General features: G+C 32.6%; 1 pseudogene; it reads right to left on the reverse strand.

Moving 5' to 3' along the window:
- Positions 1 to 46498: 46498 nt before the first annotated feature.
- On the reverse strand, positions 46499 to 105288 carry LOC100921553 (annotated as a pseudogene).
- Positions 105289 to 144179: the final 38891 nt, after the last annotated feature.

A 144179-nucleotide genomic window follows, 5' to 3' on the forward strand; every position in this document is an offset into this window, starting at 1 on the left:
AATTATGGTATGTGAATGTTATGGAATATTGTTGTTCTATAAGAAATGATCAGCAGAATGATCTTAGAGAGGCCTAGAGAGAGTTACATGTACTGATGTGAATCGAAATGAGTAGAACCAGGAGATCATTGTGCATGGCAATGTCAATATTATACAACAATCAATTCTGATGAACGTGACTCTTTCCAGCAATAAGATGATTGATGCCAGTTCCAATGATCTTGTGATGAAGAGAGCCATCTACACCCAGAGAGAGGATTGTGGGAACCAAGTGTAGATCACAACATAACATTCTTGCTGTATTCGATGTGGTTCACTTGCATTTTGTTTTTTTATTCATTTTCTTTGCTTTTTGATCTGATTTTTCTTGTTGCTCAGGAGAATCATTTAAATGTGTCTACACATATTGAATTTAACATATATTTAACATTTATAACATATATTGAATTGCTTGCTATCTAGGGGTAAGGGTGAGGGGAAGGAAGGGAAAATATGAAATACAAGGCTATGCACGGGTCAATATTTCTGTGCATATGTTTTGGAAACAAAAAAGTTTTAAGAAAGGAAGGAAGGAAGGAAGGAACAAAGGAAGGAAGGAAGGAAGGAAGGAAGGAAGGAAGGAAGGAAGGAAGGAAGGAAGGAAGGAAGGAAGGAAGGAAGGAACAAAGGATCAATCAGCAGGATCATTTTTAGAGAGGCCTGTATTGACTAACATGAACTGATGCTAAGTGAAATGAACAGAACCATGAGATCATTATACACAGCAACAAGATTATATGATGACCAATTTTGATAAAGATGACTTTTTCTAACAATGAGATGATCGAGGCCAGTTCCAGTGATCTTGTGATGGAGAGAGCCAACTACACCCAGAGAGAGGACTGTGGAAACTGAATGTGGATTACAACATAGCACTTTCAATATTTTTGTTGTTCTTTGCTTGCATTTTGTTTTGTTTTTTTTTTTTTCATTTTTTTTTCATTTTTACTTTGACTTTTCATGTATACATATATTAGATTTGACATACATTTTAACATGTTTAACATATATTTGATTATTTGCTATCTAGGGGAGGGAGTGTGGGGAAGTATGGGAAATTTAGAACACTAAGTTTTGTAAAGGTTAATGTTGAAAAATTATCCATGCATATGGTTTGAAAATAAAAAAGCTTTAATAATAAACAAATAAACAAACCCTAAGATGGGGGGGGGGAAAGAGAAAGTAATAACCACTAGAGATAATATGAGTTTTGGTCATGAGGGATTAGGGATCCTGAGGAACAGTATCATTTCTGGTCCCAAAGTTGCTGGACATTTGAGAAGTATTGATTGTAATCTCACGGGTAAGGACTAGAATACAGTCTAGGAGAATTGTATTCACACTTCTCCTCAAGAAATAAAAAAATAATAATATTCCAAACCTCAAGACCTAATTCTGAAAATGATAGTTCAGTTAGCTTGAAACTTGACAGTACCTCCCCCATCTGTGGAATACAGTTCAAGTATAACATAAAGTTGAAAATCAAAAAATAGAATGGAAAATGAGCAAACAAAAATATGACCTTATAAAAGTTAATATGGAGACATGGAAAATTAAGACACAAACTCAAAGAATAACCATTGAGTCAAAATAGCTAAAAGGAAAGGCTAAAAGGGTAGAAGTTGAGAGGAAGGGGTGGCATTAAATGAATTGACAAAAGTGAAACAAGAATTCCTAGAAAACAAAAAGATGATTTCAAAAAAACAAATAAGAGTAGTAAAGGAAAACAAGGAAAGAAATTATAGAAAAGGAAGAAAATTATGAAATGATAATTAACAAACCTGTAAGAGAGACACAAAAAAATATTTAAGGGAAAATATCTTAAAACAAAAATTGGTACAAATTCTTACTGAAGAAAATAATTCCTTAAAAATCAGAACTGCGAAAGTGAATACTAATTTCTCTTTTTGATTTTTTGATTGCTATATCTCTGATATAGCAAAACGACATCAGGTAGTCAAAAAAACTAAAAAGAAGAAGAAGAAGAAGAAGAAGAAGAAAAATCTGAAATAACTCATCAAAAATAACTGACTTAGAAAATATATTGTGAAGATGCAATGTAAGAATTATTGAACAACATAAAAGCCATAATTAAGGAAAGACTGTAGATATGATAGTTCAAGGTATTATCAAAGAAAACTTCCATGATATCCTAGAACTAGAGAGTAAAATAGAAATTAAAAGAATACATTGATCACTACCTGAAAGATACTGCAAAATGAAAGCTTCAAGAAGTATTCTAAGCAAATTCCTGAGCTCCAAGAGGTCAGAAAGAAACCATTCAAATATCATGGAGCCAAAGTCAGCATTATACACAATTTAGTAGCCTTGTTAAGGAAATTAAAGGCTTGGAATAGGGTATACTAGAAACAATAGATTTAGAAATACAACCAAAAATAATCAACCCAACATAACTGAATATAATTATTCAGAAAAAAAATAGATACTTCATGAAATAGAGGACATTAAAGAATTTTTTATGCTTAATGGAAAATTTGACTTTGAAATATGTCTGAAAATAAGTATATGTAAAACATCAAACAAAAAAAAAAAGGAAACCATAAAGTAAGGTTAAACTGCTTCCATTCTTAAATAAGAAAATGATAAATTTAGCTTCTAAGAACTTTATCATTGTTAGGACAGTTCAAATTCTACATAAAAAAGAGGGAATGAAAGTGAGTCCAATATGCTGTTTGAGGTAACAAAAAAAAAAAATGAATACATCAAAAAGATGGGTGTTCTGGGGGAAGATCATGAATAATTGTGAAAATTTTCTCACGTAAAGAAATAAAGAAGATCTTTTAAGACAGAGGGGGATATTGTGGAGGCAATACAAGAGTACATTACAAGTGGATCTAATATGTGTGTTTGTGTGTGTGTGTGTGTGTGTGTGTATATATATTCAGTAATCAAGGATATAGATAGATAGATAGATATCTATATAAAATGTTCTAAATCACTATTGACAAAAGAAACACAAATTAAAACAACTCTGAAGTATTATACTGTACCTATCAGGTTAGCTAATATGACAGAAAAGGAACATGACAGCATGGGAGGAGATGTGGAAAAATTGAGACACTAGTGCACTATCATTAGATTTATGAATCAGTTGAATCAGTATTCAACCATTCTGGAGAGCAATTTGGAATTATGCCCAAAGAACTATAAAACCATATATATTTTTTGACTCAGCCTTTATTACTAGGTTTATATACCAAAGAAATAAAAAAAAAGGGTGTGGAGTGGGAAGGACACAAACATAGAATAATATTTATACTAGCATTTTTAGTAGTGGCAAAGAACTTCAAATAGAAGGAATGCTCATACATTTGGAAATGGTTGAATAAAATTTGATCTATTATTATGATGGAATACTATCTTGATGACTTGATCTTGATGAGCAGGATTATTTCTTTTTTTTTTTTTTTAATTTAATAGCCTTCTACAGCATTAACAATTGCCAAACCTCTTGTTCCAATTTTTCACCTCTTACCCCCCCCCACCCCCTCCCCTAGATGGCAGGATGACCAGTAGATGTTAAATATATTAAAATATAAATTAGATACACAATAAGTATACCTGACCAAAATGTTATTTTGCTGTAGAAAAAGAATCAGACTCTGAAATATTGTACAATTAGCTTGTGAAGGAAATCAAAAATGCAGGTGTGCATAAATATAGGGATTGGGAATTCAATGTAATGGTTTTTAGTCATCTCCCAGAGTTCTTTTTCTGGGCATAGCTAGTTCAGTTCATTACTGCTCCATTAGAAATGATTTGGTTGATCTGGTTACTGAGGATGGCCTGGTCCATCAGAACTGGTCATCATATAGTATTGTTGTTGAAGTATATAATGATCTCCTGGTCCGAGCAGGATTATTTCAGAAAAACTTGCAAGACTTATATGAACTCACACAAAGTGATATGAGCAGAACCAAGACCATACTGTACATAGTAATGGTAATATTGAAAAGATGACTAATTATGATAAAATTATTTGCTCCAATAAAGAAAATGAACCTGACAAAATTCTAATGAACCCATGATGAAACAATGCTATCTGCCTCAAGAGTTGGTTGCTATTCTTTGCGTGTGAAGAGGACCAAAATGATAATCACTGTTTTGGGGATCAATGTACAATGTACAATGACTGTACAACTCATTGACCAATACAAATTTGAAGGCTCTACCACCAATTAAGCACAGTCAATATGAACATTTGGAGTGGAAATGTCTTTAAATCTGTGCGTGTCACATTTCTTTAGAGCTATTTTGAACTACTATAATTCTGCTTCACAGGGCATAATATTTTCTTTCAGGTAGGCACACCATGCTGAGGGATCTTGTGTCAATATGTCCTATGTATCATGATGGATTCCATAGTTCTTTAGAGAGAGTCTGTGTATCATTTCTGACCTACATGTAAATTGCTTTCCTTGTGTGATTCCTCCATAAAAAAGACTTTTAGACAAATGTATATATGGCATTTGAATATGGACAGTCCATGGTAGTTGCACTTTCTTCGTTAGAGTTTGAATGCTTGACAGTTCAGTATAGGCAATCGGTGTTCAGTACTTTATCTTGTGAGGTGATCTTCAGAATCTTTACAAGACAATTGAAACAGAAAGTATTCAGTTTCCTGGCATTATGCTGGTAGACTATCCAAGTTTCACAGGCATAAACAATGACATCAAGAAACCTGAAGTTTGGTAGGCAGTCTAATATCTCTTCTCTCCCATAGTTTATTTTGGAACCTTCCAAATGCTAAGCTAATTGTGGCAATGGTGCATCAACTTCATCATCTATATTACATCTATGGAAATTATACTACTAACATAAGTGAACTTATTTTCAGAAATCAAATTTTTTCCATTTGCTGTACCCAAGAGTTCCACATATGGATGATGTGGTGTTGACTGGGGAGAACTTGTGTTTTTGTTAGTATTGTTAGGCCAACATTAACACAAATGGCAGAGAATCAATCCATATTTTGTTGAATGTTGGCCTTAGAGGTTTCACTGTGAACAAAAAGTGTTTCACCAATTCTTTTTCTACTTTAATCTTGGCTTGAAACTTTTTCAGATTAAATAATTTACCATCACATTAGCTGTATCACAAAAAAAAGTGAGAAACTTTTATATCAATTTTCACTCTGATTCATGAGTTCTCTCTCTGAAAGTGGATAGCATATTTTTATCATGAGTCATTTGGAATTGTATTGCATTATTCTAAGTAAACATTGCCTGCAACTCATCAAATAGTAAGGAAATTGAGTGATGTAACCTGATTAAAATTTTTCCTTATTCATTGAGGACAAATTCTAACCAACTGTAAGGAATTTAATTTGTTCTGAGACTTGGCATGGCTCCTGTATTACATCTTAATTCAAGCAACAATCTATATTTTGTTCATAATAAGAAACCACAAATTGGTTTATGTTAGACTACATTGTTAGCCGTGTGATTTTAATTCTTCAGTGTATCAAAGGGAGTTATAAGAGATGGTAGGAAAGAAAAAAAAAATCCACTTCCAAATATGATTTTTTTTTGGTTCAGTGATTAAATAACAATGCATTTAACTATATTTTAACAAGATTAATATTTTGCTTCTTTTAAATTTCTGAAAAGTGTTGGTTTTCCTATAATTGATTAAAATGTAACCCTGAAAGGGAAACATAAACCCCTGCCCCAAAAAATGGATTGACTTTTAATCACATTCACCAATTTCTCTGTTTTAAATAAAATAAATTTCTATATCAGGGATCATGATTTGGAGGTACCCTGGACCAAAATAAATTTAACATAAATGAGAGAATAGTTAAGAATTACTATAAGAAAATCTTAATCTTCTTTAAGACAGATGAAGGATACATATATGTACAATCAACAACAGAGGACCAATAAAAATAGAAAATGAGGCTAATTCAAAATTAGAGATAGCATGAATATACTCACATATATCTTATGGTTTCACATTGAATGAATGCTTCATTTTGTTTCAGTGCCTGTTAATAGTTTATTAAGTGGTATATATTATAATGGTATAATTCACATCTATATAATACTTTATTAATGTCAGGATAAGAAATAATATTAATAAAATCATTTAAACTCAGAATGGTTAAGGAAGTACTATGCAAGTTTTTAAAAATCATATAAGTATGAGATAATGTCGATCTTAACAATATTATTATTTATTCATAATTTTTGAAGCAGGAAATATAAATATTTTTACTTCTATTTTTCAGATAAAGATATTAAGGATTAGAAGGGTTAAAAGACTTCTTCAAAATAAAATAGAGAGAGAGCTTAAGAGATGATATTGAAACCAAGATCTCTGACAATTAATTCAAAACTGTTGTCCCCACAATGCACTAGTTTGCTTCATGTTATCAGTAGAGTTAATTTGTAGAGAAATTGCCAATCTGCATTGACAGAGGCTTTTTTTTTTTTTTTTTTTTTTTTTTTTTTTTTTTTTTTTTTACTCGGAGTTCCCTATACTAAAGAAATCACAGGTCTGGTCCCCCTTCTTCCCCTCTTCACCTTCCACCAAAAAGAAAAATAACAAGAATATATCAACTGATTTTGATGAGTTTATGCTGAAAAAGGCAAAGAAATATTCATCTAGTTTTTCTTGTTCCATGTTCTTTTATCTCATGCTAAATTGTGTGCTCTTTTAAGAATCAAGAAATAAGGACTATCTTATGTTAATGATAATCTTCTCTTAAAATCCATATACCAGATAAATCTCCACTTGAGAAATCCCAATGAGAACAACATTAAGTATCCACATAACAGAACAAGCTATGGGCCTGTAAAATCAGGATACAGTGAAAATAACATTGGCTTTTATGTAGGAGACACGTGGCTGAAAATCTGATTCTGATAAATTAATATCTGTACGAACTTTTGTGAATCACTCTACCTTTCTTTGATATCAATTTATCTTCTAGATGAGGGATGTATGTTTAATACCCTTATAAGGTCCCATCAAACTCTAAATCAATGACTTTGAGAAGATGCAACATTTTTAATCATAGAAGGAGCAGAACTTATTATTGATAAAATTGGTCAGGAAGCCTTTAAATCTAAAATGTCACCTGCAATACATATAAAATGGCATCATGTTTCTCTTTTAATGAATTGTTTTTGCTTATTTTTAAAGAAACCCAAAACATCAAAATGATATGTGTATATATATGTATATATGACATATATATGTGTGTGTATTCGTATGTGTAAGTGTATATGTATGTATATCTATCTACATATGCATATGCATCTATATATCTATATATTATCTGTCTATATCTATATCTATATCTATCTATCTATCTATCTATCTATCTATCTATCTATGTATCACAGTATATAAAGTGCTGTCCCTGGACTCAGGAGGACTCTTCCTGAGATCAAATTTGGCCTCATACTAGCTATATGCCCCCAGGCAATTCACTTAACCCTGTTAGCCTCAGTTTTATCTATAAAAATAAGCCAGAGCAGGAAATAACAAACTACTCCAATATCTTGGACTAGAATACTCCAAAAGGGTCATTAAGACTTAAATAGAAATGAGAAATGATTATAACCATATACCTATATATGTAATATTAAATATTTACATAAAATAAATACAATATTTAATATTGTATGTGGTAAAATATAGGCAGACTTTGTTTGAAGTTACCTTTGTTATTTTAAGATATCTGAATTTCATTGAAATTAATAATTACCTATATAATATAAAACTCTTTTCCACTCCAATTTCATTTTATTCTCATCACACAACTCTGTTAGACATTTCATTCACTCATTGAGAAACATTCCAACTGTCGGTCCACTTGTTTGTCACAGCTGAATATCCAAGTTCCCACTAGTTCAAGTCAGAACCGTACCAATTTGGGAGGCTGTCCAGCTTTTCCTCAAAAGACTTGACCAAAGTAGTTGAAATACTGGAAGTACTGACTGTGGGAAACTATTAGGGGCATAAATATAACAGACTTGGCTCTTGACTATAGTATCCTTCTCTCCTTTTTTAGAAGCAGAAAAAAGAAAACCAAACAAAGAAAGCAAAGGCTCCTCACAAATTGGGAAAAAAATTTTTTTCTTTCTTCCAGAAATTTGAAAGCAAAATCTTGAGGTTTTAAAAATATTCACCAGAATCTCAATTGCTATCTAATTTACGAAAACAAAACAAAAAACAAACAGTACAATTCTCCAAAGATAAAAAAGTACCTCATAACTTCAAAATGAAAACTTGAGATTCTAATTATTAATTCATAGGTATAACTACATAATGTTTTAAAAGTAAAAGTGCAACTTAAATTATTTCATATAAGAGCTACCAACCTTTCAAATATATTGTGCTTTTTATCCCTCAATGGGCATTTTTGGTTAAAAACTCATAAAAAAATATGAAAGAAGCAACTAGATGGAATAATAGGTATTGCACTGGCCCTGGAATCAGAAGAATATGAGTTCAAATCTGGCCTCATAACACTTCTTAGCTCTGTGATCCCGGGCAAGTCACAACCCAAATTGCCTAATCAAAAAAATAAAAATAAAAATAAAAAATTCAATGAAGTGCACTGTTTCCTCAGGATAACAGTGGTCAATTGATATAATTAAGCAAAGACTGCCACTTGTTAGGGATGTTTTCCATAATGTACTCTTTAATCACTTCAGGGATAAATTTTCAGGCTGTTAACTGAAATTTTCTTATATGTGTTCTTGAGAACTGAACATAAGCATGTCTAATTTGAAGGGAAACAATAACAAACAAAAGCAAAGCCCTTCTCTTTGAATTTCCACTGATTGAATATGGATTCAACCTATACTCCTGTTCTGTAAAAGGCTCCCTATGCTTTTTCAAACCATATTGTTGTATTAGATTTTATTTGCTTATAACAATTCTTGGCATTTGGCGCTCTGCAACTTATCTCACAAACTTTAATTAGTTACAGTTTTCTTGGATTCAGTTTTCCCATCAATAAACTGAGGGATTGAATAGGATAATTTTTGAAGCCCATCCTCGCTTTTGGTATTATAAACTATTTTGTAAGAGAAGGAACAACTCTAGACCCAGCCTTATTTAAAGTAACCTCAAAATATTAATGAGTAATGGTTCAAGTGTATTGTAAGGTAGATATGTTTAACTGTAGAACTCTCAAGGGAACTGCCAGATAGGTGTGTTTGTGAACATGTTAAAGAATGTCTGAATCTGTTTTCAAAACAGTAGAAGCTCTCAGACAGGTGAAGGATGAAGGGTGACAGAAAAAGAAGAAATTAAAGTGAAGTTTAAATCTAAAAATTGTTCCAAATTGTATTCAATGAGAAGGATGAACTGAGTTTTGTAGCCCAAAGGAAATGCCAGGAACACAATATTACAATTTCTTCCTTATCCAATCTCATATGAATTTCCAAGTTAGCTTCTTACTTTGTTCTATTCTATCTAACCAATATGACTATTTAAACTTCAGGATCCAGAAACTCCATTTGGGGTTATAATGTCTTTCCCCAACAAAGTGACATATATTTTACCATCCCATGTTTAAGCAAAATAAGAGATATACTTAAGTATCTTTAAAGTATCTTCATCTTGCTTTTTACATTAAAATGATTTAACTACAAATAAATGGAAAGTATAAAAATAAAATAAGGAAGATCGATTTATTTTCTACTGAATATGAGTATTATAAGTGAAATATTTATTATTCATAAAGTCTAATTTTACATATTGATATTCTGTATTCTATATGTATTTGAGTAGATACCAGCTTTCATTAATATTTAGAACCAGAATATATGAACCGGAATTTTTAATTGCCAACATGTTATTTGGGCTATCACACTTAAGACTTGTTTTAGTCAGTAAGTGAGAGAATTTTTTAGACTTTAAAAAGTCTCAAAGACTCTCTCTCTCTCTCTCTCTTTCTTTCTCTTCCCCCCCCTCTATGTGTGTGAATGTATATTTAAAGAATGATTGAAATTTTCAATTTAATGCACACTATATTGGAGATATAATCAGAAATGCATTTTGAAATCTAATCAGATTTTGGATTCCACTTTAGTGATTCAATAAGTCAAGGGCAAGTCTAGACTGAAAAATACGGTTAAAAGTTCAAAGAATAGATAAATAAAAAGGAGCACAGGAATACTAAGAAGGAAAATAAGGAAATCAAAATATAATGGAAACCAAAAAAAAAAAAAAAAAAAGAATTACAAGAAGAAAGCAGTGGTCATCAATTGAACCATCTTTGGGAAAAAAGGCAGGAATATAAACATTAAGAACATGAAATTAGATTTGGTGCTCAGATAATGCTCTCTCATTAGTTATTAACAATACTGATGGGAACCAGATTAAGAAAAGAATTAGATCAATGAGAAGTAAGTGTACCAGTCTTAATCCACAAGTTTATAGGAATGATATCAAGAGAGATGTAGTAACTACACAAAGGAAAAAAGCAATATGAAGCTCAGGTTTATTTCTAAGATAGAGGAGACCTGAAAGTTATCTATTAAATTTCTGCTCTGAGTCTCCATCATGGTGTGGAAAAATTTATATCCTTAGTTTATAGCTCTACACATCTACCAAACTAAAAGACTCAAAGCTAGTCCTTCCTCCAAGGACCAGGCTAGTACATACCACTGTGTTGATACTACAATGGTAGAAGTGAATAAGTGTAAGAAGCTGCCCTGGTTAATGTAGATGATCTTTCTAAAGTTCCCTTCTAACTCTAAATTATAATTATCAAATTACAGGAACATATTCTACTTGTAGTCAAGTTTAATTCCCACCATAAGCATCATTACTGCCACTCACAGAATAACAAAAGAAAATGAATTGAAAATTTCTTATTCATTATAATACTTTACAGTTTCCCTCTTTTAAACTCCTGATTCCAGAACTTCAATCTTCATTTTCCCTACTACATTATGCATTTGGTTGTATAGGTGGTTTTGATCTGTTATATATACATACATACATATTACCAAAAATAGCTAACAATGAGATATTGTTATTGTCCCAGTTCCCATAGCCATAAATTTTATGAGGCTGATTAGTTCCAGCCTCTGACTATTTTATAAATATTTAACTTTTCCCATGGCAGCTAAATGGCACAATGTTTAGAAAGCCAGGTGTGGAAGCAGGAAGACTCGTCTTTGCATGTTCAAATCCAGTCTCAGAAGATTACTAGTTGTGTGACCCTGGTATATAAAATGAGCTGGATAAGGAAATGGCCACAAAAACTCCAAAAGGGGTCACAAAGGATAGCACATGACTGAACGGTAAAAATCCCCCCCCTCCTGAGATTATGGACTTTCAGTTGTTAAACAAAACAACCTACCTTGTCAAAAGATAGAATGTCCCATGCCTCTAACATCTGAAGCTTGGCTATTCTGAAAACAATGTCCTTATCCCTCTAACTTAGTTCTTTATAATAACCTTATGCCCAACTCCCCTCCTTAGTTTCACCAGTACTTGCTGTTACATTTTACCTCAGTTGCTACTCCTTTGCTCCCACTTAGGATCATAATTGTTGCTGTTAGAGTTTTATTTTCTTTATTTCAGGGTGACATCTTTATTTTAAGAGATTTGAAATATAATTTGTAATCCTATGTATTGTGTTTTATGAATTTAGACACAATAAGCTGAGAAGAGGTCCTTGACACACGCAAAAAAAATTAAGTACTTCTGGTTTAAGACATCAACCACCTGGGCCTGTCAGTTCTAAGTTCTATATCACTTCAAAATAGCCTATAATTGCACATTTTAATTCTGCCCACACCTTCTTTTCATGGCCTGACAAAGAAGGTTCTTACCTGAAACCTCTCCTATTACCCACAAGATAAGAAATTAATTCTGGTTAACCAGCATCCTCTTTTAAAATGCAAATATTCCCTGGAGAGTTCCTGGATCTGCACACCTTATGATGACTTATTTTAATGACATTACTTTTCAAAAATTAATTTTCCCCAAGGAATACATAGTTCTAATCACTACTTTTCCATATTTGGTGAAAAATTATTCTTTCAATAGCTTTTTAAAAGAAATTAAAAATTGTGATAGTTTTAGATTATGTGGTTATTCTGAGGGAGGATGTTACATATTTCCATCCAGGATAGAAATCCACATAGTTATAGCTTAAAATTATAGTAATGTTTTTAGAGAAGAGAAAACATTTTATAGCAGTATTACTGATTTTTGGTGAATTGGATAGCTACCAAAAAAAGTTTCATTGTGGCTGCTCAATAGAATAATTTATTTTGAGTTCCAAAAAGTATAGGAGTCTGTGGGAGGTTTCTTTCACTGAATTGTAATATAATTGCTCTCCTGGCATATTGCTATTATATGTCAACTTCTTGGAATAATACCTGCTACAAATCAGCCTGATCATTAATTCTGAGGAAATTTTTATACTTGCTGAACTCTAGGGTGACCATGCATGAATTATATTCTTTCAAGTTAAATAATATGAGTCAAATTTCAAGTCAAATACAATGAAAATTTTCACTTCACTTCAATTCAATTCCATATTAAATGCCTACTCTATACAAAGCAATGTTCTAATAAAATGAAACAAAAATAAGAATGAAACTTTGACTTAAATAATTAAATAATTGCCTTCAGATAAGATACATTTGGTTGGCACTACACAAAATAAATCTGAGAGGCAAAAGTAATCTATTAACCACAGATATCATTGTAATAATAGTAATAATAAAAGTAAGGTGAAACAACTTCAAAGTTTATATTGTGCATAAGAAATTGGCAAAAATTATGGATAATTCATAGAATGAGTCATGTAAGTCAACAATTATTATATGCTTACTATATAGGTAGCACAATGAGAAAAGGCCTGGGCTTCGAATTAGGAAGACAATCTCCTGAATTGAAATCTGACTTTAAACACTTATTAGGTGTTTGGTCCTGGACAAATCATATAACTCTATCTCAATTTTTTTATCTAAAAATGAGCAGGAGAAGGAAATGGCAAAACACTCTAGTCTCTTTGCCAAAAAAAGTCCAAATGGGGTCATAAAGAGTTGGACAAAACTGTAACTCTGGAGTAAAAAGAACTAGGCTATAAACCCCACCACTCTGAAGGGTACAGGTACTTTTCTTTTTGTTTAGTTTGCTTACTTATAAAATGAGGTAGTCAGACTGGATAACTTCTAAGATCACTTCTAGATCTATAATACTAAAATGAAGGAACATGACTCTGTGGGACCAGATCCTAGTTCAATAATAAATCTATATCAGGGCATTGGAGTGACTACCCCATTTTTGTTAGAACTTTGTCTTTTCAGACTTTTACTGATCCACAAACAACCATCTATTCTTGGCATAACTTTTATCAATAGAAGGCTAACCTACAATTTGGAGGACTTGGGAAAGACAATTTTCATTTAATTCTTCCAACATACCCCACTCTCCCAAACACCTGGCTCCTGGCCTATTTTCAGAACAGTACACTAAACTTTCAGTGCAAAAACTGCAAACAATAATCAAATTACACCATAGGTAATCAATTCATTCAAATGCTCTTTTCATTAGTATAGAATAACACATAACCAAACTTCTCTCTTACAAGGAGGACAGGAAACAAAAAAAATTGAACATGACAAAACCCATCTTGATGGCAATTATTAAAACAAGAAGAAAATAGCTAAATCAAATTCTTTTCTTCTTATTTTAATGTTTAAATTCAAAAGGTGACAGCATGAGTTAAAGGAACTGGAATTGGAATCCCACTTCTGCTTGTTATCACCTAGTTGAACTAAGCAAGCTGCTTAGTCTTCTGGGCCACCACTTACTTTATCTTTAAAGTGATGGGCTTGGATCAAATGATAACATAATGTCTGTTCCATCTGCAAAAAGAAAACAGGACGGAACAAAACCCAAAAATCTATATTGTCCTAAAATGCTTCTTTCATTTTAATACCCTGTTGTGGAGCTGCTGCTCCAAAGTAAAAGAAGTTTGTTTCCTGTTGTATAATCTCTTAATTATTGGATAAAAATATTCTAATAGTGTTGTATCAAATTACAATTTAAAAGTAGCACTTATGCAAGTAGTATTATAGAGAAAAGAAAGTATTAAAAAGTCAACAAACCAAATAAATCCAAATCCAGAATTTGTAAAATAACTGAATGGCTTAGAAGGAGAGAAATCTCCCATAGGTCCCAGTTATAAAGCTGAACATTGTCTAAGAATAGACTCATAGATAGATGGTAGATTTAGATAGGTGATAAAAAATTAATAGATATTGGATAAGAGAGATACAGGTTGACAGATAGACAGACACAGACTATTTTTCATAGAACATGACTTAAACTCTCCTGCCTGGGAATTAGAGGGCCTCCACAACATAATAGCTCACCAAGAATTCTTTCTTCATTTATACCCTCCACAAATGCTATGCTCCAGTGACATACATAGTACTTTCATTCTTTTGTAAAGGCTGTTATCTATCATAGGGATGTCATGCCATCTTTTCATACATTGAATTTTTATGCTCCTAAACTAAATCCCAAAGCTAGCACCACCCAAAATCCCTTTGCTTATTTATTCTGGATCACTGATACATCTTTTGCTATATGCACCTCCTCTATTTTGGGGGGATTTTTTTTATTACAGCTTTTTATTTTCAAAACATATGAATGGATAATTTTTCAATATTAATCCTTGCAAAAGCTTGTGTTCCAATTTCTCCCTTTCCCCTGCCCCCTCCTCTAGATGGCAAGTTTATATGTTAAACATCATAAAAATATATGTTAAATACAATATATGCATACATAGTAATGCAATTATCTTGCTGCACAACAAAAATCAAATCAAAAAGAAAAAAATGAGAAAATAAATAAAATGTAAGCAAACAACCACAAAAATAGTGAAAATGTTATATTGTGATCCAAACTCAATTCCCACACTCCTCTCTCTGGGTGTAGATGGCTCTCTTTAATACAAGATCATTGGAACTGAACTGAGTGATCTCATTATTGAAGAGAGTCATCAGAATTGATCATTATATAATCTTACTGTTGCTGTGTACTATGTTCTCCTGGTTCTGCTCATCCACTTAATATCAGTTCATGTAAGTCTCTCCAGGTCTCCCTATAATCATCCTGCTGATTGTTTCTTAAACAACAATAATATTACACAACATCCATATACCATAACTTATTCAGCCATCCTTCAACTGATGGACATCCACTCAGTTTCAGGTTTCTTGCCACTACAAAAAGAACTGCCACAAACATTTTTGACATGTGGATCCCTTTTGCTCCTTTAACATCTTTTTAGGATATAAGCCCAGAAGAAACACTGCTGGATCAAAGGGTATGAACATTTTGATAACTCTTTTTGGCAAAGTTCCAAATTGCTCCCCAGAACTGTTGAATCCATTCATAATTCCACCAATAAGGTATTAGTGTTTCAGTTTTCCCACATCCCCTCCAATGTATTCCACATTATCTTTCCCTGTTATTCTAGCCAATCTGTGAGGTGTGTAGTAGTATCTTAGAGTTGTCTTAATTTGCATTTTTCTAAACAAAAGTGATTTAGAGCACCTTTTCATATGAGTAGAAATCATTTTAATTTCTTCTTCCGAAAATTGTCTGTTCATATCCTTTGACCATTAATCCATTGAAGAATGCCTTGAATTCTTAAAATTTGAGTCGGTTCTGTATATATTTCAGAAATGAGGCCTTTATCAGAATCATTGAATGTAAAAATGTTTTCCCAGTTTGTTGCTTCCCTTCTAATTGTTTATATTAGTTTTGATTGTACAAAACATTTTGAACTTAATATAATCAAAATTATTTATTATGTATTCAGTAATAAACTCCAGTTCTTTTTTGGTCACAAATTCCTTCCTTCTCCATAGATCTGAGAGGTAAACTATCCTATGTTCTAATTTGATTATTATATCACTCTTTATGTCTAAAACATGAATCCATTTCGAGCTTATCTTGGTATATAGTGTTAGGTGTGGGTCAATGCCTAGATTTTGGCATATTGGTTTCCAGTTTTCCCAGGAATTTTTGTCAAATAGTGAGTTCTTATCTCAAAAGCTGGGGTCTTTGAATTTGTCAAACACTAAATTACTATATTCATTGACTATTTTGTCCTGCGAACCTAACGTTTTCGACTGGTTGACTACTCTATTTCTTAGTACCAAATGGTATTAATGACCACTGCTTTGTAATATAGTTTTAAGTCTGGCACAGCTAGGCCACCTTAATTTGCATTTTTTTCATTAATTCCCTTGAAATTCTTGACCTTTTTTCTTCCAGATGAATTTTGTTATTATTTTACCTAGATCTGTAAAAGAATTTCTTGGATGTTTGATTAGTATGGCATTACATAAGTAAATTAATATAAGTAGCGTCATTTTTATTATGTTTGCTTGATCTACCCATGAACACTTGATATTTTTCCAACTTATCAGATCTGACATTATTTGTATTTTGTAGTTGTTTTTATATAGTTCCTGACTTTGACTTGGCAGGTAGATTCCCAAATATTTTACATTATCAACAGTTATTTTAAATGGAATTTCTCTTTCTATCTCTTGCTGCTGGCCTTTGTTGGTAATATATAAAAATGCTGGTGATTTATATTACTTCATTTTGTATTCTGCAACTTTGCTAAAATTGTAAATTGTTTCTAAGTAGTTTTTTAGTTTATTCTCTAGAGTTTTCTAAGAATACCATCATATCATCTACAAAGAGTAATAATTTGGTTTCCTCATTACCTATTCTAATTTTTTTAATCACTATTTTTTCTCTTATTGCCAAAGTTAACATTTCTAATACAATATTGAATAGTAATAGTGATAGCGGTCAACCTTGTTTCACTCCTGCTCTTATTGGAAATGGTTGTAGTTTGTCTCCATTATATATGATGCTTGCTGATTTTTTAAAATAGATGCTACTGATCATTTTAAAGAAAAATCTATTTATTACTATACTCTCTAATGTTTTAATAGGAATGGATATGGGATTTTATCAAATACTTTTTCTTCATCTATTGATATAATGAAATGGTTTTTGTTAATGTGGTTATTGATATAGTCAATTATGCTAATAGTTTTCCTAATATTGAACCTACCTTGCATTCCTGGTATAAATTCTACTTGGTCATGATGCATTATTCTGGGAATGATTTTCTGTAACTTCTTTGCTACTATTTTATTTAAGATGTTTGCATCAATATTCATTAATGAAATTAATGAAATTGGGCTATAATTTTATTTCTCTGTTTTCATCCTATCTGATTCAGGTATCACTAACATGTCTGTGTCTATAAGGAATTGTGTAAAAGTCCCTATTTACCTATTTTTTTCAAATAGTTTCCATAGTATTAGAATTAATTTTTCTTTAAATGTTGCAGAGAATTCACACGTAAATCCATCTGGCAATGGAGATTTTTTCTTAGGGAGTTGATTAATAGCTTGTTCTATTTTGTTTTCTAAAATGAGACTATTTAAATAATTTGATTCCTCTTCTACTAATTGGATAATCTATATTTTTGTAGTTATTCCTCCATTTCACTTCAAATTTATTGATGTAAAATTGGCAAAATAACTCCTAATTATTGTTCTAATTTCCTCTTCATTGATGGAAAGTTCTCCCTTTTCATTTTTGAGACTGTTTGATTTTCCTCTTTCTTTTTTGTTAATCAAATTAACTAAAGATTTATCTATTTTTTTTTCGTAAAACCAACTCTAACTGATTCAATAATTTTTTACTCTAAATTTTATTAATTTCCCCTTTTCTTTTCAGAATTTCAAATTTGATATTTAATTGGGGGGTTTTAATTTGTTCTTTCACTAGCTTAAGTGAAGTCAAAGTTTATTAATCAAAAGTCAAATTTATTTATCTCTTTACTATTTTATGCAAGTAAGCATCTGGAGATACAAAATTTCCCCTAATAGTTGCTTTGGCTGCATCCCACAAATTTTGGCATGTTGTCTCATTATTGTCATACTCTTGGATGAAATTATTGATTGTGTTTGTGATTTTTTGTTTTACCTATTCATTCTTTAGAATGAGATTATTTGATTTCTCATTAATTTTTGGTCTATTCCCTTGGCCTTTTGTTGCATGTAATTTTTATTGTATCATGATCTGAAAAAAATGCATTTACTATTTCTGTCTTTCTACCTTTGATTTTGAAGTTTGTGTACCCTAATAAACAGCTGATTTTTGTATGGTTTCCATGATCCACTGAGACAAAAGTATACTCCTTTCTATTTCCATTTAATTTTATTCAGAGATATATCATACCTAACTCTTCTAACATGCTGTTTACCTCCTTCACTTCTTTCTTATTTATTTTGTGGTTCAATTTATCTTGTTCTGAGAGAATAAGGCTGAGATCCCCCACTAGAACAGTTTGCTGTCTATATCTTCTTTCAGCTCTCTTAATTTATCCTTTAAAAATTTAGGTGCTTTACCCCTTGGTGCACATATGTTTACTACTGATATTGCTTCATTATTTATGGTATCCTTTGGCAAGATAGAATTTCCTTCCTTATCTCTTTTAATTAGATGTATTTTTGTTTTGCTTGATCTCAGATCAGGATTGCTACTGCTGCTTTTTTTTTTTTTTTAAACTTCACCTGAAACATAATAGATTCTGCTCTAGACTTTTATTTTTACTCTAAATGTATCACTCTGCTTTAAAGGTGTTTCTTATAAACAACATATCGTAGGAGTCTAGCATTTAATCCAGTCTGCTATGCACTTCAGTTTTATGGGAGAGTTTACCCCATTCATATTTACAGTTAAAATGACTAACTGTATTTCCCACCATCTTATTTATCCTGAATTTTACTTTTCACTTCCCTTTCCCCTTTCCTTCCTCCCCGTATTTTGCTTTGGACCACCACCTCCCTCAAAACAGCCTTCCCCCTTTACAATTCTTCCCCCTTTTCTATATCTTTCCCCTATGACTTCTGTTTTCCCTTCTCTTGACCTCCCTTTTCCCTGTCACTTCCTTATAAGGTGAGACAAGTTTCTCTGCAAACAAAATATGCCTGATATTCTCTCTTTGAGCCAAATCTCATGAAAATAAGATTCACACAATGTTTATCCCCCTTCCTACTTTCTCTCAATTATACTATGTCTTTTTTGCCTCTTCATGAGATGTAATTTCCCTCATTTTATTGCCATTTTCCTCTTTTTCCTGTACAATCCCCTTTCCACCTCTTTTTTTCATATTATCACAATAAAATAAAATTACACCTGCACTCTCTAAGTACATCCATAACAGAAATATCATTCTCAAGAATTCTTTCCTTTTTACCATCTTTATGTTTCTCTTGAGTTCTGTATTTGGAGATCAAAGTTTTCGTTCAATTCTGGTCTTTTCATAAGAAATAAATGAAATTCAACTGTATCACTGAAAAGATAATGTTCATTTTAGCTGAATAGTTGATTCTTGGTTGCAATCCAAGTTCATTTGCTTTTAAGAATATAGGATTCCAGGCCCTTAGATCTTTTAAGGTGAAAGCTGGTAGGACCTTGGTATTCCTCATTGTAGCTTCTTGATCTTTGAACTGTTTCTTTCTGGCTGCATGCAACATTTTTTTTTTTTCTTGATCTGATAATTCTGAAATTTAGCTACAATATTCCATGGAGTTTTCATTTAGGGGGTCTCTTTCAGGAGATGATCAGTGAATTTTTTCAATTGTTGTTTTACCTTCTGGTTCTAGAACATCAGGACAGTTTTTTCTTGATGATTTCCTGAAAGATGATGTCTAGGCCCTTTTTTTCATCATGATTTTCCGGAAGTTCAATAATCCTTATGTTGTTCTCCTAGATCTACTATCCAGTTGTTTTTACCATGAGATATTTTACATTTTTTTCTATTTTTTAAATTTATTTTTGTTTTGGTTCACTGGGTTTTGATGTCTCATTGAATCATTCATTTCCATTTATTCAATTCTAATTTTTAGTGAATTATTTTCTTCAGTTACCTTTTTATGCCCTAATACATGGCCAATACATGCATGACTCCTTTTGTATTTGGCCAATTGAATTTTTAAATGAGTTGTTTTGTTTATTGCATTTTTTTCCATTTCACAAATTCTGTTTTTCAATAAATTGGTTTCTTTTTTATATCTATTTTGTAAGAAGTTATATGCTTTTTTATTTCATCATTTCTAGTTTTTAAGGAGTTTTCTTTAGATAATGTCTGTTTTACCTTTTCCATATCCTTTTTCCTTTCCCTAGTTTTCTTCTCTCTTTTAAAATCCTTTTGGAATTCTTCCAAGAAAATCTTATGAAATGGGGATCAATTCATATTACCCTTTGGGGCTTCATCTAGAGCTGATTTGCCTTTATGAACCTCAAGATTTGAGGTTGTTCTCTCTCTCAATAAAAGCTGTTTATGCTCAGTTATTTTTTGCTTTTTTGCTCATTTTTTAAGGACTGAAGGTTGCTCTTAAGAAAAGGGGTTACAGACCTAGAAAAAATAACAACAAAGTTCATATGGAAAAACAAAAGGTCAAGAATTTCAAGGGAATTAATGAAAAAAAAAATTAAATGATGGTGGCTTAGCTGTACCAGATCTAAAATTATATTATAGAGCAGCAGTTACCAAAACTATTTGGTATTGGCTAAGGAATAGATTAGTTGATCAGTGGAATAGATTAGGTTCAAGGGATAAAACAGTCAACAAATATAGCAACATAGTCTTGGACAAACCCAAAGATCCCAGCTTTTGGGATAAGAACTTACTGTTTGGTAAAAATTGCTGGGAAAATTGGAAACTAATATGGCAGAAACTAGGCATTGATCCATACTTAACGCCGTACACCAAGATAAGGTCAAAATGGGTTCATGACCTAGGCATAAAGAATGAAATTATTAATAAATTAGAGGAACATAGGATAGTTTACCTCTCAGACCTGTGGAAGGGGAAGGTCTTTATGACCAAAGCAGAACTAGAGATCATTACTGATCACAAAATAGAAAATTTCGATTATACCAAACTGAAAAGTTTTTGTACAAACAAAACTAATGCAGACAAGATTAGAAGGGAAGCAATAAACTGGGAAAATATGTTTACAGTCAAAGGTTCTGATAAAGGCCTCATTTCCAAAATATATAGAGAATTAACTCTAATTTATAAAAAATCAAGCCATTCTCCAATTGAAAAATGGTCAAAGGATATGAACAGACAATTCTCAGATGAAGAAATTGAAACTATTTCTAGTCATATGAAAAGATGCTCCAAGTCATTATTAATCAGAGAAATGCAAATTAAGACAACTCTAAGATACCACTACACACCTGTCAGATTGGCTAAGATGACAGGAAAAAATAATGATGATTGTTGGAGGGGATGCGGGAAAACTGGGACATTGATGCATTGTTGGTGGAGTTGTGAACGAATCCAACCATTTTGGAGAGTAGTTTGGAACTATGCTCAAAAAGTTATCAAACTGTGCATACCCTTTGATCCAGCAGTGTTACTACTGGGATTATATCCCAAAGAGATTATAAAGAAGGGAAAGGGACCTGTATGTGCACGAATGTTTGTGGCAGCCCTTTTTGTAGTGGCTAGAAACTGGAAACTGAATGGATGTCCATCAGTTGGAGAATGGCTGAATAAATTGTGGTATATGAAAATTATGGAATATTACTGTTCTGTAAGAAATGACCAACAGGATGATTTCAGAAAGGCCTGGAGAGACTTACACGAACTGATGCTGAGTGAAATGAGCAGGACCAGGAGATCATTATATACTTCAACAACAATACTAGATGATGACCAGTTCTGATGGATCAGGCCATCCTCAGCAACGAGATCAACCAAATCATTTCTAATGGAGCAGTAATGAACTGAACTAGCTATGCCCAGAAAAAAGAACTCTGGGAGATGACTAAAAACCATTACATTGAATTCCCAATCCCTATATTTATGCACACCTGCATTTTTGATTTCCTTCACAAGCTAATTGTACAATATTTCAGAGTCTGATTCTTTTTCTACAGCAAAATAACGTTTTGGTCGGGTATACTTATTGTGTATCTAATTTATCTTTTAATATATTTAACATCTACTGGTCATCCTGCCATCTAGGGGAGGGGGTGGGGGGGGTAAGAGGTGAAAAATTGGAACAAGAAGTTTGGCAATTGTTAATGCTGTAAAGTTACCCATGTTTATATCCTATAAATAAAAGGCTATTAAAAAAAAAAAAAAACAAAAAAAAAGAAAAGGGGTTACAACAGCTTTAGGTTATCCTAGGGCGGGTATTTCTAACTGATTTCCAGTGTTAGGTAGGCATGGCCTAGTCCTATGTTCTGAAGTTTAGAGGCTCACAATTTGCCTTTTGTATTTGCTTTGGGTGTCTTACAGCATATTTCTCATCCACTGTCTTTTAAACATGACAGAGTAGCTAATGAGCCTCACAATAGATTTTCCAGTACTGTTCGGATACCACAACTCCCTGGCTCCCCACCCCAGCTCCTTTCCCAGGGTTCCCTGGACTGTGGTCTGGGCTCAGCTGCCTCTCCCCCTGCCTGATTGAAATGGTCCTTTTCTGAAGTTCTTCCAAAACATATTCTTCTGGAAATTAGTTATACTTCAAATGTTTGTGGATTCTGTTACTCCAAAACCAGTTCAGAGGCTTAATCTGCTATTGATTTGAGGGAAGCTCAGAGAAGCTCAAATCAAGACTTGTCTACTCTCTGCCATTTTGGGATTGCCCAACTGTTTTTTTTTTTTTTTTAAATACATTTCTAACATACTTATGATGTAATTATATATAAGGCAACTATTTTTTTTTTAAATTTCAGAATGTTAGTTTTGGAATCAGGGGACCTAACTTAAAACTCTGGCTCTATCCTTTACTACATATGTGACTTGGGCAAATCATTTAAAATGCATATCCTTCTATAAAATGAGGAATGTTAAACTATCTGGCTTCCAAGGTCTCCTTCAGTTCTGAATCTAGAATCCTGTGACCCACATTCTTGATTCAGGAAATCATTTAAAATCCTTAAAGCATATTATTACCCTTGTTGTTTCACTATATGCCAAAAAATGCTATTAATAGAAATAAGAGAAGAAAAATTTGAGGAAATTATCACGTGATCAGAAGAAATGAAATTATTAATTTTCTATCCACATATATCATCATATAGTGAGTTTTCTAGCATCAGTTATAATTCATTGCATTTTAATTTAAAAAAAACAGTTTTTTGTACCAACAAATCCATTATAGCCAAGGAAAGAAACAAGATTATTTGGGGGGGGGGAGGGACTTCATATAGCATGTTTTAAATTGAGCTCATTTTAACGACATAGTCAAACTTATAAACATAAGAACCATTTCTCAATTAATAAATCATCTGGTAATATGGAGACAATTCTGAATTGCAGATGTACAATTATTTATTGAAATATGAAAAAAAGTTTCAAATCTGCAAAAAATTTAAAGAAACACATTTAACTTAAAGTAACTCATTTAACTTTATATCTCATCAGATTGAAAAAGTAGATTTTTTTTTTAAATAGAAAATATCAAATATTATAAGGTCTGTGAAAAAGAGGCATATTGATGCATTGGTGAAAAAGTTGTGAATTGGCCCAGGCATTTTCAAAAGTAATTTGGAATTTTGTCCAAAAAGTTAATAAACTGTGCATACTCAACAATAGCACAACTTTGTCTATTAAAGATCAAAGGAAGAAGAAAAGGTTCTTTCTCTGTGTGAACTATTTTTGCTAGAAAAGTGGAAATAACTGGAACTGGGAAGTAAGTGGGGTATCTACCCAATTAATGGATCTTTGAATAAATTATATATAAATGTGGGGTGTTCCAGCATAGTGAAGTTTTAAGGTGTTAAGACTTAACTTAATCATTAAGATTTATTAACTTCAGATTAACCTGAGACTTGTGGAATCCTTTCTATAATGGGATATTCTTCTTCTTTAAGAAATGATAAAAGAGATTCTTTCAGAGAAACTGGAAAGACTTTATGAAAAATGAAATTTATAACAATCAAAAGAACAACTGTGCAGTCACATGAATATGGTAAATTGAAACAGTTTTGAAAGTGTTAGAAAGTCTGAAGAACTCAATAACCAACCTTAAATCTAGGATGACCAGTGGAGAAGAATGTTATCACCCTCCTGACAAAAGAAACAAGAAACTGAATATGCAGAATGCTACTCATTTCTGGACATTGCAAGTAAGGGAATTTGTTCCATTTCACCACTGATATTAGGTTACAGTATTTTGATTTTATTTTTGTTTTTAAATAAGGGGGTTTCAAAGGGAAAAAATCCTTTATAAATAATAAAAATAAAATTTAATTAAAAAAAACTTTTTTATAACAAAGCTAGGAAAAGGCAAGAAAAATATATATTTAGAAATGAATGTAATGTAAAAACAAAAATCATAAGTAAAACCAAGAAACAAAAATAATTTTCTCAATTATTTTCCCTTTCCCAAAATAATATTTTATCATCTTTTTTCCCCTTTAGAATCTTGATCATTCTCATTTCCAACAGACTATTCTTAACCTTAATCATCAGGATCTTGTGAATATGAAAGAACTAAACAAGTTGAAGTATAAGATTATGAAGGCATACTACTATGTTATAAGAAATGATGAGTTCATGCTGAAGGGGCTATTAAACTGTGCATCCCTTTAATACAGCAGTGTCTCTACTGGTCCTGTATTCCAAAGAGATCAGAAAAAAGGAAAAAGGACCCATGTGTTTTAGTAGCCCTTTTGTTGCAGTGACCAGAAACTGGAAACATAGTTATGAAATATTATTATTCTATAAGAAATTATCAGCAGGATGATTTCAGAGAGTCCAGGAGATAGTTATATGAATTGATTATAAGTGAAGTGAGTAGAACCAAGAGAACATTGAACACAACAACAAAATTATGTGATGATCAATTCTGATGGCCATGGCTCTTTTCAATAATGAGGTGATTCAGGGCATTTCCAATGCCCTTGTGATGAAGAGAGCCATTTGCACCCAGACAGCAGACTGTGGGGACTGAGTGTGAATTGCAACATTGTATTTTAACTTTTTTATTGTTGTTTCCTTGTATTTTGTTTTCTTTCTTATTTTTTTTCCTTTTTGATCTGATTTTATTGTATGGCATGATAATTGTGAGAATTGCACATATTTAACACACATTGGATTACTTGCCATCTACATCATTACATCCCACTCTGGAGGGAGTGGGGGGGAAGGGAGGGAGAAACAAAAATTGAACCACAGGGTTATGAAAGAGTGAATGTTGAAAATTATCTATGCATATATTTTGAAAATAAAAAGTTTTATATAATAAAAAGATGAGTTTAATGAACTTATAAAAACATGAACAGACACATAAAATAATGAAGAACAAAATGATCATGTTGTATGTAGTAACAGCAATGTTGTTTTAAGAAGAATCTTGAGCATTTTGATGATTTTATATATCTTAATTAATGACAAAGACACTATGAAAGAAGACACCATCTATATAAAGAGAAGGAGCTGATTAAAAAAATATATATGTATAGAATGAGTTTACACACACACACAGACATGCACACACATTTATGTCTCATGATTGCCTCTAGAGTGGTGGAAGGAAAGAAAAAAAAGGGGGGGGGAAGAAATGTGTTAATTATATATTTAAAAGAAATAACTTCTCCCCACCCTTATTAGCCAATATTTTATCTTTCATTGGAAGCACAATATTCTCCTTTAGAAAGTATGCTTGAAAAAAATAGAAAAAGATTCTTGCTCTTTAATCTTTAGATAATATGAATATGCATCTATCTATTTTTCAACTTCAATTTTCCTCTGTCCTCCCATTAAGATGAGTGGAAGGAAAAAGTGATTGAAAGGCAAAAGGCAGCAGGGGATAAGGCCATTGGCCCTTCCACTAATTTAGCCTCATTTCTCACCTTTTTGTATAGATACAACCAGAAAAAAAAATCTAGTATATATGAAATATAGTAAAGATAGTCAAAAAAATGCTTTACCTGGCATTCAGACATGGCTTCAAATTCCAGCCTCAAAATAACTTTTTGACATAAGGAAAGATATTTAATTTTTTTATGTTTGTTTTCTTGCCTTTGTGTGTTCATCAATAAGATAGAAATAATATTAATAAAATCACAAACCTCAATGAAATATTTTAAGCCAAATTATATGAATCTGAATTATTTTCACACAAAATAGATGTATATTCATGTTATCTGAAGATTAAAAAGCAAGATTTTTTTTCAATTTTTTTTCAATCATACTTTCTAAAGGAGAATTTGGTGCTTTCAGTGAGAGATAAATATTGGCTAATAAGTGTGGGGGGAGAGAGGATCTATTTTTCCCCCAAAACTTTATATTTGGGGGAAAAAATATGAAACCAAAAAAGTAAGCTACTTTTTTATTTTTCTTTTTTAAAATTCTCATTTCTTAGTTACTTTTAAAATACAAAAACTTATTCTGTTCAAAAAATTGTGAGTGTGATGAGTCATAAAAATAAATGATTGAGGGGCAGTTAAATGGTGGAGTGGATAGAGCACTGGCTCTGAAGTCAGGAGAACCTGAGTTCAAATTCAGCCTCAGATACTTAATGCTTCCTAGCTGTGTGAGCCTAGACAAATCACTTAACCTCAGTTGTCTCAGGGGAAATAAATACACAACTGATTAAGTAAAGATTATATATATATGTGATATATATAATACATATGTATACACAATATATATTCACACACACATGAGAATATATACATATATTTATTTATTCATACATACATACATAATATATATGTATATATGGGTGTATGTATGTATATATCTACTGCTATTGAGACCTAATTGGTCTTCATAGGCTCAATTTAGATCCCAGCAGTATTAGAGACTCATGACAGTTTGAATGTTACGTTTGAATGAACTTACTGGGATCAAAGGAGCTAGGTGGCTCAGTGCCTAGAATACTGGACCTAGGGTAAGGAAAATTATCTTCCTTAGTTCAAATCTGGATTTAGATAACTATTACCTTTGTGATCCTGAGAAGGGCACCCTGTTTTCTTCCATTTTCTCCACTGTGAAATGAATTCAGGAAGGAAATAAGAGCTCTCCAATAAATTTATCCAAGAAAATGCTAAATGAAGTCATGAAAAATTGGACACTATTGAAACAACTCAGCAAAAACAACAGCAATAATCTGGAACCAGTGCTACGTAGAAACAGTAGTAAATTGGAGACTCTTTTCCCCAGAGACTGAAGTTGCACAAGTGACACTGTGCTTCCATGCTGTTCATTAACAATGAAAAAGGGATGCTAGTAATTGATAGTTAATTGTGAGGAAAAGCACAATTGGAATGATGATTCAAGATAACAACAACAGAGAAGAGACATCCTATGAAACCTGAGAAGAGATGTAGTCATCTTGATCAACAAAGGGAGACACTAGCTACATGCACTTTCTTTACCTTTCAAAACTGACAAGTATGTAGCCTTCAACATTCTCATCTAGAATGAAAACAAGCATAAAAATTGACAAATAACTAAGGCTTATAATCATGAAGCTATGTTGGTCACATGTAGGAAAAAGTCTCAAGACCATTTCCTTTATCATATGGTCTTTTCTGGATGTCATCAGCCCAGGAAGATGTCAGTCAAAATCAAGTCAAGGCAAGAGTGGTAGTCTTATCCCAAGAGAGGCAAAGACTAAACACATCTCTACAAAGTTTCACCACTTAAGCCAGAGGCTACTACTCACTATATTATTAGTATACTAAATATGGTGATAAAATCTTATTACAGAATCTCTCCAGGGAACTTTCATTACACCTCACATTTCTCTGTTTAGCAAGTTCTTCAGACTTTTCTATAGTAAACACCTTTATACACTTTGCACATGCTGATGTGCAGTTCTTAGCCAGACCTTTTTTTACCTTAATATATAAAGCTACTTTGCCCTGTCAACCTGTCTTGTTCTTTGTTATGAGTTATATTATTGTAATAATTCTGGGAAGTATTTTTCTGAGTCTCAGCAAGATCCATAACATCATTTTTTTTCCATATCTTAGAATCTTACCTATCCTTTGTATAGTTGTTCAAAATACATGATAGCACCATGATTCTCAGATATCATGGTTCTTGTATATAGTCTTTTTTAAAAGACTTTTTAAATAACAGGGATCTTTTTTTTTCTTCATAGATACATATTAAAGATTATTTTATAAGAATAAAAGTAACTCTTTAAAAATATTCCTCTGTTAAAATACACAATTCAATATGAATACTATAGTTCCTTTGAAGAAACAAATTCATAAGGAAAGATTTGTGAATCTGAGCACATTTCTTATATTTATACTTCACGTTCAGACTGTTAAGACACATGCATTAAATCTTGCCAAGCCTAAGGCTTTCACAGACATGCCTACCTCAATTTGATCTGACTGCCAGAATATAACATTAAATGAAATAGATTACAAGTTCTAGACACTTATTGTTAACTGTAGAGGAAAAGAAAGGACATACATAATGAAGGGAATTGAAAGTATATAGAGGATGAAAGTTAGAAATATAACCTACTAAATGTCAAAAACTAGTCTATTGGAACTATAACAACAGAAAAATGAAAGGGATTGGAGAGAGAGAGACAGAGAGACAATTTCAAATTGAGAATATTTGTTGAATATATTAAGCTAATATATCATTATATACTGATTGAAAAAATTAGAAAGCAAAATGAGTTTCAATATTAGATTTTTGGCAAAATAAGAAATCTTTCAGCTGAATTTTCAAGTATTCATCTTAAGCTAAATGACAGAAAGAGAAAGAGAAAGAGAGATAGACAGAGAGACAGATAGAGGTGAATCCATTTTGAAATATTTCATGATATAGGCAAACATATGAAGAAAATATAAGAATAGTTTTACAATATGAGAAAAGGAGGAATACACACACACATACACACATATATATATATATATACACTTTATATATAATATATAATTATATATACATACATATAAACATATACACACACACATATATATAATATATATGTATATATACACACATAAATACACACACATCTGAAACACTATCTGTATGTGTATATGTGTGTGTGTGTGTGTGTGTGTATACCTGAAACATAGAAAGGGGCATGCATTGAGGTGGCCCTTCCATATTTGTAAAACCTTTGAGTTTTTTTGTTTTTTTTTTTTTTGTTGTTGTTGTTGTTACTCTGATTCTTTGTTGAAGACAATCTTAAATTTTCTATGACTGTGACACAGATCCAATAAGATCTGGCATGTTCTTCCTATTTGGAAAAATAAAATAAAAAAAAAGCAAAAGTAGCATTTTGTACATTGTATGTTGGTTTAACAACATTTGTCATAAATACCCACTTCCCTAGGAAAGTTATGAGAGGCTAATAATTGGCAATGATAACAAATGGCAAAATGACTCAAAGTTGGAAAGCGGCAAATTATTATACATATAAGATACTATCCCAAAGTAAAATAAGCTGTTTTAGGATGAAAGTGCTCACTATTCTTGGAGAGCTTCAAATAAAGGGAAGATGAGCACTTGTTGAGAATATTAAAGTGGAAATTCTTTTTTGTATAACTCTTGAGCTAGATGGTCTCTTCTAGCCCTGAGATTTTAGGCTTCTATGATTATATATTGAGAAAGATATCATGTGATGAGATACGTTTGGCCATTGTTACATAAGCAAGCACTGTAGCATAGTAGGAATATGATGTGTATTAATAGAGGGCTTAGCAACACCAAAAAGTAACAGGTTTTTGGAAATATATGGAATAAAAGTTATGGATACTAGAGGTCATTTATTAGAAATAATACTTTATATATATATATATATATATATATATATATATATATCTTAATTGACTTATTGATGAACTAATTTTGCATTGAGGCAATTATGTGTCCAAAAGATTTGTATATGATCTGTTATTTTGAGATCATAAGCACAAATATTAAAGTAAAAAAAAATAAACACTTCCTGACTGTTCAGAATATATAGATACGGAATGAATTCCCTTCTAATCTCTATTTTTAACCAAAGAATAAATAACTTTTTTAGGTTTGTTTATCTTAAGGATGAAGTCATCCTCATCCATCATTACTTAAGGAGTACTGTTCATGCATGTATTCATTGCATTCAGTTCAATTAAAAAAAAAAAAAAAACATTTGTTGGTATAGACTGAAAGTCCCTTTCAACTCCAAGATTCTGTCATTCTGTGCCTATATTGGAAGTATGGAGAGAGATGGAGATATCCTGTGTGTGTATGTGGAGGGGGAGGGATTTCTATATAAGAGTGAAGATCTCTCCCTTAAAATTCTCATTTTAATAGAGGAATACATTTTCATAGAGGAGTAGATACATAACATTTGCAAAATATTCAAAGCACAGTTATAGCAACTGTAATAGGATGAGTAAAAATAATAAGGAAGGAAATAATCAATTATTAACCATAAAAGATGTGCTAAGCACCATGCTATATATATAGTCTAATTTAAATTTCATAACCACCTTCAGAGATAGGGGCTGTTATTATTTCCATTTTACAGTTGATATAACTGAGTCATACTGAAATTCAAGTCAGGCCTTCTTAACTACAGGTCCATTGCTTTATCCTCTGAATCACTAGTGGTCTCTCAGAATTGTGATAGGTTTCTTTAAGTAGGTGGCACTCAGGCTGAGCCATGGATTTGGGTTGAGTTCCAAGAAGCTAAAAGATAAAGGAAAAAAAGATTCCTGTTATACGAGTCAGTCTGTGTAAAGATGTGGAAATAATAGAATAGGAATCAGCATCCTGAGTCTTCATCTTCAGACAATCTCAATTAATAATCCTTACACTGTTTTAACCAAGCCCCATGTTTGTCTTTCTAAATCACTTTTATTTAATTGTGATTTTGTGACATACCACTATTAGTAATTGTGATCACTTAAGTATTTCTTTGGAGCAGCTAAGTTATACAGTGGATAGAGTGCCAGGAATAGAGTCAAGAAACTCATTTCCCAAAGTTCAAATCTGATTGCAGACTTTGCTCAAGTCATTTAACAATTCACATCTATAAAATAAGCTGGAGAAGGAAATGGCAAACCACTCCACTATGTTTTCCAAGAAAATCTATAATAAGATCATAAAGTCATACATGAATGAAATGACTGAAACTTTCTCATTCACTATTTTTCTAATCAGGAGGGTAGGACTTCTAATGCTCCTCCTAAGTTCTCAGAATTGCGCTAGATTCAATGAAGGATGTCAATAACATATAAAACATTTCCCTTGCTCTCAAGGAACTTACGTTCTAGTTAGGAGCCCCAAGACCAAATCATGTAAAGAAATGGTAAAAACAAACAAATAAAAATGCTACTCAGTATTTCATTGCTAATTAATGTGAATGATTTATTTAACAAATTATCTTTAACTGCTAAAGTTCATGGAACATAGAGCTTAGTGAGTAATGCATCTGTGTTGGAATCTTTACAAATTGTTAAGTTATTAGAGTTGATAGAGACAATAATTATCTAATTTAGCATGGTTCAGTATGATTGATTTGATCTTACAAGGAGATGTTATGAGCCAGAACTTGAAACAAGGTACTAAGTACAACTGATAGAAAGAATGCTGGTTCACACCTTTAGAGAGCTCATATAAGCAAAAAGTATTTAAGTACTCATTGGAGTTCACAAGTATGGGAGATTCACAAAAGTTAACTTTGTAACTTTGTGAATTCACACCTCCTTTGAAGCTCTTAGGGCCAGAGAGCACTCTGGGAGATATTCCACAATCCCACTTTCAGAGAAGGAGCATAAATAGAGCTTCAGGGAGCCAGTCAAAGGAGTTACTTGGGAACATTCCCAGGGGTTGGAGAGGAGCACTCTGGAAGGAAGCCCAAAAGCTTCTCTCGGAGGCAAGAGAGATTCATTCCATTTTTCCCCCTGACTGGCTGGAGGCTGAAGGACAAACCTTTGGATCTGGAGACATTCGGAGGGAGCTCTTGGAACCAAGCAGAGAGATAAGCCACTAAGAAAACTAACCGGGATATATTGGAGACAATAAAAGATATGAACTTTTAACACCTGGCTGTATTTGGGTGATTATTACTTTTAACTGAAACTAAGGCTGCCTCCAGAAAACCTCCCCAAAAAACCTTCTCCCAGAGAGAACCATTATTATTTTAAAGAAGAAAAACACCACACATCTGGATGCTCTAAATATGACCAAAGGATTTAAAAGATATATCCAACACATTTTAAAAAACCATGACATCTATTTTACCACTGTTCATCCATCCCACTATTAAGAAATGATCTTGAAAAAACAATGAAAATTTTCATAATAGAAACATTTTAAAATCTCTTATAGAAATAATGACATTGATTATCATTGACCAGAAGACATTTCAACAAGTCATACTTTGATTACTAATGAATAAAAGGGCAGAATGCTGTTTTGTAACATTCTAAATTTTTAGAATGGACATAATTACATATGAAAAGCATAAATGTATATATTGAGCTCTATGTAGTCTTTAGACTTTATTACAGTTAAAATAAGTAAGGGTTTTTTATTGTCTTCTTTTCCTACTTTGCCTCCTGTTTTATCTTTTTTCTTTTCCTTTTCATTCTCTTTCTTTCTTTCTTCCTTCTCTTTTTCATATATGTTCTTCCCATCTCTTAAAGGAGGCAGTGTTTATACATAAGATCTCAAATATCCTGATAGCTCAAAAAGAAACTTTAAATCTAATATACAAATTCAATAAGACATTGTGTGACATGCAGGAAAAAATATTAAATTTGGCAAAGGAGAAGACTTGGATTCCAATTGTGACACTCCTAACTATGTGACAATCATCTCTTGCGTCTCTTTTGACTTTGCTTTTTCTATGTGTAAAATGCAGATTAGGCAATGTCACACTAAAGTACCTTCCAGTTCTAAATCTGATTGATTTTATTTGTATTTCTTATATTATATAAGCTACATTTTAAAGTTTAGAAATAGAAGGAACAAAGATCCCAACTTTTGAAATAAGAATTCACTATTTGACAAAAATTTCTGGGAAAACTGGACATTAGTATGGTAGAAACTAGGCAATGATTCACACCTAACATCATACACCAAGATCAGATCAAAATGGCTTCATGACCTAGGCATAAAGAATGAGATTATAAATAAATTAGAAGAACATAAGGTAGTTTACCTCTTAGACCTGTGGAGGAGGAAGGAATTTGTGACCAAAGAAGAACTAGAGACATTATTGATTACAAAATAGAAAATTTTGATTATATCAAGTTAAAAAGTTTTTGTACAAACAAAACTAATGCAGACAAGATTAGAAGGGAAACAATAAACTGGGAAAACATCTTTGCAGTTAAAATTTCTGATAAAGACCTCATTTCCAAAATATATAGAGAATTGACTCTAATTTATAAGAAATCAAGCCATTCTCCAATTGATAAATGGTCAAAGGCTATGAACATATATGTACAGACAATTTTCAGATGATGAAATTGAAAAAATTTCTACTCATATGAAAAGGTGTCCCAATTCATTCTTGATCAAAAAAATGCAAATTAAGACAACTCTGAGATACCACTACACACCTCTCAGATTGGCTAAGCTGACAGGAAAAGATAATGATGAATGGTGGCGGGGATGTGGGGAAACTGGGACACTGATGCATTGTTGGTGGAGTTTTGAAAAGATTCAACCATTCTGGAGAGCAATTTGGAAGTATACTCAAAAAGTTATCAAACTGTGCATACCCTTAGAAAATGGAAATTGAGTGGATGCCCATCAATTGGAGAATGGCTGAGTAACTTGTGGTATATTAATGTTATGGAATATTATTGTTCTGTAAAAAATGACCAGCAGGATGAATACAGAGAGGCTTGCAAAGATATATATATAAACTGATGCTAAGTGAAATGAGCAGAACCAGAAAATCATTATGCACTTCAACAGCAATACTATATGAGGATCAATTCTGATGGAAGTGGCTATCTTCAACAATGAGAGGATCCAAATCAGTTCCAATTGATCAGTAATGAACAGAAACAACTACATCCAGTGAAAGAACACTGGGAAATGAGAGTGGACCACAACGTAACATTTACACTCTTTCTGTTATTGTTTGCTTGCATTTTTGTTTTTCTTCCCAGATTATTTTTACCTTCTGTCTAACTGATTTTTCTTCTGCAACAAGATAACTGCATAAATATTGGATTGTATTTAACATATACTTTAACATATTTAACATGTATGGGACTACCTGCCATCTAAGGGAGGGGGTGAAGGAAAGGAGGAGGAAAGTTAGAACAGAAGTTTTTGCAAAGGTCAATATTGAAAAATTACCCATGCATATATTTTGTTAATAAAAAGCTCTAGTAAAAAAAAGAAATAACAAAAAATATACAAAAGGGAAAAAAAGAAATAAAAGGAACTTTGGAGATCATCTCTTATCATATCTTTTTTTTACAAAAAGAGAAAATGAAAGCATGTGGAAGTAAAGAAATATATCCAATAACCAATAAACTGAAGAACTAGAACTAGAACTCTAAACTCCTGACTGCGATAGCAATATTTATATCTGTGAAAATCACCAACAAAAACACATTTATGCTAAATTTTAAAAACAAATTTAGTCATACAAGAAAGAATGAGGGATGCTAGGATATTTTATGACATCTACTAGAGAGACTGCCACCTAAGACATATAGAAAGAATTAGGAAGCGTTCCACTTGATAGTTTTTACAGATTTTTTTTTAACAGATTGTTTTTGCTTGATGAGTATAAAGCTCAGTTGTTTCTATATTCATGTAACATTTCAAGTGCTACCAGCACCCTTTAAGTTTCTGTACCCTGCAGAAAAGTCTTTGTGACATTACCCTAGTTAGAGTTCTGAATATTGCATTTCTAGCCATAAGGCAAGTTTGAAATGTTAAGTACATTTTAGCATAGCAATGATTCCTCAAAATGAAAGTAACAAATACAATGTATAGCCAGGGATAAGCAATAATGGTCAAATATATTAGTGTATGTAATATAGCTTTGACTTTTATTTAGCCACTGCCCCTTTAGGTGTTTTTATTTGTTTTCTTGTTTCCTGATGTCTATTTGCCACACAATCATTTCACTTGCTGGGTTAGCTCCTTTATTCACTTCTGTTCACACAAAATGCCTCAGTAGTTTCTTTTTATTCCAACCAAGGCACATATTCAGATAAAGAATCTCTTCTTATTCCATTTAAGATGAGAGCACCTCTAAGGTATAAAATTCATTTCTAGACAAATGGAATGTCTCCTTCTTTCACTAAGAATGATGATTGTGCTTGAGTGATGGGAAATTTTGCAAAGGTATTTAGGGGATAGATTTTCAAGTAGAAGGCACTTTATACTTCAAGTAATGAAATGCAATAGAACTAAAACCAAAAGCACAACTAAACAAGCAAACAAAAAAACCTATTACATAACTCAGTTAACTCCTATAAAAAAATTTAAACAAAATAAATAAATTTATATAGCAGCTGAAGTCTCCAGAAGTTGTTGGAAATAATCAAAGACTAGATTCTTTTCCAAAAATATTTTAGTTTAAATTTCTGAGGCATTCTGTTTTCAATACTGATGCTTACGATAGACAGCTAGGATGACAAAGATAGCATTTGGGACAAAAATGTTTACCTTGAGCCTGTTTGTCTGGCTTTGGCAGACAGGGAAGGCACTTATTAGATCAAAGCAATGATTTAATGTGGTTATGTGGACTACTAATGTACTTCAATGGAACTCTTATATGATTATGGCGAATTATAGATGCCAGGACTAGAGCACTATTGAAGGACTTTTAAGCTGACATTAATGATGCCAACTCAGCACTTCTAAAGGTCTTTGGAGAGGCTTTTCACAAACCTACAAACATCCTTCCTACTTCATTTGCATTTTCCCTCATGTCTATAGAAAATTATTTTTCAAATACCTTACAAACAGAATTTGAGTAGGTCGGGAAATGGGAACCCTCAAACATGAAAATAATATTGTAAAACCACAGCTCCCTCAGAAAGGAAAGGAAGTGCAAATTGAAGTTCTTAGATTTAAGAACCAGCTCTTTGATTTAATAGGTATACTAAGATACCAATGAGGGAATTTCTTCATCAATACAGATTGGTGTAATAACTCCTGCTTATGGAGATGAAATGAATGAAAAATCCAAGTAGACAGTTATTCAGTAATCAAATGATTAATTAAGTTAGATAATAACCAATAAATGAATGGTCAGTGATTTATCTAGTAATCAAAGACATCCAATTAAGATTCTGAAAGCTTAAATAATCCTTCTGAAAGGGAATTCCTGCAACAAATAAAAACCAACTTTGATTAGTGTATGTTACCTATTTTATATCATTCACTCTGATAACTACTCCTAGAGACACAAGCACATGCAAAAATATAGTCCTTATGCTCAACTGGTTGACATTCTAATCCAGAAAGACAATACACAAAAGAGAGCTGAAAAGGAGGAAGGGGATGAAAGTTCCTAGCATGAGAGAATGGTTTTGAAGTCCAGGAACTAAAATAGGATTTATGGGGAAATGAAAGCTTAACTATGTTCTTCTACAATAGAAAGGTTCTGGATTACAAAGGAAAATTACATGTGAAATAGGCCACAGGGATGATTGAATTAATTCAGAGGCCCCAATATTTTAGGGAATTTAGTATGAAGTCCAGAACCCAGAAGCATGATCAAGTCGGGAAAGAAATTCTGACATTTCCTCTTTCACTGGTCCAGTCTTCATAAAGGGGTTATTACATATTGAGAAGTAAGACTGACTTTAGAGTCAAAGAATGTGGTACACACACACACACACACACACACACACACTTATACACACACATAGTATATTCTATAAACATACATAAATGTATCTGATGAATATCTCTTTTTGCAAAATCACAAGTATGAGATTATTCTCCATCTTAAAAAGTTGCTGTCTTTAGAGTGTGCTTTAACCTTACCTTCTCTTTTACCTATTGAAGTCAATAATTAGAAAATAGCTAGGTGTGAACATCACAAAGAAATTTGCCCTGAAAAGCAATTTGATTTAATCTATTATATATAAGATTTCCAGCAAAATCATAACTAGGACTTGCTTAATTTTCTGACTCAATTCTCCTTGACTATCACGACTACCTAACATTATGAGAAAACCTGCACAAAAGACTATGGTCCTTTTTCCAAGATATATTAGATAAAAAATAATTTTCCTTGACTAGAACATGGATCAATGAATGAAAATGGTGCATTATAAAGTGTCTAATGAGAAAAACACATAAGGGATAAACACTAATGTTTATCCTGTTGACAAAGAATTAACATAGGAAAGATGTAACTTAATCTTTTCTTCTACTATGTGTTCACAGTTATATGAACTAAGCCTATCTGACTTTTTCTGCTTATTTCAAAGATGGGTTGAACATCATTTTAATAGATAATATTAGAAAAAAGCCCTATTATGTAAATGAGGATATTAGTTTTGTTTTGTTTTTTTTTCTTGAAAGTACCACATATGACCTATATAATCATGGGGTCTTTCTCTGAACTTCTAATAATCTCATTTTAATGGATGTGATCAAAAAATAATTGAAAATAGAATGTCAACAGTACAAGTCAAAAGTATAATATTTTTATGACTAAAGACAAGTCCTTTTCCTAATCTTTGTATTTCAATTTGAATAATTATTTCTTTCCAACAGAAATACTTCTTAAATACCTACTATGTTCTATGCAGTGCACCAAGCACTCCCTTTTAGGAACTTGTTTTCTTACAATCATCATCATTATCATCATTGTCATTATCATCTCATCATCTTCATATCTGGCATTTGTATGATTCTTTAAGATATTTTCAGAGACTTGAAGTGTTTTCTAATTTTATCTTCTTAAACATTCAATGAGGTAGAGTCTATAAATAACTTCACTTTAAAGACAAAGAAATTGAGGCAGGTAGGTGATAAATACTTGCTAGGGTTACATAGCTATTACGTAACTGAGACATGGTTTGAATTCAAATCTTCCTGACTTCAAGTTTGGAGCTTTGTGAATTATAACACCTCCATATCCTGAATTAAGTCAGAATTGATTTAATTGAGATAGACATAAAGATGTCACATCAATCCTTCGGATTTGTAGAAAGTGATAAGCCATTAGGATATTATCTTAGATAGCCCTGGTTTTTAACATCTGCAATAGAGCAAAAAGGTCTTGAAAATGCTTGTAGAGGATTTTTATGACATCATCTAAATTTCATTTCAAAACATCAAAGAATTGTGATGACAGTGAATCTTTTTACAAGATCAGAACTGAATTCCAAAAAGGAGATGATCATGCATTAGATTGTGAAGGTGATTCAGATATCACTTATTCCAATATCATCATTTTGCAAATGAGAAACATTAGACCCAGAGAAGTTAACTAATTTGTTCCAGGTTACAAACTTAGGGGAAAACACATGAATGCTGACTGACAGCAGTTGTTCTTTCCACTCCAAGCACTTGGGGGAAAAAAATGTCACTTACTGTTTAGTTAGTGAACCACTGAATCAGTATTTAAGTTTCAATATAAATCTTACAAAACAATCAACAGAGCATAAATTGTGAAAACTGGATAAATAGTTAAAAATTTTCTCTTTCAAAGCTTCTGAATATATGTTTATTAGACATGTTTATGTTATGACAGGAAAATCCTGATGAAGAATTTCATATATCAGTGTAGTTAAACTTCTCTTCATATAGGTTTTTGAGGGTTACTCCATCACTCAAAAGCTAATCCTTCAGTCACACAATCTGTATATTGAAGAAATTGAATTTGAATCTAGTCCCTTATATAAATATATAAAATCATATATATATATATATATATATATATATATATATATCAGGTTTCTTTTTGTATGATATGCAGCAATATATTTTCCATAGTTTTCCTTCAGTTTTCTCTGATGTCATCACATCAGAGTCCATTCACAACTATAACCTCAATCCACTGTGATGTCCCTCTGTGTCTGTTTGAGTGACAGATGTAGTTCTCAAAATTTATAGATACCATTTTCCCCATTTCCCTTTTTATTCTTTTCTTGAGTTCTAAGTTTGTAGAATAACATTTCTGTTTATTTTTATTTTTTTCAATATAAATGATTGAAATTCTCTTATATCATTGAAGATTCATCACCCACCTTGAAAGATGATGCTCAGTCTTGATAGGTAGTTAATTTTTGGTTGTAATCCTAGGTCTTTTGCCTTCCACAATATGATATTCCAGATCCTCTGATCCTTTAATGTAGAAGTTGTCACATTCTGCAATCCTGACTTGCTCTTTGATATTTGAGTTGTTTTTATCTGGCAGCTTGCAGTAACTTTTCCTTGAGATTATAGTTCTGGAGTTTCACAACAATGTTCCTTGGCTTTTTCTTTGTGGGATCTTTTTCCAAAGGGGTATATGGATTTTCAATGAGTATTCCTTCCTCTGTTCCTAGAATATTGGGGCAATTTTACTTAATGATATCTTTAAAATGCTATCCAGACTCTTTTTTTTTTTTTTTTTTTTTTTTTTTTTTTTTTTTTGGTTATGGCCTTCAGATAGCCCAATAATTTTCAAATTGTCTCTTCTGGAACTATTTTCCAGGTCAGCTGTTTTTGCAAAAAGGTATTTCACATTTTCTTCCATTTTATAATTCTTTTTAGTTTGGTTGACTTGCTGTCTCACAAAGTCATTAGCTTCCGTTTGCACTGTTCTAGTTTTTAATGTGTGAAGTTCTTCAGTTATCTTTTGTATCTCTTTTTCCATTTGGTTAATTATACTGTTTAAGGAGTTGTTTTCCTTGGACAATTTTTTCCTTCCTTTTCAAACTTTTAACTCTCTCATGCATACTTTTCATTTACTTTCTCATTCTTTCTTCTGTCTTTTTTTTGAAAGTATTTTATGAGCACTTCTAAGAAGCCTCTTTGGGCTTAAGGCAAATTTATCTCCTTCTTTGAGATTTCTTTTGTGGACATTCTATTCTCTTCTGAGTTTGTATTTTGGTCTGCCCTGTTATTATAGTAGCTTTCTATCATCAAGATTCTTTTTTTGTTTGTTTGTTTCTGGATTATTTTCTTTCCTTTTCTTTTGATATTTGCTTTTGTTTGTCTTTTTTTAACTTTTAAGGCAGAGCTCTGCTCTTAGGGTAAAAGGGGGAGCTGTCCCAAGCTTCCTGTGCCGCTCTGAGCCTTGGCTTTGAGCACAGGGGCCTCTTTTGTTTGTAGAAGATAGCTTTGCCTGTTCTTTTCAAGAAACAGCCTGGCTTCTCAGTTTGCCTTCTTAGCTGGAACTGGAAGCTACCCCACGATATGCTCCTCTATTAAGCCAGGAGTGAGGGTCTTAGTTGCTGATTTCCTGTGATTAAAACCCTCTCACCAACTTACCCAGAGTCTATCTGACCTGAGATGAACTCCCTTTTCATTCCAGTGAGACTCGCCTTTCTTGAAGAGTGCTTTCCTTATCAGATTCTGTTCAGAGATTTGGTTTCATATGATTTTTTAGAGAAACTGGGAAAGCTGGAACAGATTCCTGACTTTATTCTATCATCTTGGCTCTACCTCTGGAATCACAGAGAGTGACCTTTGTTGATATTTCTCCATTCTATCGTGAGCTAGAGAGTCGATTAATTCCATCAAATTCTGTTTGGAGGCTTGGTTTCATGAGGTTTTTGAGAGAAACTGGGAGGGCTAGAGCAGCTTCTTGACTTTACCAAACATATTTTTGTTTCTCCTTAAGGAAATGAAAGTTTTCACTTTTCTTTCACACTCAACTTTAGCAGTTTTTTCTTGTCCTCAAAATTTATTTCTCTTTAATAGAAGTTGCCTTCCATCAATGATTTTTTTTAAATTTTGAGATTACATAAGCTTCTGGGGTTTTTCTTGTGTTTCTTTTGGCAGGTGTGAATAAAAAAAAGACATCTGAAAACATTTCCCCTCTCAGCTTCATAGGATCACCTTTGCTTATTTTTGATTACTTTCTCTCAGTACTATAGAGAGTAGCAGCCCAGTACCTATTTAACTCTAAGTTGTTGTAGATGTTTCTATGGAGCTCAGTGTACTGTTTAATGGCTGTAAGAGATTGAGTCAGATGAAACCTGCTGCATTTTGTTCTTTCTGCCCAATTTATTATCTCTGAGAGTAGTATAGGATGATAAAAGCCTGCCTATTGGGGTTCCAACTGGAACTGGCCAGTTAGAGAACAGTGTTTGCTCTCTCCCTCCCTTTCTCTCCCTCCCTCCCCCCCTCCACCTTCCTCTCTCTCTCTCTCTCTCTCTCTCTCTCTCTCTCTCTCTCGCTTTCTCTATCTCTTTCGGTTTCTCTCTTCTTCTTCTTCCTCCTCCTCTTCTTCTTCTTCCTTTCCTCTCTCCATTCCCTTCCTCCCTTTCTCCCTCTCTTCCTTCCTTCCTTCCTTCCTTCCTTCCTTCCTTCCTTCCTTCCTTCCTTCCTTCTTGTCTTCCTTTTCTTTTCTTTCTTCTATCCCTTCCTTTCCCTCAGTACACATAGGTTATCTTACCTTTACCCATATCCAAAGGAATTTAATTTTTTATCTCTGAAACTTCTCAAGATATCTTGAGATCTGTCAGCTAGATTTCTTTCTTAAGTACAATGCCTTAAACCCAAATTACTCTGAGTCTCATTTATTGGCCTACAATAAGTCTCAGACGAAGCCCTTCTATTATTTGGGCCCAGATTGGCTCAGAGTAAATGTAAACAGCAACTATTCTAGTTTTGATCAGAAACCCAAAGGGTCTTCCCTTCCTTCCAGATTTTATTTTCTTTAGACTAGGTAAACCTCTTTGCTTACCTAGCTTAATCTCTGATTGGGCATTGCCTCAGTTAAAATGAGGCTTGTTAAAGGGTTTAGGTTTTAAAGGTCAAAGTCTCCTGCAATCTACAGAGCCATCTGCAATCATTCTAACCTATATCTTGAGACTGGATCTCGATGACTCTGGAGGAGAAAGTGAGCCAGGTGATTTTACATAGCCCAACCACAGTCAATTCCAATTCACTTGCAAGTGATTTCATAGTCCTCTTCAAGAAAAAAAAAGAAAAAAAAACATCTGTCTACAAAATTTATTACTACATAGCTAAATCATTAATATATTATAAATAGTGAACTTTTATGTAATTGTTTAATAATATAACCTGACAAATTTTTTAGAGATGAGTGTCATCTAAATAGTTTATTTCTTGCCAAGTTTATTTCCCTCTTTGATCTTGTCATTCATTTTTGCTTACTATTTTTTTTTTGTTTAATTTAATAGCCTTTTATTTACAGGATATATACATGGGTAATTTTACAGCATTAACAATTGCCAAACCTCTTGTTCCAATTTTTCACCTCTTACCCCCCACCCCTCCCTAGATGGCAGGATGACCAGTAGATGTTAAATATATTAAAATATAAATTAGATACACAATAAGTATACCTGACCAAAACGTTATTTTGCTGTAGAAAAAGAATCAGACTCTGAAATATTGTACAATTAGCTTGTGAAGGAAATCAAAAATGCAGGTGTGCATAAATATAGGGATTGGGAATTCAATGTAATGGTTTTTAGTCATCTCCCAGAGTTCTTTTTCTGGGCATAGCTAGTTCAGTTCATTACTGCTCCATTAGAAATGATTTGGTTGATCTCGTTGCTGAGGATGGCCTGATCCATCAGAACTGGTCATCATCTAGTATTGTTGTTGAAGTATATAATGATCTCCTGGTCCTGCTCATTTCACTCAGCATCAGTTCATGTAAGTCTCTCCAGGCCTTTCTGAAATTATCCTGTTGGTCATTTCTTACAGAACAGTAATATTCCATAATTTTCATATACCACAATTTATTCAACCATTCTCCAACTGATGGACATCATTCAGTTTCAGTTTCTAGCCACTACAAAAGGGCTGCCACAAACATTCGTGCACATACAGGTCCCTTTCCCTTCTTTATAATCTCTTTGGGATATAATCCCAGTAGTAACACTGCTGGATCAAAGGGTATGCACAGTTTGATAACTTTTTGAGCATAGTTCCAAACTACTCTCCAAAATGGTTGGATTCGTTCACAACTCCACCAACAATGCATCAATGTCCCAGTTTTCCCGCATCCCCTCCAACAATCATCATTATTTTTTCCTGTCATCTTAGCCAATCTGACAGGTGTGTAGTGGTATCTTAGAGTTGTCTTAATTTGCATTTCTCTGATTAATAATGACTTGGAGCATCTTTTCATATGACCAGAAATAGTTTCAATTTCATCTGAGAATTGTCTGTTCATATCCTTTGACCATTTTTCAATTGGAGAATGGCTTGATTTATTATAAATTAGAGTTAATTCTCTATATATTTTGGAGATTAGGCCTTTATCAGAACCTTTGACTGTAAAAATATTTTCGCAGTTTATTGCTTCCCTTCTAATCTTGTCTGCATTAGTTTTGTTTGTACAAAAACTTTTCAGTTTGGTATAATCAAATTTTCTATTTTGTGATCAGTAATGATCTCTAGTTCTGCTTTGGTTATAAAGACCTTCCCCTTCCACAGGTCTGAGAGGTAAACTATCCTATGTTCCTCTAATTTATTAATAATTTCATTCTTTATGCCTAGGTCATGAACCCATTTTGACCTTATCTTGGTATACGGCGTTAAGTATGGATCAATGCCTAGTTTCTGCCATATTAGTTTCTATTTTTCCCAGCAATTTTTATCAAACAGTAAGTTCTTATCCCAAAAGCTGGGGTCTTTGGGTTTGTCAAAGACTAGGTTGCTATATTTGTTGACTGTTTTATCCCTTGAACCTAATCTATTCCACTGATCAACTAATCTATTCCTTAGCCAATACCAAATAGTTTTGGTAACTGCTGCTCTATAATATAATTTTAGTTCTGGTACAGCTAAGCCACCATCATTTGATTTTTTTTCATTAATTCCTTGAAATTCTTGACCTTTTGTTTTCCATATGAACTTTGTTGTTATTTTTCTAGGTCATTAAAATAGTTTTTGGGAGTCTGATTGGTATAGCGCTAAATAAATAGATTAGTTTAGGTAATATTGTCATCTTTATTATATTTGCTCGCCCTATCCAAGAGCATTTAATATTTTTCCAATTGGTTAGATCAGACTTAATTTGTGTGAAAAGTGGTCTGTAATTTTGCTCATAAAGTTTCTGATTTTCCCTTGGCAGATAGATTCCTAAATATTTTATATTATCAGTAGTTACTTTAAATGGAATTTCTCTTTGTAACTCTGACTGTTGGATTTTGTTAGTGATATATAAGAATGCTGATGACTTATGTGGGTTTATTTTATAACCAGCAACTTTGCTAAAGTTGTGGATTATTTCTAATAACTTTTTAGCAGAATCTCTGGGGTTCTCTAAATATACCATCATGTCATCGGCAAAGAGTGATAATTTGGCTTCCTCATTGCCTATTCTTATTCCTTTAATCTCTTTCTCAGCTCTTATTGCTATAGCTAGCGTTTCTAATACAATATTAAATAGTAATGGTGATAGTGGGCAACCTTGTTTCACTCCAGATCTTATTGGGAATGGTTGCACTTTGTCTCCATTACATATGATGCTTACTGATGGTTTTAAATAGATGCTGCTGATTATTTTAAGGAAAAGTCCATTTATTCCTATACTCTCAAGTGTTTTTAATAGGAATGGATGTTGGATTTTATCAAATGCTTTTCTGCATCTATTGAGATGATCATATGGTTTTTGTTAATTTGGTTATTAACATGGCCAATTATATTGATAGTTTTCCTAATATTGAACCAGCCCTGCATTCCTGGTATAAATCCTACTTGATCATAGTGTATTATCTTGGAGATGATTTTCTGTAGTCTTTTTGCTAATATCTTATTTAAGATTTTAGCATCAATATTCATTAGGGAGATTGGTCTATGATTTTCCTTTCTCTGTTTTCAGCCTACCTGGTTTAGGTATCAGTACCATGTCTGTGTCATAGAAGGAGTTTGGTAGGACTCCTTCATTCCCTATTTTATCAAATAATTTATATTTTTGCTTACTATTTTAATAATTTATTTATTCTTACCATCTTGAAAACTATGCTTTAAAATCATAATCCTCTGCTATTTGCATTTTAACTTATCTCTTTAAATTCAATTCAAGTATCTTTTTTGCCCATATTATAACAAGTCAAAACTCTATATTTTAGATAAAAATATTTTAACTGAAATGTTTTTTTCAGAATGGTGTTAAAAAGGAAAAAAAATAAACTTTAATAACTTTAGCAGAATTATGGAGAACTTTTCATTTAAATAGCACTTGAGTTAATTTCCTCAAGGGTTTATTGAATTTACTAAGTACCTAGCTAGCACTATAATTTGTACATTCCCCCAAAAAAATGTATGGTCCTAAACTCAAGGAGTATAATTAGGGATATAAAAGTAAATTTCAAGAAATGGTTCAAGAATATTTAAATTTAATAATGGGTAATACTTCATGAGGTAGTATAATGATTCCTGGTTTGAAATAAATGTGACAAATTCACAATAGCTATTCTTTTTTGCCAAAAGAGTTTATTTAGGAGAAGAGTCTACAGAAAAAAAAAATGAAAAGGTATAATAAACACTTAAGAATAATGGCAATTTAATAATTAATAAATATAATGTTTTCCTCTATCATTCTGATATTTCCATTTCTCTTGTAAAGCCACAATGAAACATATATTCAATGATACTTCAATACTTGGATAAATAAAAATATTAATTTCCCTTTAAACTCATCTTTCTTATGCTATAAACATTAAGTTTTCTAAAAAAAGATTTTAGTCTCATTTTTTCCTTAATAAGCATAGCTATCCTTTAGCACAAGGTTTAAGTACTACTTTTGAAAACCACAAACACAATTTACATGAACATGAATTCCTCCCCCCCCACACACACACCTATTGCTGTCAGACACAATGCAATCTGTATACAAGAAATGTAATTCCTAGTTTTTAGACTAGGTAAGTACTCTTACCTAGTAAATACTCTGTAATTTCTCTTTAAGTAAAATGATAAGAATAGCCACTAACATAGAGTCTTCCTAAATTCGAATTAATTAATTGATCTGTAATCACTTTATCTGAGAGATAACTAGTTAGCTCAGTGGATAGAGTATTGAATCTGGATTCAGGAATACTTGAGTTTATATCCAGCCTTAGACACTAGTTATGGGACACTGGAGAAGTCACTTAACAGCTGTTTACCTTAACCTGGTGGAGAAAGAAATGGCAAACCATTCCAGCATTTATTTATTTATTTATTTTTGCTAAAAAATACTCCAGGAATAGTATGGTTTATGAAGTCATGAAACATCAGACAAGACTGAATAACTTATTATCTGAATTTTTCCCTCCTTCATTATCCATCTTCCTCATCTTTCTCTTCCACTTCATAATAATTATCTTTCTTTTCCTGTTGTCTTGTATCTCCATACTTTCCTGAGTCACGAGTTTTTCAATAGGCATTGTCTCCAGAAGCTCCATCTGCTTCTTCACATCCAGTTTACTGGCCTGATTTCAAGGAACATGCTTAGGTACTTTATCCCTTGAGTTTCGTGTTCACATTTAGGACTTTTCCTTTCTCTTGCTTAAACACTTTGTTCCTTGTGTCATCACCACTCAAGCAAATCTTACAGTATATATGAGTGCTCTCCAAATCAATTACAGGAAACACATTGAAACATTTCTGCCTCCAACACCTGGCAGCTGGCTTGTCATTCAAATTGATCATCTTCACATAAGAAGTTGTGACAAAAAGAGCAGCTGAATATTTTGTCTTTGTGATCCCATATACCACTTTTACATTCAACAAATTCTCTATCAATAAAAAGGCAGATGCAAGCATGTGTACTCAGGCATTTCCTACCATGGCAAACACAAACTTCACAGAGATGAAAGAATGAGCCCATCATTTCAAGGCCAGTACTATATATATAAGCATTCTTTGTGGCACAATCTGAAGACTTCATTATAAATTTTGCATCTTTGAATTGTATGCATCTTGGTGACTTATATGCAGAATTATACAAATAATACAATTTTCCATTCTTCTGTCACCTTTGACACTTATCACATCTCATTTTTACATGGAAATTTAGCTAAATTGATATTACTTCTCTCTTTTAGTTATTTTTAAAATATTCTTAATGGCTTTTAGTCTTTTTCCTTGAACTTTAATTTTTGCATTTTGTTTACTTTCCTCATTAAATGCTTTGCCTTTCTTTTTTCCTTCCTACCTTTTTAGGCATGTGGGTGTGGGTACCAATATAGCAGATTTCTGAAATAGCTGCTTGTGTTACAAGGAGATATAATTTGAAGGAGACAAAAAAGCTCTTTACTTCCCACTAAGAAGAGACTTGGTCAGAGACAAGGAAGACATTTTGGAACTAAGTAGCTATTGGTAGAAGTAGCAGAGGAAATATGGGTAAGAGAATTGTGGTTGCTGGCCTTTTTATCTAGGGAGAGTAAAAAAGACAGCTGTGCGTGTGAGGAGAATCCAACTCTGTGATTTAAAAAAAATGAAATTTTAAAAAATAGTGTAATCACATAATATAGGATGAATTAGAAATAGAAAAGAATGTGTACAGGGATTCTGTACTGGAGTACAATATAGTAGAGCTGTGCCTTTTAGAATGAAGAATAAAATGGATATGGAACGTTTAAGGATTTGACATTACATTTCAGAGAAAAGAAGGATTTTTAAAAAAAGATTTTAAAATTTAGATTCTGGAAAACTTGAAAAAAAAAGTGATTATCTCATTGGCACAAATGACATTATTTAGAAGGAGAGGAATTTTTAGGAAAATGACAGTGAGTCCAGAGATCTACTTATAGTCATGTAGGCACTGAGAATTTGGCAGAAAATGTAAGGAAAAATCTCTGGCTAGAAATGTGAATCTAGAATAAAGGCCAAAAAATTGACATATATCTTACAAAGTCTATCAATTTCAATTCTTTTTTCCAGAATGAACAATTCAATTTTTTTTTGCATCTATTTAAAAGAAACCTCCTTGTGAGAATATGTTCAGATTATAATCAACAGGATTTGGCTTACAGAATAAATAAGCATTAATTTATTAATTTTTCTTGTAATATTTAGTCACTTTTTGACTTAAATTTGAAATATTATCAGTATATCATGTAATGAGGATTATATTTGGCTTATTTTATAGATTGGATCCCACAAGACCAGAAATCTCTACCTACAAGAACAAAAGATCAATGGGATAATAATCACAATTGCCTTTAATATGAAATTTTATGGTTTATAATTTATTTTGTATAATCTCACTTGTATCTCATAAGAACTGTGATTAGTAGCTGGTACAAAAATTATTTATTTCAGAGATGATGAATGATTGGAACTAGGTCCGTAGCTTTAAATTTGGACTGGATTTTAGAGGACATCAATTTCACTCTCTTAGTTTATAATGGGATATCTAAAGTTCAGTCCTAAGAAACGGTATGAAATGATATATCCAAAGTCATAATGATAAAATGTGGCTGAGCTATGATGTAAATGACAGTCTTTTAACTCTAGATTTAAAGCAACTTCCACTTGGACAAAAAAAATAAAATGATCAATGCAAGACAATCAGGTTTGCTGTTCAGTGAATCTGATCTTGCATACAATAAATAATGACATTCAGTTTTAAATTAAAAAGTAAGCAGAAATATATGTAGTACATGATTCTGGCAGACTTAAAAGAAGGCAATGTGAATAATACTTGAATTGTGAATTCTATAAATAAAACTATTGAGGATTGAGAAAGGTGCATAAATCCATATATTACATACCTAGAGCAAAATATATCCTCTCTCCCTCATAAAGTGAAACACAGAATTAAAACACATAGACTACATAGTTCCTTCCTCCAATATTATCTGAATGTCACTTCTTTATTGTTTTATTGACTTAACTATATGAAACTTTTAGAAGACATAATATCAATTAATTTAGGAACTATTTATAATCATATCAAATGGAAATCATAACCCTGTTTGATACTATATAAAATTGAAAGTTAATGTCTTATAAAAATGCTGAAAATGTAATAGATCCTTTGGTTATGGAAATAGCAGATCAACTTACAATGGTAGAAAAAGTAATAAACAAACAAAAAAACCCCTATGAAATTAATGGATCTGTGGATTGATTGAGGGAAAAATAACATATTTTGTCTCTCAATAGGAAAAATTTTTGGAAATCAATTTCTACTAATTGCTTACTGAGAATTTTAACTAATTTTGGATGGTCCAAATAATATCTTTGTTATTTTGTCAATATGAGTAAAGTTAATAGTGTTACAGACAAAGAGAGCTAAAAGGGACCTCACAATTCAACTGCTCCTTAATTTTACAATTGAGGAAACTGAGTTTATTGATGTAAAATATCAGTTTATATGTGTGCAAAATACATGAAAGCCTAGGCTGAGAAGTTTGGGATAAATTGCTGTCAAAAAAGAAAAATAATAAATTTCAATAAAATAATTGTGAAAAATAAACATCAATAAATTTACTTTATATATCTACAATATTATCATTTTTATCCATATCACTATTCCTTAACTTTATAAAATAAATTGCTCAACATGATTTTTGAAACATTTTATCAGCAAATAATTTTAGATAAAATTACCACTTGTCATGGAGTCATAATTTTAGAGCTAAAACTGACCTCAGAGGTCAGTGAATGCAAGTCCTTAATTTTTTGATTGAGGAAATTTTATAGAAATTGTTGTTACTTGCCTACAATTGCAAAGCTATTAAATTTCTGGAAAAAAAAAGAGAACTCAGGTCTTCTTGATTTCAATAATTTATATACTATACCATGTAACTTTTTCTTTGGGCTTGAAATAATTCATAATTTTTTTCTTAGAAAAATAAGAAGGAGAGCTTTATTTTTTTCAAGCTACAAGAAATTCTAATTATAACTAAAAGTATGATTTGTAAAAAATTATTGTGAAAATATATTTTCCAATCTATAAGTTTCATATAATTCAATCCATTTATCATATACCCAAGTAATTCACTAAAGTTGCAATACAGATCCTAGATGATGATGTCTAGAGATAAGATATTTGAAAACAGAGACCATGTCATATTTTTTTGATAGTTCCCACCATGCTGTGAACTCTACTAAGCTCTTTGAAAATTCTTAGTGATTAGGAAAATTCTTTCTCAATATAGCTGCAGTATACAAACTGATGCTAAATATACTATAAAATTCACATGACATAATTAGGACTTAGGACTGAGCATAGTGCCTATGACATAATAGCAATATAATAAATGTTTATTGATTTGTTAATACTGACCGAGAAAAAAATATTCATCTTTTTCAGTATTGCCTAACTGTATGGCATGTCAGTACTATTCAGATTGATTTATATGTGTACTCAAATGTAAGGAAAAATTAAAAAAAAAAACTGAATTATACCTAAGGAGTATCCCAGAAAATATTTTCAGATTTGACCAAGGAAGGGGCAATAAAATATAAGTGTTTGATATTTTTAAATACTGCATTTTAACCATTTGGTTCATAATAATGCATGACTAATAATAGTCTTTAAAATCATTGATTTTTAAATTGCATTTTCCAGATTGACAAATCTTCATTCCAAATAGACATTTTTGTATCCAAGATATAATGCTGATATTTACATGTTTTTGCATGTACTGTAGAAGTTGATGATTTTCCTTAGGAAAAATAAGGAAAGATGAGAAATGCCTCATATAAATTTCTGACCTAAAGAATCCCTGCAAGAATGATAGCACAGAGGCAATTATGAGAACATGGAGGCTAGGAATCCAACCAAACAAACAATCAAAAAGCATCTTAATCAGTGGTACCCAGATCTAAATAAAGTTCTTCAGCTGCATTTTGACTATGGCCACTGTACTATTTTCTTTTGTAAGACAATATGTTTTCTTGAATGTAGCTTAGAATCTCAAGAGTTTTGTGGACTTTTTATTGTTGAAGACATTGTCATTGTTGTTGCTCTTTCCATAATCATTGTTTACTTATACCTCCCAAAAAAACACCAGTTCTTTTTCATATAATCTCTTATTTATCCAAGTCTTGAACCTTCCTCCATATGTCTTTTTTTTCCTTATTTATTTATTTTAAATAATTTAAAAACTTAAATGTAAAATAAGAAAAAATTTTAAAAAGTGTATGTGCCCAGAAGAATATCAGGGAGGATTCAAAAATGTAATAATAAATTTTCAAATCAAAAAAGCATATATAATAATAGATGACATTGTATTCACAACTATCCATTGACAGTCTCTTTGCTACCTTGAATGTTTTTCTTTTGTTCTCTGCTGTGCGACTTTTTTTCTTTATTCTTCTCTTCTTTCCCACCACTTCCCCAACCAGGCTACAATTAAACATGGATATATTTATGTGTATGTGTGTGCATATGTATATAAATATATATATTTATATATATAAATGTATATAAATATATATAAATAAATATATACATATACATATATGTGCACACACATACATACACATACACAAACACATAAATGCATATATATACATATACACCAACACATGCATGTACAATACATATATACACATATACACATACACCTAAAACAATATTAATATGGCTGACATTTCTCTCATGATTAAATCTTTTTTTTAAGTTTGACTTTGTTTGAGATCAATAATTATTTTCTCTACTTTTTTTTCTAATAAGTCCTATTCCTGATCATAGTTATTTTGTTTGTGTTTATCTCTTATTTACTATCTCTGCTAAATTTTTTTTTTACTTCACTTCTAATAGTTAACTTTTTTTGCTATTAGTTAACCTCCTTCAAGTATGGATTCTTCCCTTATCTTCTCTCTCCACTCTTCCCTTCCCTAACTCTACGCCCATTAATCTAAACATTTTTCCACACTCCAACTTATTCTACTCCTTCTCTCTTTATTTTTTTTTACAGATTTTGGAGAGTATTATACCCTTTTGGCATGTGCACACACGCATACACACACTCTCACACACACACTTACATATGTATTGTTCCTTCTTTAACCCATTCTCAGTGTGAATAGATTTTCAGAATACCAGCCCTCCTCCCAATATAATTCTTCTGTGTCAGTTCTCCCTCTCATACTTCATTCATATAGCTCATTTATGTTCTTTTAAACTTTTACCTACATGTTTTTTTTTTCATTTTAGAGTCATATCATACACAGCTCTACCCCAATCTTTCTTTCTAAATACCCAATTATTAATGGCAATTTTAGACATGCATTTTACATTTTTATATATAAAACACTGACAATTTATCCTTGTTGAATTTTTTGAAGATACTACAATCAGTGAAGTGTTATCTTCTTACTTTCAAGATGAACCAAAGGATGCTCTATGATATGTTGAATATATTCTGTGTGGAGGAGTCATAGTTTATTGTTAGTTTATTTTTTTCATTCAATGTCTGACTTTGTGATCCCATTTAGAGTTTTCTTGACAAAGAAACTGGAGTAGTTTGCTGTTTCTTTCTCTACCTCATTTTATAGATGAGCAAACTGTCTTACAGGATATGCAAAAGAGAAACAGGATGAGGAATAAAAGGACTGTACTCTGAACCAGTGAAGGAAATTCTCACTCTGGTGATGTCCCAGATTAATTTACATATATTAGCATATGGGATTCATAATAGAGATATCTAGATTCTAATTCCAGCTTTGACATTAACTGAACATGTGGTTTTCTCTTAATGTCTCTAAAACTTACTTTCCTATTTAATCAATCAATTAGTCACCATATCTTAATTGACATTTTTAATAACAGGTAGATAGTTGGCAGAGTAGATAGAATTCTGGGCTTGAAGTTAGGAAGAGTCATCTTCATTAAGTTCAAATCAGGTCTCAGATATTAACTGTATGACTGAATAAGTCACTTAACACTGCCTCAGTTTCCTCATTTGTAAAATGATCTGGAGAAGGAAAAGGAAAACTACTCATACCTTGCCAAGAAAACTCCAAACTGGGTTATGAAGTATTAGACATGACTGAACCCTGAAATGATTCAACATATTTATAACAAATATATGCATCAGAAACAAGCGGTAGGAATAGAAAAAGAAGCAAAAGCTAGTTCTTGCCCTCAAAGAGCTAAAGAGGGAGAAAATATGCAAATAGACATAAAGAAATTAAGGTATATCTTGGATAAATAGGATATAATTAACATAGAGAAAGCACTGGAATTAAGAAGATTCAGGGTAGACTCATTTAATAGAGAGATTTTATATGACTTAAAGAAAGATAAAAAAAGTAATAGTAGGTTTGGAAGAGTTAGAGTGCTTCAAGAATAGGGGCAGTCAGAAAAAAATCTCAGAGACAAGAGTATTCCTTTTCATGAAATAGTCAGATCAGTGTCACTGAATGGAAGAGGAATGTCAACTAGTAAGAAGTAAAAAAATTGGAAAAAGTAGAAGTATAGGTTATGAAGTGCTTTGAATGTCAAGTAGAGCATTTTGTATTTCACCCTAGAAGGAATGAGAAATCACTGGAGTGTATGCATGTGATAATTACTCTGGTGACTTTACAATCTCAGGGACATAGATGTTCCTTTGAAAGGTAAAAGATAAAGATTTCCTTTTCTGCATACATTCTTATCTTTGTCTTCCCACAAATCCTGTATAGAGTATCTATCCAATGTGACCTATGGAGAGACATTTCTTTAGGTGTTTTAACAGCTCATGGGATGAAAATTGATGAGACATAGATAAGGTATTTTTTCATAGATATGGTTAAGGGATGAATTCTTAAGTAAAAGAGGGTTAGAGGAAATTATATAAGTAAATATATATATATATATATATATATATATATACATATATACATATGCATGTGTGTGTATATATACATATATATATATGCACACATATATATTGCCTTGGTATTTTAATTATTTGAACTTTTAAGTCTCTTTTTTCTCTTATTAAGAAAAAAAATCTTAATTTTACAGAATACTTGGGGAAGGATGGGTACAATGGGAAATATAAGTAATGTACAAGGAAAAATTTCCATTACAACTTTTTTTTTCAAAAACTGATGGGCAACATGAAATATATCCATCTGATATTTATTAGTCTTTATTAGTCTTAGATGATCAGCCTAATTTCTTTTCTCAATTTCCTTTACACTTTAACCTTCTTTACACTTTAAACTAATTTTAATTACATTAATTATTGGTTATATTCCACTGCTTATTGGCATCTATGCTTTGTTTTTCCATTAACCTTTATGTCACCTTTAGTTTTGTTTCTTACTTTGATATAATGGTTTCCCATTATTTTCAATCAATATAACATTACCAGGAAATATAGGCATTAACAAGATTTCTTTAAGGTCACATTAGAGCTTGAGATCATGGAAAGAAATGAACAAATTTCTCAGCATGCTTTTTCTCCTTTTACCCAATAGTAAGTCTGACTAACTGACCACTTTGAGTACTGGTACTAGATATATGCTTATGAATTAAGTCAATGGAATGTCACATACAACTGACTTTTATCTATATACTCATATTTATATTTGCTTTTTAATATATTTCCCAGTAATTTTACTGCTGATGTAGGGGGCTCCTGGTGAAGTAACTCCCTATAGTAATATGGATGAGGAACTTTTCCTCAATTCATAATATTTTAAAATATTTAATATTTATATTAATCATTCTTTTTTTTTTTTAATTTTGAGTTCCATATTCTCTTCCTCCTTCATAATCCTTCCACACACTCTGAGAAGGCAAACAATATGATATAAGTTAGAAATGTGAAATCAGGTGATTCAATACAATACAATACAATATTAGTCATATTGTAAAACAAAAAACAAATAACAGAGACAGTAATACTTCATTTTGCATTCAGAATTCATTAGTTCTCTGAAAGTTGATAGCATTTTTCTATAATGAATTCTTTGGACATTTTTTAGAAAATGAGCTATTGTTGAAATATATATATATATATATATATATATATATATATCCATATGCCAATATATATTCTTATCTGTTTGAGCATTAAATTTTAAGTCATCTAATGTTTTAGAAAATGAATAGTACACTCAAATCATGTTTCACTTAATTTAGTTTTGAATATATCCATATTATTTCCTAAAGATTTATGAATATGTTTATCTAAGAGAAATTTCCCTGATGTTAGTTTCATTTGTATCTCAGTATTTTTATTTCTCCACATTCTCTTTAATTCTTTAGCATTTCTTCTATGCCTTCAGAATTCTTTTCACTTAAAAACTCATCTTTCTTATAGTTAACAGTTTTTTTTTTATTGAATTACTCATGAAGAATTGATGTGAAATTCATTTCAATCATTTAAAATGTACTCTACACAAGGTATTATAATCATATGAAGATACATGTAGCACTTAAATTAGCATAGGACAAAATTATTAAATTCAGCAAATTGCTTAAAATAATACAAATTTTGAAATTGCATTTAAGAGTCAAAGAAAATGTAATTTTCTTTCCTGATATGTCATTTCATGTTGATACTTGAAAAGTAGAGAAACTATGATTTTCCATTAAAAGAAATAGAAATAGGATCCAATGAAAGTTATTGTTTTTGAGATAATTTAACTTTTAGATTTTTTAAAAATAACTTACCACATAGTTTATAATTTTTATTACTTGTCTTTTGTTATTTATAAAAGAAAATATATGGGGCACAGCCAACATGGAAGAGAGTAGACATGTCTTTGAGCTGTTCTTGGCTTTCCTCTGAATGGGTTTTGTAGTGACAGAACTCACAAATGTTTGGAATGTAATGAATTTCCAGAAGCAGGTTATTTTGGAAGAATATCAGAAAAGATCTGTCTCAATTGGGCAGTAGTGGAGAGCTTTGCAGGCCAGTGCAGGTGCAATACAGGGAGACCTATGGCAGAGAGGCTTTGGAGTGCTGGGGGAATCTAATGGGAGACTCCTAGCCAAAATACAGCAGTGATTGCTATTTTGTCCTCTTTCAGAAGTCAATAGATAAGCAGACCAAATGTGAAAACTTCAACATAACAGAATACAAATAGTGAGCTGCTGAACTCTGGAATAAAGCTGGAATTGGCCATACCTCCTAAGCACTAAAAGGAAGTTAGGAGCACCAATTCCATGATACTATGAAGCCACAGTGACCTATAGTGAAAGCTTGGGACAATCTCCCTTTGCCTGAAGAGCAGACTTCAACTGTTAAAAATGAGCAAAAAATCCAAAAGAGCTCTGAAAAAGAGACCTCAAAATCTGAGGACACCAAGGGCAAAATGTTTCCAGATGAAGCCTGAAAGAGTGATATCAGTTGGTCCCCAACTAAAAAAAAAACTTTCTTGGAAGAATTCAAAAATAATTGTAAAAGACAGTTGGAAGAAAAAGGGTAAAAGGAAATGACAGTTATGGATAAGAAAACACATAAATTGTCTGAAGAAAACCACTCCTTAAAAAAAAAAAAAAAACAAAGTTTTGGGAAGGCAGAGCCAAGAAGGCAGAGAGGAAGCACATCTTTATATGAGATCTCCCTGATATTCCTCAAATCAAGCTTCTAAACTGGTTTGGGAGTAACAGAACCCATAGATATTTGGAGTGTTACAAATTTCCAGCAGAAGACAATTTGGAAGGATTTCAGAAAAGGTTTGTTTCAAGTGGGCATGGAGGGAGGGGCTGAGTGCAGGTCAGTGCAAGAACCCAGGGCAGAGTGGCATCCCAGGAGCCATGGATATAATTGGAGGAATCCATAGACTGTTGGCTACTTTGTCCTGATTGCAAGCCAATAGATCAACAAATTAGCTGAAAGACATCCAACACAAATACAAAAGGCAAACAGGGAGCCCTTAAACCCTAGAATAATGCTGAATCTGGCCGTGCCAACCCAGCACTAGATGTTAATCAGCACTGACCCAGCACAGCCACTGTCATTTATAGAAAAAGCTTGGACAATCTTCCCTTTGCCCCCCAAAGCAGACCTAAACTTTTTTTTTAAATGAGCAAAACAGTAAGATAACTGTATAAAAAGGTATACATATATTGGATTTAACATATTTAACATGTATTGCACTACCTGCCATATAGGGAAAGGGGTAGGGGAAAGGAGGGGAAAATTTGGAACAAAAGGCTTTGCAAGCATCAATGTTGAAAAAATTACCCATGCATATATTTTGTAAATAAAAAGCTATAATAAAATAAAATAAAAATGAGCAAAACAAACAAACAAAAAACCTCTGACTATAGGTAGTTTTTATGGAGAAAGAGAAGAACAGATTTCATACCCTGAGGAAACTAAAAGCAGATCATGTCCAGATGATGCTCCAAAAAGTCATCTGAATAAGTCCCACAAGGCTCTAGTGGAAGAACTCAAAAAAAGGACCTTTAAACAGAGTTAGAAGAAAAATGAGGAAAGGAAAGGAGAACATTGCAGGAGGGTTTAGAAAAGAAAACACAAAAATTATGTGAAGAAAATTCCTTACAAAATAGACAGTAAAATGCAATATATATATATATATATATATATATATATATAAAACTCCTTACAAAATAGATTTGACAAAATGGAAAAAAAAGAAAATAACTCCTTGAAAAACAGAATTTATTTCTTAGGAATCTATCTGCCAAGGGAAAATCAGAAACTTTATGAGCAAAACTATAAAACACTTCTCACACAAATTAAGTCTGATCTAACCAATTGGAAAAGTATTAAATGCTCTTAGACAGGGCAAGCAAATATAATAAAGATAACAATACTACCTAAACTAATCTATTTGTTTAGCACTATGCCAATCAGATTCCCAAAACAATATTTTAATGACCTAGAAAAACTTACAACAAGATTCATATGGAAAAACAAAAGGTCAAGAATTTCAAGGGAATTAATGAAAAAATAAATCAAATGAAGGTGGCTTAGCTGTACCAGATCTAAAATTATATTATAGAGCAGCAGTTACCAAAACCATTTGGTATTTGCTAAGGAATAGATTAGTTGATCAGTGGAATAGGTTAGGTTCAAAGGACAAAACAGTCAATAATGATAGCAACCTAGTGTTTGACAAACCCAAAGACCCCAGCTTTGGGGATAAGAATTTATTGTTTGATAAAAATTGATGGGAAAATTGGAAACTAATATGGAAGAAACTAGACATTGACCCACACTTAACACAGTACACCAAGATAAGGTCAAAATGGGTCCATGACCTAGGCATAAAGAATGAGATTATAAGTAAATTAGAGGAACACAGGATAGTTTACTTCTCAGACTTGTGGAAGAGGAAGGAATTTATGACCAAAGAAGAACTAGAGATCATTACTGATCACAAAATAGAAAATTTGATTATACAAACTGAAAAGTTTTTGTACAAACAAAGCTAATGCAGACAAAATTAGAAGGGAAGCAATAAACTGGGAAAACATCTTCACAGTTAAAGGTTCTGATAAAGGCCTCAAAATACATAGAAAATTGACTCTAATTTATAAGAAATCAAGTCATTCTCCAATTGATAAATGGTCAAAGGATATGAACAGACAATTCTCAGATGAAGAAAGTGAAACTATTTCTAGCCATATGAAAAGATGCTCCAAGTCTTTATTAATCAAAGAAATGCAAATTAAGACAACTCTGAGATACCACTACATACCTGTCAGACTGGCTAGAATGAGAGGGAAAGATAATGCAGAATGTTGGAGGGGGCGTGGGAAAACAGGGACACTAATACATTGTTGGCGGAATTGTGAATACATCCAACTATTCTGGAGAGTAATTTGGAACTATGCTCAAAAAGTTATCAAACTGTGCATACCCTTTGATCCAGCAGTGTTACTACTGGGCTTATATCCCAAAGAAATCTTAAAGAAGGGAAAGGGACCTGTATGTGTAAGAATGTTTGTGGCAGTCCTCTTTGTAGTGGCCAGATACTGGAAACTGAGTGGATGCCCATCAATTGGAGAATGGCTGAATAAATTGTGGTATATGAATATTATGGAATATTATTGTTCGGTATGATGATTTCAGGATGATTTCAGAAAGGCCTGGAGAGACTTACACGAACTGATGCTGAGTGAAACGAGCAGGGCAAGGAGATCATTATATACTTCAACAACCATACTATTTGATGACCAATTCTGATGGACCTGGCCATCCTCAGCAATGAGATAAACCAAATCAGTTCCAATGGAGCAGTAATGAACTGAACCAGCTACGCCCAGCGAAAGAACTCTGGAAGATAACTAAGAACCATTACGTTGAATTCCCAATCCCTATATTTTTGCTCACCTGCATTTTTGATTTCCTTCACAGGTTAATTGTACAATATTTCAGAGTCTGATTCTTTTTGTACAGCAAAATAATGGTTTGGTCATGTATACTTATTGTGTATCTAATTTATATTTTAATATATTTAACATCTACTGGTCATCCAGCCGTCTGGGGGAGGGAGTGGGGGGAAGGAGGGGAAAAATTGGAACAAGAGGTTTAGCAATTGTCAATGCTGTAAAGTTACCCATACATATAACCTGTAAATAAAAGGCTATTTAAAAAAATGAAAAAAAAAAAAGAAAAACAGAATTTGTGAAATGGAAAAAAAATCATTGAACAAATCAACACATTTAAAAATGCAATTCGCTATATATGAAAGTAACTAAAGGAGGTAGAGCTGAAGAAAACAATTCATTATCAATTAGAACTGAACAAAGGAAAATGACATATCAAGTAAGTCAAAACAAAACTAAAAACTAAAAATAATTGGAAAAATATAAAATACCTCATTGGAAAATCAACTGACCTGGAAAATAGACCAGGGACGGACAATCTAATGATTATTGGAATTTTTGAAAACCATTATGAAAACAGAGCCTATATATTATCTTTCAGAAAATCATCAAGAAAAACTGCTCTGATGTTGTAGATCCAGAAGGTAAAATATTCATTGAAAGAATTCGCTGATCACCTCCTGAAAGAGACCCCAAAATAAAAACTCCAAAGAATATCATAGCTAAATTTCAGAATTATGAGACCAAGGAAAAAATATTGCAAGCAGCCAAGGAAAAAAAGAGAACAATTCAACAGTCAGGATTACCCATGACCTAGCAGCTTCCACCTTAAAGGATCAAAAGGCCTGGAATCTAATATTCTGAAAAGGCAAAAATATTCTGGATTCTTGGATTCCAGCCAAGAATAAATTATCCAACTAAATTGAGCATTATCATTGAGGAAAGAAGATGGACATTCAATAATATAGATGAACTTTATTATTTCTGATGAAAAGACCATAGCTTTAAAAAAAAAATTGATTTCCAAAAGTAGAACTCAAGAGAAGCATAAAAAGATAAAAAAGGAAACAACTCTTGAGAACTATATCTCTGTTATAAGCATACTTAGAGAGTACAGGTGGTATAATTTGATTTTATTGTGATAAAAAATAAACTAGAGGTGAAAAAGGGATTGAACCAGAAAAAGAGAAAAATGAGAAAAAATGGGGGAAATTATATTTCATAAAGAAGTAAAGAAGACCTATTACAATTGAGGGAAAGAAGGGAGGGGGATTGACATTGTGGGAATGTTACTCTCATCAGATATCGCTCAAAGAGAAAATATGACACATTTAGCTCCACAAAGAAACTTGTCTCATCTCATAGGGAAATGGGAGGGGAGGGGAAAGAGGAAAAGAAAGGGTGAAGCTAAAAGAAGGGAAAACAAAAGTAATAGGGAAAAGTTATAATAAAGGGGGAGGGGCTGTAAAAAGGGAGGACTGTTTGGGGGAGGTGATGGTCAGAACTATATGAACACAATTACAAAATACTTTCCACACAAATAAAGTCAAAACTAATCAATTGGAATAATGTCATGAGCTGGTGGATAGGCTGAGCTAAGACTACAAAAATGACAAATCTTTCTAAATGAATCTACTTGTTTAGTGCCATATCAATTAAACTACCAAGAAATTATTTTAAAGAGCTAGAAAAAAATAATTACAAAGCTGATCTGAAAGAATAAACATTTAAGAATTTCAAGGAATTAATGACAAAAATCAAATGAAGGTAGTCTAACTTTACAAGATCTAAAACTTTACTATTAAGCAGCAGTCATCAAAATCATTTGATACCAGCTAAGAAATAATCGTCAATCAGTGGAATAGGTTAGGTTCACAAGATATAATAGTCAATGACTATAGTAATGTAGTGTTTGATAAACCCAGAGACCCCAGATTCTGAGATAAGAATTCATTATGTGAGAAAAATTGCTCAGAAAATTGGAAATTAGTATGGCAGAAATTAGGCATTGTCCCACGCCTAACTCCTTATACCAAGATAAGATCAAAATGAGTTCAAGATTTAGACATAAAGAATTGTACTATAAGCAAATTAAAAGATCAAAGAATAGTCTACCACTCAGGTCTGTGGAGAAGAAAGGAATTGGTGGCCAAAAACCAACTAGAGTACATTATGGAATGCAAAATGAACAATTTTGATTATATTAAATTTAAAAGTGTTTTTTTTTTTAATTAACAAACCCAATGTCGTCAAGTTTAGGAGAGAAGCAGTAAACTGGGGAAAGGATTTACATCCAATGGTTCTGGAAAAAAAAGATATATTTCTAAAATATATAGAGACTTGACTCAAATTATAAAAATACAGACCATTCTCCAATTGATAAATGCTCAAAGGATATGAACAGACAATTTTCAGATGATGAAATTGAAACTATTTCTACTCACATGAAAAGGTGTTCCAAATCATTATTGATCAGAAAAATTCAAATTAAGACAACTCTGAGATACCACTACACACCTCTGACATTGGCTAAGATGACAGGAAAAGATAATGACAAATGTTGGAGGGGATGTGGGGAAACTGGGACACTGATGTACTGATGTTGGTGGAGTTGTGCACGGATCCAACCAGTCTGTAGAGCAATTTGGAACTATGCTCAAAAAGTGCATACCTGTGAAGATCGCGTATTTTAAAATCAGTCGGAGTCAGGAATTCAGGTTAGGGGAAAATCGTCAGTCTTTATTCTCAGTGAAGAAGGATCGGAGGTGAAAGAGAATCGGCGATAGCAATGTGTGCAGCTGAGTCAAGAAGCTAGCTCGACCAGCAGCCACACAACCAGCAGCTTGGAGTCTCGAACCCAGGCCCAATCTCTCCCAGCTTCTCTTCCTGTCTCTCTCTCTGCCTCCACCCACCAAAATCGTCATTTCCTATACAATACATCAGGACTTGCATGGAGAGTGGACAGGGACCATTCTTTATCCAATCATGTATATTAATAGAGTATAGCCCAATTACTATTTAGCCTCATGTACTTGGGTCCTCAGTGCATCAACTCAAACCTCAGCCCATTACACATACCCTTCGATCCATCAGTGTTACTACTGTTCTTATATCCCAAAGGCATATTAAAGAAGGGAAAGGCACATGTTTGTGCAAAAATGTTTGTGGCAGCCCTTTCCATAGTGGATAGAAAAACTGGAAAATGAATGGATGTCCATCAATTGGAGAATGGCTGAGTAAATTATGGTATATGAATGTTATGGAATATTATTGTTCTATAAGAAATGACCATCAGGAAGAATACAGAGAGGCTTGGAGAGATTTGCATGAACTAATGCTAAATGAAATAAGCAGAACCAGGAGATTATTATCCACTTCAACAACAATACTATATGAGGATCAATTCTGATGGAAGTGGCTATCTTAGGCAATGAGAAGATTAAATTCAGTTTCAATTGATCAGTGATGAACAGAACCAGCTGCACCCAGCCAAAGAACACTGGGAAACAAGTGTGGACTGCTTGCATTTTTGTTTTTCTTCCCAGGTTATTTTTACCTTTCTAAATCTGATGTTTCTTGTGCAACAAGAAAACTGTATAAATATGTACACATATTGTATTTAAGATACACTTTAACATGTTTAACATGTATGGGACTGCCTGTCATCTAGCAGAAGGAGTGGAAGGAAGGAAGGAAAAAGTTGGAACAGAAATGATTGCAAGGGACAAAGTTGAAAAATTACCCAAGCATATGTTCTGTCAATAAAAAGCTATAAAAAATATTTTTAAAAAGAAACACATTTAAAGCAGAGTGATATATGCAGAGTAATGATACATACAGAGTAAAAGGCTGGAGCAGAATCTATTATGCTTCAGGTGAAGTAAAAAAGCAGGGGTAGTTATCCTCATCTCAGATCAAGCAAAAGAAAAAGTTGATCTAATTAAAAGAGATAAGGAAGGAAACTATATCTTGCTAAAGGGTACCGTAGATAATAAAGCAATATCAATATTAAGCATATCCACCAAGTGATGTAGCATCTAAATTCCTAAAGAAGTTAAGAGTTGCAAGAAGAAATAGACAGCAAAACTATAATAGTGGTAGATCTCAACCTTGTTCTCTCAGAACTAGATAAATTAAACCTCAAAATAAATAAGAAAGAAGTTAAAGAGTTAAATAGAATACTAGAAAAACTAGATATGATAGATCTTTGGAGAAAATTGAATGGAGACAAAAAAGAATACATTTTCTTTTTGGTAGTTTACGGAGCCTATCAAAAAAAAATGACCATATATGAGGACATAAAGACCTTAAATTCAAATGCAGAAAGGCAGAAATAGTAAATGCATCATTTTCAAATCATGATGCAATAAAAGTTACATTCAATAAAGGGCCAAGAGAAAATAGACCAAAAAGAAATTGGAAATTAAATAATATCATCCTAAAGAATGAATGGGTGAAACAGCAAACCATAGAAACAATCAATAATTTCATCCAAGAGAATAACAATAATGACACAACATACCAAAATTTGTGAATGCTGCCAAAGTGGTAATAAGGGGAAATGTTATGTCTCTAGAGGCTAACTTGCATAAAATAGAGAAAGAGAAGATCAAGAAATTGGGCTTTCAACTAAAAAAGCTAAAAAAAAAAAAAAAAAAAAAAAAAAAAAAAAAAAAAAAAAGAAGAACAAATTAAAATCCCCCAATCAAATACCAAACTTGACATTTTAACAGGAGGGATCAATAATAAAAGGAGAGACAATAAAATTTAAACAACAACAACAACAAAACTATTGAATTAATAAATAAAGCTAAGAGTTGGTTTATGAAAAAAAAAACAACAACAACAACAACAACACGATAAACCTTTAGTTAATTTGATTAGGGAAAAAAAAAGAGGAAAACCAAATTGTTAGTCTCAAAAATTAAAAGGTAGAACTATCCACCAATGAAGAGGAAACTTGAGAAATTATTAGTGTTACTTTGCCCAATTTTATTCCAACAAATTTGACAATCTAAGTGAAATGGTGAAATACCTACAAAATACAGATTGCCCAAATTAACAGAAGAGGAAATAAATTATTTAAATAGTTCCACTTTAGATAAAGAAATAGAACAAGTTATTAACCAGCTTCCAAGAAAAAATCCTCAGGACCAGATGGATTTACATGTGAATTCTACTAAATATTTAAAGAACAATTAACTCCAATACTATATAAACTATTTGAAAAAATAAGGATTGAAGGACTCCTAACAAATTCCTTTTATGACACATACATGATACTGATACCCAAACCAGGTAGGAGGAAAACAGAGAAAGAAAATTATAGACCAATCTCCCTAATTAAAACTAAAGTAAAAATCTTAAATAAAATATTAGCAAACAGATTACAAAAAATCATCCCCAGGATAATAAACAGCAAAAATTGGCTCAGATTTATAATAGTTCAAGCCATTCTCCAATTTATAAATGGTCAGAGAATGATCATAAACAGACAATTTTCAGATGAAGAAATTGAAACTATTTCTAGCCACATGAAAAGGTACTCCAAATCAATATTGATCAGAGAAATGCAAATTAAAACAACTCTGAGATACCAATACACACCTGTCAGATTGACTAAGATGGAGGGGATGTGGAAAAACTCTGATACTGATACATTGTTGGTGGAATCGTGAAAGGATCCAACAATTCTGGACAGCAATTTGGAACTATGCTCAAAAAGTTATCAAACTTTGAATATCCTTGGATCTGGCAATATTTCTACCAGGATTATATCCCAAAGAGATCTTAAAGGAGGGAAAGGGACCCACATGTGCAAAAAAATATTTCTACCTGGAAACTGAGTGGATACCCATCAACTAGAGAATGGCTGAATAAATTATGGTATATGAATGCTATGGAATACTATTGTTCTCTAAGAAATGAACAGCAGAATGATTTCAGAGAGACCTGGAGAGGACTACATGAACTGATGCTGAGTGAAATGAGCAGGACCAGGAGATCATTATATACTTCATATATATGTTATATATTAACATATATATGTGTTAGAAATTTTATGGTATTTTGCTCCACATGATATTTACTCATTTTACTAAATAATTGACCATTTGGGGGAAAAAATCAGAATTCTTTCTTTTGAACTAGAGAAGATATCTCCAGAAGAAAAGTACTCTAAAATAATGTATTCTTCACCATTATCTTTCATTTTGTGTTTAATTCCCTTAATCTTTCTTTCTAAAGCAAGATACCATATGCTGGGTTCCACCTACATGAAATGAACAGTAACTAAAAAAGAAAAAAAAAAACACTCCCCATTCTACATGATTACTGGCCATTCATTCTCTTCATCTTTTAAAGTGTTATAGAAACAACTGGGTAACTATCAAAGACTACCTAGTAAACAGAGATTTGTGATACATATATCAAACAGTATTGTAACAAATGACATATTACTCATTGGAATGTTTTTCAGCTTATGAAAGTTGTTTATCTGGGTTAACATAAATGCAGTGTCTCTTTAGGGAAGAAAAAAAAATTGCTGCTTTCACCTCCAGCCAGAAGCAACTATGAAATGCATGTCACCCAAATAAGAAAAATAAATAGAATAAAAATATAAGAGATAAATGAAAACAGGAAATCACAAGAAATCTAAGTATTTTTCAAGGGCCTAAAGGTTTCTTTGTATTTGTGACTGATGCAAAATGAGCTTAAGCTGGCAGAAATATGAAAGAGCACAGATGTCACTCTTTGAATAAAAACAAACTAATAGTTTTTGTTATAATGTCATAGCTGGGAGGCAAGAAACAAACAAATATTGCCACAATTTATATCTGCCAGGTAGGCAAGGTATATATATGGTAGTTGACTACTGAGCCAGATCTCCACCTAAGACTTCAGTGTCATAAGAAAAGTGAGCCAAGAATGGAATGCTACAAATGTTTTTTAAGTTCTTATGGTACAGGTTTGTTAGCATAACAGTATTTTTCCTTTCTTGTCTTCTTTTTATTTTTCCTATGCACTTTAGACCAAAAAAAGAAAAAAAAAATTATGTTGTGACACATGATAATAGATGACATTTATAAGTTTTAAGTTTTTGCCAAGTCCTTTATAATCAAGGAATTGTGTGGATCAAAGGTAATATTATCACTTAATATACATGTTGCGTGTTATTATTATTCCATTCATTACCTTATCCTTCTAATTGTATATTGTTCCTCTCTACTCCCATCTTATTTCCTTGAACCCATTTAATGTATTGCTTTTATTTTCTCTATTTTTTTTTCAGTTTCCTTGGGACTGGGAGCATTTTTTTTTATCTTGGTATTTGCAGCTCCTCTACATTGGTTAGAAAATAGTATATAATTTATCCTAGGGTTAGGTGGTGCAGGGGATAGGCCTGGGGTCAGGAGAACATTTTTATTAGATCAAATCTAGCCTCAAACACTCTCTGTGACCCTGGGCAATTCACTTACTTTTGTTTACCTTAGTTTCCTCATCTGTGAAATGAGACAGAGAAGCACATGCAATCATTCCAGAATGTTTGCCAAAAAAAACCCCAAATAGTATCATGAAGAAGTCAGACACAAATGAAATAACTAAACAATTATAATAGTTTATGCTTCTTATTTCTTTTTTTAAAACCCAAAATAAGAACCTTATCATTTATAAATATTTCAATATTTCAAAGATTTCTCTGCCCTGCAGCCCACTTCTCTGATTGATGAGTTCTTATTTAGGATCACCATTTAAGGAAATATTTCCATACAAGTTCAATTGTTCTGTCCATACTGTGCTTGCTCTAGACTCTCTAGACTTTCCTGTCTTGCCCCAGCTCAAGAGCCCCTTCCTTCTGATATTTTATGGGGTTTTTTGTCTTCTTTTAAATTGTAAGCTTCTTGAGACTAGAGGTTGTCTGATTTTTGGTTGTATTTCTATTGCCAGGGCTTAGTACAATGAATTATACATACCAATCATGTGATAAATGCAATTTCTGTTTCTCTGTGTCTGTTTTTTTTTGCATTGTATCTCTCTGTCTCTCAAAACAAGAAAGGAAATTGCATTAGAAACCTTTTAAAGCAATATATGGATATATAAAAATGTAACAAGTTCTAAAAAGAGAATGTTCCATTTCTTTCCCTATCTGTACTTTTTTTTGCTCTTTTATATGTATGTATGTGTGTATATATATATATATATATATATACATATGTATATGAATGCTTCACAACAACACTATCAGCTAAGTATGCCATTATATAAAGATAAACTGTCACTCAAGAGAAATTAAGCAACTTTCCCATAATCACACAAATAATATTTATTTATGTGAGGGATTTTAACTCAGGTCTTTTTTTATTCCAAGTCTCTCAGGTTTTCCATTGTAATACACCACACAGTCCATCCAATGACTACCACTGGTATTTGATAAGATGGAAAACTTCTCAAATCACAACGATTTCCTAAACTTTTTTTTAATGGACAGAAATCTTTATTATTGAATGATGAAGGTGAAAATTGTCATCTAATCCAATTTTACACTAATTTTACAAATAAAAAAACTGAGACCATAAGAGTTTAAGTGGCATGTCCAAGTTATTATGTAAAGGTACAGAGAAGACTAAATCCCTCATCTCAGTTCAATAAACTTAAAAAAAAACAAAAAACAATCATTTCATATGGCAATAGACACAAATAAACAAGTATCTTTCAAAAAGTTAGTTTTTAACAAAGACTTCATCAGAAACAAGTAAAAATCATTTCATATATATATATGAGAGAGAGAAAGAGAGAGAGAGAGAGAGAGAGAGAGAGAGAGAGAGAGAGAGAGAGAGTCATTTGGATTCCTCCATTCTGTATTCATATTATATTGGTTTCAAGTTAGAATACAGTTTTACTTCAATTTTATCTTTCTTACCTTTATGATCTCTTCTTTCATATTTATTAATTTAGAACTCACTAAATTCTCTTAAATTTAATATTTTAAGTTTCTCTAGATGAGGTTGGAGTGAGGAAGGAAGGGTAAACATATTAGAAATGATACTAATAAAAGAGGCTGCTATTTTGTTTATTTGTTTTGTTTATATAAATGATGTCAGGAAAATAAAAGAGGGGAAGAGCACTCTGGTTTTCTTGGAAACTTAAACTATAACTAAAATGATAAAAAGTAAAGTGTAGCACATGGTATTTTCACAACATACATTCAATTAGTACTAGTGGAATCTTGATCAGGAGTCAATCTCATTAGATTCTAGTCAACTCATAATCAAAAGCTCTATGGTCATCTATTTTTTGAGGAAATTTCAGAATCAAATGAAGAACTTCTACCTTATGAAGGTCTCTTACTTATAAGTCATATTCAGTAGTTCTTTTGGTTTTTCATCTTTTATATAGTTCTTTTATTATTCCCTGGTTATGAACTTAGATCATGTTTAACTTAAACTTTATTTCATATTTAATTCAATCAACAATAACTAAAAGCTCAAATTAACTTATATCTACCTCTCATTATCTAAATTTTTGAAAGCTGTATGGAAAAATGTGTATGTATATATATATATATATATATATATATATATATATATATATACATACATGCACAGTAATGCACAAACATAGATATGTACATGTATGTAAATATGTTTGTTCTACACCTATATATCTGTGCACATGTACAGATATTATATATTTATACAAATATACATGTTTTAAAATCTCCTTTATAAGGAGAGAATAATACTCTCCTTATCTCTGATTTTTATTTTCTTTTGTTTTAATGAAAATGTAGTGTGATATTAATTTTTGAGACAGGAAAATCTGGGTTCAATTTTTGCTTCCAGCATAGAATTATTATATGATCATATATAAAACATTTCACTCTTCATGTTCCAGAGAACTTTTTATAACTGGCAGTTGCTGATGAGTTAATGGTATTTATTAATTGTGGGTTTTTCCTATGAAATGAGATCTTCTGCCACTTTCTCCCCATGATGTCTACTTAAATTATACAATTTGGAAAATAAATCCCCAAATTTTCCCAATATTTAAAAAAAACATTAAATCAATGTATAAAATAATTCTAAAAATTGAATGCACATTTTCAATTTTGAGTCCCTTTCCCTAGTTGGACAAAATGCAGATGGACTCTTGCAATGAGATTTTCTTAGGTGATCTTGTGACATGTGTCCTAGACCACTAGCACTTCCTTTCTTCATGTACTTTATGAATTTTGTCAGTGCCAAATGTTTAGCATATATATGCCAAATATATCAGATGAATTTTTTTATTTTTATTTTTTTAATAATTATAACTTTTTATTGATAGAACCCACACCTGGGTAATTTTTTACATTATCCCTTGCATCACTTCTGTTTTGATTTTTCCCCTCCCTCCCTCTACCCTCTCCCCCAGATGGCAAGCAGTTATATACATGTTAAATATGTCACAGTATATCCTAGATACAATATTTGTGTGCATAATCGAACAGTTCTCTTGTTGCACAGGAAGAATTGGATTCAGAAAGTATAACCCGGGAAGAAAAACAAAAATGCAAGCAGTTTACATTCATTTCCCAGTGTTCTTTCTTTGTGTGTAGCTGCTTCTGTCCATCATTGATCAATTGAAACTGAGTTAGAGCCTTTCTTTGTCAAAGAAATCCACTTCCATCAGAATACATCCTCATACAGTATCATTGTTGAAATATATAATTATATACTTCATGAATCAATGATACCAATGAACTTAGTTCCTCATTCCTACTATTACCATAGAATCTGAAGCCTATTTCAAATTTCTGATAAGGACCATGTCATATATATATATATATATATATATATATATATATATATATATATTCCCAGTTTAGGGTATATATATATATATATATATATATATATATATATATATATATTCTACAAGATGCATAAAATATTTTTTTTTCTAAAGAAACCAGTGGGCAGAAGAAATTTTGTTCCCAGTTCAGGGCATAATCAAGAATAGTCTTGGGGAACTGGGAACAAAATTCCTTCTGCCCACTGGTTTCTTTAGAAAAAAAATTATTTTATGCATCTTGTAGAATAAAAGATAAAGGATATCAAGGGAATCAAAGGGTGTGTGTGTGTGTGTGAAAGAATGTGATCTGTTTCAATTGTACTCAGCCATAGAATGATTCAAAACAATTACAAAGAATTCAAGATAAACATACTATCTACCTAAAGGGGAAAAAAATGATGATGTCTAAATGCAGAATGAAATATACTATTTTAAACTTATTTTTAGTCATACTGTGCAAAAAAATATAGAAATGTTTTATATGATTCACGCACATATAGCCTATATTGGGTTGATGGTAATTAATTGAGGAGAGCAGGAAAAAAGGGAAGAAATAGAATTAAGTATTCAAAACCAAAAAAGGCAATTATTTTCATCTGTAATTGGGAAAAAACTTATTAAAATAAAAGATCTTATGGATCAGAAAATCATATAATAGAACAGTTTGTAGGAGACAGACTTATGGACTTGGGGTGATAAAGACTGAATTAAAAAAACCCTCTTAGAATCCTTATTAGCTGAGTTACTTTCAGAAATAATTTAGTCTCTCAACCTCAATTTCTATACTTCTAAATGAAGATCAAATAACATAGTCTGTTTAAAGTGTTTTATAAAACTTAAACTATATGTGTTACTCTTTATTTTATAATGATAGAAACAGATGGTATTTGTCTTATAAATATAGATGCCTCTAATTCCCAGTCTCTTCCCTGAGCTTCCAAGCCACATAATAGAATCTTCCAATTGGATGTCCTAGAGATATTTTAAGCTCAACATATTTAAAACTGAAATTATTTTTCTTCCTACATCTTCCCCTCCTACAAAATTCCCTTTCTCTACAAAGCACCACCTTCCTTTCCAGTATATCATGCTTATAATCTTGATAATATCCTTCACCCCTCTCTCCATTAAACCACATATTCAATCAATTGCCAAATCATATATCCCCCTTTACAACACCTCTTATATCTTCTCAGTCACATAGCTACCACCTAAAAAAATTTCATCACTTCTTAGCTAGATTATTTCTACCTAAGTGGTCCCCCTGCTTCCGGTTTGCTCCTTCTATTTCATCCTACATACAACTGTCAAATAATTTTCCTTAAATACAGACCAAAGCATGTAAATCCCTTGCTCAACCAATCAGCAGCTTCCTCCCACTTCTACAATATAAATTCATAATCTGCTGGTAAAAACTCTTCTCAGGACAGATAGATAGTTAGATAGATAGATAGATAGATGGATAGATAGATGTAAATATGAAATGCTAAATTTTAGTAAGACCTTGAAAGTAAAGCCTTTTTTCATTTAAGATAACAGACTCCCTGAAATCCTTAATCTAGAATAAAATAGAAGTTCGTGTGTGTGTATGTGTGTGTGTGTGTGTGTGTGTGTGTGTATACATACATATATATATCTTTCAAAACTCCACAGAAAATTGCCTTAATCTGTCTTTCCTCCCTTACTGGATCTTATTCTACAATCCAGCCAAACTTAATTTCTCTCTATTCCTCACCACATTCAATCAGTTGTCTCTATGCCTTTACACTAGTCATTATCCATTCATAGAATGAACTTTCTCCTTACCCTGGAATCAGATAATCCCTGTCTTCCCTTAAAATTTTCAAATATGTTCTACATGAAACCTTTTCTGATTTCTTCACCCCTCCAAAATCAACTGCTAATACCCCCCTTCTCAAGAGATATCATAATTAACTTTATTGTTCTGTCATTTCAGTCATGTCTGACTGTGCTTCCCATTTGGAATTTTCTTAGCAAAGATACTGGAGTGGCTTTTCATTTCTTTCTCCAATTAATTTAACAAATGAAGAAACAGATTAAAAAAAAGTTAAGTGATTCTCCCAGGGATACTCAATAAGCGTCTAAAGTTCGATATGAATTCAGATCTTTCTGTCTCGAGGCTCAGCACTCTATTCACTGAGCTATCTGGCTCAGATAGATATTTATTTTATCAGATAGATATTTATTTATCAGATAGATATTTATTTTGTTTTTAATATTTTATATGTGCTTATTGTCTGTCCTATTGGAATGCAAGGTCATTGCAAGCAGCTATTGTTTTAAACTTGTATGAAAAAGGCCTATCATAGTGTCTGACATTTGGTAAATATTGTTGATTGATTGATATACTGGAACAAGAAAATAAAATTACATCATAGAAATAATAGGTAATAGGTAATGATATAGTGCTTTAAGTGTTACAAAATTAGATTTACTCATTTGATCTTCATTTGAACTATACAAGAAATCTGGAAGGCAAGACTTCTAGAACTTTTTACCATTCCACAGATGAAGGAAAAGAAGTGAATGGGAACAAGTATTTATTAGGTTCATGTGCCAATCACTGTATTAAATGTTTTACACATTCTTTCTTATGTGATCCTAATAACAAAACCCTGGGAAGTAGTTGTTATTATGTTCCCCATTTTATGATAGAGAAAAGTTCGGAGAAGCTAAATGAATTGTATATATCCATAGAGCTAGGAAAGAGGAAAGAGACTGATTAAGAAAGGTGAAATCATAGTGGCTCATAGTGGCAATATCATTAGAACTGAGTCTCAGAAGGATTTTGAGTTATAAAGTTGAGAACAAAGTTCAATATTATGGTATTATGGGATCACATAGGCACAGAAGACTTTCCAGTTGGAAACCACCAGTTTGATTTCATTGGAAGTATTTGAATTACTAATAAAATATATTTGAAAATCTAAAGTAGAGTCAAATTGCATAGTTCTTAAATGTTTGACTGAGAAGATTAGGCTTTAGGAAACTAGGAACCAATATAAGTTTTGGAACAGTTTTATGAAGGATTAATTATTTAAATATAAAGTGAGAACTATTTATTTATCATAACTAGCAATATTATAATTAGATTGTAAGTTCCTCCAGGTCAGGAACTTTTAGTAGTTTTTTTTTTTTTTTTTTTTTTTTTTTTTTTGTATCCTGAGCAAAGTGTGCTTAATAAATGTTGATTGGCTGACTGATTGATTCAAAAAGTTAAACTATTTACTGAGATAAGAGGGATGAGGGACTTTACCATGGTAGTGACCACAGAGTAGAGAGAAGGGGATAGATGAAACATTATGGAAGAACAATTTAACAACTGTTAGAAATATGCTGGATGTGGGAGAGTCAGTTGAGTGCTCTAATCATATAATGACATAGTCTATTAATTTCTAATGTTTGCTTTGAAGGTGCATCCATAAAGTTGTACTGCATTTAGGCAAATAGAACACTATGTTGGTGTTAAGAGCATGAGGTATACAAATCTTTAGTAGTAAGTGACCATTGCTGTTATTGTTTCCAAGGATTTTCTGCCATGGGTCTGGTTGTCTGAGCTTATTCTATCATTAAGGTCACCCAAAATTATAAGCTAGTCCTGGATCTCTAAGTCTTTATAAAATTCTTCCATGATCTTATCAGGATTTGTAACAGTGAGAGCATGGGCAGTGATGATAGTGACATAGTGCTTTCCTGCAAGTGGTGATCACATTGTCATGAGCCTGTAATTCATTCCTTTTGGTAAACATATAAACTTGTTTAGTACACTATTTTTGATTACAAAATCATTATTTCACCTTGCTAAAAAGTCAACTCTGAATGACTTAGTATGGTAATGTTTAAGAATCATTAAAATGATGCAGAATTTCCAGACATGAAATTTCTGCAAATTTGTAGAAAATATCTAAGATAAAAGCATTCATTTTGACATTATTTTTTTTTCTTTTCATTTTCTAGGATTTATTTGATTTCTTCCTAAAATAATGATAAGAACCATTTTCCCATCTTAGATCACAATTGACTTGTTGTGTTGGTATATTTTTCCTTTCAACAGACAGCATCATTTAGTTTAAAGTTTTGTGTCTTGTTACAAAAATAATACAACTTATTTTGATTGACTCTAGGCTTTTGGTCTAGCATTTTCACTTTTATCTTTTCTAATAATTAAAATAAATTTCCATGTTTTGAAATTGAATAATGTACCTCAAAATATATAGAATGTTTCCTTAGAAAATGAATCAGGACTTTTATCATTGTAATATTCACAGAATTGATCTCCTACTAGTTTCCAATTATCTGCCTCTATTTCTTCTTCCTTGAAGAACCAAGGGGACATGCATTCTAATGTATCTATTAGTCCATCAATCTGCTCCTAAGTTACAATCAAGCCTTGCCCCTTTATTAGTCTGAGTATGCTTCCTGTAGATCCCCCTTGGGGTGGAGGTGAGTTAGAATCTTTTCCTAATATCTGCCCTATTTCAGGTAGAAAATGAGAGTTACTAGTTTAGCTCTTAACAAAGGAAATTCCCTGTTTGTCTATTAAAATACTCACCCTAGTCACTGGGACTTACTTGTTTAGTGAAATTATGGTCCTTGGTTCATACACTGGGCGCCAAAATGTTAAGTCCAGGCTAGCTCCCTGGAGACCTCAGGATCAGCCAGAGTCAGGAGAAGTAAAAGTCCTTGGTCTTTGGGGGGAGAAGTGAAAGAAGCAGGCAAACTGCCACAGGCTCACCAAAGATGTATTCTCAATTCTCCAGTCCAATGTCACCAACTTCTCTCCTCCTTGTCCTGCCACAAAGTGACTCTGGCATCTCTCACCCTACCCTTTAATTCTTGCCTACAATTATCTTAACACCAAACATTCAGCAAGCACCAATGATGAGAAGAGCCATTTATCTAAACATATGCTAATAGAGTCATTATCTCACATCAAATAGGTAATTAGTTTCATTCCTCTACAACTTTGTATGAAATTGTTTGTGCACTGGCTGGAAGGGCTCTGATTAGAGCATATTTTGAGTTGGATGCTAATCTGGATCATAGGATGAAATACACTGATAATCCAGATAGTGATAAGATGGAGAGTAACCCTACATTTAGGTCTAGGAGTGTGTTGGTTATGGATAGGGGGGTTCAAATTGTCAGAGCGATGGTGAGGGCTAGAATGGGGGCAATGATAAATATTGAAATGGAAGAGGTTAGGAGGCATAAGGATTCTTTGGTGAATAATATTACTGCATTGGCAAATAGTTGTAGGAGGCTATATGGGCCTACAATGTGTTAAGTCCTTTTTGGAATTATATGTAGCCAAGCACTTTTTGTTAGATAAATATTCAAAAAGCCACTGCTAAGAAGATGGAAATAATATAAAGTAATATGTTGAGAGTGAATATTTGTTAAGAAGAGAGTTTGAACCTCTGGGAATAAAAGCTTAAGCTTTATATAATTACTGACTCTATCATCATAACCACCCTGTTCTAGGGGTAGTGTATATTGAATTAAAATATTAAGATGTATTCATATGTTGATTCTAGGGCTCATTGGGAATATTGGCCCTATTTCTCTTGTCCTTTCATGCTGAGAGAAATAAATTTAAAGTTAGAAACCAACCTGGATTTCTCTGGTCTGAACTCAGATCATGTAGGATTTTAATCATTTGAACAAATGAACCATTTGTGTTTCATTTCATTTGGATGTCCTGATCCAACATGGAGTTTGTAAATCCAAATTTCCAATATGGGTTCTTAAATAGGATTGAGCTGTTATCCCTGGGGTAATATGTTCCATTAATCAAAAAATGGGTCAATTACTGGTATTAAAACACTTAGATTAGTGAATTTGGGTTATGTCATTCAGAGGTTATATTATGCTCTGAGGTCACCCCAATAAAAGATTGTAACTCACTAGATTATGTGATTTGTACCATTAGGGAAAGGAATGGGTATTGGTGGAGTTATGTGTCTTAAACTCCAAAGAGTCTTCTTCTCATCTTGTATTTGTATTCTTACCTCTGCAGGAGGAAGTTCAGTTTCACTAATTGAGAATAAGAAATAGTTAAACCCTTGTTATGCCATTCATGGTAGTCTCTATTTAAGGTTCAAGTGATTATGCTACCTTTGCACAGTCAGGATACGCATCCCTTGAAGTTATAACTAACTGGGCAGGCAGTGCCTTTAATACTAAAAAATGCTAGAGGTGATGATTTTAGTAAACAGGCAAGGTTTTTGTTTGCCAAGTTCCTTTTAATCTTCCCTTAACAGGTGTCTGTGTTCAGTTAACAAGGGATATAATATATTGCTAGTGTGGGGCTATGACTATTTGTTTATTAATTGTTAGTGGTATTTCTGAGCTGATGTAAGCTTATGCAAGGAGAGGTAAATTTATATTACTAATATTAGCATACTATTTTCTATATGTTTGTAGAATTGTCCAATATTGAATGTAGGGATTTTGATAGATTGTTAGAATTAAATGTTAAGTAAGTTTGAGCTTTAATGCTTTCTTAATTGGTTGTTGCTTTTAAGCCCACAAGTTTTGTGTCTTTCATTATCCTCTAAGAAAATTTGTTTACATACCAGAAGCATTGTCCCCCTTTTGAGTAGCATTTAAATTTAAGTTGTGATTGGTGGTACTTAAGTTAAAATTAAAGTTGAACTTAAATTCATATTTTGGACACTATATTTAAGTTCAATAGGCTTTTAACCCATATTGTGAAATCATCTCATTATTTTGCCACAAAGAGGAGTTCTGTTCTAATAAACTATTCTATAATAGCTCACTTAATTTCAGGAAGATAAGGTTGAATCTTTGCTTTTTGTTGCTTTGAATTAAAATCTTTCAGATTTCCCTTGTGGTACTGTCATTATTGTGATTATGGTTCTCTGTTTTATCCTCTATATGAATATAATAGAGTATTATTGCAAAATAAGAAAGGATGAACAAGCAGATTTTTAGAAAAATCTGGAAAGACTTATACCAACTGATGCAAAGTGACACAATCAGCAACCTTGTATGTTAATCAAGTATGAATAATTAAATTCTTCTCAGTGACATATGATTCAAGACAAATACAAAGGATTCATGAAGGAAAATGCTATCTCTGTGCAGAAAAAGAACTGATAGAATGCAAATTGAAGCATATTTCTTTCACCTTATTCTTTTTTGCATGTTTTTCTTTGAATCTGTTTTTTTCTTTCCCAACTGTGATTAATATGGCAATGTATTTTATGCAATAGCAAATTTTTAAATTATATCAAACTGTCTACTCTCTTCAAAAGAGAAGGGAAAGGAAAGAGGGAGAATTTGGAACTCAAAATATTGTGAATGTGAAAATTTTTCTTCACATAATTTGGGTAGAAGGGGATAAAACACCATTACAAACAAACCAAAAATGTAATGCTGGAGAAACTGAGGAAAGATGTAGATTAGAGATGTTTAATATTTTACTAACAGAGAGCTTGGACTAGTTGGCTGGATCAGACTTGTTATCTCAAAGTATTCAGCAAGGAGTAAGGGATTCCAGGGATTCTTATAGGATTTCTGGGATCAGGGAAATAAAGGCAGAAGCTGGGAGTGGAGGGGCAGAGCACTATTGAGTGGGAACTTCAGGAAAGGTTCATAAATTCAGTTTTGACAGATTAGGGGATGAGGAAGGATATAACATTTAATAAGTGAAGATGCTAGAGATATGATGTCTGAGACTATAAAAATAAGGGATCAAATAGGTATTTTGAGATAAGCTACCTGGAGTTTATGATTCTTTGCAGGAATCATGAGGCCCAATTCTATTGGTCCTAGCATCCAGGAAAGGGGGGGGCTCTTTGGGCCTATCATATTACCTCAAAGAAATAGATATTATAATTCAGAGGAACTAATGTAGGAAGACTGAGGCATAACAAAAACATTGTATACATTATCTGTCACATTGTGTATTGTTCAACTATGAACTGTAACATTCTTCTCTAAAATATAATGTTCTCTGGGAGCAGGTTTCTTTTCAGTTCAATAATCACCTCAAATTCAACCAGGAGTTAAAATCCAAATTCTTTATTTTCTCTTTCAAGTATTATCTCCTTCCTTGGGCCGGTTAGCTTTCTTAGAGGCCTATTTTTCTCTTTGGTTCCAAGAAATCTTGCCACTAGTCCTTTGCCTCTGCCAGCTTCAGCCTCTAGCTTTCTCCAGCCAGCACAAAGGTGGAAAATGGAATGAAGTTGTCTCCACCTCCGAGAGTGGGCTTGTCCTTTCTGACTTCTGAATGTCATAGACTGAATCCTGGTTGAGGCTCCTAGTTTATATATGCTCTCTTATAGGTGTGAATCTTGTAGAACTCTAATAAGTACTAAGTACATTAGTGAACTATAGAACTGTTAAGTACCATGCTAAATTAGATAACTGACTTAGCACCTTGTAAGAATCCTAACAATGAACCACTCAATTCTTAGCAAAACGATAACCAAAGAAAAGTACATAAAAGGAAATGCTATCCATCTCTAGAAAATGAACTGATGGACTTAGAATGCAGATCAAAACATACTCTTTACTTCATTCTTTTTCATGATTTTTTTCCCTTGATCTCTTTCTTCTTTTACAACTGTAACTAATATGAAAATGTGTTTTATATGATAACACACATATAACCTACATTCAATTAGGAATGCAAAATTTTGTAAAAATGAATGCTATAATCTTGACATGTTATCAGAGAAAATAGTACACTATTCACTCTCTTATTTATAAAAAAAAAAAAAAAAAAAAAAAAAAAAAGAACACAAGCTCTGGTTGCTCTATCCAACTGTGCACAACTCCAATATGACACTGATGAAGGGCTATGTCTGTTATCCAGCCAACCTTTGTTTTTTTTTTTTTTTTTTTTTTTCCCTGAGGGGTTTATTATAAGATAGCTGCCAAGTGATAGCTTTTATGGCCAAAAAATATTTTGAAGTATTTCTACAAATTTGTAGATGAGGTCAATTTTATGTCAATGGGGAAACACCCAGGAGATAAACTAGCTGAGAAAAGTTCAGTCAGGTAAGTGGTGCACAACCCAGGTGATGTAATGACAGAGAAACTGAGCAAGACAGATATTAGAGAGGAATTTAATAGCATATTAAATGGAGAGATATACTGGGACCAAATGGATCCATGGTTGGTCCCAGGGCTGAATGAGACTATTGTCTCAAAGAATTCAGCACTAAGTATCTGGACAGCAAGATTTTTATAGGATAACAAGAACAATGACATAATGGGGGAAGTACCTGGATGGGGATAACCTAATGTGGGGAGGCACCTAGGGTGACACAATGGAGGAAGGTACAGGAGAGGTTACTGATATTCTAATGATGTCCAGAATGGATAGACCTTTATCCTGTCAAACATTAAGAAGGAATGATTATAGCCTAAAGATATAAAACTTTATCTCATTAAGAGGGAAAGGTTATAACCTGAGGCAGAGTAACTAAATAGGACAATTGGAGTAACTAAGTCAGGGCATTAAAAGGCAACTGTGGCACAACAGTAAGGGCAAGAACTGGTGAGGGGAGAGAGACTCTAAGTGAGTAGATCAGTAAGAGAACTTTCCCTTTTCCAAGAACCGGTAAGCCACTTGGGTGGCTGGGATTGGGTTTGAGAAAATTTAGGCAGTCTGTAAAAGGCTCTTGTTCCCTTTGATTTTCCTTCTGTTTCATTCTGTTATCTTGGTGGGACTAGTTCAGTCCAGGACCACTCCCTACTTAGCTCAAACTTAAGTAATCTCAGTTAGCTGGAGATCTAGATTTCTATGGATCCCTATTGAGCTGGAATATTGGCTCAGGACCACTACCTATAAATGATTCCATTGTACTAGAAATATAGGCCTGAGGTCAGTGACCTCATTCAATTGACAATCTCATTTTTTTTTTTTTTAAGAGCAACTTTGGAGCTCATTTCTTTGCAAAAGACCAAAAGCAGGAATCATGCCATGCCAAGGAACCTCTCTCTCTCTCCTTGGCATAGCTGCCTGTCAGGACCTCCTGCCTGATGAGAAGATATTCTCTCTTCAGCATTAACCCCTCTTTATCTCTCTCACCTACTTCTCTGTCAGGACCTGGCAGAAGTCCAAAGCAGGAACATGCCAGGCCAAGGGACCTTTCCTTGGCATAGCTGCCTTCCAGGGTCCCCTGCCCACTGAGAAGACATTCTCTTCTCAGCATTAACCCCTCTTTACCTTTCTACCAAGATTTTTCTACACCCCTTGTTTATCTTTCTGCCAGGACTCTTCTGCTAGACCTTTACTTTTCTTTCTAGACCTTGCCACTAAGGAAGTCAGCCTCCTAGCAAAGGCTGACTTCTCAGTGCCAATAAACTTCTTTTTTCCAATCTAACTTTTTGAGTTTGTAAATTATTTTACAAAGGACTGAGGCACCCCCACCAGAAGGGGATCCCACAACTCTCTGCCCTGAGCTAAACCTCATCCTACTAATATTAAAGTATTGTTACTAGAAATTTAAATCTGTATTTGATGTGATTTTAAGCTAAAAAAATGGTTCTCTGGTAACTTAGCTAAAGAGGTCACATCTGTATCTTCTAATTAGATGAAATATATTTAAGCTACAATGTTGTTTTATAAATTGTATATTGGGTAATTTATAAAAATTGTATGAGCTGTGCTTTAACATTTTGTCAGCATAATTGGATAAGTAAGTGGTATAAGTTTTGTGAAATTTGGTCCAAAGTTATTTAGATATCACCTATATTCTGAATTTTAAGGTTTGTTTTGCTATTTTCCTTTAATAAAAAAAAAAAGTAAAAGCAAGAAAATCTGGCATATACAAATGTGTAATTGCAAAACAAATTGTAACTCAAAGGTGTATAGCATGTCTAAATATAAATAAGAAGGTATCAAGGAAGTGTCCCTCTGAAGGGAGGGAGCCTGGCTTCAAAATATTCAGGCTAGGAGACTGGGATATAGTGGGGATGTTTGGAAGCTTTCCCCTAGGCTCTGCTACTTTAATAGAGATTAGTGGAATAACATTGAAAGAAATTGTACCTGACTATGGATTGGTAGAGACTATTAATAGTGATAATGGAAGATATTTTACTTCTAAGGTTTTAGAAGAAATAATGAGGAGGGGGGGGGAGAGGTGGAATTGCAAATGGAGTGGCAATTCCATACAACTAAGCCTCTGCCCTCATCAGGGAAAGTTGAAAGAATGAATTATATTCTTTAGAAATGGATTACTAAAATAATGTTAGAAACTAAATTGCCTTGGACCAAATGTTTGCTTATTGTTTTATTAAAGAATTAGAACTGTACCCAAAAGTGACCTGGGGCTTTTCCCAAATATGATTGGTTGATTTTATTTGGGAGGAGAAAGGGAAAGACCCTGTTTTGAAACAAAGGATAAGTTCTTAAGGAATTATACACTGGCAGTGTCCTCATCCTTTTTTAACCCTTAGGAAACAAGAATTGTTGACCCAGACGACAACTACAGAGTTTGCAGTTTGCAGGAGAGTATGCACTTACTAAGTTCTGAAAGAAGCAGAGTGGAAGGACCTTATCAAATTCTACAGATGACTGAGACTACAGTTTGGAGTCTGAGAATACCAGGTTTAAAGGACCTGTTGAAAAATGTCAAGAATGGACTATTAAGCATAATTTATAATCTCTAAAATTGACATTGCAATTAGGAATGTTTTTGGTGGAAGGGGAGTTTTACTTGATTGTGCTAAGTAAAGGAATTTTAACAATATTGATTTTGTACCTGATATTTATAGGGAGTCCTTTATAAGAGAAAGTTGAATTAATAATTTTTTTTAGGAAGAAGAATTTATGAAGAATTATTTTTAAGATGAAGAAATCAGGAAGAATTATAACTGTTAATTCTGATAGGGTTCTTTAATGTGAAATTAGAATGTTCTATATTTTATGTGAGTTTTAATTGGTTGTACTGAGTCATTTTACATCTGTTCCCATTGTTGAGGAAGATTCTGAGAACAGTGGTCTATGTTTTTGTCCCTTTGAAAACAGTTAATACCTGAACATGTTTTGCTATAGATTGGTTACTGAGCATCTTAAAGTAAAATTATTTGTAAAATGTTAAATCTAAAACCCATCTACTTAAATATTAAGATAAACTATGAACTTTCTAGGATGAATCCATTACTGTTATTAATGAAAGTGAATATAGTCAATATTTATTTAGGATATGTAATACTAGGACAACTAAATTTACCTGAAGCTTTGATTAATGTGATTCAATAGCAATTGAAGATAAAATTTCTTGTGACTATAGCTGATACTCCGAGGAATATTGTGGCCAAACTTCAGAATTTTCAGACTAAAGAAAAAATTCTACAAGCAGCCAGGAAAAAAACAGTTCAAATACCAAGGTGCCACAATAAGGGTCACACAAAATCTGGCTGCCTCAACATTAAAGGATCGAAGGGCCTGGAATTTGATATTCTGAAAGGCAAAAGAACTTGGAATGCAGCCAAGAATAAACTACCCAGCTAAGCTGAACATTTTCTTCCAGGGAAGAAGAGGGACATTTAATGAAACAAAGGAATTCTATCTGTTTCTAAAGAAATAAACAGACTTAAACAAAAAAATTTGATCTCCAACAACACGACTCAAGACAAGTAGAAAAAGGTAAAAGGAACTCTTAAGAACTGTATTTCTGTTGTGGATATACATAAAAACCACATGTATAATTTGATTTTACTGATATAGCATAAAAAAGGGAAGTAGAATGGAAAGGGGATAGTGTCAGAAAAAAGGGAAAAGGGGAGATAAAAAGAGGAAAACTACACCCCACGATGAGGCAAAGGAAACCTATCATATCTGAGGGAACTTAGAGAGGGGGAGGAACATTATGTGAATCTTACTCTCAGAGTTGGCTCAAAGAGAAAATAATTGACACATTTGTTTTACAGAGAACCTTCTCTCCCCTCATTAAAAAGTGGGAGAGGAAAAGGGAAAAGGAAAAAGAGTAATAAGGGAAGGGTACAAGAAAGGGGAAGGGATTCAAAGGGAGGAGGCAAGGATACTAAAGAGGGAGAGGTGGGTGACGCAAGTGGGACCAATAAGTAATACTAAGGAAGTGGGGAAGGAGGGTAAGAAAAAGAAAAGCATAAACTGGGGATATTAGGATGGCAGGAAATACAGAATTAGTAATTTTAACTATAAATGTGAATGGGATGAACTATCCCATAAAGAGGAGGCGGATAGCAGACTGGATAAAAAGTCAGAACCCTACAATATGTTGTTACAGGAAACAAATTTAAAACAGGGAGATACATACAGAGTAAAGGTAAAAGGCTGGAGCAGAATCTATTATGCTTCAGGTGAAGTCAAAAAAGCAGGGGTTATCCTTATCTCAGATCAAGCAAAAGCAAAAATTGATCTAATTAAAAGAGATAAGGAAGGAAACTATATCTTGCTAAAAAGTACTATAGACAATGAAGCAATATCAGTATTAAACACATATGCACTAAGTGGTATAGCATCTAACTTCCTTAACTCTCGTTAAGAGAGTTGCGAGAAGAAATAGACAGCAAAACTATAATAGCGGGAGATCTCAATCTTGCACTCTCAAATTTAGATAAATCAAATCACTAAACAAATAAGAAAGAAATTAAAGAGGTAAAAAAAGAGGCTAGAAAAAATTAGGTATGATAGATCTCTGGAGAAAACTGAATGGTGACAGAAAGGAGTATACTTTCGTCTCAGCAGCTCATGGAACCTATACAAAAATTGACCATATATTAGGACATAAAGACCTCAAAATTAAATGCAGGAAGGCAGAAATAGTAAATGCTTTCTTTTCAGATCACAATGCAATAAAAACTACAAAAAGTTAGGTGTAAATAGTAAATAGATCAAAAAGTAATTGGAAACTAAATAATCTTGTCTTAAAGAATGATTGGGTGAAACAGCAAATTATAGACACAATTAATAATTTCACTCAAGATAATGACAACAGGTGAGACATCATACCAAAATTTGTGAGATACAGCCAAAGCGATAATAAGGGGAAATTTTATATCCTTAGAGACTTACTTGAACAAAATAGAGAAAGAGAAGGTCAATGAATTGGGCTTGCAACTTAAAAAGCTAGAAAAAGACCAAATTAAAAATCCCCAATCAATTACTAAACTTGAAATTCTAAAATTAAAAGGAGAAATTAATAATATTGAAAGCAAAAAAAAAAAAAAACTATTGAACTAATAAATAAAACTAAGAGTTGGTTCTATGAAAAAAAACAATAAAATTGATAAACCTTTGGTAAATCTGATTAGAAAGGGGTGACTATAGCTGATATTTGGAGTTTTGAATTTAAGTATGATTGTCTGATGGATCATCAAGCCAGTAATCCATCATCTGAAAGGAATATGTCACAAGCTATTCAAAGGAATGTGATCCTGAATTGTTAGGTGGAGGCTAGTATCTGGGCAAGAGTTGGGAGGCAACCTTGGTGGGATCCTTCTGATTGGATTTCCCAGTGGTGTTCTTTTGAATAAAAACCCATCTGATTATTCCTGCATCTCGCTATAAGGTAGAATTATTATTGCATAGAATTAGCTAAGGATATTTTATTGTGTCATATTTGTGCTCTCAGGCTGAAGTCTGAAGGACCAGCTTTTTACTATAAACATGTCCTTGCTTTCTCCTCTTAAATAACAAATTTCTATAATCAGGTCAAGTATCTATTAAAAGTTATTAGTAAAATTTAAGTATGTGAGATCTTGCATGTATATTCATTATAGTCTAAATAAGCAATTAAGTGAGTATTTGGCCTAGTTATCTATCTATTGCTAGATGCATATATCTGTCTGTTTCTTTAAGCATTTTTGTTATTGCTGGCTTTTGTGAAAGATACTTTTACTTGTGAAAGGTTACCTATTCTAATTACTGGGGACACAAATGGTAGGGGTGATAGATGGCCCCAGATAAGAGTTGTGGGAAACCCCAAATTGTAAGCTGAATAGGCTCATTATACTCCAGGTCATAATCAAAATAAATAGATTTGAGAAAGCATATAATTAGTAAGGAAAGGGATTTTAACAATTAACAATGGAAAAGAGAAATTCCTCAATGGAACTCACAATTTCCCAGGAGAAAAGGAGCACCTCATGTGGTGGGCATGCCCTTAGGTGGTGGGCTAAACCCTGAAAGGGGCTTAGCACCCTAAGAGATTAGTTAGTTATAAGAAGGAAAAGTGGGGTTGGGAATGCATAGTGGAGTTAGAAAAAATATCAAGTTGCATGAGGAAGGAAAAAGATACCACAATGCAGAATGCTGTTGTAGGCTATTGCAGGCGAGGGTAGTGGCCATGGGATGGCCCATAAGTAGGTTTTATAGGGAAAATTTAACCTTGAGGACATAACAGGAATTTCTACTCTGGAGGGGGAAGTCCAATTAGACTTGGACTTTTAAAGTATGGGACCAAGGAATCAAACTGAAAACAAGCTCTTTGGTTCCTGACAATATGGACTCCAATAAAGAAAAAGGACAAGCCAGATCCAGAGAGAACAGGAATTGAGAAAAAAATGGTTGAGTAAATATATCAAGAATCAAATAAAAGGTCTTTAATGGTTAATAAATGAAGAGTAGGGATTATATGGGATAAACTGAATAAAGACTCTCCCATAAGGATATCATTTCAACCTAATTGTGACTTGAGGCTTTTGAATAACAAGTTGAGTTATAGCTAAAAAGCTGCGAACACTTGTTCCATTATTTTGAATGAACATCCCTCTCCTGTTTCTCACCACCCCTTAATTAGTATTTAAGTACTTCTTTAAAAAGCAATTTATTTCCCCCCCCAGATAAATTTCCATGTTTAGAGTATAAATCTGGTATCCCCCAGACAATGGGAAAAAGATCAAAGTTGGGGAGGTGGCAGCGGCTTCTTTTCTATTTAATTTTGTTTTTTTCAGTTTGTGCTTTGCACTCCTTTAGCTGACATCTTTTGGGTTAGGAGTTGCTCCTTCTCGGGAGATTGCAATGAATGCCCATTTGCTTTTCTTACTCTGAGAGACTGTTTTTTTGGTTCCTATTGCCCTACACATATATTTTGTTTTCAAAGTTGAACCTTTGAAAGAAGCTTTGCTTCTTTTTAGGTTTTCTTTTATACTCTGCTATGTACTTAAAAAAAAAAAATTCCCTTCCTCCTCTCTTACCTTTTTACTCCCACCAAGGCAAAAATTAAGCATAGAAATACATACTCACATACACATATGTGAGACTGGATTGTACTTATTTCCATTTGTCATTTGAATTTGAAGAATCTCCCTTAAAAAGAGTCTTTCCATGTTTTTCTAAATCAATCAGCTCATCATTTCCTACACCAAAATAATATTCCAACCCAATCACACATTCTGAGAGGTTTTCTATGCAAGTTTCCCCCCTAATTTTCTGCATTTCTTCTCTTCTTAGCTTCATAGATTTATTTATACAAGAAAATTTTAAATTAAAGTAATTGCAATTATCCATTGCTCTGACTTTATAATTTAGTTTAAGGTCTCATATTGATGAATTTCCTTCCTTTATACCTCCTCTTCTACCCCCCCATTTTCTTCATAGTTCCAGAACTTTTGTTCTTCCATATGAACTTTATTATTTTTTTTTTCTAACTCTGCCCTTGGTAATGAAACCAAGGACTCTGCTCTCCTGCAAATGCCTATAGTCATCAGCTACTGCAGCTTTATGCACCAGTGTGCTACCTCTTCCCCTACATTCAAACCCCTGCCTCCTGTCACTCTCCCCAGCCCCTGTAGCCCAGAATGCATCTGATCAACACAGCTGTTCTTGGAATCACTCCAAAGTATAAAGTCCTTCAATCTTTTCCTATTACATTGGATCATTGCTCTATCCAATAGAAGGAAGTTTTTAAAGCTGCCTCCAAAATCCCACATGGTTGCCTCCAGGGATGATTGTAGATTCTGCAGAGATGGTCTGGAACTGTTCACTCAAGCCAATCATTAACCCCTGTAGGGCTGAGCTTTTCCTGGGTTCTTTTCAAAATTGTCTAGGGGGAACAACTGCTTTATTTTAACTTTTTTTTTTCTACTGTTCTATGTTTCCTATGAGGTGATGTCCTGTCTTCATGTGGAGGAATTCCGGAGAGCCAAAATGTTTCTGACCTACTCTACAATGTTCTCAGAGTCTTTTCCAATATACTTCAATATATTTTTTTGTGTTCACATTTTAAATATTACTCTGAGAAATGGTTTGTAGGGTTTTTTCCCACATTGCCTAAAAGTTTCTCTTTCTCTCCCTCTCTTCCTCCTCTCTCTTCTCTATCCACCTTCTTCCCTCCCCCCTTTCCTTTCCCCTCTTCCCTCTCCCTATCTGTCTGTCTCTGTCTGTCTGTCTGTCTGTCTCTATCTATATTTCTCTCTCTCTCATTTTCATTTTAAGCTTTATGTTGCTGATCAGCAGTAGAAAAAGTAAATTTCCATACTGGGCGATGTGTACACCAATGAAACTGTAGGTCTGGAAAATTATTCCCTATCATCATATAATATTAAAGTTGTGAGTATACACCAATACAGATTTATGATAATGTTATGACTTTCAGAAATGAAAGAACTATAATTATGTGAAGTTGTTATCCAAGACACCTCTATAACAACAGCTTCTGTTGATCAGCCACCCTTCTTGACAAGTGATAATTGTTCCAAAAAGAAATCAAAGAGATTTTTATTAATGATATGGTCATCTCTTCTCTTCAAAGACCCATTCTTTCTGTTCACATAGCCAATAGAAGTGGGAAACAAAAACATCATCGATAACTATAGAACACAGTTCAGGAAGATCTTATTAATTTATAAAGATCACTGCAAACCACACTTCTCATGAAGACTAGCAGTAACAAACAACACTCGCATGTCACGTCCAAATGCATTTGCTGTAATTGACTCTCCCAAGTACTGAGCTCTTTTCTACTAGCCCCCAGTTGAGGTTTTAGTTGATGTATGTCAAGGGAACCTGGTTAACCAAAGGTTTCACATTTATTTATTGCCTCAGGGCCATCCAATTACCAAATCTGGATTGTCAGAATCAAATTCCAGTAGCTTTCCTAGTCTTTTTAAAAATTTCCCTTACAATTTGTATTTAGTTCAGCAGCATATGAAATTCTCTAACCCCATATTGTATTTTTACTTATAAATTATCTCATTAACTATCATTTAGCTTTATTCTCACTTAGAAGTTCATCATTCATTGGTCCATTTTTTCTACCTATCTCAGTTTGTAATGAAACCTCTGTGCAGTAGTAAGCATAAATATATATGACTACTTGTAAACATAGGGGGACTGAAGTTCAAAGGATTCCCTACAAAGTCATATATCATGAGGAAAATGACACTGAGTTTACATTTAGGGTAGGAATTTAACATCTGAAACCCAGTTCAGTGCAATGGCGCATAATAGACTCTTAATAAATATTGGTTGCCAGTTTTATTAGAGTTCTCCAAGCTTCTCACTGTAGGAGGACTCTTTAGTCCATGTTGTGCTAAGCTATATAAAATCCTTATCTTTGCAATAAGCATGAATTAAGTAGGTAGCTAATTAGAATCAATTTGCCTTTTGAAGATATTTATGTTATAGTTTATTATACTGTAATAGGAAATTTAAATTACTTCCCTCTTTGATAGTTAAATGTTTAAGTTAACCTAGCTTAATTATATTAGCTAGAATAGTAGAATGATTGTCTTATGCCAAAAGTGTTGTTTTTTACATACTGTATTCCTTTAGAAAGCTACAATATATATTGTAGTTTTCTAAAGGAATACATGTTTGTTTGGTTTTTTTTGTTTATTTCTTTACTAATTCTCTAAATCAATTAATTGATAAAAGAATGTAGAATGAAAAATAGCAATGGAAGGATATATTTTAATTTTATAATAGTTTATGAGATATTTAGATAATTCTATCGACTTCACAAATTGATATTTTCAGTTTGTATTTCCTTAGTTTCAGCTTGCCCCAATTTTCTTCTTGAGTTTTGTTTTTTCCCCTTTCTTCCTTTCTCTTTTTTTTCTCCTTCTTTATTCCTTTGTAATACAGAGAAACTGAGCAAGATAGAGATTAGAGAACAATTTAATAATTTATTAAATGGGAGAGATTTACTGGGACCAGATGGATCCATGGTTTGGTCCTAGGGCTGAATGAGACTATTGTCTCAAAGAATCTAGCAGTGAATGTCAGATACAAGATTCTTTTATAGGCTAACAAGAACAATAATATAATGGGGGAGGTACCTGGATAGGGATGGCCTAATGGGGGGAGGCAACTAGGATGACATAATGGAGGGAGGCACCTACAATGATATTATGAGAGGCTCCTGATAGTCTATGTCTAAAATGGATAAAGACCTTTATCCCATCAAACATTAATAGGAAATAGTTATAACCTGAGGCAGATTAACTAAATGGGACAATTAGGGAAACTGGGTCAGGTCATTAAAAGAGAACTGTGGCACCACACCTTCTCTTCCCTTTTATGTTCCTAGTTCTCTCTTGTTTTCTTTCTGTCTCTGTGTGCCTCTTTGTCTCTGTCTGTTTCATTCTCTGTCCATCTTTGTTTCTTTCTGTTTCTCTCTGACTTGGTCTGTCTCTCTCTCTCTCATACACACACATATACACTTTGCAAATAAAATAATTGATTTCAAAATGTCTAGAGCTTTGATTTTATTTAATATCTCTGTTTGAATGGACACCTCTTCATTTGCAGTTGATTTATTTGTTGTTTGCTATCTTGTTACATTTATTAATTTAATCTTTTTATTTTATTTATTTATTTATTTATTTTTGCTGAGGCAATTGGGGTTAAGTGACTTGCCCAGGGTCACACAGCCAAGAAGTATTAAGTGTCTGAGGCCACATTTGAATTCAGGTCCCCCTGTACCACCTAGTTGCCCCAATCTCTGTATTTCTAATAATTTTCTATTCCATCCTTTACTAATAACTTTATTTGCTATTCAGCGGAATTGTTAGACATAATCCTGACAAGATCCCTGGTAATCATTTGGGCTTTAGCAGAGCAAGCCTGGAGCATTGATAGGATTATAATATTCTCTGAAACAATCTGAGAACAGCCTTAAGTAGACCTTTTGTTCAAGTGGATTTTTGATTACAGTTCTACCTCAGGTAGAAACCTCTAATAACTCCATCTTTACTGTATCCAATCAGAAAGCCAAGTTAAGACATCTCTCTCCCCATGTCCCAGGTTATAATTTTCTTATATAAATTCTGCTCATGCCTTAAATCCTTGCTAAACTCTTTTTTAGGGTTAGCCTGCCATGGTGTATTTCTGCCTCCTTTTGTTATAGCTAACTCCTTTTAGGAATTAGCTAACTGCTAAGTGTCATAAATGGCTAATTCTTTTTAGGGTTATTTATGACTCTTCCCCTTAATGTCATCTTTCTCCTAGTTACTGCTAATTAATTGCTTAAATCCTTTTTTTCCCCTAAACATGCTTATTTTAGCTCACTGTTAGTAGAATAATAAAATCTTTGTCCCTTGATTTGGGGGTCTAGGCCTACAAATTCTTTTAAATTGACTGATGACACTGGTCTATAAACCCAAAATCTTTGGGGGTCTTATCCCATACCCATCATTTTGGTCGCTAACTTCATTTTGGCAGCTACCCTCATTTTGGTGGGGAGAATCTGATTGCACTTGAAACTTCAAAAATCCCAACTGGCTCATATTCATTGTTGTCTTCTCAAGAAAAAAAAATTCCTTACAATTGTCACACTTATGTAAATATAAGTATGACCCTGCTTTTTTGTTTCAATAAAATATAGTTTTTAAAGTAAGATTTAAGTTTTCCCTATACTAAAAATATTTAAGCTTTAATAAGGTTTGTAATCATTCAAAATATTATTTTCATACTTTTCTAAGAGTATCATTTAAGCAAAAAACACTGGGTTATGAACAAAAAGATCTGGATTTTTGGTCTGGTTTTGGAAAGGCAATTTATCTCAATTTTACCATCTGTAAAATGGATATAATAATATTGACATTTCTACTTTCTAATCTGTAAACCTTAAGAAACTACATAAAAGTGAATTCTTGCCAATGTTACTTTTCATTCCTGTCTCAGATCAATGGAGAGTTTCTCACTAAATATAATGATAGTGCACATTTCTTTTGTGTCAGTCTTGAAAAGACAATCTCAGAGTGAGGCACAAGAAACTCATACACTATCGTATTAAAGATACAAAGTCCTGAAGATGAGAATGAGACATTTTGAATAGTTATCATCTCCATCTTAAATGATTGCTTTCCAATCTCATTATCTCCTCTGCCAAAATCTTATCCTCCTTATGAGTTCACATGTCTTTTTATAATTTATATAGAGGGGTAAGCAAAACTAATTCTTTTATTGAGGTAGATGAACTTTTTATCATTATTTTTTTCCCTTAAGTTTCAGATAAAAATCATCACCACTACTCTCTCAGCTAATGTCCTCATATCATACTTTATTGGAAAAAAGATCTTTTTTCTCATTTGCAACACTGTACTTCTTTATTTTATTTTTTTATGAATGGATACCTAGTCAAGTTCTTTGTATAGTCCACTTATTCCATTTCTTTTACTCTTCAAGCAGCTTAATATCATTAATTCCCCCCAGGCATCTTCCCTACCATTAAACAAACAGCATTTACTAGATTCTCCCACTTCTGTAAGCAGTTATGCTATTGTAATGCTGAAGAAGCTGAGGCAGGATAGAGATTGGAGAACAATTTAATATTTTATTTGAAAGGGAGAAATTTATTGGAACTAAATGGATCCATGGTTTGGTACCAGGGCTGAATGAGACTATCTGTCTCAAATAATCCAGCAGTGAATCTCAAATACAACATTCTTTTATAGGGTAACAAGAAAGGTGACACAATGGAGGCAGGCATCTAGGATGACATAATGGAGGGAGGTACAGGAGAGGCTCCTGATATTCCAATGATGTCTAAGATATAAGACCTTTATCCTATCAAGCGTAAAGAGGAAATGAATACCTGAGGCAGAGTAACTGAGTAGGACAATTAGGGAAACTGGGTCAGGATATTAAAAGGGAACTGTGGCACAACACTATGTGCAACTTTTCTCTCTCATTTAAAGTTTTTGAAGAAGCTATTTAACTTGAGTGCCTTCCCTTCCTCTTCCTTAACTCTTATCTAAATTCTGTTTAATCAGACCTCTTTATTTAATGAAAAATAAGCTTTCCAATTTAGAACTATGCCCAAAGGAACTAAGTGGATGCCCATTAGTTGGGAAATGGTTGAATAAATTATGATATATGAATGTTATGGGTTATTATTGTTCTATAAGTAATGATCAGCAGGATAACTCAGAAAGGCCTAAAGAGACTTACATGAGCTGATGGTGCTGAGTGAAATAAGTAGAACCAGGAGGACATTGTACACAAAAACAACTAGATTATGTGATGATCAACTCTGATAGGCATGGCTCTTTTTAAGAATGAGGTGATTCAAACCAGTTTCAATAGTATTATGATGTAGAGAGCCTTCTACATCCAGAGAGAGGACTATAGAAACTAAATGTGGATCACGGATCACTTCATAGTATTTTCACCCTTTTTATTGTTATTTGCTTGCCTTTTTTTTTCATTTTTTCCCTTGTTGATTTGATTTTGTGTATGTGTGTGTGCAGCATGATAAATGTAGAAGTATGCTCAGAAGAATTGCACATGTAGAACATATATTGGATCACTTGCTGTCTAGGGGAAGAAGTGAAAGGAAGGTTTGAAGAAACATTTGGAACACAAGTTTTTGCAAAGTGAATAGGAAAAACTATATTTGCATATAGTTTGAAAATAGTTATTTAATCAAATGAAGGTGGCCTAGCTGTACCTGATCTAAAACTATATTATAAAGCAGTGTTCACCATAACCATTTGATATTGGCTAAGAAATAGATTAGTTGATCAGTGGAATAGGTTAGGTCCACAAGACAGAATAGTCAATTATAGCAAGCTAGTGTTTGACAAACCCAAAGATCCGAACGTTTGGCATAAGAATTCATTATTTGACAAAAACTGCTGGGATAACTGGAAATTAGTATGGCAAAAATTAGCCATGGACCCACACTTAACACCGTATACCAAGATAAGATCAAAATGGATCCATGATTTAGGCATAAAGAATGAGATTATAAATAAATTAGAGGAACATAGGATAGTTTATCTCTCAGACTTGTGGAGGAGGAAGAAATTTGTGACCAAAACATCTAGAGACCATTATTGATCACAAAATAGAAAATTTTTATTACATCAAATTAAAAAAAACTTTTGTACAAACAAAACTAATGCAAACAAGATTAGAAGGGAAGCAACAAACTGGGAAAACATTTTCACAGTTAAAGGTTCTGATAAAGGCCTCATTTCCAAAATATATAGAGAACTGACTCTAATTTATAAGAAACCAAGCCATTCTCCACTTGACAAATGATCAAAGGATATGAACAGACAATTTTCAGATAATGATATTGAAACTATTACCACTCATATGAAAGTGTTCCATATCATTATTAATCAGAGAAATGTAAATTAAGACAACTCTGAGATACTACTACACACCTGTCAGATTGGCTAAGATGACAGGAAAAAGATAATGATGAATGTTGGAGGAGATGCGGGAAAACTGGAACACTGATACACTGTTGGTGGAGTTGTGAATGAATCCAACCATTCTGGAGAGCAATCTGGAATTATGCTCAAAAACTTTTTTTTTTATTTATTTAATAGCCTTTTATTTACAGGATATATACATGGGTAACTTTACAGCATTAACAATTAACAAACCTCTCGTTCCAATTTTTCACCTCTTACCCCCCCCACCCCCTCCCCTAGATGGCAGGATGACCAGTAGATGTTAAATATATTAAGATATAACTTAGATACACAATAAGTATACATGACCAAAACATTATTTTGCTGTACAAAAAGAATCAGACTCTTGAATTATTGTACAATTAGCTTGTGAAGGAAATCAAAAATGCATGTGTGCATAAATATAGGGATTGGGAATTTAATGTAATGGTTTTAGTCATCTCCCAGAGTTATTTTTCTGGGCATAGCTAGTTCAGTTCATTACTGCTCCATTAGAAATGATTTGGTTGATCTCGTTGCTGAGGATGGCCTGATCCATCAGAACTGGTCATCATCTAGTATTGTTTTGAGTATATAATGATCTCCTGGTCCTCTCATTTCACTCAGCATCAGTTCATGTAAGTCTCTCCAGGCCTTTCTGAAATCATCCTGTTGGTCATTTCTTACAGAACAGTAATATTCCATAATTTTCATATACCACAATTTATTCAGCCATTCTCAACTGATGGACATCCATTCAGTTCCAGTTTCTAGCCACTACAAAGAGCTGCCACAAACATTCGTGCACATACAGGTCCCTTTCCCTTCTTTATAATCTCTTTGGGATATAATCCCAGTAGTAACACTGCTGGATCAAAGGGTATGCACAGTTTGATAACTTTTTATGCTCAAAAACTTATCAAACTGTGCATACCCGTTGACCCAGCAGTGCTACTATTGAGCTTATACCCCAAGGAGATACTAAAGAAGGGAAAGGACCTTATTAAAATATTGGCAGCCCTATTTGTAGTGACTAGAAACTGGAAAATGAATGGATGCCTATCAATGAGAATGGTTGAATAAATCGTGGTATATGAATGTTATGGAATATTATTGCTCTGAGAATGACCCAGCAGGAGAATACGAAGGCTTGGAAGATTTACATGAACTGATGCTGATGAATAATGACAAAGATCATTATATATGTCAGCAATGATACTGTATGAAGATGTATTTTGATGGATGTGGATTTCTTTGACAAAGAGACCTAATTCAGTTTCAATTGATCAATGATGGACAGAAGCAGCTACATCAAAAGAAAGAACACTGGCAAATGAATGTAAACTGTTTGCATTTTTGTTTTTTCTTCCTGGATTATTTTTACCTTCTGAATCCAATTCTCCCTGTGCAACAAGAAAACTGTTTCTTTCTGCACACATATATTGTATTTAGGATATACTACAACATATTCAACATATATAGGACTGCTTGCCATCTAGAGGAGGGGGTGGAGGGAGGGAGGGGAAAAATAGGAACAGAAGTGAGCGCAAGGGATAATGTTGTAAAAAAATTACCCTGGCATGGGTTCTGTCAATAAAAAGTTATTATAATAAATAAATAAAAAGAAAATAGTTATTTAAAAATAAAAAAAATAAAAATAAACTTTCCAATTTTATTTTCTCTTAATTGCCAAAATCAATAACCTCTTCTCAATCTTAATAGTCATTGATTTTTTTTTCAAGATTCACAATCCTTACCACCTTCTGTTCTTGTATCTTTTTTTTGCACTTCAGATTTTCATAAGATTATTCATTCCTGATTCTCTTCAGTTTCCTTCCCTCAATTGACAAAATGACCTATGCGAAGGGAAATCATGAAACTCCCCTACCCAATAAAGTGTATGATGTTCATTCCTTCATTGGACAAATATACAATCTTCTGCTTCATCTTTAAAGCCCTTCACAAGCTAACATTTTTGACCTATTTGCAGTTCTTATAGTTTTATTCCCCTTCATGTTGTGATCTGATGACACAGGTCTTTTTTTTTTTTTCTCTGCCTCCTACATGATGCTCCATCTGCATCTTTGACCTCCATTCCTGAATACTCTTTCCTCTCACCTCCACCTCCTGGTTTCCTTGACTTCAAGAAGCAGCTGAAATTCAACATTCTGCAAAAAAAAAGAAAAGAAAAGAAAAGACTTGCCATCATTTATGTGACTAATATTTGTGCACATTTGCATATCTGTGCATAGATAGATGTTCATAGTGGTCATATAGCTATTTGTGATTGTGTCCCCCACTATAATGTTTATTCTTAGAGGCTTGGGTCTGTTTTTATCTTTATTTTTACATCAGTTTTTAACACAATGCCTCACCCATAGTTAACAATTAGCAAATATATCCTGACTAACTGACTGACTAGTTGGCTTTACTTCACTCATGTCATGTCATTATCTTCTAACCAAAGGCTTTTTCTTAGGTTCTCTTCTCTTTTCTCTCTAATCTCTCACTTGATTGCCACATTAGCTCCCATGGGTTTCAGTTATGATCCCTATGTCCTCTGACTTGTAGATATATATTTTCATATCACACTTTTTTGTTTTGAGCTACTATTCTGTATGATGAACTATAAACAGAAGTTTCCAATCTACATGTTCTGTACCAGTTCAAACTCAAAATGCCTAAATGAAACATATTATCATTAATCCAAAATTATATCCTTCTTCCTTTTTGCTGTCAAGCACCCTTCTAGTTAAGCAAGTTTACAACTTTGGTTACATGATTAAATCTTGATTTTTCACTCAACTCGGCTTTATGTTTAAAAGATATTTAGAAATTTTACATATATATACACACATATATAAACATTTATGTATATGTATATGTATGTGTGTATACCTATCTCTCATCATTGATGTGCTTTAGTTTAAGCCCTTATCCCCTCCTACCTGATGGTTCAATAGCAGCCTATTTGGTTTTCCTTCCTCAAGGTTCTCCCTACTCTAACCTAGTATCTATTCAGCTGATAAAGTGATTTTCCTAAAGCATAAGTATTATTTAATCTAATATTAAAATAGATAAATTGTATATCAAACAAGATAAACTATATGTGTATGATCTATTTATATATAACTATGATACATATGATTTTTATATATAATACAAATGATATGACATGTATATGTGTATGATCTTAGATTTAAAAAGTAATCACTGGAGTTATTTGCATAGAGGAGTTAAAATAATCAGATTCATGCTTTAGGAAAATCACTTTGTTAGCTGAATAGATTCTAGATTAGATTAAGGAAAATCTTGAAGTAGGAAGACCCAAAGGGGACTCTACTGAAATAGGCTAGGTAAGATATGATAAGTGCTTAAACTAAGGATGTAAGGATGTATGAATGAAGAGGACACATAGATGTGTCCCCCTTCTACCTTTACATTCTTTTCAAACAATACTCCCTCACCATATCCTCTGTGATTTAACTATAATTACCATTGTATTGTTTCAAATTCATCAAATTCTATTTTCTTTCTGTATGCTTTTCCCCTGGCTATATCCAATGCCTTGAATACTCTCCTGCCTACTTCTGCCTCATAGAATTGTCCAAATTGATCTCGAGTCATTTTCTGCATTGACATTCTGATCCCCAGGTATTTGGGAACATTCTCCCAAACTATTTTACATTCATTTTGTACATAGTACAAACTTCCTTCTCTTTGTCTCTTATTAGAATGTAGGTTGCTTATTTTTTGTCTTATTAGGATATAGGTTGTTTGTTGGTTGGGTTTTTTTTCCCTCCTAACACCTTTGCTTAAATGCAGTGATAAGTTTGACTTTAATACTTGTATCATCAGTATAGCAGTGCATAGACAGCCAATCCCTGCATAAAGAAGATGAGATTTCAAGTCCTGTCTTTGATACATATTGGCTATTCAATCATGAGGAAGTTAACTATTCAGTTCTCTAAGTTCCATTTCTCCAGATAATTATCTTTACTCTTTAAAACTAAAAGTTTCACCCTTTGATCCAGCAGTGTTACTATTGGGCTTATATCCCAAAGAGATTATAAAGAAGGGAAAGGGACCTGTATGTGCACGAATGTTTGTGGCAGCCCTTTTTGTAGTGGCTAGAAACTGGAAACTGAATGGATGTCCATCAGTTGGAGAATGGCTGAATAAATTGTGGTATATGAAAATTATGGAATATTACTGTTCTGTAAGAAATGACCAACAGGATGATTTCAGAAAGGCCTGGAGAGACTTACACGAACTGATGCTGAGTGAAATGAGCAGGACCCAGGAGATCATTATATACTTCAACAACAATATTATATGATGACCAGTTCTGATGGACCTGGCCATCCTTAGCAACGAGATCAACCAAATCATTTCCAATGGAACAGTAATGAACTGAACCAGCTACGCCCAGAGAAAGAACTCTGGGAGATGACTAAAAACCATTACATTGAATTCCCAATCCCTATATTTTTGCCCACCTGCATTTTTGATTTCCTTCACAAGCTAATTGTACAATATTTCAAAGTCGGATTCTTTTTGTACAGCAAAATAACATTTTGGTCATGTATACTTATTGTGTATCTAATTTATATTTTAATGTATTTAACATCTACTGGTCATCCCGCCATCTAGGGGAGAGGGTAGGGGGGTAAAAGGTGAAAAATTGAAACAAGAGGTTTGGCAATTGTTAATGCTGTAAAGTTACCCATGCATATATCCTGTAAATAAAAGGCTATTAAATAAAAAAAAAATGAAGAAAAAAAAATAAAATAAAATAAAACTAAAAGTTTCAGATAAGGTGTCAACCTGGATTGATAGAAGTTTCTTCACCTGAGAATTCCCTGTGCCAGTGAAATCATAGCTCTAATTTATGTCTAGTTTCTGTCCTATCTCTAGTGTTTAGCACTGTTTCTAGTACATAAAGTGGAACTTAATTGTTTTAGGTTGATTAATTTTAATCAATCCAGCTAATTCTGGAGAAATTTTCCAGATGGCAAATGTTGTAGAGACCACTGGAGTATGAATGTTTGTTCTGATATTTGCTAGTTATGTGATCATGGGTAGGTCATTTCCCTTCCTTACCCTAGTTTGCTATTTTGTTAAATATGTATAATAATAGTTGTACTGTTTATCCCACAACTATAGACATTTATTTAATATCAATGCATTTTCTCTTTATATTTATGGATAAATGATGGTAATGTTGGTGGTAATATTGATGGGAATGCTACATTTAGAGTACAAAAATAATTAGGTAAGTATGTTATTCAATGTTAAGTAGGCATAAAAATAATTTTATTGATATCTTTTGTTATTATCAACACCCACATTTGTAATGTTCCTTCATCTTCCAATTTTTTTTTAACTATAAGGTTTGATGTTATATAAAGGCAATCACTGAGTTGTCTGTCACAAGAATATTTCTAATATATCTTAACTATTTGATGAAGAAGCCATTGTGACTGATCAGCCCAGTAACATTTTTTTTCCCCTTTTATGTATATTTAGATTTTCTTAAGTCCTACATAGGACCCAATTGTGAATGCTATCACTTTACCTCTTGTCTATCACTAACCAATACAGCTACCAACCCAATTAACAAATTTATATTGGTACAATTATATTCAAAATATTTTCTCCTTGTATCCCTAGACAACCAAAAAGATACCGATTTCTTTATGATCATCCTTTGGAAGTCAAAATGAGTGGACCATATTCTCAAAATCCAAGCTAGCCTTAGTTCATAACAGTTCTCATCAGCAAGATAAGAGCACAGAAACTAGAGCTGGAAGGAATGTTAGAAAACCAATTCTTATTTTCTTATTTTAGAGATAAGATGATTGTTAATCACCATTACCAACTCAGATTAATTACTTAACATAATCAATAAGATAAAACCAAAGTTTTCCTACACTACCCCCCTCATACTGATTGATCAAGTTGTCTAAAAAATTTCCTACCTTTTGCTTCAAAAGAAAGAGTCATAGGAAGACTTCTCATTTACCTGTTCTTTTGGGGAAATGAATAAAGTACCTGTTCTACTGTGATAAAATAAAGTAATCATTATTTATAAGAAGCTGATATGTCAAGCTATCCAAAAGGAGAATGCCAGGACCTGAAAAGAGAAAATGTGAGGAATATATGTTTTTTATAATTTCCATTAAAGGCAATTATATTTCTCAAAATCACAATCTTTTCCTCCACCAACTTCTCATTCATTTTATTGGTTCACTTATCCTCTCTCCTTTGAGAAATGCCAGGAAGCTTCAGACATTAAGAAAGGTATAGTGGGGATAGTAAGAAGGGAAGTTTTCTACTTCCCAAGATCCATTATAAATGTCTCATTGAGGACTTCAAATGACTCATTCAGCAAGACAAGTCAGATATCAGGATTAGATTCACCTTATAATAGAAAATTAGTAATAAAAACCTATTCCTAACAGAAATCAGTTGATGAGACTCAGATTGGTATAATAGAAATGTCTTATAAGGAGTCAAAATGATTGGAGTACAAAACTGACTTGCTCACATTTACTAGCCTGTTACTGTAGATATCAGATTCTTTAACCTTATATTTGCTCACATGTAAAGTGGGGGTAATAAAACTCATGCTAAAGTCATGTAACTGCAAGAAAATTGTTTTTCTTTTTATGTGTATATATATATATTTATTAAAGCTCTTTTTTTAATTTTCAGAACATATGCATGGATAATTCTTCAAAATTAACCCTTGCCATATCTCGTGTTTCAGTTTACCCCCCCCCTTTCCCCAACCCTTCCCTTAGATGTCAAATAAGCTAATATGTGTTAAACATGGTAGAAATATATGTTAAATTCATTATATTTATACATATTTATACAATTGTCTTGCTGAACAAGAAAAATTAAATCAAACGGGGGGAAATGATAAAGAAAATAAAATGCAAGCAGACAACAAGAAAAAGAGTGAAATTGCTATGCTGCGAACCACGCTCAGTTCCTACAATCCTCTCTTGTATAAATGTGTAGAGTCCTCATATTGTGTAGATGGCTCTTTTCATCACAAGATCACAACTGACCTCAATCATCTCATTGTTGGAAAGAGCCATATTCATCAATAATGATCATCATATATTATTGTGGTTGTTGTGGATAATGATCTCCTGGTTCTATCAGTCCAGGACTTTTTGAAAGGCCTTCCTATATACTCACTTCATTTAGCATCAGTTCATGTAAGTCAATCAAGGCTTCTCTGAAATCATCCTGCCTATCATTTTTTTATAGAACAATAATATTTCATAACATTCATATACCACAACTTTTTCAGCTATCCACCAACTGATGAACATTTACTCAGTTTCCAGTTTTTTGCCACTTCAACTGCCACAAACATTTTTGCACATGTGAGTCTCTTTTCCTCCTTTAAAATATTTTTGGGATATAAGCCCAGTAGTAACACTGCTAGATCAAATGGTAGGTACAGCTTTACAACTCTTTGGGCATAGTTCCAAAAGTGCTCTCCAGAATGGTTGAATTCATTCACAATTCCACTAAATATGTATTAGTGTCTGAGTTTCCCCACATCCTCTCCAACATTCATAATAATCTTTTCCTGTCATTTTAGCCAATCTGAGAGATGTATAGTAATATCTCAAAGTGTCTTAATTTGCATTTCTCTGATTAATAAGTATTTAGAGCACTTTTTCATATGACTAGAAATTCTTTTCAATCTCTTCATCTGAAAATTGGCTGATCATATCTTGGAGCATTCATCAATTAGAGAAAGGCTTGAATTCTTATAAATTTGAGTGAGTTATCTATATATTTTAAGAAATGAGGCCTTTATTAAAATTCATGGATGTAAAAAATGTTTGTTCAGTTTGTTGCTTCCCTTCTAGTCTTGTCTGCATTAGTTTTGTTTGCACAAAACCTTTTTAAATTAATATAATTAAAATTATGTATTTTGTGATCAATAATGATCTCCACTTTTTCTTTGGTCACAAATTCCTTCCTTCACAGATCTGAGAGGCAAACTATGCTTTGTTTTTTTTCTAATTTGTTTATATTATTATTCTTTATATCTAGATTATGAACCCATTTCAACCTTATCTTGGTATGTGGTGTTAGATGTGGGTCAATGCCTAATTTCTGCTATACTGGTTTCCAATTTTCCCAGCAGTTTTTGTCAAATAGTGAGATCTTATACCAAAAATGGGACCTTTGGATTTGTCAAACACTAGATTACTACAGCCATTGGCTATTTTGTTCTATGAACCTAACCTATTCCACTGATCAACTACTTATTTCTTAGCCAGTATCAAATGGTTTTGATGATTGCTTTGCTTTATAATAATTTTAGATCTGGCACAGCCAAGCCACCTTCATTTTCACTGTTTTCATTAATTCCCTTGAAATTTTTGACCATGTTTTCTTCCAGATGAACTTTGTCAAATATATATTTTTCTAAATCTTTAAAATAATTTCTTGGAAGTTTGTTTGTTATAGCAATAAATAAGTAGATTACTTTAGATAGTATTTTCATTTTTATTATATTTGCTGGGCTTACCCATGAGCACTTGATATTTTTCCAGTTGTTTAGATCTGACTTTATTTGTGTAGAAAATGTTTTGTAGTTTTCATATAGTTCCTGACTTTGACTTGGCAGGCAGATTCCCAAATATGTTACATTATCAACAGTTATTTTAAATGGAATTTCTCTTTGTATCTCTTGCTGCTGGACTTTATTGGTAATATATAAAAATGCTGATGATTTCTGTGGATTTATTTTGTATACTGAAAATTTGCTAAAGTTTAGATTATTTTAAAGTTGATTTATTTTAGTTGATTCTTTCATGTTCTTTAAGTATTACATCTTATCATCTGCAAAGAGTGATAATTTGGTTTCCTCATTACCTACTCTAATTACTTTAATTTTGTTTTCTTCTTTTATTGCCAAAGCCAACATTTCTAATGAGCAACTTTGTTTCACCCCTGATTTTATTGAGAATTGTTCTAGTTTGTCCCCATATGATACTTGCTGGTGGTTTTAAATAAATGCTACTGATCATTTTAAGGAAAATTCCATTTATCCCTATACTCTCTAGTGTTTTTAATAGGAGTGGATGGTAGATTTTATCAAGTGCTTTTTCTATTTATTGAGATAGATAAACTGAGATAATCATATGGTTTTTGTTAGTTTGGTTATTGATACAGTCAATTATGCTAATAATTTTCTTCATATTGAACCAGACCTGCATTCTTGGTATAAATCCTGCTTGGTCATAGTGTATTATCCTGGGATGACTTTCTGTAATCTCCTTGCTATTATTTTGTAAGATTTTTGCATCAATATTCATTAGGGAAATTGGCATATAATTTTCTTTCTCTGTTTTCATTTCACTTGATTTAGGCATCAGTACCATGTCTGTGTCACAAAAAGAATTTGATCAGGGTCCTTCCTTTTCTGTTTTTTCAATTAGTTTGTATAGTATTGGAGTTAAGTGTTTTTTTTAATGTTTGGGAGAATTCACATGTAAATTCTTCTGGCCCTGGAGATTTTTTTCTTAGGGAATTGATTAATAGCTTGTTCTTTTTTTTTTCTAAAAAAAGATTTTTTTAAAGTAATTTATTTCCTCTTCTGTCAATCTGGGCAAACAAACAATTACCAATTTTGTGAAAGAATACTTTAAATTACTTATTATAAGAGAACTATAAATCAAAGCACTTAGTAAATTTAAATTTCTATAAAAGAACTGACAAAACCAAAAAGGAAAAATAAAAATAAATGTTAGATCTTTCCATAAAAAGAAGGGAAAACCAATGCCTCATTAATGAAGCAGTAAACTGGTCAAGAAATCAACTAGTCCAATCATTCTGGAAAACAACTTGGAACTATGTACATAAAGTGATAAGAAAACACCCTGACATAGGTTCCACAGCTTATGGCATAGCACAAGGTTAAAATGAAAGTTTCCATATATACCAAAATATTTGTAGTAGCATTTTAATAGTCCATAGATCAGGAAACTACTTATCAAGTGGAGAATGACTAAATGATGCTATAACTTGGTGATGTAATATTGCTGTACTATAGGAAACAATAAATATGATGAAAACAGAGAAACACAGGAAGTTCAGATGAATTGATGGAAAGAGTAATAAGGAGAATCAAAAAACAACAAAAAAATACACTGAATATACCAATGCAAAAGAAAAGAATAACAACAAAGCATTTGAATTGGAATTCTGCTGGCCAAAGTTGACCATAAATAAGAAATATGAAAAGACATCTTACCTTCTTTAAAGATATGAGGGATTATGGAGAGTGAACATCATAGCTAATGACCAATGTTTTGTATGTTGACCAGTCTTGTGGAATTAAATTTTTCTAAAAAAATTCTTTGTTAAAAGAAATAGTTCACTAGAATCTATTGAACATATCAAAGTTTTAAAAACAAATGGTTTTAATAAAACATTTTAAAAACTACATTAACTAAAGAATTTCTTTATTTTTCAAGTTTATTTTTTTTATTATAGCTTTTTATTGACAAAACATATTCATGGATAATTTTTTAACATTGACTCTTGCAAAAACTTCTGTCCTAAATTTTCCCCTCCTTCCCTTCACCCTCTCCCCTAGATGGCAGGTAGTCCCATACATGTTGAATATGTTAAAGTTTATGTTAAATGCAATATATGTATACATATTTTTACACTTTTTACAGAGTCCTTTTTTTGTTTGTTTGTTTGTTTTTTTATTGATAATTATTATTATTTTTTTATTTAATAGCCTTTTATTTACAGGTTATATGCATGGGTAACTTTACAGCGTTAAAAATTGCCAAACCTCTGGTTAAACACCTCTTACCCCCCACCCCCCCCGAGGCAGGATGAATAGAGTTAAATACATTAAAAATTAAATTAGAGGGGGCGGAGCCAAGATGGGGAGAAGAACCGCCCTTTTTAAGCCTCTTACCCTCTTTATCAATAAAATCGCCTCAAAATGTCTTGACCGCCAATTTAAAGATAAAAGGAACAACTCCACCAGCCGAAAAATCTGCATCCGCCAAAAGGTTGGCCCCGGGGAGATCCGGGAGACTGGGAAAAATTAGGTTCCCAGGGTCCAAACGAGGGTGAAGGCACAGATCTCAACGCGCCAGCCCCAACCCGCAAAGGGCTTTTCCTTGGGGGTGTGATCCGCACAGCAGGAGGACCGGGGGGTTACTCCAACTGAGCAGGGGGAGCTGGCGGGCCAAGGCTTTCCAGGGCCAGGATTGGGGACCTGGGGCGGTTTGGGGGCGGTCTGGGTCTGCAACCCAGGGTCTGTGGTCTGTGGTGTGCAGTCACCAAACCACAGTCCCAAAGAGGCCCGGCCTGGGGCAGTGCCCTTCACCCTTAGGGCCGAGGGGTTGTAACCCATCAGCCCTACTAACAGTTTGATAGCTCGGCAGTGCTAATCCATTTGGGGGAAGGGAAAACCTTCACCAGAGCACTCCCCAACCCCAGAGCCGGAAATGGTTTACATCCTCCCTGCTCTCAGGGAAGAGAACCCCCTTGACAGAGACCCCCAAATTTTTAAACATGAATAAAAAGATGAAAAGAAGATGAAACTTCTATGGAAAAAGAGCAGGCAGCAAACTGAAGAACCTAAAAAAGCAAAAATGCATCAGACCCTCCCTTACATGATGCTCAGAAGAGAACCATTAAAAGTCTCAAAAAGAGGTTAGAAGATAAATGGGGGAAAGAGAAGTTTTACAAGAGGAACAACCCTGAAATAGAATTAAAAAATAAAATTCACTACAAAGTAGGATTTGATTTGGAAAAGACAAAAACCCCAAGAAAGTAGGATCCATGAATTGGAAAAAGACAAACAACACGCAAGAAAGTAGGATCTGTGAATTGAAAGAAAATAACCTAAAAAAAAATTAGTGAAATGGAAAAATTCCACAGACCAAAACAAACATTCAAAAACCAATTGGACATATAAGAAAGAAGTAAAAAGCTATTAAAAAAATAATTTTTTAAAAATTAGAACTGAACAAATTGAAACTAATGATTCATTGAGACAGGTAAAAAAAAAATGACAAACTGAAAAAATGAATTATCTATTTGCAAAACAAGACTTGAAAAATAGATCTAGGAGAGATAATCTGAGGATTATTGGACTTTCTAAAACATGAAAAAACCTAATACTTTTACAAGAAATCATCAAAGAGAACTGCCCAGATGTAATAGAATCGAAGGTAAAATAGGCATTGAAAAATTACGAACACCTTTCTGAAAGAAATTAAAAAAAACCCCAAGGAATATTGTGGCCAAATTTTGAACATCAGATTGGAAAAATTTTACAAGCAGCCAAAAAAACCATTTAAAACCGGGGTGCCCAATAAAGATCCCCAAGATCTGGCTGCCTCAATTAAAGGAAAAAAGGGCCTGGTTGATATTCCGAAACAAAGAACTTGAGATGGCCAAAAAACTACCAGTGCTGAGCATTTTCTTCCAGGAAGAAGATGGAATTTAATGAAACAAGAATTCCATTTGTTTCTGAAGAAAAAACCAGAACTAAACAAAAAATTTGATTCCAAGTAAACCAAGAATGCAGAAAATAAAAATAACTTTGAGAATTTATTTCTGTTTGGGATATACAAAAGAATAATGTATAATTTGATTGTACTGAATAACAAAAAAGGAAGAGATATGGAAAGGGATGATGGGAATAAAAGGAGGGATAAAAAGGGGAAACCACATCCCCAAAAAGGCAAGGAAACTTATCATATCGGGGAATTTGGGGGAGGAAACATTTGGTGAATCTTACTTCATCGGTTTCAAAGAAAAAATAATTGACATTTGTTTTAGAAAAATTTTCCCCATTAAAAACGGGGAGGGAAAAGGAAAAGAAAAAAGAGTAATAAGGGAAGGAAGGGGAAAGACCAAAGGGGGGGGAGGGATTATAAAGGAAAGATCGTGATACAAGATACATAAGTTTAAAAGGGGGAAGAGGTTGGGGAGGCGAAAAGTGCACAATTTGGGGTTATTAGGATGGAGGGAAAACAGATTTAGTAATTCTAAAAATGAAATTGAACTCCCCATAAAAGGGAGGATAGAGACTGGATCAATAGTGAACCCCACAATATGTTGTTTACAAGAAACAATTAAAGCAGGGGGATGCATAGGTAAAAGTAAAAAGGCTGGAGCAAAATCTATTATGCTTGGTGAACGGGTAGCCATCCTTATCTCCAGATCAAGGTAAAATTGATCTAATTAAAAGATAAGGAAGGTAATCCCACCCCAAAGGGTAATATCAAATTAAACAATACAATAGCCCCAACTTCCTAAAGGAGAGTTAAAGAGTTGCAAGAAGAAATAGAAACAAAAACTAATATAAATCTCCCTTCAAATTAGACAAACAAACCACAAAAAAATAAGAAAAAATTAAAGTAAATAGAATATTGAAAATTGGTATTTGGAGGAGAAAATTGAATGGAGTAGAAGGGAATATATTTTCTTTCTCAGAGTTCATGGAATATTCAAAATTGACCCTATTAAAAAAAGACCTCAAATTAAATCAAGAAAGCAGAAATAGTAAATGCTTTCTTTTTCAGATCATGATGCAATAAAAAACCTTAACAAAAAGTTTGGGGAAATAAAAAGTAATTGGAAACTAAAAATCTCATCTTAAAGAAGTTGGGTAAAAAATTATAGATAAATTAATAATTTACCAAGATAATGAAAAGATGAGACATCATAAAATTTTTGGGATGCAGCCAAAGGGTAATAAGAGGGAATTTTTATCCTTAGAGGCTTACTTGAATAAAAACAAGAAAGAAAAGATTAATGAATTGGGTTTCAACTAAAAAAAACTAAAAAGACCAAATTAAAACCCCAATCAAATATAAATTGAAATTCTAAAATTAAAAGGAGAAATTAAAAATATTGAAAGTAAAAAAACTATTGAACTAATTAAAAAACTAAAGTTGGTTCTATGAAAAGCCAATAAAATAATATTTGGAAATCATTAGAAAAGGAGGGAGGAAAAAATTATAGTCTTAAAAATGAAAAGGGAGAACTTTCCCCAATGGAGGAAATTGGAAAAATAAGGATTCTTTGCTCAACTTTTGCCAATAAATTTGATAACCAAGTGAAATGGATGATACCTCCAAAATGATTAGACTAACAAGGAAGAAGAAAGTGAATATCCCATTTTGAAAAAGAAAAGAACAGGAATTAAAAATTAAAAAACCCCAGACCAGATGGATTTACATGTGATTTCAAACATTTAAAGAAAATTCCCAATGTATATAAATTATTTGTAAAATAGGGAATGAAAGTCTCCAAAATTCTTCTATGAACAGACAGGTATTACCAAACCAGGTAGGCTGAAAAACAAGAAAGAAAATTATAGCCAATCTCCCTAATGAATATTGATGTAAAATCTTAAATAAGATATTACAAAAGACTGAAAATCATTCAAATAATACACATGATCAAGGGATTTATAAGGAACGGGTGGTTCAAATTGGGAAAACTACAAAATTTGGCCATGTCAATAAAAATTAAAAAAATATGATCATCTTAGATGCAGAAAAGCATTTGATAAAATCCAACATCCATTCCAATTAAAAACACGAGGTATAGGAATAAATGGACTTTTCCTTAAAATAATCCAGCATCTATTTAAAAATAGTAAGCATCATATGTAAGGAGACAAACCCAAAATTCCCAATAAGATTGAGGAAACAAGGTTTCCCACTATCAATTTACTATTTAATATTGTATTAGAAACTAGCTATAGCAATAAGAGCTGATAAAGAGATTAAAGGAATAAGAATAGGCAATGAGGAAGCCAAATTATCACCTTTGCCATGACATGATGTATACTTAGAGAACCCCAAATTCGTAAAAAGTTAGAAATTCCAAAAGCGTTTGGTTTAAAAAACCCCAATAAGTTCAGCATTTTTTACATAACTCCAACGCAAGTTACTCCAAAAGTCTACGATAATATTTAAAATTTGGAACCTCTGCCAAGGGAAAATCAGAAATTTTGGCAAAATTAAGCCATTTTCACGCAAATTGCGGATTAACCAATTGGAAAAATATAAACTTTTGGGGCGAGCAAAATAAAAAGATGACAAATTTAAACCATTTATTTAACCCAACGATCCCAAAAACATTTTTAATGACCTGAAAAAAACAACAAAGTTCATATGGAAAAACAAAAGCAAAATTTCAAAATTTAAAATAAACAAATGATTGGGGTTTGAAAGATCTAAAACAACATGATTTTGAAAACAGGGAGGCAAAGGGCAGAAGGCAAAAGAATTGGGTAAAATAAACAAATTAAAAACAAAGGGATGTTTTTATAAGAACCTGTTTGAAAAATTTTAAAATTGAAACAGGGAAACTGAGATCCATTTTAAATTTCCAAATCAAAAATAAAGAAAAAAATTTCATTTTTCAACTTGGGAAAAAAGTTTTTTACCAAACAAAACAATTTCCCAAAAAAAGATTTTAAAGAAAAGGAAAAAAAATAAAACTTGAAAAAAATTTTAAAAATTTTTAAATCAAAGGTTCTGATAAAGGGCTTATTTAAAATATATAGAGAATTAACCTTAATTTATAAAAAATAAATTCTCCAATTGAAAAATGGTCAAAGGGAATAAGAAATTTTCAGATGAAGAAATTGAAACTATTTCTAGTCATGGTGCCCAAGTCTTAATCAGAGAAATGCAAATTAAAAAACTCAAATAAATTTAAACCCGTCAGATTTTAAAGATGACAGGTAAGATGATTGGAGGGTGGGAAAACGGGACATTGATTCATTTTGGGGAGGGGAAAAATCCAACCATTTTGGAGAGTAGTTTGAACTAGTCAAAAAGTTATCAAAACTTCCCAAACTGATCACAGTTTTATGGGATTAAATCGAGATTATAAAGGGAAAGGGCTGTATTTGGGAATGTTTGGACCCTTTGTTTGAAATGAAACGAATGAATGCCTCAGTTGGAGAATTTGGGAAAAATTGTGGATATGAAAATTATAATATTACTGCTGAAGTGACCAACGATTTTCGAAAGGTAAGAACTTCAAGGGAGGTGAATAAACCAGGAGAATTTTTTAAAAACAATCAATATCTGTCCTGATGGATTAGGGCCATCCTCAGAAAAATCAACCCAAATTTTATTTTCAATGGGCAGTAATAATGGACAAATAAAAAAAAACTCTGGGAGAGATAAAAATTACATTGAAATTTTAGCCCTAAAATTTACCCTGATTTTGTTTTTAAAGCAATTTAAATAAAATTAAACGTACACAAAATAATGTTTGGCTTAACTTATTTTGTGTATTAAGTTAATTTAATATTTAAATTTGGTTTTTAAAATTTAAAGTGGGGGTAAAATGGGTGGAACAAGAGGTTTCAATTTTAATCTTTTCCCAGATTTCCAAAAATTAAAAGGCTATTAAATAAAAAAATATTATAAATTGAATTAATTCAGACCAAAACATTTTTTGTTTATTTTGATCCCCAAATTTTTAAATTGTTGTGAAGGAAATCAAAAAGGGCAAAATTTGGTTTTAATTTTTTTTCAAAGTTCTTTCTCAAAATCCTTTTAAAAAAAATTTATGTAAAAATTTTTAATTTCCAATTCTTTGGAATATGAACCTACTTTTCTGCTGATTTTTAAGGCCTTTTTGTAGTTAATTCTTTTTTCTCACTTCATTTACACTGTGATATGATGAATGGTATTGAATTCACCTGCAAAAAGGGATTAGAAAGTTTGGCTTTAAGTTTTTGTTTCAAAGTTTACTAATTCTGCTAATTTAACTCCTTAAGTATAATTAACTTAGTGTCTCCTGAAAAATGTTTATTTCAATTTGCTGCATATGAAACTAACCTCTTTCTGTCTCAGACTCTGTCTCTATGTCTCTCTTGTTAGTGGAGGATTAATTTATGAGCTTATTTTTCCTCTTAACTCCACTGTCTACACTTTGTTGAAAATAGTACTTGCAAGAGTGTAATGTGGCAGGGGACTGGTGTGGGATATTATTGAGAGGAAGGGAAAGCTATATTGATATATTTATGAAATTCCTCAGATCAACATAATTTGGCCATAAAAGCAATCTTTCCCAATTGATAGAACTTAGCCAGGGCTTTTCCTTTGCCTTCATAATCTTAACAATGTGGTCTCCCTTTAGATGGAGTTATTATTACTATTAAGTCTAAAATGAGATAATTTTTAATAAAGTGATCTCTAAGGACCATTCTAGGATTAAAAGACTATAATTATGTAAATATTCTGCTTTTAAATGACCCATTGTTAATATTTCATGGAGCAATTCACAGTTTGGAACGTAAGAAAATCTAATAGCATGTTTCTTTTTTCTCCAGAGACCAACTATTAAACTTAGTACAATTCTGTCTATTTAATAACATAAGAAACCTATGAAAATAAATATAATATAAATTACAATAATATGATGCATAAGAAAGGTATACAATATTCTAAGTGATCTGATAAGGGAGAGTTCATATCCTTGTCCCATGATCCCAGTTTCTTTTTTTTTTTTTTTTCAGGTAAAGAAATTTTTTTTTTAATTTAATAGCCTTTTATTTACAGGATATAAACATGGGTAACTTTACAGCATTAACAATTGCCAAACTTCTTGTTCAATTTTCCCTCTCCCCCCACCTCCCTAGATGGCAGGATGACCAGTAGATGTTAAATATATTAAAATATAAATTAGATACACAATAGTATACCCGACAAAACGTTATTTTGCTGTGAAAAAGTTTCAGACTCTGAAATATTGTACAATTAGCTTGTGAAGGAAATCAAAATGCGGTGTGCATAAATATAGGGATTGAGATTCAATGTAATGGTTTTAGTCATCTCCAGGTTCTTTTTCTGGGCATAGAAGTTCAGTTCATTCTGCTCCATTAGAAATATTTGGTTGATCTCGTTGCTGAGGATGGCCTGATCCATCAGAACTGGTCATCATATAGTATTGTTTTGAGTATATAATGATCTCTGGTCCTGCTCATTTCCTCACATCAGTTCATTAAGACTCCAGGCCTTTCTGAAATTATCCTGTTGGTCATTTCTTACAGAACAGTAATATTCCATAATTTCCATATACCACAATTTATTCAACCATTCTCTAACTGTGGACATCATTTCGTTTCAGTTTCTACCACTACAAAGGGCTGCCACAAACATTCTGCACATACAGTCCCTTTCCTTCTTTATAATCTCTTTGGATATAATCCCAAGTAGTAACACTAATGGATAAAGTATCACAGTTTGATAACTTTTTGACTAGTTCCAAACTACTCTCCAAAATGGTTGGATTGTTCACAACTCCACCAACAATGCATCAATGTCCAGTTTTCCCATCCCCTCAACAATCATCATTATTTTTCCTGTCATCTTAGAAGCTGACAGGTGTGTATTATTCTTAGGTTGTCTTAATTTGCATTTCTCTGATTAATAATGACTTGGACTCTTTCTATGACTGAAATAGTTTCAATTTCTTCATCTAAAATTGTCTTTCATATCCTTGACCATTTTCAATTGGAGGTGGCGATTTTTATAATTAGAGTTAATTCTCTATATAATTTGGAAATAGGCTTTATCAGAACCTTTGCTGTAAAATATTTTCCCAGTTTTTGCTTTCCCTTCTAATCTTGTCTGCATTAGTTTTGTTGTACAAAATCTTTTCAGTTTGGTATAATCAGAATTTTCTATTTTGTGATCAGTAATGATCTCTAGTTCTGCTTTGGTCATAAAGACCTTCCTACAGGTCTGGGCTAAACTATCCTATTTCCTAATTTATTAACAATTTTATTCTTTATCCTAGGTCCTTGACCATTTGACTTATCTTGGTGTCAAGTTGGATCAATACCTAGTTTCTGCATAGTACTTTCCAATTTTCCCAGCAATTTTTATCAAACAGTAAGTTCTTATCCCAAAAGCTGGGATCTTTGGGTTTTCAAGACTAGGTTGCTATATTTGTTGACTGTTTTATCCATTGAACCTAATCTATTCCACTGATCCTTTAATCTATTCCTTAGCCAATACCAAATAGTTTTGGTAACTGCTGCTCTATAATATAGTTTTAGATCTGGTACAGCTAACCAATCATTGATTTTTTTTCATTAATTCCCTTGAAATTCTTGACCTTTTCTTTTCCATATGAACTTTGTTTTATTTTCAGGTCATTAAAATAGTTTTGGGGTCTGATTGGTATAGTGCTAAATAAATAGATTAGTTTAGGTAATATTGTCATCTTTATTATATTTGCTCGCCCTATCCAAGAGCATTTAATATTTCAATTGGTTAGATCAGACTTAATTTGGTGAAAAGTGGTCTGTAATTTTCTCATAAAGTTTCTGATTTTCCCTTGGCAGATGATTCCTAAATATTTTATATTATCAGTAGTTACTTTAAATGGAATTTCTCTTTGTAACTCTGACTTTGGATTTGTTAGTGATATAAAGAATGCTGATGACTTATGTGGGTTTATTTTATAACCAGCAACTTTGCTAAAGTTGTGGATTATTTCTTTTTTTTTTTTTTATTGGACATAAATATATATTTTTTTAATTTAATAGCCTTTAATTTACAGGATATATACATGGGTAACTTTACAGCATTAACAATTGCCAAACCTCTTGTTCCAATTTTTCACCTCTTACCCCCAAATGGCAGGATGACCAGTAGATGTAAAATATTAAAATATAACAGATACACAATAAGTATACATGACCAAAACATTATTTTGCTGTACAAAAAGAATCAGACTCTGAATTATTGTACAATTAGCTTGTGAGAAATCAAAGATGCAGGTGTGCATAAATATAGGGACTGGGAATTCAATGTAATGGTTTTTAGTCATCTCCAGGTTCTTTTTGGTATAGCTAGTTCAGTTCATTACTGCTCCATTAGAAATGATTTGGTTGATCCGTTGCTGGGATGGCCATCCATCAGGACTGGTCATCATCTAGTATTTTGTTAAGTATATAATGATCTCCTGGTCCTCATTTCCTTAGCATCAGGTCGTGTAAGTCTCTCAGGCCTTTCTGAAATCATCCTGTTGGTCATTTCTTACAGAACAGTAATATTCCATAATTTTCATATACCACAATTTATTCAGCCATTCTCCAACTGATGGACATCCATTCAGTTTCCAGTTTCTAGCCACTACAAAGGGCTGCCACAAACATTCGTGCACTTACAGGTCCCTTTCCCTTCTTTATAATCTCTTTGGGATATAATCCAGTAGTAACACTCTGGATCAAAGGGTATGCACAGTTTGATCTTTTTGAGCATAGTTCAACTCTCTCCAAAATGGTTCGTTCGTTCACAACTCCACAACAATGATCAATGTCCAGTTTATCCCTCAACAATCATCTTATTTTTCCTTCATCTTAGCCAATCACGGGTTGTGTGGTATCTTAGGTTGTCTTAATTTGCATTTCTCTGATTAATAATGACTTGGACATCTTTTCATATGATGAAATGTTTATTTCTTCATCTGAAATTGTCTGTTCATATCTGACATTTTCGATTGGAGATGGCTTGATTTTATAAATTAAGTTAATTCTCTATATATTTTAAATGAGGCCTTTATCAGAACCTTTGACTGTAAAATATTTTCCCAGTTTATTGCTTCCTTCTAATCTTGTCTCATTAGTTTTGTTTGTACAAAACTTTTCAGTTTGGTATAATCAATTTTCTATTTTGTGATCAGTAATGATCTCTAGTTCTTTTGGTCATAAAACCCCCTTCCACAGGTCTGAGGTAAACTATCCTATGTTCCTCTAATTTATTAATAATTTCATTCTTTATGCCTAGGTCATGAACCCATTTGACCTTATCTTGGTGTCGGCGTTAAGTATGGATCAATACCTAGTTTCTGCCATAGTACTTTCAATTTTCCCAGCAATTTTTATCAAAGTAAGTTCTTATCCCAAAGCTGGGATCTTTGGTTTATCAAAGACTAGGTTGTATATTTGTTACTTTTATCTTGAACCTAATCTATTCCACTGATCAACTAATCTTTCCTTAGCCAATACCAAATAGTTTGATAACTGCTGCTCTATAGTATAGTTTTAGATCTGGTCAGCTAACCACCATCATTTGATTTATTTTTATTAATTCCCTTAAATTCTTGACCTTTTGTTTTCCATATGAACTTTGTTGCTATTTTTCAGGTCATTAAAATAGTTTTTGGGAGTCTGATTGGTATAGTCTAAATAAATAATTAGTTTAAATAATATTGTCATCTTTATTATATTTCTCGCTATCCAAGAGCATTTAATATTTTCAATTGGTTAGATCAGACTTAATTTGCGTGAAAAGTGGTCTGTAATTTTTCATAAAGTTTCTGATTTTCCCTTGGCAGATGGATTCTAAATTTTTATATTATCAGTAGTTACTTTAATGGAATTTCTCTTTGTAACTCTGACTGTTGGATTTTATTAGTGATATATAAGAATGCTGATGACTTATGTGGTTTATTTTATAACCAAACTTTGCTAAAGTTGTGGATTATTTCTAATAACTTTTAGCAGAATCTCTGGGTTCTTAGTATACCATCATGTCATCAGCAAAGAGTGATAATTTGGCTTCCTCATTGCCTATTCTTATTCCTTTAATCTCTTTCTCAGCTCTTATTGCTATACTGCTTTCTAATACAATATTAAATAGTAACGGTGATAGTGGGCAACCTTGTTTCCTCCAGATCTTATTGGAATGGTTGCATTTGTCTCCACCATATGATGTTACTGATGGTTTTAAATAGATGCTGATTATTTTAAGGAAAAGTCCATTTTATTCCCTATACTCTCAAGTGTTTTTAATTGGAATGGATGTTGGATTTTATCAAATGCTTTTTCTGCATCTATTGAGATGATCATATGGTTTTGTTAATTTGGATATTAACATGGCCAATTATTTGATAGTTTTCTAATAATGAACCAGCCCTGCATTCCTGGTATAAATCCTACTTGATCATAGGTATTATCTTGGAGATGATTTTCAGTAGTCTTTTGCTAATATCTTATTTAAGATTTTAGCATCAATATTCATTAGGGAGATTGGTCTATAATTTTCTTTCTCTGTTTTCAACCTACCTGGTTTGGTATCAGTACCATGTCTGTTCATGAAGGAATTTGGTAGGACTCCTTCACTCCCTATTTTATCAAATAATTTATGGCATTGGGGAATTGTTCTTTAAATGTTTGGTAAAATTCAGATGTAAATCCATCTGGTCCTAGGTTTTCTTAGGGAGTTGTTTAATTGCCTTTCTATTTCTTTTTCTGAATGGGACTATTCAAACAATCTACTTCCTCCTCTGTTAGTCTGGGAAGTCTGTATTTTTGGAGGTAGTCATCCATTTCTCTTAGGTTATCAAATTTATTGGCATAAAGTTGAGCAAAATAACTCCTTATTTTTCTCTAATTTCCTCTTCATTGGTGGAAAGTTCTCCCTTTTCATTTTAAGACTACTAATTTCATTTCCTCCCTCCCTTTTCTAATCAGATTTCCAAAAACATCTATTTTATTGGCTTTTCATAGAACCAACCCTTAGTTTTATTAATTAGTTCAATAGTTTTTTTTACTTTCAATATTTTTTAATTCTTCCTTTTAATTTTAAATTTCAATTTAGTATTTGATTGGGGTTTTAATTTGGTCTTTTTAGTTTTTAGTTCAAGCCAATTCATTCTTTCTTTCTCTGTTTTATTCAAGTAAGCCTCTAAGGATATAAAATTCCTCTTATTACCCTTTGGCTGCATCCACAAATTTTGGTATAATGCTCATCATTGTCATTATCTTGAGTGAAATTATTAATTGTATCTATAATTTGCCTTCACCCAATCATTCTTTAAGATGAGATTATTTTAGTTTCCAATTACTTTTGGTCTATTTCCCTAACTTTTGTTAATGTATATTTTATTGCATCATGATCTGAAAAGCATTTACTATTTCTGCTTTCTTGCATTTAATTTAGTCTTTATGTCCTAATATTGGTCAATTTTTGAATAGGTTCCATGAACTGCTGAGGAAGAAAGTATATTCCCTTCTATCTCCATTCAATTTTCTCCAAAGATCCAACATACTTAATTTTCAATATTCTATTTACTTCTTTAATTCTTTCTTATTTGTTTTGTGGTTTGATTTGTCTAATTCTGAGGTGCAAGGTTGAGATCTCCCACTATTACATTTTGTTGTCTATTTCTTCTTGCAACTCTCTTAACTCCCTTTAGGAGTTGGTGCCATACCATTGGTGCATATATGTTTAATATTGATTTGCTTCGTTGTTTATGCTACCCTTTGCAGGATGTAGTTTCCTTCATATCTCTTTTTAATTAGATCAATTTTGCTTTTGTTGATCTGAGATAAGGATGCTACTCTTTTGACTTCACCTGAAGCATAATGATTTTGCTCAGCCTTTTACCTTTACTCTATATGTTATCCCTGCTTTAAATTGTTTCTTGTAAACAACATATTGTAGGGTTCTGACTTTTGATCAGTCTGCTTCTGCCTCCTCTTTATGGGGGAGTTCATCCCATTCACATTTACTGTTAGAATTACTAAATCTGTATTTCCTGCCATCCTAGTAACCCCAGATTGTGCTTTACTTATTCTTGCCTCCCCCAACCCTCTTTCCCCCTTTTAAACTTATGTACCCCTCTTGTAACATGATGCTTACCCTCTTTATAATCCCTCCCTCCCACTTTGAGTCTTTTCCCTTCCTTCCCTTATTACTCTTTTTTCTTTTCCCTTTTCCTCTCCCCGTTTTAATGAGGGAGAATTTTCTCTAAAACAAATGTCAATTATTTTTCTTTGAGGCCAACTCTGTGAGGTAAGATTCACACAATGTTCCTCCCCTCTCTAATTCCCTCAGAATGATAAGTTTCCTTAGCCTCTTTGTGGGATTGGTTTCCCTCTTTTTATCCCTCCTTCCACCTTATTCTGCCATCATCCCTTTTCATATTACTTCCCTTTTTGTTATATCAATACAATCAAATTTTACTTGTTTTTTTTATATCCACAACGAAATACAATTCTCAAGACTTATTTTCTTTAGCTCTCTGGGTTCTATGCTTGGAGATCAAATTTTTGTTTAGTTCTGGTTTTCTTCAGAAACAAATGGAATTCATTTGTTTCATTAAATTCCATCTTCTCTCCTGGAAGAAAATGCTCAGCTTAGCTGGGTGGTTTATTCTTAGTTGCATCTCAAGTTCTTGCCTTTCGGAATATCATATTCCAGGCCTTCTTTCCTTTAATGTAGAGGCAGCCAGATCTTGGGTGATCCTTATTGTGGGACCTCAGTATTTAAACGGTTTTTTTTGGCCTTGTAAATTTTCCTTAATCTGATAGTTTTGAAATTTTTGCCAATATTCCTTGGGGTTTTATTTTAGGGTTTCTTTCAGAAGGTGTTCGATGAATTCTTTCAATGCCTATTTCCTTCTGATTCTATTACATCTGGGCAGTTCTCTTTGATGATTTCTTGTAAAAATAGTATCTAGGCTCTTTTTTCATCATGGTTTCAGAAGTCAATAATCCTCAGATTATCTCTCTGATCTATTTCCGTCTGTCATTTTGCAGTAGATAATTCATGGTTTTCCAGTTTGTCATTTTTGTTTTGCTTGACTGATTCTTGCTGTCTCAATGAATCATTAGTTTCTATTTGTTCAGTTCTAATTTTAAAATTATTTTCTTCATTAAGCTTTTTACTTCTTTCTGTATATGTCCAATTGAGGTTTTTAATGTATTGTTTTGGTCTTGGAATTTTTCCATTTCATAATTTTTTTTAGTGAATTATTTTTTTTCAATTCACAGATCCTTTTGCGTGTTCTTTGTCTTTCCAATTCGGATCCTACTTTCTTGCAGGTTCTTTGTCTTTTCCAATTCCAAATCCTACTTTCTAGTGAATTCTTTATTTTTCAATTACAATTCTTACTTTCCTGAGATTTTTTATTTTTTCCAATTCATAATTTTGTTTCCTGCACTTCCTGGAATTTTTAACTTTTTCAATTCATTTCAGGAAGTTTGTTGCTCTCTTGTAAGCTTCTCTTTCCTTTCCCCATTTATCTTCTAACTCTCTTTTGAAATTTTAATGGTCTCTTCTTGAGCATTATGAAGGAAGGACAGTCTGATGCATTTTTGCTGTTTGGGGTCTCTTCAGGTTTGCTGACCTGCTCTTTTCTGCATGACTGTGGATGTTCTTTTCATCTTTTTATTCATTTTAAAGCCTTTAGGGTGGGTCTCCTAGGCAAGGGGTTATCAGCTTCCTCTGCAGAGCATGGAAAGATGTAAACCGATTTCCGGCTCCAGTATGTAGGTGCTCTGGTGGAGTTTCCTTCCCAACAGGAAGTGGATTCAGCACTGGCCGAGCTATCAAACTGCTTAGTAGGGCTAGTGGGTTAGTGATTGCCCTCGGCTGAGACTAAGGGGTGAAAGTGTCACTGCCCCAGGCCGGAGCCTCTTGTGGGACTGTGAGTATTGCAGCTGACCCAGACCACAGACCGCCAGACTGCAGACCGCAGACCCAAGACCCAACAAACTCTGCCCAGCGTCTCTGCCTGATTCAAATCAGCCCTGGCAAGCTCTATGCCCAAGCTGGCTCCCACTGCGCAGATTGGAGGCTAACCAGGCTCGTCCTCCTGCCGTGCAGGATCACTTCCCCCAAGGAAAAGCCCTGTCTGTGGGTTGGGGCTGCACGCTTGTGCTGAGATCTTGCTTTCACTTTCGGTTTGATACTCTCCTCGGAACTAATTTCTCTCCCAGTTCTAAATTCCCCTGGCCCCAGACCAACCTTTTTGGCGAGACCAGATTTTCTTGGCGGTGAGTTGTTCTACTTCTTATCTTTCGAATTGTAGCAGTCAAGACTATTTTTGAGGCTCGATATAATATTGATAAAGGGTAAGAGAAGAGCTTGAATCGCGTGTGTCTTCTCAGCCATCTTGGCTCTGCCCCCCATGATCCCAGTTTCATGGAAAAGTTTCAAAATGGAATGAAAACTAAAAAGTAAATAGGACTCCACTGAGAAAATTTGTGAATACATATGCACATGTGTATGTAATTTGTGGAGGTGGCAAGAAATGCCATCCCAAGCTATAGACTCAAGATAAAAGCCTAGGACAAGTTCATGGTATGGTGAGTTGAACGTAATTAGTGCACAAAGAAGCACTGGGTTAAAATTCTTCCTCAGAAATTTATTGACTCCAAGCAAATCATTTAATTCCTAAATATGTCAAGACATCTTTAAAACCATTGAATTATAGGATTTAGATGCAAAAGAGACATCAAAATAATTTAGTCCAAAATTTTACAGATGATGACACTGAGGACAGGAAAAGTTAAATTATTTGTCCCCTACTCACACAATGAGCAATTATCAAGATTTTTATTCAGGTCCTTTGAATTCAATTCCACTTCTCATATTGCATCACTTTGCTTTTATGTGGGGACGATTTTTTCATACATTAGAAAAATTTGGGACACATTGTATTCTAATACTATCTTTTAAAGCAAATAATAAAATCATTATCTCATATATCAGCCCACCTCAAAACTACAATTGCATTTAACTGTGAGGTTCTGGTTAGCTTTCTGGAGGTCTTGGGACCGGTCTTGTTTTCAGCAGAGCAATCACCAGGAGAATAGTCAGGGGTAAAGTCCAAAGTCTTTATTATCTCCTTCACAGTCTGTTCCCTTTACCTGGGGCCCGGATAGCTTTCTGGAACCCCTTTGAAATGGGTTTTGGTTTCAGTGCAGGAGGCAGGAGAGCTACCACAAGGCTGATGAAGATGGTATGTCTGTAGCTGACTTTGTCCTCAGTTTATATATTTTATTACAATTGCCTCATTACAGTATACTGAGTATAAACCAATCATTATATCACTAAGGAAGCATTATTTGTTGTAAGATTAAATCATTCATACTGAACTAGAGAACTCACATGGTAAACTAGATAACTATTGTCTTATCAGTTCCACTGAGTTAACAGCTTGTAAAAATCCTTGTTTCAAGTACATTTCTCTGAATTCTGGTCCATTACATTTAACCATCAAACTTATTGTGAGAATCAAATGAGATAATGTTAATAAAGCACCTTACAAACCTTAAAGCACTATGTAATTGCTAGTTATTACTATTAATAATAATAACCAGGAAAATGATTGTGGTAATGATGATGATGACAGGCTCATAACAAAGAATCCAGAAAAGCCAAAAAGTCACTTTAGAAATAAGTTAGTTTATCAACAGAAGCATAGAATTTTACTGGAATATTTGCATATAGTATAAAGATACTAAGGGTGACTTAAGATTTTAGTCCTATGATACTCGTTAAAAGACTAAAAATATCATATATAAAAATAATATATAAAATTTCAAATTTTTTCTGGAAGTCTTTTTTTTTTAATTCTGAAGCTCATAATTGGAAGAAAAATATCAAGACCCCAAAGCAAGGCAAGAAAATGTTTGCAAGCTGGTGTCATAGTCATGAATCTCTGTATCTGCCGAGTTTCCTCTCCTCCAAGTTCAGAATCACAGGATGTTGCAGTAATAAGAAGGGATCCTAGAGATCACCATGCCAATCTGCCTGATTTTACAAATTAAGAAACTGATACTGAGATAGAGAGTGTTCTTAATTTCACTGTACCAAAGTCAGGATTTAAACAGCTATCTGAGAACTCCAAGTGCACTCCTGTTTTCCTAGCATCTATGACTGTTTCTCCCTTTGCCCTTCTGCTATCCATCCCAACTTCTTTGTTTCCTCTCCAGTTCTCAACTTGATTTCTTCTGTTTAATTTTTTTTCTCTTTTTGATAGCTTGAAAACCTTGCCACATCAAGTTGTTCTCATAATTTTTTATCGAGGCATAGAAGTTAATATAGAACCTGAGGGGACCTTGGGGAACAAAGAAAGTTTGAAAATCACAGTTATGTACCAATTCTTCACACATAGTTGAACTGTTACAGAAGGGGAAAAAACAGGGGACATTTCCACTTCACTATATATCAATATATCATGAAGAACAGAAGTCCTAAAACACTCATCAGCAGTAGAGCTAAACCATTCACTATACTGAGAAGTTTCCAACTTCCTCATTTGAAGATGACACCATAAATTCTCTATAAACATGTCTTTCATATCACAGATATCACTAACTTTATCTTTAGGCTGTCATTTTTAAAGCCCTAACTGAAAGTCTATTTCTTATATCTTAAGTGGGAACTTTGACATAAGTAATGTCAGAACTGAAGCTCCAAGTCTTGTTAGTGTGCACATCTACCCTGTTTTCTAAGTAAAAATGTTTTACTTCAATATAAATTTCTTTAACTACAATGTCATTGTAGTTAAAAACAACAACAACAACAACAAACAAAATAACACTGAAAATATTTATCAGGTACTAGGCTAGGCACTTTACAAATATTAGCTCATTTATTCCTCACAACTCTGAAAAGCAATTGTGGCAGATTCTTCTGGCTCTATTTTTTGTTTTGTTTTGTTTTGTATTAATTTTAATTATATTTATTTTACAATTGAGGAAATCAAGGCAAACAGAGATTAAATGATTTGCCCAATATCACACAATTAGCAGTATATCAGGCCAAATTTGAATATAAATTTTCCTGAGTCCAGGACCAGTACTCTATTGGGAAATTTAGCTGCCTTCTAATGGGTGCGAGTAGACTGCTATGCTTTGTAAACAAGTAATTTATTTGGAAATGTGCCATAAAGGATGTCATCAAAGAAACATTCAATGAAAAAAGAAGAATTGATTTAAATTGAGGAATAATTGTATATACACATTCATGTATGCACACAGATTTCAGTGCTTTTTATAGCAGTACATAATTAGAAATAAAATGAATACTATTGAGGAATGATTATCAAAATGAAATGTGATTTTTTGTGCTATAGAAAATGACAAATATGATGACGGATTCAGAGAAACATGGCAAGACTTGGATAAATTAATATAAAACAAAAGAAGTAGAACCAGAAGAATGTACCATAAATGTGATAGTAAAATAAGTGAAAACAATATTGAGACTTAAAAACTCTTGTCAATACATGAATTAATCATGATTTTGATGAAGCATATTACTCAGTCTTTGGCATATGTGATAGAATGGAGGTGCAGAATGAAACATATGTTTTCATATATAAACAATATGATCATTGTATGTTTCTATGCTTGTTGGTAACAAGGTAAGGTTGTTTTAGGGGAGGACAGGGGACAGTATATGACTGAATTTTTTGTTTCTGTATTCTCAAGCAATACCACAATTACTGTACGTGGCAGATATTTAATACGTTTGTTGATTTATTATTTGAGTAATTATAGAAATGAAGAAAAAAGAAAAATTAGCTGAAAATATACAGAAGAAAACAAAATGAAATTCAAAATGAAATAGTATACAGGCAGTATTATTGCTAAAATACACAAATTTAATACACATGTAATAAACAAATTATGTGGAAATGTTTTCTTATGTAATTTTTTTTCCTTTGTATTTCAAAACTTTCATATTAATGTTTAAGTTCATAATAAAACTTAAATTTCACGAAATAAAGAAAAAATATCTAATAAATATTAAATTCTTCTCTACTGTCTTTTATACAATGACTGTTCATCAAGCTAAATATGTGTCTGCACCCTAGCTCCAAGATCTTTATGCTAGTCCAATGTGCAAAATATGTTGCTTGAAGTTGCCTCACTCAGCAATTCCTTGTCTTCAAAAAAGATAACATAAAAGAATAGGGATATGACTGAATTTGACATTGAAGAATCAAAAAAAAACATCATAGAATCAGAATTGGAAGGGATATCAGAAATTATCTATTTGTACCCATACTTAACTGGGAAACCATGTACAACATTTTCAAGTGATTTCCCCATATTAAAGGAAGAGATTCCAGTGAAAAGGAGCACAATATTTTATTAGATGATCCATTCTACCTTGGGCATTTCTGATCATTAAGAAGTGTTTGCTTCATCTGAAATATTCAGATGTTCTTTGTTTCTTTGATAATACTTGATCTCCAATGAGGTCTTGGGTTTTCTCACCAATAATGTAGATCATAATCAATGAACTATCTTCTGTAACCTTTGTTTATGTTATTGCATGTTTTTGGTACTGGGTATCTATCCAAAGATCTATGTACTTGTTTCACTTTCTCTTGAAATGATGAACATATAATTAAAGTAAGTCAACAATGCAAGATTAATTTGACATTTGTGTAGTACATTTTTTATTTTCACTTCTACATTTTAGATACTATCCTTCTCCTTTCTTATTATATGTTTGAAATGTACTAGTTCAGTTATGCTATATAGCTTTTGGCATAATTCTCATTTTTGATTGTTCAGATATATAGACACTAATGATTCATAGCCATATAATATCATCAGAAGAATTCTGGTATTAAAAAGATGGCCCTTTTTTTTTCAGGGAGAAGTTAATATCATTGCATAAACAATATTATATAATTTGCCTTCCTTCCTCCTCTACATGTACAATTTTAAACCCAGTTCATTTTCTATTGTCTATTGAAGACAATAGCAATAGTGATAACCACAAAGGCATGAAGTACTTTGAATTATAAAGTAGTCCTGTTCTCTCAAGATATTTTCTGTAGACGGTTACATATATGCATGTTGTTTCTTCTGATAGACTAGAAACTCTCCAAGGGCAAGAACAAAACACAGTTTTATCTTTGTATTCCTAGTACAAAGAATAATATCTGGCACATAGGCACATAGTCCATTAATCAGTGCTGATTGGTCGAACCTGATAACATTGTTAAATTTAAAATTTTATCATTGTTCAGGCTTTTTTGGGAAATATACTATAGTGCTTTACCATTTCCTTCTCCAGATCATTTTACAAAGGAGACACCAAGTCACGCAGAATTAAGTGACATTCTCAGGATCATACAACTCGGTAAGTTAAGTGGTCTTAGGCCAGATTTGAACTCAGGTCTTCCTGACTCCAGACTCAGTGCTCTATCAACTGTATCACCAAGTTCTCCTCCCAAAAACTAAAATAGTTTTGCTCAGATTGTTAACAAGAAGAGTGAGTCAATTCTTAGTGAATGATAAACCATGTTTTAGGACTTATTAATTTCCTGATATCCAATTCAGAACTCATTCATGAATGAGATTCAAGATGGAAGGTAGGGATAAGGGAGGAAAGTCTTCCCATAATATCAACTTGAGCCAGTTCCCTTACATAACAAATAAAAAGGCAATTAATTTATTTTCTATCATATTGCAACTGCAATGTAAATGAAAACTTCATTTAAGGCACAATAAAATTTAGATAAAAGTAGATTATTGATTACTCGTTATTATAAAGTTAAAGAGTTCATGAACCTTAAGCTTATAAAAAACAATATAGACTGATGATTTCATTATCTTTCAGGTGAAAGAATAATTTTATTCTACTACAATTAATTTATTTGTTGCCATAATAATGGTGTTCATAAAAATGTCCCTGATATGAGGTGATGTTTTTGACAACAGACCCTATACCTGCACTTATAACTCTCCAAAAGACAAAATCATTTTTATCTTGTAGAGTAATTGGATTTTCAACTTTAATGTAACTGAACATTTAAGATTTCTCCCTACAAACATATTCTTGTCTCCCATTCTATATTTCTCAACATAAAATAATATGAAAAATACTGATAAGCCCTTAGTAGAAACAGTGTAAGGCACATGTGGCATTTGTGAAGTTTTTGCGTGTCAGCATTTAGCTGCCATACTCTCCCTTTATCTTCCATTTGTTTTTTAAATCTCTCCTCAGAGCTTAAGAACCCCTGTTATTTTTGTATAGATTTTGTTAATCCCATCTTAGTATGATGCTGAAATGATTTAAACTTGTCTGTTGAGAACAAAATGCCTCTTTATGGAAGTTAAAGCATATGAAAAATGGACAGAAAAAATTGAAAATATTGCTTAACACTACAGTGTTTCCTTCCTTAGGCCACTGATCATCCTCTCTCTGCCACTATGATTTAGATCATTGAAGTTCAGACTCAGTGACTATATTGAATTTCTGGATATGACATAGTTCAATGGTCATTTATACTCACTGATAAGAAGCATGTTTGATTTGGTGTAGAGAGTAAAAGAATAACAATGAGAATATTCTAAAGAATTCAATTTATTTTGTATAAACAGAGTAACCCATTGCTGATCACAGATGTTATAATTTGTTTTTAAGACCAGGTAGTTTCTTTATGCAGAAACAGATCAATTTAAAAACAAAAAAATGCCAATTGTTTTTGTTTGTTTGTTTTTCAACAGCTTCAGCATGCTTTGAAAGAAACTCACAATACAAATATCAAAATACCATTAATTCATGGTTAGGAGGATAAATGAAGCAATTAAGCTACTCTAAAGAAAAAAAAAAGATATATAGGATATTTGGAATTAGGAATTTTGTTTTGATGACATAACAGGGTTGGAGAATGTTTGCTTGTGGGCTTTATGAGATCTGCAAAATCATTAGCATAATCAATCTCAGGTGATAATGACCTAAAAGTTGGATACAACTTCCCACTGCTTGAGTAATATAAGTTGATAATTTTGTATGGTTTAAGATTGATATTATAAAAATCCAAATAGCTCTTGTTTAAAAAACCAAAACCAAAACCAAAACAAAACAAAAATATTCCCTACCCTTGACTTAGAGGACTCATGATATAATGGATAGAGCATTAATTTTGGAGTCATAGGAACTTAGTTGAAACCCCAGCTTTGTCATTTGCCATTATGGAAAATAAGGATAAATGACTTAACCACTGTGGGTTTATACTCCTCAATTTCAAAATCTGTGAGTTGGATGAAATGGTCTCTAGTTTCCTATCCAATTCTATAAACAGAATGCTAAGTAGAATGAATATCACACAGATGATCACAGAATTTCAAATTTGAGATAAAAAATTAATGAGTCACTTAGTCACAACTGTATATGAATAGGAATCTGATGATATTCTCAACGATCATTTAGTATTGGATTGAAGACTTTCCAAAAGAAATAACTACTTCCCTAGGCATTGTGAATGGCCTTCTTCATGTTGGTTCATTTATTTATTAGTTTTTTTCCAAAGAAAATCTAAAACTGAACATAAAAAATTGAAAATTCTGGTGTGCCTTATTAATAAAATGTTATGACTTAAGCTGCAAAACCACAATATTAAATAGTTTGCACTTTCAGCATATCTCTGAAAATACTATTTTGCTTTACTCAAGTCTCAATAGTCCTAGTAGGGTTTATATCTTCCCAAATATATTTCTGCATTTGGACAGGACACAAATGAATTTAAAAATGTTTTGCTAGGAAGACAATATCATGAAAATATAGTGTTAAATTAAAATAAGTATCACAACTTGTAAAATGCACCCACTAAGTGAAATCTCAGATTTCAACACTGGTAAGCAGAAAATACTGCTGAGTAAAGCTATGAATATCCTCTGTCTAAAAAGTTGAATGGGAGAATTATTGGGTTTCTACACGTAGATACACAACTAGTCTACTTAAAAATCTGATTCTGCTTTACACATTCAGGGCTTAATACAATATGTATCAAATAAGAGTCTTAACAAATGATTGTTTATTGAATGATTGATTGTATTCTTCCCTAAATAACCAGTGTAGACATTAATAGGAAGCTCTTCAAGCATTATAAAAGCAGGACCTAGTATTCTTTGATTTTAATTCAGTTTATCATTTGAATATTAAAAATAAGGAAAACAGTCCATCATTGCATAGAAGGCTAAGATTTTTTTTTTTTTTTCCAAAGCCAACATCTCCTGAATCTTTACCCTTTGGAATAATTTTTTCCAACATCAAAAATAACATGAAAAAATAAATTAAAGGGAAACAAGTTCTACTTTCTTTCCCATATTTCTTCAGAGTATTTCAAATTATGTTGTTTCAATTTCCATTGAGATAATATATCAAATAATAACTCTGTCAGGATTTTTTTAACCTTCCAAAAATGTCACCAAAACTTGTTTCTTTTATTTTATGAGTTAAAAGAAGTCTTCTGTAGTTAAAATGGCCATGAATCAAGCTGTTTGGAAACTATAATTTGTGATTTATAATATATTACATTTAAGTCAATATTTTTTCCCTTCTCATTTGAAGATTTATTCCCATTCCTCCCTTTATTTGTGATGGAGTTGAAATATACTTTAGCTTCTTGGATTTTTTTTTATGTCAAACATTTGTGCAATAACAAAGTAGGTTGAATGATTTTGAAAATACTTGGAAATAATATGGATTTTATTTCTGTTTAGACTTTTGATTTCATCTTTGTGCATGACCTACAATGTGAAAATTCCATCCACCACAGCAAATATTTCACAAAGTTATCTGGGGACAGTGATACTGAAATGTTAGCTGATGTCCTGTTGATTTATAACTAACGTTTTTTTTTTTTTTTCAAAACTTGAACACACATTTTCTTGAGTAAAATTTTGTTGTCTATCACTAACTATCCAATCATACAAAGCTGTTTCTCAGTAATACTTTAAATGTTTCCAATATTTCTCAGTCAATATTACTTTATTTTAATGGCTCAGTAAATGGCATAAAGAATTAATGAAAAGTAGAAAATATCACTATCCTTGAATAAACGTTACCTGAAATTTGAAGTCTACTGACTCTTGCCAATAAAATAAAATGTTAATAGTCATTCCAAGTATTTTTCATAGACACAGAAAATATCTCCATTTAGAAATCTGGGAAACTGAAATATTCAAAATATTTATTTAATCTCTATAATCTTTATAAGACAAAGACCTTATGGTGGAGAGGATATCCAATTTGGAAATTAAGTATCTGGGATCAAATCCTGATTGTTTCATTTACCACTTTTGTGACCTTGGTCATAATACTTCTCTAAGCTTTAGTATCTTCAACTGTAAACTAAGAGAGTTGGATGTAATGACCTCAAAGTTTCGCTGTAGTTCTAAATCTATGATCCTATAATTTAAGACTCTATATAATTGAATTTAACTATGAAACTTTCCATCTATGTGACTACAGAGAGGTCAATTAATGTATTTGAGTTTTAGTCCATCATCTGTGAACTGAGGATTATTCTTATACTGTTTCTCAAGCTTGAAGAAAGTTCAGTAAAAAACTTGCTATTTTCTGTCTTTCTAATCCACTTACATATTACTCTCCTTCATTCTCACTATGATTCATCCAGATTCATTTTCTTGCTGTCCCTCAGATATGGCATTCCATCTCATGTCATGGTGCCTCTGTATTGATAAATTTGTCCATGTTTGAAATGCTGTACCAACACATTTTTACTTTTTAAAATTCCTGAATTTCTTTCAAGTATAATTTCAATCTTCTTGTATTGTGGAAGCACTTCCAGGTTCTCCTAAGCTGCTCTGCATTTGATTTCTAGATGCCTCATGGGTGTGTATATGTGTGTGTTTGTGTACTTAGTTACATATACACATATATGTATGTGTACATATTCAGGAGTATATGTTATATGCATATATAGTACATATATATACATAACAGACACATATATGTTCTCCATTCAAATATATATTCCTTGTGTTCATATCCATCACACTTAAAAAATCACTGTCCAGTACTTGATAGGTACTTAATAAGAAATGACTTTTAATTGATTGATGATAGTGAATTGTTAACTGACTTCATATACTTATATGCATATAAACATACACATATGTATGTGTGAGATAGTGTGGACTAAAAGAGAGCTAGCTTCCAACATAGTAGGAAGATGTAGGTTCAAGAATCACATCTCATACATCATTTATAGTATGGGCTTGTACAAAGAGCTAGATATTCTCTAAGCAGCTCACCCATATCCCATATAATTTTAGCAATCTGAAACTATGGCCAAAGGCTATTAAACTGTCCTTGCCCTTTGATCCAGCATTGCCATTATTGGGTCTTTATCTAAAAAAATTATAAAGGAGGAAAAAAAAGATCCACATGTGCAAATATGTTTGAAGTAGATGTTATAGCCTTGTGGTAGCAAAGAATTGGAAAATGAATAGAAATGTCCATTAGTTGGGGAATGGCTGAATAAGTTGTGGTATATGACAGGGTAGTGTCCTTCTGGAAATCCCTGTTCAGGTGCCAAAGTGTAGTGTGCTTTCTAGAGCCCCCAAATTGGTGTGCCAAAATATACCATCCGGACTAGCTCTCTAGAGGATCTAGGGATCAGCCTTGGTCTTAGTGGAGGAGTGAAGAAGGCTGGAGACTCACTAGATGGTCAAAGATTGAGTCCTTATTTCATGTCATTGCAGCCCTTAAATACCTTGGTATGATTACATCATTACAGCACACTAAGCATGTGCTAACTATAGAAGCATTATATCATCAATCACACTGAGGAAGTGCTAACTAGAAGCATCCTGCTATTGATATGTAAATGCTTCTCTTTATTGTAACTATCCCTTGCTTCAAGTAGAACACAGGTGGTCAAGCCCTCCCTGACTTCTCAGGAAGGGTGAGAACACCAAAGGGAGGTGGGGAGTCAAACCAGACATTGTCAGCAGGTTCACTCTGGGCTGAAGTGTCTTATACCTTACCCAGAGTTTCCCCACTATGTGCAACCTTCTACATGAGGGTACTAGAATATTATTGTTCTATAAAAAAAAGATGAACATACTGATTTTAGAAAGGCTTAGAAAGATTTACATAAATTCTGATCGATTCTGAGTGATTCTGAATGAAACAAGCAAATCCAGAATACACTGTATACAATAATAGCAAGAATATGCCATGATCAAATATGAAATGCTTCTTTTGTTTGGTTTTTTTTTCTCTGTGGTTCAGTGATCTAAAATAGTTCCAATAAACTTCGGATAGAAAATACCATCTGTGTCCAGAAAATAGTATTATGGAAATTGAATATAAATCAGCACATGCTATGTTCACTTCTTTTTGTTATTTGTTTCTCTCCCATCATTTTTCCTTTTTCTCTATTTTTTTCTCTCCCAACATGATTCATAAAGCAATGTGTATTAAAAAATAAACATTAAAAAATAGAAATGGAATAACTGTAGATAATATAAAATATTTTGGAGTCTACCTGCCAAGATAGGGCCAGGAACTACATGAACACAATTACAAAATATTTTTCAGACAAATAATGGTAGATCTTAACCATTGGGAAAATATCATGTGCTCATGGATAAGCTGAATTAATTTAATAAAAATGACAATTCTACCTAAATCAATCAATTTATTCTGTGCCATACCAATCAAACTGCTAAGAAATTACTTTACAGAGCTAGAAAAAATAAGAAGTTTATCTGGAAGAGCAAAAGTTCAAGAATTCAAAATAATTAATGAATAAAAGTGCAAATGAATGTGGCCTAGCTCTACCAGACCTAAAATAATATTATGAAGCAGAGATCATCAAAACCACATTGTATTGGCAAAGAAATAGAATAGTTGATCAGTGGATTAGGTTAGGTTTCCAAAACACAGTAGTCAATGACTATAGTAATCTAGTGTTTAATAAACCCAAAGACCCCAATTTCTGGGATAAGAATTCACTGTTTGACAAAAATTACTGGGAAAATTGGAAAATAGTATACAGAACCTAGGTATTGACCAATATCTAACACCTGAAAACAAGATAAGAATGAAATGGTTTCATGATGTGGACCTAAAGGGTGATAGTATAAGCACATTAGGAGAACAGCGGATAATCTACCTCTCAAATCTATGGAGAAGGATTTACTAGAAAACAAAGTTTGGAAAAGTGAATTTGAAAGTATTGTTGTATGTATTTGGAAAAATAAAATACTATTAAAAATAGGAAAAAAAGAGGGTTTAGTTTAAATGACATCTATGGTCTCTTCTCACTCTCACTCTAGGATCATTATGGTCCTTGGATATATAATGCTCCTGTTTGTTCCCAACCATAGTATAGAAGAGTGGAATATCAATCTAAATCATTAATGCTCCTGGATTTTGATGTTCTTATTAGCAAACACAACAATAATTAATTTATTTTTGTGGTGCTTTACAGTTTAAGAATTGTTTTCCTCCTAGCAATTCAATTAATTAAACTCTATAAACTATTTTATCATTATGAAAATTAACACCTAAAAATTTTAGCTCATTTACTCACAGATACAAAACTAATATATGATGAAACCAATTCTCAAAATTAAGTCTTCTGAATTCAAATTCAGAAATATTTCAATTATATCTTGTCAATACTACATTTATTTATTCATTTATTCTATCTAATTAAGCATTCATTGGCTGAGTACTGCTATAGTTAGGTGGCTCATTGGATAGAGTGAAGGGCCCAAAGTCAGGAAGACCCAAGTTCAAATTTGCCCTCATAAACTTAGTAGCAGTGGGATCCTGAGCAAGTCACTTAACTCTGATTGCCTCAGTTCTTTAGCTGTAAAATGAAGTGGAGATGAAAACAGAAATCCACTTCAGTATCCTTGCCAAGAAAATACAAATAGAGTCATGAAGAGTCTGAAACAGCTAAACAATAACATGATGTTTTTTAAGGTCTACAGTTAGTTAGTTCTAGCTTTAATCCTGGAATCCTTGGAAATTTTATCTTCTTAATAAAGACATGATAAAAATTAGCATCTCTAAGAGCAGCAAAAAATTTCAAATTTTAAAGAGTTTCAGAGGAGAAAAATAAAAATTGCTTACTGATAGGTGAAGATACATCTCCAGATACATATTTCCAAAACCAGGAATGTTCATCCAATCTTGCCTAGTTTGCCTTTCTACCCAAAATCAGTTCGGGCACAAATATTGATTGATAAAAGCATTTTATAAGGATGCTATATAAATAATTCATAAATAATATGAAATACCTTTGACTGTTTTTCATTTTTTCCTCATCAGTTGTTAATAGTATGAAGCTTCACTGATAATTTAACCTCATTCTTCTACTTTTTTCTGTAGTTACCCAGAACTGTTCACCATCTGGTCCACTGCTTTCCCTTTGTCTACAATACTCATTGATGCATAGTATTGTGATGAATAAGTTAGGTGTCAATCATCAGTCATACATGCATCTTTATCACTGAAATTGAAATGCAATAATGGAAAGCATATGACTATTGGCATTAGGGGATGGATTCAAATTCTGCCTCCAATTATTCCTAGTTATATGGAGTCTTGAGCAAATCATTTAATCTCATTAAGCCTCAATAAAATAAGGGGAGCAATCTTACAAGACCTTATAAGAATCTTATGAGGCAAGTGCTCTATAAGCTATAAGATGCTATATAATGAATTTACTGCTATACAGTGAGGGATTTCTTTATCATGACTAAAGTGAGACTATTCTCATGGCCTTCTCTCTATCTTTTTCAAGATAAATCCCCTGTTATTTCTCAGCATGGTGGTTGCTTCCATAACACTCTCCTACTAGTAAAAATAATTGCTTTGGGAATCCCAGATTATGGGATACTTTTTTGTTAAGAGTGCTATCTATGTTTCCATATTACCTTCTACCTTCCCCTACATTAAGGAGACTTGTTTGCAGTCATGACTTGTTCCTTTCCTACCATAATTCTCTTCAAACTCCTTTTATAAAAATAGTCCAAGAAAGTGATTGGCTTTCTGAAGCTGACTTCCTTAATCCATTCTCCTATTAATTCAATAAATTTCTAAAATTGTCCATTTTTCTCTTAGCAATCTATGTTATGTATTTATTTTCAAAATATAATCTTAGGTAGGAAACTATTTCTAAAACATTACACATTTTCTTTCTTTCTTTCTTTCTTTCTTTCTTTCTTTCTTTCTTTCTTTCTTTCTTTCTTTTTCCTGAGGCAGTTGGGGTTAAGTCACTTGCTCAGGGTCACACAGCTAGGAAATGTTAAGTTAAGTGTCTGAGGCCAAATTTGAACTCAAGTCCTCCTGACTTCAGGGCTGGTGCACTATACACTGTGCTCCCTACTCTCTCCCCCACTCCCCCCGCCATTACACATTTTCTAACAGTAACATATTTCTTACCACTCAACATATGTCTATCAGCCTGATTGGAAGGGTGGGGAGGAGAGAAAATGAAGACAAGTTTTAATTTTCAGAGGCAGCTAATTCAGCCTAACTAGTTGTTACTTAATTAAACAATAAGTTAAATAACTTTTAAATTTATCATGTAGCCCTGGTAAAATTATTGAAATAATATGTATTATTCTCTGCTCAATTTTATTAATAGAAATCTAGTGGCTTCTTTTTATTAATTTTATTTAAAAAGAATTGTTTTTATTAAAAAATTATTAGTATTAACTTCTGATTCCTATTCCACAGCACATAGTATATACAAGATGTCCTATAGTCTGTGTAATTCTTAGCTTTAATAGCTTGAATAAGTGCTCATAGTTGGGGGACAGCTTGCATATCTCTTAATGTTTTTTCTACAGTGTCTGTGTTAACTCAAACTCATATAGAAATATTTTAAATTTTCAACTACTGCTTATTTGAATGCATTTAGATTATATTAACTTAATGTGAACTTTTCTCATTATCTTATTAAAGAAAAGAAAAATCACATGCAAGTACATAGTAACTGCAGTACTTTGACTCCTGAGGGAGGTTAGACACATGGGGGAAATGTGCAACTCCTTTCTTATTGAAATCAACAATAAAAATATTTTAGCTTATTTACTGGTCCCCTTCTACTTCAAGAAAGATATACTCATGAGCCTTGTCAAACCAAAAGAAAATAGACTGAGTACTATTTTTCAAGCAACATAACCTGTTAGTCTCATTGCTACACTACTTTATCCCCCTCCCCACACTCACATAAAGAAAAACCCAAAAGTTATCTCTACAACTTCATTTAATCCCTTCACTTCCTTGATAACCTTCCCCATGGTATTTTATCTTTATTATGCTCATGAAAGAAAGTGCTTTCATCTGCGATTTTAAGTGACACTGAATTGCAGCTCAAACGCATACTGTAAAAAGGTAAAACACTGTAATATATGAAGTATAAGTTATTGAGAGACACAAATGGTGAAAAATGTCTTCTTTTGTACATTTGAATTGAACTGAATACTCCCAAGGAATTGTGTTTGCATCAGTGGGAACTTTCTTCCTAACATAATTCACAATCTTTCCCTGCTTTTCCACCAGTGACTGGTCAAATCCTCCCTTACCTGATGATTAACATTTTGGAACAATTGGTTTCTGGGAAAGGTTGGTAAGCAGATAATATTATGTTACTATAGTGATGGCTAAATTTTTTTCAGTTTGAAAGGGATTGTCGAGGCTTGTTGGTATGCCTTTTAAAACTTTAATACTGCAATGTGACATTGGAAGAAGGCTAGAGTGAAGGATGGTATGACATTGACAATATAATGCAACAAAAGAGGTGGGGAAAGATAAGAAGCAGAATGCTGATGTGAGCCTTTGAATTATAATCATTAAATAATTTCAAAGGTTTTGTCTAATGTTCCCCTTTGCCTAAGGGGTCTTATCCTTAATTTGAATGTCAAGCTCTATTGGCTCTCTAAGTCAGTGAAGCTTAAAGACTCTTTCTCATAATATTTTAAATGCATATAATTAGATATGAAAGATTAAAAGCAAACCAATGATATTGAAGTACAAATACAAACTCATTTTAAAGACTCAAAATTAATTATCTCTGCCTTAATAAGTTATCTTAAGTTGGATTTTTGATAAGCACATTTCTTCTATATATGCCATTAATATGAAAATATTGTCTTCCTATATTTGTAAATATGTGTAGTAATGACAGAGGAAATATCAAGAGCAACCCTCCTCTTTTACAGATTTAACTACTTGATAAATATAAGATTGAAAAATGGGCTCAGTGAGCATACACATATCCTCAAGGCCATGATAGATGAAAGTGAATCAATAATAAGCTTTAATTCCTTCTTCCTTCTGGCCTCTGCCAGTTAAAAGAAAAATCCCTAAGCACTATTTCAAGATTTATTCCCCCAAAATGTATAAAATCTTGGATTTCACCAATTTAATCTTTATTCTTCCTGTTTAAACTTAAAATTTTTCTAATCAAAAATTTAAAAAGCATAAAGCTTTCATATTACATATAATTTAAATTTGAATGACACATATATTTTACCTAATTTTTTTTTTGTCAGGTATATTTTACCTATTTACCTATTCTCAGGGCTCATACATTATTTCCTCATAAAAGCTAGATTTAATTAATAAAGAAGTTAAGTATGATGTAGAGTAGGCTCATGGATCTACATAGGATTTCTGTACTAATATAATCACAGAACAAGGTAAGCAGTACATATAAACATTAACAACTTAAAAAAAATTCTAGGGTGAAAAAGGATCTGCTGCTTTGTGGAAATTCAGGAATACTGTTTATAATCCCTGATGAGCCAATTTATACTAAGTATTGGGCAAGTTTTGGTAGGATTGGTTGTTTATCCAATAACCCAAATCAAACCAACTGGTAATAAGAAAACTGCAGGTCATACAAAAGAATATGAGAGGTTGTTATAATTTTTCATTCTGAAAGAAGGCAGAAATAGGAAGAGGAAAAAGAAAACTCAAGAGGGCAAGGAAGATAAGGGAATGGAAGATTTCATTGTACCTGCAGGCAAAGAAAAGTGATGAAAATTCTACACAATCCTATTGTTTCATAGGGTACACATATGCACATGTATACAAATACAAATAAATGGACTAGTTTGGCTCTTTTTGTGACAAGTTGTCTTTTGTGTCTCAGTAAAGGTTTTACTTCTCTAAGCTCTGTCATTTGAGTTCAAATCTTTCCTCATTCCAATATGTTTCTCTGCCCTATGAAACTTACTTGATCTGTCTGAGCATCAGTTTCTTCTCATATCTACTGTGAAACTAATAATATCTTTACTTATAGGATTTTTAGGATAAAATGAGATAGTTAATGTAAAGGAGTTTCTCTAAAATTTAAATCACAATATAGGGTATCCTACAAATCTCTGTTTTAAGTTATTGAAGCTTAAAACCACAGAAAATACAAAATACTTTTAAACATCACTTTTTTCTGATTTTCTTGAAAAACAGAATATCAATAACTATAATATAAAGTTCTTAGAAATAAATCACATTGTAAAAATGTTAGAAATAAAAAAAAAAAAAGAATTCATTGATCACCTTCAGAAAGAGATCTTGCTAGGAATACTCCAAGGAGTATTGTTGCCAGACTCTAAATAAGACCTAATATGTGCCAAGCATTGTGCTAAATGCTCTATATAATTTTTTTTCATTTGATCTCCACAATAACCCTGAATGATAAGAGCTACTATTATTCATATTTCAAAATGTATTTTTCATTCTATAGTACTATTCCATCCCTTGGAGAATATGCTTTATTTTAGATTCTAAAAATTCATTCTTTTATCTTCCATTTCGATTACTTTTTATTGATGACTTTAATACAAATAGAATGTGGATGCAACAAAAGGGGCAGCCTAATTTGTAGATCATTGACACAATTAGATGTAATTATTCCCAAATAACATTTTCACTGAACAAGGAAGAATAATTATTTTACAATTCATCTTACTCTATCTTGAAATCTAATCTGTTATTTTTTGTATATTCTATATTTTAAAAATTAAAAAAAAACATAATAATATCGATAGAAAATTAAAGAGATTAGGAGAGAAACATTAGGGTCAAAAGGATAATAATACCTTTTTAGAGGATGAATGTTTCTGTTACTGAAATCTATGCTTAAGCATAGACTTATGCATACTTAAGATTTTAGCACACACAATCCAAAACTTTTGCATAAGATAACACATTTCATGGGTAAGATTGACTTTTAATTTGAAATTGGCCTTTTAACTTTCTTGGAGACATTTTAAACATCAGCTGTCGACTACTAAAAAAAAGAAAAACATGATATATATGTAATTTGTTTATATCTTGTGATATTTTCTTACTGTAGATAAACATGTAACACTAAAAAATGACTTTCTGCTTTGTCATAACCCAAATATTTTTTACATTGGAACTCAGTTTGTAGTTGTTGTCCAAATACAGATACAGAGGGGCTATAGCCTAAAGAATTAGAGCCATAGACTTATAACTTTTTAAAAAAGAAATAATTTTTAAAATGTAAAAACCATTTAAAGAACTCAGAGGAATTATCAGGGCAAAAATGGAGTTTATAATATATGGTAAAATTGATATGTAATCTCTTAGTGCAATATGACAATTTCTGATGAGTAGGATACATGTAAAATATATTTATCCCTTTATATATATACATACATATATACACACATGTTGCATATGCACATATATATATACATATATATATATGTATGTATACTTATGTGTTTATGTGTGTGTGTATTCTGCAGCTTTCTGAATTCACAATCACCTTTATACTTTTCTATTTCATAACTGGTTGTTATTACTTGAAATGATAATATTACTAGTTAGAGAAACAAAAAGATATAATGGAAGGAGAATTGATTTGACCTCAAGAAGATCTGAGTGCAAGTCCTGCCTTTGATACATGCTAGCTGTGCACTTATGACATAATTCTAATAACAATAATAGAAAGAGAAATTATTGTAATTATTATGCTTACTGCCAGGTACCTATAATTATTAACTCATTTGATTTTTGCAATCAATTTTCCTATTTTACAATTGATGAAACAGGGACAAGCAGAGGTAAAATGACTTGCCCAGTAATATAGCTAGTTAAACTTAAAAGGGTGTCAAATATACATTGTAGATGTAAGGGGCCATGAGGCACTGCTCTCCCTTTGAGATGTGCCATGGAACCTGTATGCCAGTCAGCTGGTAGGGCAGGCCCAGGAGGTAAAAGGGTGCTTGACCTCTGAGGCAGGAGGCCGTGTCTGGCAGGACTTAAGGAACTGCTATAGATTTCTGGAGATGGCGAGGGGTGTGTCCTCTTGCTAGATCTCCTCTGGGACACAGTACTAACTCCAGAAGCCTCCCTTCTGGGGCTCCACCTACGCAATGCTGAGTGGACTGGGCATGGGAAATCCTGGAGGAGAGGCAGCATAAATAGACAGCTCTGAGCAGAGTGCACCATCTTTCTTGTGCTCCTGTGCTCCTGCTACCCCACTGAGAGGATGACTGAATAAAGACAGAATGTTTGCACCTCCTAGTTGGTCTGTTTCTATGTTACCCGGGTTGGAGCCCGAAGACTGGTAAGTTTGGCCTAATTGTGCCATGGACAGATGGGCAGTTATAGTAGCTCAAGTTGTTGGAGAGATTATTATTAACTCTTTACCAAAAAATTGCTGGGTACTTCCCACCTGAATGAAATCATATGTTCAAACAAAGAAAGACTGAAAATCACACACACCTCTCAAAAGGTGTGTAAATTTGTAAAATTTAGACTCGACATGATTATATTATTGTCATATTCTAAACTATGACCTGAATACTTAATGAGTCAAAGATCATTTTGGGACTAGAAATAATACACACACACACACACACACACACACACACACACAGTATCAGATGAGCCAATTAAGATCAGAAGACATTAGAACATTGTGATGAAGGAACTGGCTGAGGTCTTTGAATCCCAGTTTATCCCCAAGAGGCAAGTCTGGTGGAATACATAGATTGCTCAATATTCTACTAAAATCTATGGAATATGAGTTGGAAGACAGTGCAATATCTTCCACATAAGAGATCTTAGAGGGTATTGCATCATAGATCATTTTGGTAGTCTAGTAAAGTCTTTGAACCCATTCAGTATATCATTTTTAAATTCCTAAGATAAAACACATAAGGTCAAATACACACATACATACATATATATATGAATGTATGTATACACATATATACATACATGTTTATATATCCATGTGAATATATGTATACATATACACATATATAGATAGAGTATTTCAGTCATTTTAATTGTGTTTCATTTTTAAGACCCCATTAGGGGTTTTCTTGGCAAAGATACTGAAGTGTTTTGACATTTTCTTCTCCAGCTTATTTTATATATGTGAAAACTGAGGCAAAGAGGGGTAAGTGCCTTGCCAGAGTCACACAGCCAATATGTGTCTGAGGTCAGATTTGAATTTATGTTTTCCTAACTCATGCCCAGAGTTCTACAACGCTTGGGTTACCTATCTGCTATGTGACACATAAACATATATGTATGTATATAGATGTATGAATGTGTATGTGTACATACACTGCATTTTACTATAATTAGTTTTCTCTGTGTGTGTGTATATGTGTGTGTGTACAGGAAAAAAGTCTATATAGAAACAAAATCTGCATTATGATATGCTTTATCATGAAAGAAAATATACTGCTTTGTAAAGAAAACAGGGAGGTGCATAGTTAAAATGACAGAGAGGAGATACATCTTTACCTGAGCTCTCCCTGATATTCCATAGATCAACACCAATCAAGCCTTTGAACTGGTTTTAGAGTTTGTAGTGTAATATTTGTAGGGTAACAAATTTCCAAAAGAAGATTTTTGGAGGAATTTGAGAAAATGTAGGTTTCTTTCTTTTTTTTTTTAATATATTTTTTTATTTAATAGCCTTTTATTTACAGGTTATATGTATGGGTAACTTTACAGCATTAACAATTGCCAAACCTCTTGTTCCAATTTTTCACCTCTTACTCCCCACCCTCTCCACCAGATGGCAGGATGACCATGTTAGATGTTAAATCTATTTTAGTAGATGTTAAATATATTAAAATATAAATTAGATACACAATAAGTATACATGACCAAACCGTTATTTTGCTGTACAAAAAGAATCAGACTCTGAAATATTGTACAATTAGCTTGGGAAGGAAATCAAAAATGCAGGTGGGCATAAATATAGGGATTGGGAATTCAATGTAATGGTTTTTAGTCATCTCCCAGAGTTCTTTCTCTGGGTGTAGCTGGTTCAGTTCATTACTGCTCCATTGGAAATTATTTGGTTGATCTCATTGCTGAGGATGGCCAGGTCCATCAGAACTGGTCATCATATAGTATTGTTGCTGAAGTATATAATGATCTCCTGGTCCTGCTCATCTCACTCAGCATCAGTTCGTGTAAGTCTCTCCAGGCCTTTCTGAAATCATCCTGTTGGTCATTTCTTACAGAACAGTAATATTCCATAGTATTCATATACCACAATTTATTCAGCCATTCTCCAACTGATGGGCATCCACTCAGTTTCCAGTTTCTAGCCACTACAAAAAGGGCTGCCACAAATATTCGTGCACATACAGGTCCCTTTCCCTTCTTTATCTCTTTGGGAAATAAGCCCAGTAGTAACACTGTTGGATCAAAGGGTATGCACAGTTTGATAACTTTTTGAGCATAGTTCCAAACTACTCTCCAGAATGGTTGGATTCGTTCACAACTCCACCAACAATGCATCAATGTCCCAGTTTTCCCACATCCCCTCTAACAATCATCATTAGAAAATGTCTGTTTCAATCAAGCACAGAGATGCAAATGATTGAAAGCACAGTGTAGAGACCCAAGGTCTTCCGTGCACCGGGGAATTTACTGGGAGGAATCTACAACAGTGTTGGCTACTATGTCATGGTAGGAAAGTGGTAGATAAGCAGATTAGCTGTAAGACATCCAACACAAATAAAAAAAGGCAAATACTGAGCTCCTGAACCCCAGAATAATGCAAAGCCCACCCAGCATCCAAAGTTAATCAGCACAAACATAGCAAGTCACTGTTACCTGAAGAGTAAGCTCAGACAATGTGTTTTTTGCACTAAACGCAGATCTCAACCTTTTTTAAAAAATGAGCAAAAATGAGCAAAAAGCAAAAACAAAACAAACAAACAAACAACAACAACAACAAAACTCCGACCATTGATAATTTTTATGGAAGAACAGAGTTCAAAACCTGAGAACACTAAAAGCAGATCATCTCCAGATGAAGCCCCAAATGATGATATAAATTAGTCCCCATCTCATAAGGCTCTTTTAGAAGAATTTGAAAAAGGATCTTAAAAGAGAAGTAGAAGAAGAATGGGAAGAAGAAATGAGAACTTTGCAAGAGTTTGCAAAAGGAAACACAGAAATTATTTGAAAAAAAAACCCTTAAATAGATTTAGTGAAAAGGAAAAAGCAAATAAATTCTAAAAAATAGACTTGATGAAATAAAAAAAGAAAACTCCTTGAAAAACAGAATTTGTGAAATGGAAAAATAGAAAATCCATTGAGCAAAACAATTCATTTAAAAATTCAATTGCCAAATATAAAAGGAGCTAAAAAAGATTACTTTAAAAAAATCATTAAAAATGAGAACTTAACACATGGAAATTAATGACTCAATGAGACATTAAGAATCAGTTAAGCAAAATAAAAAAAATGATAAAAGAGAAGAAAAAGTATAATAACTCATTGGAAAAACAATTGAACTGGAAAATAGGGGAGAGACAATCCTCCTGAAAACTATGATTTAAAAAAAAAAGCCTGATCTCAGATCAAGCAAAAGCAAAAATAGATCTAATTAAAAGAGATAAGGAAGGAAACTACATCCTACTTAAAAGAACCATAGGTAATGAAGTAATATCAATACTAAACATCTATGTACTAAATAGTATAGCATTTAAATTCCTAAAGGAGATGTTAAGAGGGATGCGAGAAGAATTAGCAAACTATACTAGTGAGGGATCTCAACCTTGCTCTCTCAGAACTAGATAAATTGAGCCACAAAATAAATAAAAAAAGAAGTTAAAGAGGTAAACAAAATGTTAGAAAAGTTAGGTATGATAGATGTTTTGAGATAAGTGTGTGGAGACAGAAGGAACATACTTTTTGTTTCTCAGTGATTCATGTAACCTATACAACAATTGACTAAATGGGTATAAAAACCTCAAAATCTAATGTACAAAGGCAGAAATAGCAAGTGTATTTCAGATCATGATGCAATAAGAATCATATGTAATAAAGAGCTAGGGCAAAATAAAGCAAAAATTAATTGGAAACTAAATAATCTGATCCTAAATAATGAGTGAGTGAAACAACAAATCATATATACAATTGATAATTCCCTCCAAGAGAATGACAATAATGAAACAATATATAAAGATTTATGGGATGCAGCCAAAGCAGTTCTTAGAGAAAGTTTTATATCTCTAGATGCTTACTTGCATAAAATAGAAAGAAGATCAATGAATTGGGCATGTAACTAAAAAAGGCTAGAAAAAGAACAATTAACAGCCCCACATACAAGTAAATGGCATATTTGAAATTCTAAAAAAAGGGGAGATTAATAAAATTGAAAGTAACCAAAAAAAAAAAAAAAAACTATTGAGCTAATAAACAAAACTAAGAGCTGATTTTATATTAAAAAAAACAACAAAATAGATAATCTTTTAGTTAATTTGATTTAAAAAATATATACATAATTAATATTGTTGAATATAAAACATTAGTAAAAATATTTCAGCAAGTTATCACCAGGATGATACTCTATGACCAAGTAGGATTTATACCAAGAATATAGGACTGTTCAATATTAGGAAAACCATTAGCATAATCGCCTATTTCGTTAACCAAACTAATAAAAATCATATGATTTTCTCAATAGAAGCAGAAAAAGCAATGGAGTTTTCCTTAAAATGATCAATAACATCTATTTAAAGCCATCAGCAAGCATCAGATGTAATGGGAATAAACTAGAACTATTCCCAACAAGATTATAGGTGAAACAAGGTTGTCCACTGTCACCATTACTATTTGATAATGTATTAGGAATGTTAGCTTTGGCAATAAGAGAAGAAAAAGTATTAAAGATTTAAAATAGGTAAAGAGGAAATCAAATTATCTCTTTCTGCAGATGATATGATAGTATACTTACAGAATTCTAGAGAATGAACTAAAAATAAAAACTGCTAGAAGCATTTCACAACTTTAGCTAAGTTGCAGGATACAAAATAAATACATATAAATCATCATCATTTTTATATGCTACCAACTAAGTCCAGCAGCAAGAAATACAAAGAGAAATGTCATTTAAATAACTGTAGACAACATATTTGATAGTCTACCTGTCAAGGCAAAGTATATAAACTTTGTCAGGAAGTATATAAACACAATTACAAAACACTTTCCACACAAATAAAGTCAATTGAATTGAATCAATTGAAAACATATCAAGTGCCCATGGGTATGCCAAGTGAATATATAAAAATGACAATACTACCTATATTCATCTACTTACTTAAAGCATACCAATCAAACTTCCAAGAAATTATTTTATAGATCTAGAAAAAATAACAAAGTTCACCTGGAATAACAAAATGTCAAGAAT

The sequence above is a fragment of the Sarcophilus harrisii genome, chromosome 6 (genome assembly GCF_902635505.1).
Source record: "Sarcophilus harrisii chromosome 6, mSarHar1.11, whole genome shotgun sequence".
NCBI classification, from domain to species: Eukaryota; Metazoa; Chordata; class Mammalia; order Dasyuromorphia; family Dasyuridae; genus Sarcophilus; species Sarcophilus harrisii.